The following is a 144,179-nucleotide window of genomic DNA, read 5'->3' on the forward strand; positions in this document are numbered from 1 at the left end:
TTTTCTTTTCACTTGGTCCGTTTTCTGTGGTAGAGTATTATATACATTCAATGGAATTTTGTATTAGAAAAGTGTTGAATGAATCAAAATTTCCATATAGGCCAATGCCTCATGCATTAGGGCATTTACGGGGTGAGTGTTAGAAATATGCACCCAAAAAAATGTCTATTTCTTAGTTCACAGTTTGATCTTCTTCATCATTTCTGTTATGGAGCCAATGTTCTCTCAGATTTGGAAAACTTTCCTCACTTATGTAGTTATTTGTGTGTATGTGTATGTATATAAATATGTACATATGTGTATGTATATATATACATACACGTACACACATGTATATATACACATACACATACACATACACATACACATACATATAACATAAATTGATGAAACTCTTTCCAGACCCATAATTCCAGGAATTTTTTAATGCATTTGTTATTAGTCTTTTGATAAAATTTTCTAATTAAGTCAGTGTGACACTCAGCCAAAAAAACAGAATTACTTCACAATATCCTCATATGTTCCTTTTTGTACCCTGAAAGCAGGATAAAGAAATCAGTTTCAGCTGCAATTAGAGGCATTGAGGTTAGACTGGGAGAAGAACTCCTGGACTGCAGGAGTCTGGCTGAATTGCCTGCCATGTGGGGAATTTAAAATCTTCATCTTTAGAGAATTATAGAAAAAAAGTAACCAGTAACACATAGGGTTGCCTCATTACAAGCAGTCATGTCCAGTAACATCCTCTCTGCCTGACAAATTTTAATGGCCTTCAATGCTGTTTTGCCACACTTTCCTGTGACTTGGCTCAGAGAAGATAAGCATTTTTGTAGAGTAGTATGGAAGACTTTGGGCTATCTCCCCAGTCCCCACCTCCCAGTCTGTGAAAACTGATTCCTCACTGGAACTATGAGATGGGCCCTGTAACTCTTGTTGTACCATGTGGTCCTCCTGAGCTCCATCCACCACCACCCTGACTCGGTCTGATTAGAGTGGGATTCTCACCCAGTCTGAGAAGTGCTAACCACATTCTGCCTTGGGAATGGTATTGAGACTCAGAGAGCAAAATGGCCATGGTTAAGAGCATAGAACCTGAAGCTAGATTTCCTAGATTTGAAATCCATATCTACTACTCATTTGTTATGTGAATTTGAACAAGTCACTTAATTTCTCTGCCTTACTTTTGTTATCTGTAAAATGGGGACAAACCTTATAGGTTGGACAAGAGGATTAAATGAGTTAATACAACATGAAAATTACTTAGGGTCTGGAACATAAGGGACAGCTCACTCTCTGAGGGATAGCTCACTTGTAACCTTGGCTGGTCACTTGAGCAGATTAGGAATGGAAGACATCACTGTGGATTGGTCATCTTCTGCTTTGGACCTAAGGAGAGAAAGCCAGTTTTCAGGACAAGATGAGAGAAGCAGAAGGGAGTGAAAATGTAATGCAGGAGACCAGAGAGGCAGCTAGACAGAGCAGTGCCTTGATTCTTCATAGTTTTCTGGCTCCTGGTTCTGGCCTCCCCTAAGACTGACCTCCTTTTGATCTGTTGATTTCCATAAGATACTCGTGTGTCCTTATGAGAAATGTTGCTTTTTGGCTTTCACTATTTCGAGTGAGATTCCATTACTTGGAACTAAAGAACCTTGGCTAGATATATCCTTAGTTCCCCTTGAACACACATTTCCAAGAAATCAGAACAAAAAGAAGACTTCAAGGGAAATGTCCTGCATATTATATTTCTTGTGGGGTCACTTCCTCTTTCTTGGAATAGGAGATGCCACCATTTTGACCTATTTTATTCTTTTCAAAAAACATCGTGTTCTCCATTAGTAAGTTCTAAACTGAGGGACTTCTTCAACAACCAAAACTCACTTTTCTTCTACATGAAAATGACTTTAGAGTTGAGTGAGCCAAATTTCTCATCTTCTAACTCTGTTATATTTGGCAGTCCAAAAAATAGTGTCCTCTTCCTTCGTCTCAGATAGTAGGAGAGCTCAGGCAGAGGTGGGATGCAAAATGCACACAGTATTTGGTTTTTTCCACTGCCAAATCCAAGTCCTCACACTCAACCTGCTAAATCCTTTGACTTCAGTCATGAAAAATGACACACATTACTATGCCTCATAACACATCTTCTAAAACCTTTCCAAATAACCAGCCGGCGGGCAGCATTGCCAACCTCACCACAGACACCATCATTTTTTCCTTTCCCTGTCTGGCTCGGAGTTTTTGGAACAGAGGTGAAACTTAAGCTTCCCAAACAAAGACCGTTTACTAGGCAACTTAGGGCAAGTAATTAGCTCACACACCATAAGGTGCCATGGAGCTGTTTGCAGATCTTGTCCAAGTTTGGGTCTTTTTTTCCCCCTAGAAACTCACTCTTTTCTCTGAGAACCCGCAATCATTTACCACTGGGTGAGGGAACTACACTTATTATAAGAGCAAAATATTTAAAACCTCTTTCAGGGATGGTCAGACACCCTCATAAATCATATTCTCCCCACTGGTGAGTTTGGGATGGTAAGGTCATGTGTTGACATATTTAGAAGCCATTGGGGTGCTGTGGTTTCACAGCTAGGAGGGAAACTTGAGCTTGTTGAAGTTGGAGCTTACTTGTATTTTTATTTATTGAATTAATGAAATATTGGCAACAAGCTGTGTTTTACTTTAGACAGAATGTGATTTTTTTCTCTTTGCCTCCACTTACCTTGTCTCCCTCCCTGCCCCTCCCAAATAGACATTTTTGTAATGTTTCAAACACTAGAAAAGCTTCCTGGGCAGTCAAACTGAACCTTAACAAAATCAAGATGAACCAATCAATATGTGGAGATGTGGCTTCCATTAAAATTGACATTTGGGTGTTAGAAAAAAGAAGAAAGAAACAGCATGAAAGTAAATATTTTGAATGTGTTTACAAGGCTGCTGGATTCTAAGTGTTTGCACATGTATCAATCCATTCGTCAGCTTCACCGGTAGTTTTCAAAAACCACAGATCACCAGAATCTCATATTTCCTTACTTTTGGTAAAGGCATTACCACTCTGTGAATGTGAATGTGTGTGCATGTGTGTGTGCACACGCAGTAGTGACTAAATAACAACAAACGTTACCGTCATGGTTTAGTGCAGAAGTTTTTAGTTCTAGCTATAAGCTAACCATCTGGGGAGACACTGGAAGCCTCCTAGGCATCTGTGCTTCTTAAAAGCTCCCCAGTTTATCATTTATGGTCCCAACAGGAAATCAATGGCACATTCAAATTGGGTAACCTGAAGAAAGTTTAATAAAGGTGCTCTACAAAGGTGCTAGCAGAGTGGTGGGAAGCCAAAAGTGATAGTACAGTACTATCTAGGGGTAGGAACAATGGAGTGCTGTTATCACCCTAGTCTCAAGGAGGAAAGGGTAGAAGGAGTTATCAGAACCCAGAGAAAGGAGCAAGCAGAGAGGGTCACCTGACAGGAGCTGTGACCTTCAGACAAGGGATGCAGCCAACTCCCGATAATTCCACAGACGTCAGCCATGAAAGGAACCCCAACCATATTCTCCTGCCCCCTGACCCCATCCTCTGCTGGTCCTCTTTGTTGACCAAAACCAACTAGAAGCCAGAAGCTGAGGAAGCAGTCCATAAGATCAGCCCTCCTCTACCCAGGAAAACACAGCATGTAGAAGAGTATAGAGTGGATCCAGAGGACAAATGGGAGTTGTCTAGCCCATCAGGAGAGTCTCATGCAATCAGATTTAACCTCTGGAAAGGGCATTGTGATAGAAGTCTGAAGTCTCAGGAGGAGTTCTGGCTTGCTGTGACTTTGGGCAACACATTCCACTTATCTGAGGCTGTTTTCTCAATTGAAATATAGGGCATTGAACTAGCTCGGTGTTATCCAGTGTGCTTTTAGTACTCTCCTCTTATAACTTAGAGGCCGTTTGGGGTGGGAAGATGATTGGTTCTAGCCTCATTCCCCATTGCAGTCCACAGTATAAATCAGTCACGTGCTAAATTTCTTTTGAGAGTGCCGAATTATTTCTCTTAGCTTACTGTATGCATGTTTAAGTCAGTGAACATCTGGACTACTGTGTTCACAAGGAAGAAATTGTGTGTGTGTGTGTGTGTATGTGTGCACCCTTCTAGGTAACCTTAGAGATGAGAAAGGAAGGTGGAGTTGAGAAAAATGAGACTTAAGGAGGCCATCCCTAAGTTCTTCATGTTTAAGAGGCAAATATATGGTAGAATCACCCTTCAAATTTATGTCTATTTTGTTCTAAAAACAATGCCACCAAAGGACATGAAAACTGGAAAAAAAATTACACCTACCTACATTCAGATATACACAACCTTTAACATGTATATATTTTTTAGTATGTCTGGTTACCCTGCCCCAGGTTTAAATGCCTGTCCTTTTTGCACACTACCCTTGAGGGTGCAGTTCATCTTCTGATGTCTTTCAACAGAATACAAAAGACAAACCAAGTGACAGATGAGCAAAACTATTATTGGATTTATGTAACATTTGAAATAGCTATCTATCCCTATTTTCCCCCAACCAACAAAAGAGAGTTTTGTTTTAATACTAAGTAAAGATGCAACGTTTGAGGGATATATTCTCTCACTCCACGACTGTCAGGTTTTTCTCAATGGGAAATTGGGCTTTTGAAGCCTCTTTTAGAGGTTCCTGTGTTCACAGTTCAGAGAAGATAGAGGTCAGTGAGGAGGAACAGTGGCAGAGGCTGTGGGACTTCAGGTGGTCTTGCAAGATGTGGATGGGAATTTTCACATCCGTTTTGTATAAAGTTCTGTAAGCCCAGTCCTGGTCTCTCTAAGGAAAAAATAAATATAACCTAAGAAAAGTAGTGTTGAGAAGGTATTTTCCTCTGTCTTTTAAATGACTGGGCCCCAAAATACCTTGGTCAGAAAATACTTATACATTAATAATATGTACTATGCTAGAAGGCAACTGCTGGGTGATAATTGTGAAAAATATATTTTATTAAAAATAATGAGTATTAAAACACAAGGAAGGTAAAAAAAAAAAAGAGAGAAAACACAAGAAAGGTAATTGGCATAATGTGAACTTAGCATAAAGAAAAATAGGAGTAGAAAATAAATTCTTATTTCTACTTGGGATAATGAATGAAGGACATTTTCACAAAGAAGAATACTTTGAGCTGAAACTTGAAAGGTGAATAAGGTTTTACCTGATGGATGATGAGTAAGGGCGTTTAAGGCAAAAGGAGTTGTATGTGCAAACGGACAGAGGTCTAAATGACGAGTCAACAAATAATAAATAGTTCAATATGTCTATAGGATAGGATGCAGGTGAGGCAGCTATAGAGGCAAAGTTGGCTTAGTAGGTGGCAGTCACACTATGATGTGTTTTACATGACAACTTGAGTACTTTATATTTCATCCTGTGTTTCCCATCATTTTAAACTATTTTGCATATATCCCCATAGATACAAGCATGCTGAGTGTCTATATGATGTTATGCTAAATAAAAAGAGCACATCTTCCCAAAATACCAGTTTTACTGGAAATATTAGAGAAGTTTTTTTTTTCTGATTTATTTATTCTTAAACACAGAGATTACTGTTACATAAACCATCTCTTCACTAAAGCTGAGAAAGTAAAACGCATTTATATGTGGAGGTTAATAAAGCGCCAGATTTTTATGTTAAGAAAAACTCAGTAAGGTTAGTGCTTTAGTTAAATCATGGTAACCAGGGTGAAAAAAAAAAAATGAAACATGCTAATATCTATTTGCTCAAGGATGTGGATTGGAATTTCTTGGTGAGCTGTAAAGACTGGCAAAGCTAAGATTGTTCAATTACAAATTTGTAATCTTAATTATTTATTTTTATTTACATATAATGTATTATTCGCCCCAGGGGTACAGGTCTGTGAATTGCCAGGTTTACACACTTCACATCACTCACCATAGCACATACCCTCCCTAATGTCCATAACCCAACCACCTTCTCCATACCCCCACCCAAGCAACACTCAGTTTGTTTTGTGAGATTGAGTCTCTTACAGTTTGTCTCCCTCCCGATCCCATCTTGTTTCATTTTTTCCCTTCCTACCCACTATCCACCCCCTACTCTGCCTCTCAAATTCCTCATATCAGGGAGATCATATGATAATTGTCTTTCTCTGATTGAATTACTTCACTCAGCATAACACCCTCTAGTTCCATTCATGTAGTCGCAAATGGCAAGATTTCATTTCTTCTGATGGTTGCATAGTATTCTATTGTATATATATATATATATATATATATATATATATATATATATATCACATCTTCTTTATCCATTCATCTGTTGATGGACATCTAGGTTCTTTCCATAGTTTGGCTATTGTGGACATTGCTGCTATAAACATTCCGGTTCATGTGCCCCTTGGAATGACTACATTTGTATCTTCAGTGTAAATACCCAGTAGTGCAATTGCTGGGTCGTCGGGTAGCTCTATTTTCAACTTTTTGAGGGACCTCCATGCTGTTCTCCAGAGTGGGCTGCATCAGCTTGCATTCCCACCAACAGGGTAGGAGGGTTCCCCTTTCTCTGCATTTTCTCCAAGATCTGTTGATTCCTGACCTGTTAATTTTAGCCATTCTGACTGGTGTGAGGTGGTATCTTATTGTGGCTTTAATTTGTATTTTCCTGATGCTGAGTGATGTGGAGCAATTTTTCATGTGTCTGTTGGCCATCTAGATGTCTTCTTTGCAGAAATGTCTGTTCATGGCTTCTGCCCATTTCTTGATTAGATTATTTGTTTTTTGGGTGTTGAGTTTGGTAAGTTCTTTATAGATTTTGGATACTAGCCCTTTATCCAATATGCCCTTTGAAAATATTTTCTCCCATTCTATCAATTGTCTTTTGGTTTTGTTGACTGTTTCCTTTGCTATGCAAAAGATTTTGATCTTGATGAAGTCCCAATAGTTCATTTTTGCTCTTGCTTTCCTTGCCTTTGGTGATGTTTCTAGGAAGAAGTTACTGCAGCTAAGGTTGAAGAGGTTGCAGCCTGCGTTCTCCTCAAGGATTTTGATGGACTCCTGTCTCACATTGAGGTCTTTCATCCACTTTGAGTCTATTTTTGTGTGTAGTGTAAGGAAATGGTCCAGTTTCATTCTTTTGCATGTGGCTGTCCAGTTTTCCCAACACCATTTGTTGAAGAGACTGTCTTTTTTCCCATTGAATATTCCTTTCTGCTTTGTCGAAGATTAGTTGACCATAGAGGTGAGGGTCTATTTCTAGGCTCTCTATTCTGTTTCATTGATCTATGTGTCTTTTTTTATGCCAGTACCATAATCTTGATGATGACAGCTTTGTAATAGAGCTTGATGTCTGGAATTGTGATGCCACAAACTTTGGCTTTCTTTTTCAACATTCCTCTGGCTATTAAGGGTCTTTTCTGGTTCCATACAAATTTTAGGACTGTTTGTTCCAATTCTTTGAAAAAAAAACATTGATGGTATTTTGACAGGGATTGCATTAAATGTGTAGATTGCTTTAGTAGCATAGACATTTTCACAAAATTTGTTCTTCCAATCCATGTGCATGGAACATTTTTCCATTTCTTTGTGTCTTCCTCAATTTCATTCATGAATACTTTATAGTTTTCCAAGTACAGATTCTTTGCCTCTTTGGTTAGATTTATTCCTAAGTATCTTATGGTTTTGGGTGCAGTTATAAATGGGATCGACTCCTTAATTTCTCTATGTTCTGTCTTGGTGGTGGTGTATAAAATGCAACTGATTTCTCTGCAATGATTTTATATCCTGACACTTTACTGAATTCCTGTATGAGTTCTAGCAATTTTGGAGTGGAGTCTTTTGGGTTTTCCATGTAACGTATCATATCATATGCAAAGAATGATAGTTTGACTTCTACTTTGCTGATTCATATGTCTTTAATTTCTTTTTGCTGTCTGATTGCTGAGGCTAGTACTATGTTGAATAGCAGTGGTGATAGTGGACATCCCTGCCATGTTCCTGACCTTAGTGGAAAAGCTCTCAGTTTTCCCCCATTGAGAATGATATTTGTTGTGGGTTTTTCATAGATGGCTTTGATGATATTGAGGTATGTGCCCTCTATCCCTACACTCTGAAGAGTTTTAATCAAGAAAGGATGCTGTATTTTGTCAAATGCTTTTTCAGCACCTATTGAGAGTATCATATGGTTCTTGTTCTTTCTTTTATTAATGTATTGTATCACATTGACTGATTGGCAGGTGATGAACCAAACTTGCAGCTCTGGAATAAATCCCACTGGTTGTGGCAAGTAATCCTTTTAATGTACTGTTGGAACCTATTGGCTGGTATGTTGGTGAGAATTTTTGCATCTGTGTTCATCAAGGAAATTGGTCTGTAATTCTCCTTATTGATGGGGTCTTTCTCTGGTTTTGGAATCTAGATAATGCTAGCCTCATGAAACGAGTTTGGAAGTTTTCCTTCCATTTCTATTTTTTGGAACAGTTTCAGGAGAATAGGTATTAATTCTTCTTTAAATGTTTGGTAGAATTCCCCTGGGAAGCCATCTGGTCCTGGGCTCTTTTTTTTTTTTCGGAGATTTTTTTTTTTTAAGATTTTATTTATTTATTTGACAGAGAGAGATCACAAGTAGGCAGAGAGGCAGGCAGAGAGAGAGGAGGAAGCAGGCTCCCTGCTGAGCAGAGAGCCTGGTGCCTGAGCCGAAGGCAGCGGCTTAACCCACTGAGCCACCCAGGCTGCTTCAATCTCCTTACTGGTTATGGGTCTGTTCAGGCTTTCTATTTCTTCCTGGTTCAGTTTGATAGTTTATATGTCTCCAGGAATGCATCCATTTCTTCTAAATTGTCAAATTTGCTGGCATATAGTTGCTCATTATATGTTCATATAATTGTATTTCTTAGGTGTTAGTTGTGATCTCTCCTCTTTCATTCATGATTTTATGTATTTGGGTCCTTTCTCTTTTCTTTTTGATAAGTCTGGCTAGGGGCTTATCAATCTTATTAATTCTTTCAAACAGCCAGCTCCTAGTTTTATTGACTTGTTCTACTGTTCTTTTGGTTTCTATTTCATTGATTTTTGCTCTGATCTTTATTATTTCTCTTCTCCTGGATTTAGGCTTTCTTGGCTGTTCTCTCTCAATTTCCTTTAGGTGCAGGGTTAGGTTGTGTACTTGATACCTTTCTTGTTTCTTGAGAAAGGTTTGTTTCACTATATACTTCCTCTCAGGACGACCTTTGCTGTGTCCAACATATTTTGATCAGTTGTGTTTTCATTATCATTTGTTTCCATGAGTTTTTTTCTATTCATCTTTAATTTCCTGGTTGACCCATTCATTCCTTAGTAAGATACTCTTTAGCTTTTATGTATTTGGGTTCTTTCCAACTTTCCTCTTGTGATTGAGTTCTAGCTTCAGAGCATTGTGATCTGAAAATATGCAGGGAATGATCCCAATCTTTTGATACTGGTTGGGACCTGATTTGTGCCCCAGGATGTAATTTATTCTGGAGAATGTTCCATGTACACTAGAGAAGAATGTGTATCCTGTTGCTTTGTAATGGAATGTTCTGAATATATCTGTGATTTCCATCTGGTCCAGTGTGTCATTTACAGACTTTATTTCCTTATTGATCTTTTGCTTGGATGATCTGTCCATTTCAATGAAGGGGGTGTTAAAGTCCCCTACTATTATTGTATTATTGCCAATGTGTTTCTTTAATTTTGTTATTAATTGGTTTATTTAGTTGGCTGCTCCCATGTTAGGGACATAGATATTTAAAATTTTTAGTTCTTCTTGTTGTACAGACCCTTAGAATATGATATAGTGGTCCTTACTCACCTCTTATGATAGTCTTTGGCTTAAAATCTAATTGATCTGATATAAAGATTGCCACCCCAGCTTTCTTTTAATGTCCATTGGCATGGTAAATTGTTTTCCACCCCCTCACTTTAAATCTGGAGATGTTTTTGGCTCTAAAATGAGTTTCTTTTGGACAGCATATTGAAAGTTTTTTTTTTTTTTAAAGATTTTATTTATTTATTTGACAGACAGATCACAAGTAGGCAGAGAGGCAGGCAGAGAGAGAGGAGGATGCAGGCTCCCTGCTGAGCAGAGAGCCTGATGTGGGGCTTGATCCCAGAACCCTGAGATCATGACCTGAGTCTTAACCCACTGAGCCACCCAGGCGCCCCGAAAGTTTTTTTTTTTTTTTTTTTTTTTTTTTAAGAAAAATGTAGGGACTAACACACCCTTTTAATGTTTTTAAATATTTTTAAGGTTTAAAAAGTGTTTAAAGTTTGTAGTTCCTAGTAGGAAAACATTATTTGAATGAATATCCTAATGGCAAACCATTATAGAATGTTTCAGTTGCATGGGGAACAGAAGGGTAGGGATTTTCTTCACAGCACCCCAGCTTTCTTCATGAGAAGGTCAGAGGTACACTGGTTTGTATTATTGTGACATCCATTACATGATTGAAGTTGCTTTTCCTTCAGCTAGGACTTTATTTGTCAGAAGGGCATTATGCTTGACCTCCAAATTTGGCTGACAATTTACTGATGAGATGCATAACCTTTGGGTTGCTCTGATATTTTGACATATTCGTTGGGTTCTGGGCCACCATAACTTCTGGATCCTGCATGGCTGCAAGAACTTCTGGATCACTAAGAATTTCATTGAGTCCAGGCATTCCTGCCATTCCAGGTACACTCCCACCCCCGCCATTCCAGGCATTCCTCTGGGAAAATAACCAGGCATTCCCCCAGGAAAGCCACCTGGGAAAGAACCATACTGAGCTCCTGATTGTTGTCTGGGTTCTTCCTCCCTCTGGGCTCTCTCATGTTCTTCCCAAGCTTTCTTAACCCTTTCTATTCTTTCTTTGATCTCTTGCTCTTCACGTTTTCACTCATACCTTCTCCAATGTTGAGTAATTCTCTGGGCCCTCGGTTGAACTTCTTTCAGCATTGCACTAACATCTTCATCATAATCCAGATTATAAGCAAGGGCAAGATCATGTGCTGCTTCTTCCCAATGGCCCAGAAGTCTATGTGCTTTCCCACACCACTTATAAGGCTGAGCTGAATCAGGATTTCTTTCAATAGCTCTGTCACAGTCTCGAATGGCAGCATTTGGCTTCTGTAATTTGATGAAGACACTGGCTCTCTTGTCATACAGAATGACCAAGTGAGGATGTAGTTTGAGGGCATCTGTGAACAAGTCAACGGCTTTCTGTAGTTCACCATCATTTAGGGCAGCAATGGCAGCCACTCTTTTATCATTTGCCTGATTCCTCATTTCCTTGGTTAACTCTACATTTTCATCTCCCATTTCTTGAGAGGCATCAGTATTTGGTTCAATCACACCTTCATTGTCAATTTCTAGATCACTTTCCTCACTTAATGGTTCATCTGTCTTTATGTTTTCCTTTGCCTTCTTACTATCTGGTTTTTCTTCCATGATAGTCTTCTGATTTAGTTTTATGAGTGGCAGGTGGTATTTTACCCCCAATGCTCTCCACCCACTCCCACAGGAAATGCATTTCCTCGGTGTGCAGAATGCTCAGATCCTGCTTACACATTTTCACAAAGGCCCGAAGCTCGTTCACTTTGAGGGGTCCTTGGTCCAGAGGCAGTGGCAGGCAGCAGGTGCAGCTGAGGTTGAGACACAATTCCGGGCACAGCTATTAGCTCAGCGTCTGGTTTTTTGTTTTTGTTTGTTTGGTTTTTTTTTTAATCCATTCTGACACCCCGTGTCTTTAGATTGGGACATTTAGCCCATTTACAATCAGGGTAACTATTGACAGATATGAATTTAGTGCCATTGTATTGCCTGTAAGTTGACTGTTACTGTATAATGTCTCTGTTCCTTTCTGGTCTACTACTTTTAGGCTCTCTCTTTGCTTAGAGGACCCCTTTCAATATTTACTTAGGGATGGTTTGTGTTTACAAATTCTTTTGTTTTTTGTTTGTCCTGGAAGCTCTTTATCTCTCCTTCTATTTTCAGTGATAGCCTAGCTGGATATAGTATTCTTTTTTTAAGATTTTATTTATTTATTTGACACACAGAGAACACAAGTAGGCAGAGAGGCAGGCAGAGAGAGAGAGAGAGAGAGAGTGAGAGAGAGAGAGAGAAGCAGGCCCCCTACTGAGCAGAGAACCCAATGTGGAGCTCAATCCCAGGACCCTGAGATCATGACCAGAGCTGAAGGAGGAGGCTTTAACCCACTGAGCCACCCAGGTGCCCCTGGATATAGTATTCTTGATTTCATGTTTTTCTCATTTAGTGCTCTGAATATATCATGCCAGTTCTTTCTGGCCTGCCAGGTGTCTGTGGATAAGTCTGCTACCAATCTAATATTTTTATCATTGTATGTTACAGACTTCTTGTCCTGGGCTGCTTTCAGGATTTTCTCTTTGTCACTAAGACTTGTAAGTTTTACAATTAGATGATGGGGTGTGGACCTATTTTTATTGATTTTGAGGGGGGCTCTCTGTGCCTCCTGGATTTTGATGCTTGTTCCCTTTGCCATATTGGGGAAATTCTCTACAATAATTTGCTCCAATATTCCGTCTGCCCCCCTCTCTCTTACTTCTTCTTCTGGAATCCCAATTATTCTAATATTTCGTCTTATGGTATCACTTATCTCTTGAATTCTTTTCTCATAATCCAGTAGTTGTCTCTCTTTTACTCAACTTCTTTATTCTCTATCATTTGTTCTTCTATATCACTAATACTCTCTTCTGCCTCATTTATCCTAGCAGTAAGGGCCTCCATTCTTGATTGCACCTCATTAATACCATTTTTTTTATCTCAACTTGGTTAGATTTTAGTTCTTTTATTTCTCTAGAAAGGGCTTTTACTTCTCCAGACAGGTTTCTCTAATATCTTCTATGCCTCTTTTGAGCCCAGCTAGCCCCTTGAGAATCATCATTCTGAACTCTAGATCTGACATATTACCAATGTCCGTATTGATTAGGTCCCTAGCCTTTGGTACTGCCTCTTGTTCTTTTTTTTGTGGTGAGTTTTCCACCTTGTCATTTTATCCAGATAAGAATATATGAATGAGAGAACCAAATACTAAAAGGGTGACAAAGACCCCAGAAAAATTTACGCTAACCAAATCAGAAGACTCCACACTGGGGGGGTGAGAAGAAGGAGTGTAAAAATAAATAAATAAATTTATATATATTTATATTAGACTGGTGAATAGAACAGAGCCACCCACTTGATTTTGGGTGTATTTTGGTCTCTTAGAAGAAACTACCTCTCAATATTTTAAAGAAAGAAAAATATATATATTAATAAATAAGGGTAAACATGATAAAGTGATGGAATATGACTGTAAAGATGAAAATTTAAAAAAAATTCTAAAAAAGGATTTGATAAGTTGGTTGGAAAAAGAAAGAAAAGAAAACAAAAAAAAGAGGAGAGAATGTGCTCAGGCTGGAGACTAGAACAAATCCCTGTGCTAGACTTAGGGTATATTTTGTTCTATTAGAAGAAATTATATCCCAAAATTTTTAGAAAAAAAAAATCCTATGTGTATACAAAAAATAAGGCTAAATACAATGAAGGATAAAATATGACTATAATAATGAAGGTTTAAAAAGATTTTTTAAAAGAAAGTATTGTTAAGATAAAGTAGTTTAAAAACGTTAAAAGAGGAAAACTTTAAAAATTTGATAAGAAAAAATATTTTAAAAATTTCATTAAACTTTGCAAGACTAGAGGATCATGGGGGGAAAAGCCAGAAATTCCAAGCATTGCTTTCCCCTAGCTCTGGAGTTCCACTTTTTCCTTGATCCAGGAGCTTGGTCTTGGCTGGATGTTCTTGCAGCTGTTCTGGGGGAGGGGCCTGTTGCCTGTGTTTCTCAAATGTCTTTGCCCAAGGTGGAATTGTACCGCCCTTGCCAGGGGCCATGCTAAGTAATCGCTCATGTTTGCTCTTCGAGCTTTTGTTCCCTGTATGCTTTCCGTAGAGCTTTGGAGGATGGGAATGAAAATGGCGGCCTCCCAATCTCTGGTCTAGAGCTTGTGGCCCCACTCCTCAGTGAGCCCTTGGAGAAAAGCACTCAATCACTCCCGTCTCCCTGGCCTTTGGCTGCATGCCAAGCTCCCCCGGCCTGTGACCCAGTGTCTCTGTCTCTGGCACCCAGCCCCGCCTGGAGTTTACAAACCCAGCAGATCACTGCCTTTCTTCCAGGGAGGCCTCCCCAGATCTGCCACTTGTGGGGTCCCTGCTCAAAGAGCAGTTGCCCAGCTGTGCTGAAGATCACAGTTTAAGGTAACCCTGAGCTGAGAGATCACTCCTTGTCTCTGTCTCTGTAGCTGGCTTCCCCATTCTATTACCTGTGAGCTCTGCTACACTCAGACACCCCCGATCCTTCTTTACCCTGAGGGACCTGAGACCATGCTGTCCCTACGAGACTTTACCCCCTGCTTAGCCTCGGAGCAATGTCCCTCAGTGGAGCAGACTTCTAAAAGTTCTGACTTTATGTTCCACTGCTCCACTGCTTGCCAGGAGCTGGTCCTTCCCCCTGTGGCCTATCTTCCTGTTACTCTGGATTCACTTCTCTGCATGTCCTACCTTGCAAAAATGGTCAATTTTCTGTTCCTAGAATTGCTGCTCTTCTTCTCTTTGATCTCCTGTTGAGTTTGTAGGTGTTCAGAATGGTTTGATAACTATCTAGCTGAACTCCTGTGACCTGATGTCATTTCAGTCTGCTACTCCTCTGCCATCTTGCCTCCAATCCCCAAATTAGTAATTTTAAAAAGAATTTTTGAGGAAGAAAAATACAGCTTTTACAAATCTATCCACCTTCTCTCTCTGTTTGTGCTAATATGCAAATATTTTGTCAACATTTAACTACTCTTAGTCCCACTTGGGTGAAAATGACATTTTCAATAATTCAGAATAATTAAGAGAGAGGGCATTTTAAGCAAATTTAGTGACATTCTTTATATACATTTGTAAAGTATGATAATTTTTAAATACATTATTTATGAGAGGACAAAAACTTGAATCAAGGAAAAAGTGTAAAACAATGAGACAATGTTTTAAAAAATTGATATCACTGAGAATTATGAAAGAATCTGAAATACTACACAAGGAATTTGACAACGAAGAAGATAATGGCAACTTAAAAAGATATTACATACACTTATATGATTCTTTAAAATAATGATGGATTTATTATTGTGAAGATAAAAATTTGCATAAATCAACATCCTTCAGGATAGAAAAGTATCAATTACAATATCAGGACAAAATAGCTCTTATGAAAATCTCCAAAAAAGGAAATACTATATACTGATAAATAAGCAATAAATCAGGGAGATATATCAACAATGAGTGTATTTGTACATTGTAGCTAACAAATCAGTTTTGCATATATAAGTGACAAGAAGAAGAGCTATAGGTTTTCTGCGAACTGGCAGATGATTAATTTATTTCAAATTGAGTAAGTTAGAGGTAGCTATATAGTGCTTTTTATGCTATTTTAAATAAAGACTTTATTAAGACAATAAAAAATAAAAAAAATCACACACACTTCTCTCTCCACAGAAGAATCTGATCTATTTTTGTTTGTTTGTTTTGATTTTTTAAAAGATTTATTTGAGGGGCACCTAGGGCTCAAATGGATAAGTGTCTGCCTTCTGCTCAGGTCATGATCTTCAGGTCCTGGGACTGAGCACCATGTCATGCTCCCAGCTCAGGAGGGAGTCTTCTTCTCCCTCTCCCTCTGCCTCTCCCCTTGCTTAGTCTCTCTCTCAAAATGAATAAATAAAATCTTTTTTTTAATTTTAAAAATAAAAAATAAAGATTATTTGAGAGAGAGAACATAAGCAGGAGGGGGGCCAGAGGGAGAGGGAAAAGGAGAGAGAGTCTCAAGCAGATTCTGTGTGAGCTTTGAGTCCAATGTGGGGCTTGAGTTCATGACCTTGAGATCATAACCTGAGCTGAAACCAAGAGTTGGACACTTAACCAGCTGGGCTACCCAGGTACCCCGATCCATTTTTGACACAGAATTATTAAACTATACTTGGAAATTTCTTTACTTGAAAGGGAAATTTTATGTGTGTGTGTGTGTTTTATTTTTTTCATGGTTTGTATTGTTGAGGTATTTGCTTTTGTTTTGGACATTTGTTTTCTTTTATCAAAACTTAATTTTTTTCAAGAAATTTAAGATTGAAAGCAAAATTGAGAAGAAGATGCAGAGATTTCTCATGCTCCCTGGTCCCACATATGCATAGCTTCTCCTATTATCAATGTCTCTCTTTCTTGTGGCACATTTGTTAGAACTGATGAACCAACATGATACATGATTATCATTCAAGGTTCATAGTTTATATTAGGGTATACCCTTAGTATTGTCTATTCTATGGATTTAGAAAAATGTATAATAATTTGTATTGATCATTATGGTATAATAGAATATTTTCACTGTTCTAAAAATACTCTGTGTTCTACCTGTTCATCTCTCCCCCCCCCCCAACCCCCAAGAACCACTGATCTTTTTACTTTCTCCATGTTTTGCCTTTTACCAATTTTTGTATAGCTGGAATCATATAGTATGTAGCCGTTTCATTTTTTTTTTCATCTAATAATATGCATTTAAATTTCCTCCATGTCCTTTCATGGTTTAATAGTTCATATCTTTTTAGTGCTGTATAATACTCAATTTTCCAGATGTATCACAGTTTATCCATTCACCCACTGCAGGACATTTTGGTGGCTTCAGAGTTTGGCAGTTATGAATAAAGCCATTATAAGCATCTGTGAGCAGGTCTTTGACTGAATTTTCAGCTCCTTTGGGTAAATACCAAGGAATGCAACTGCTTGATTGTATGGTATAAGTATATTCAGTTTTATAAGAAATTGCCAAATTATCTTCCAAAGTGACTGTACCACTTTGCAATGAATGAGTTTCTGTGTTCCATATCCTCTCCTGGATATAGTGTTGTCAGTGTTTCAGGATTTTGGTCATTCTAGCAGTGGTGTACTAGTATCTTGTTGTTTTAATTTGCATTTCCCTGAGGACATATGGTGTAGAGCATCTTTTGATACGCTTATTTGCCATTTGTATATCTTCTTTGATGAGGGTTCTATTAAGATCTTTGGCCCAATTCTAATCAGATTGTTTGTTTTTTTATTGTTGAGTTTTAAGAGTTCTTTATATATTTTGGATAACAGTCCTTTATCAGATGTGTCTTTTGTAAATATATTTTTCTAGTCTGTGGCTTATCTTCTCATTGCCTTGATATTGTTTTGTGAACCTAAATTTTTAATTTTAATGAGAGTCCAGCTTACCCATTATTTTTTTTGAATCATGACTTTGTTATTATATCTGAAAAGTCATTTTCATACCTGAAGTTATCTAGGTTTTCTCCTATGTTATCCTTGGGAGTTTTATAGTTTTGCATTTTATATTTAGAGTAGTGATGCATTTTGAATTAATTTGTGTGAAGGGTGTAAAGTCTGTTTCTCCTCCTCCTTCTCCTCATTTTCCTCTCTCCCACCTCCCCTCCTCCTCCTCCTTCTTCTTCTTCTTTGTCTTTTTACATGTGGATGTCCATTTGTTGAAAAGCACTGTTTGTTGAAAAGACTATCTTTGCTCCATTCTATTGCCTTTTCTCCTTTGTCAGTATTTATGTGAATCTCTTTTAGGGCTCTCTATTCTGCTCCATTGTTGTGATTTTTCTGTTCTTTCACCAAATACCTCAGTGTCTTTTTTTTTTTTTTTTTAAGATTTTATTTATTTGACAGACAGAGATTACAAGTAGGCAGACAGAGGAGGAAGCAGACTCCCTGCTGAGCAGAGAGCCTGATGCAGGGCCTGATCCCAGGACCCTGGGATCATGACTTGAGCTGAAAGCAGAGGCTTTAACCCACTGAGCCACCTGGGTGCCCCCTACAGTGTCTTGATTACTGTAGCTTTATAGTAGGTCTTGAAGTCAGGTAGTGTCCGTCCTCTAACTTCATTCTTCTTCAATATTGTGCTGTCTACTCTAGGTTTTTGCCTCTCCATGTGAACTTTAGAATCGGTTTGTCAATACCTTGAAAATAAGTTGTTGGGATTTTGATTAAGATTACATTTCATCTGGGGGTGCCTGGGTGGCTCAGTGGGGCAAGCCTCTGCTTTTGGCTCAGGTCATGATCCCAGGGTCCTGGGATCAAGCCCCACATCAGGCTCTCTGCTCAGTGGGGAGCCTTCTTTCCCCCCTCTCTTTGCCTGCCTCTCTGTCTACTTGTGATCTCTCTCTCTTTCTGTCAAATAAATAAATAAAATCTTTTTAAAAAAAGATTACATGTAATCTGTAGATCAAGTTGTGAAGAACTGCCATCCTGGAGTGTTGAGTCTTCCAATCTATAAACATGGACTATCTCTACTTTTTTTTTTTTTTTAAGTTCTTCTTTGATTTCTTTCATTAGAGTTTTGCAGTTTTTCTCCAATAGATCTTATACTTATTTTATTAGACTTATACCTAAATATTTAATCCTTGGGTTATGCTGATGTAATTGTTGTTGTGTTTTTAATTTCAAATTCTACTGGTTCATTGCTGGTAAAGTTAAATTTAATAGTTCTTAGAGTTTTAAATTTATCACTCTCAGAAGTATGCTAAGCATATAAAGAGAGGCAAAGTCATAGAAAATGTAAATAAAATTATTTAATAAGCTCAAATATATGAAGCAAGGATTTGACATTGAGAAATAGGCAACAAATGATTGTGATCTCTAAAGGAAGATAAACAAGCACAGCCTTCCACTGAGCCAGTTTCCGGGCTTTAGAACAGGAAAAGGAATTCAAACAGTAGTCTTGTTGAGTTGAAAAGATGGAGATCATATTTTGGGGAGGTCAAGGTGTGTAGAATTTGTAGGGCAGAGTACTGGAAAAGAGAAAATTACAGAGAGAGAAAGAGAGCTCTAGAGACCTGCAGAAGTTCCCCCTCAGTCTTTAGTTGGCTATTGATCTGTGCATGGATGAGAGGGAAAAGTGAGGCTAGGGAAAGAACCACTAGAAAAATGTAGGCAGCACATTCCCTAGAGCTCAGAGGGAGCTGGGAATACTTTGTGTATTAACCTGCAAGATGGCAAGACCTGGTATTACACAAGGCATCAGGTAGCATCCTCAATAAAGTATTGAGACCACACAATATTAAGATCAGAATATTATAAGCAAGAATAGTATGCCCATAAATTTGACATCTTAGGTGAAATGGGAAAAATGTTGAAAGATACCAAACTTCCAAAACTCACTCAAGGAAAAAGATAAATCCTAATAATCCTATATCTGTTAAGGGAATATAAGTTATAATTAAAACCTTTTTAAGAAAGAAACAGCCCAGATGGTTTCATAGGTGAATTCTACCAACATTTAAAGAAGAAATACCAGTTGTATACAAAATTTTCCAGAAACAGAAGTAAAAGGAAGACTTTCCTACTTGTTTTATGAGGCCATCATTACCCTGGTACTAAAACCAGACAAAGAAAAGAAATCTATAGACCTTATCATCATGGAGATGATATATCTTATCATTATGGAGAAAAAATTCTTTTTTTTTAAAGATTTTATTTATTTGGAGACAAAATTCTTATTAAAATTTTAGCAAATTGAATACAAGAATTTATAAAGGGAGATAACACATCATGACTATTTGGGGTTTATAATGGGAACATAAGAGTGGATCAACCTTTAAAAATCAAACAGTGTAATTTGTTATATCAACAGACTAAAGAATAAAAACCAGACAATCATCACAGTAGATTACAGGAAAACCATTTGACAAAATTCAGCATCCACTCATAATTAGATCTCTCAGAAAACTACAAACAGAAGTGAACTTTTCAGTCTGATAAAGAATATCTATCTTTTGGGACCGGGGAGGGAGACAAATCATAAGGGACTCTCAATCTCAGGAAACAAACTGAGGGTTGCTGGAGAGGAGGTGGGTGGGAGGGATGGAGTGGCAGGGTTATGGACATTGGGGAGGGTATGAGCTATAGTGAGTGCTGTGAATTGTGTTAAGACTGATGATTCACAGACCTGTACTCCTGAAGCAAGTAACACACTCTATGTTAATAAAAAAAGGAATATATTTTTAAAAAATCTATAGTTGGCATCATGCTTTATGGAAAAAGACTGAATGCTTTGCCCCTGAAATTAAGAACAAGGCACAAATTTACTTGTCACCACTTTATTCACCAGTATCCTGGAGATCCTAACTAGTGCAATAAGGAAAGAAAAACAAAAGGTACACAGATTGTAGAGGAAGAAGGAAATTATTTTTATTTGTAAATGATAATTAATGTAGAAAATCCTAAAGAATCTGCAAAAATGCTTCAGAACTAGTTAGTAAGTGTACAAAGGTCACTGGATACAAAATCAGTATTCAAAAAACTCCTTCTGTATTTATATATACTAACAATGAACAACCAGAAGTTGAAACTTAGAAATCAGAACTACTTAAAATAGCAGCAGAAGTATGAAACAAGAATACACTTAATAAAATATATGCAAAGTCTGTACACTGAAAACTATAAAGCATTACTGAGAATATTAAAGAACACTGAAATAAATGTAATGATACACCTTGCTCATGGATTAGGAAACTCAGTATCATAAAGATGTCAATTTGAATGGCTATAGATTCAGTATAATCCTGATCAAAATCATGGCAAACTTTTCTGGACAAATTAAAAAGTTTATTCTAAAATTATCAAATCAAAATGCAGGGAATCTAAAAGATCAAAAACAATTATGAAAAGTAAGAAAGATGGAATTCAAGACTCCATTGAGCATCAGTAAGCAGTGTGGAAATTGCATAAAGATAGACATACAAAACAATGAGCAGAATAGAGATATCAGAAATGGATGTATATATAAATTATCATTATTTTTTAACAAAAACACTAAGGTAATTTAATGGAAAAGCGATAATCTTTTCAACAAGTTATGTTGGAACAATTGAATATCCATGTTCAAAAAAATGTGTCTAACTCTTACTTATTATTGCACATTAAAGTTAAGTCAAAATGGATTATATACCTAGATGTAATATCTGAAAGTGTAAAACTTATAGAAGGAAATATAAGAGAATTTTTCCTATAACCTTGGGAGAGGTAGACTTACATAAGACATTAAAACCATGCACCATAAAAAACAAAAATGATCAGTGAACTTCATAAAAAATTAAAGTTTTGCTATTCTAAAAAAATTTTAGGAAAATGAAAAGGCAAGACACATAGTGAAAGAAACTATTTAACAAAATATTACCACATGTCTCACAAAGAACCTTATCCAGAATATATGAAGAGCTCTTACAACTCAATAATAAGACAAACAAATGTGTGTTTGAAAATGTGTGAAAGATTTGAATATGTTTCACCAAATAAAGAGTGGCTGAATAAACACATTAAAATGTTTGATATTTTATGAAAATAAATGTGTGAAAAAACATGTGAAGGATTTGAATATGTTTCACCAAGTAGATAAGTGAGTGACTGACAAACACATTAAAATGTTTGATATTATCAGTGTCTTTAGGGAAATATGAATTGAAACCACAATATGATACCAGTGCATACTTACTAGAAGGGCTGAAATTAAAAATATACTCAACAACAACAACAACAAAGTACACTCAACACCAAAGTTGGCAAGGGTATCGGGATGACTTGTATCTGTTGCTGCTCAGAATGCAAGGTGTGTTAAGGCCCTTTAGACAATGCTTTATATACTTATAAAGTATACTTATTTTATGAGTAGTACACTTATACAGTATACTACTGTATGATCAATATAATCTGTCTCTCAGGGTTTTAAACAAGAGAAATGAAAACATGTTTACACAAACACTTATATCTGAATTTTCATATCAGCTTTACATAAAAGCCCCAAATTAACAACAAGCCAAATATCTATCAACTGGTGAATGGATAAACAAATGTGGTATAACCATACAATGGAATATTAATAAGCAATAAAAAGGAACACATTACTGTTAAGTGAAACAACATATAAATCTCAGAAGTCAGATACAAAAGACTATATACTGTGAGTCCATTTATGTGAAATTCTGTACAAAGAAAAAAATATAGTGACTAGAAACAATTCAGTGATTTCCAGGAACCAAAGTTGGAGGAAGTGATTGCATAAAAAAGCATAGAAATAAGAGAGAATAGAAACTGTATCAAAATGAAAACTTTGTTCTTCAAAAGACATCAAGAGGTCACTTTGAAACTTTGTTCTTCAAAAGACATCAAGAGGGCACCTGGGTGGCTCAATTAGTTGATCCACTGCCTTCAGCTCAGCTCATGTTCCCGAATTCCCAGGATCGAGTCCTGCGTCAGGCTCCCAGCTCTGGGAAGTCTGCTTCTCACTCTGACCTTCTCCTCTCTCATGCTCTCTCTCACTCTCCCTCAAATAAATAAATAAAATCTTAAAAAAAAAAAAAAAAAAAAAGAAGACATCAAGAAAGTGAAAAGACGGTTTGCAAAATGGGGAAAAATACTTGTAAGTCATATATCTCATAAACTCTAGTATCAAAATTATCTTGAGAATTCATATAATTCAACAGTATTAACACAACTAGTATTATTTTTATAAGTAGAAATAATTTGAATAGGTATTTATCCAAGTAATATATACAGATGTTAATAAGCACATGAAAAGATGCTCAACATCATTAGTCATTAGTGAAATACAAATCAAAACCACAATGAGCTACTGCTTCACATACTCTAGGATAACTATAACCTAAAAGACAATGACAAATACTGTTATTTGAATAGAGAGGAATTGGAACCCTAATAGACTGCTGGTAAGAATGTAAAATGCTGCAGCCACTTTATTTTATTTTTTTTTAAAGATTTTATTTATTTATTTGACAGAGAGAGATCACAAGCAGGCAGAGAGACAGGCAGAGAGAGAGGAGGAAGCAGGCTCCCTGCTGAGCAGAGAGCCCGATGCGGGACTCGATCCCAGGACCCTGAGGTCATGACCTGAGCCAAAGGCAGCGGCTTAACCCACTGAGCCACCCAGGCACCCCAGCTGCAGCCACTTTAAAAAGCAATCTGAAGTTTCCTCAAAGGGTTAAAAGAGCTACTGTGACATAGGAGTTCTCTTTGGGTGAAATTGAAAGTATGCTGACACAAGAACTTGTACATAAATGTCTATAGTAGCATTATTCATAATACCTCAAAATGGGGAAAAAAAAGTCCATTAGTTGTAGTATATTCATATGACTGTATATTATGTAGCAATAAAAAGGAATAAAGTACAGATACATGCTGTAATATGAATAAAGTTTGAAAATATTAAAGAAACCAGACACAAAAGACCATGAGTTGTCTTTGATTGATTGATTGATTGATTGATTCCATTTATTCTAAGTGTCCAGAATAGGCACTGTGCTTGCCAGGGCTTGGAGGGTGTGGGGGGAAAATGGTAATATCTAAGAGTAACCACTGTTGGTTGTGGGTTTTACTGGGGAGAAGTGATGAAATCTAAATTTTTGTGATGTTTACACAATTTTGTGAATATACTTAAAAATATTAAGTTGTACTCTATCAATAGGTAAATTTTATTATATGTGAACTATATCTCAACAAAGCTATTATTTTAAGAAGTATACACATATATATATACAACAAAGGAAACTTTGTTGTATGTATGTAACCTAAATCAGAATATTTTTTTAAAAGAAGGAAAAATTAAAAAGGAAAATTCTTTAATTTGGTAAAAACTAAAAAAGCCCCTATTTATCCATGTCATATATTGGGAAATATTTTACACACATTCCCGTTAAGAATGAGATGAGAATACCTGCATCGTCATTACTTTTCATCATATTACTAGAGAATCAAAGATCTCAAGTAGGAGAAGAAGAAAATGAACAAGTGTGAGAAGGAAGAAATGAAACTTACTATATGTGGAGGATATAATTATCAAAATAGAAAGCTCAAAAGAAGAAACAAAATAGTGAAATCTGTAGGATGTTGATAGATATTGTTTCAACTTTTATAAAGATACCTATAGTATTAGTAATAATGAAATAGAAAACAAATACAATGCCATTTATAATAGCAACTAAAACTATAAGCAATCTTAAAAAAATATATATCTTTTTGGATGAATAATACTGTCTTCAACAAAATATTAGCAAACTACATTCAACAACACATTAAAAGAATCATTCACTACAATGAAGTGGGATTGATTTTGGAGATGCAAGATGGTTCAATGTTTGCAAATCAATGTGATATACCACATCAACAAAATGAAGGATAAAAATAGTATGATCATCTCAAAAGATGCAGTAAAATCATTTGACAAAATTCAACATCTATTCTTATTAAAAACACTTAACAAACTGGATTTGGAAGGATAATACCTAAACATAATAAAGGCCATATATAAAAACCCAAGTAACATCCTACTCACTGGTGAAAAACTGAGAGCTTTCCCAGTAAGATCAGGAACAAGACAAGGATGTCCACTCGCCATTTTTATTCAACATAGTAGAAGTTCGAGACAAGAAAAAGAAATTAGAGGCATCTGATTTGGAAAGAAGAAATAAAAACTCTTACTATTTGCAGGTAACATGATACTATACATAGAGAATCCTAAATATTCCACCCCAAAACTACTAGAAGTAGTAAGTGAACTAGTAAAATTGCAGGTTACAAAGTTAATGCCCAGAAATTGGTAGCATTTCTATATACTAATAACAAAGTAACAGAAAGAGAAATCAAGAAAGCAATTCTATTTATAATTGCACCAAAACAATAAAATATGTAAAAACAAACTCTGCATTCTGAAAACTATAAAAACCTGCATTCTGAAAACTATAAAAACTTGTTGAAAGAAATTGGAGATGATAAATAAATAGAAACAAACAAATAGAAAGATATTCCATGCTCATGAAGTGTTAAAATATCCATATTATCCCAAACAATCTATAGATTCCATGCAATCTATATCAACACTAACAACATTTTTCACAGAACTAGAACAAATAATACTAAAATTTTTATGAAACTACAGCTACTACTTGAAACTACTTGACCCCAAGTAGCCAAAGTAACCTTGAAAAAGAAAAATAAAACTGGAGGTATTACAATTCTAGATGTTAAGGTGTATTACAAAACTGTAGTCATCAAAACAGTATGATACTGGCATGAAAATTAACACATTGATCAATGGAACAGAATAGAAAGCCCAAAAATAAGCCTGTGATTAATGGTCAGTTAATCTATGACAAAGGCAAGAATAAACAGGGGAAAAAGACAGTATCTTCAACAAATGGTGCTAGAAAAATTAGACTACTTCTTAACACCATACACAAAAAATGAACTCAAAATGGATTAAAGACAAATGTGAGACCTGAAGCCGTAAGAATCTTAGAAGAGAACAAAGGCAATAATTTTTCTGACATCAGCTGTAGTAACATTTTTCTAAGTATGTCTCCTAAAACAAGGGAAACAAAAGCAAAAATGAACTGTTGGGACTACATCAAAATAAAAAGCTTTTGGACAGCAAAGGAAATCATCAAAACAAAAAGGCAACCCACTAAATGAGAGAAGATATTTACAAATAATATACCTAATAAGGGGTTAATATCCAAAGTATATAAGGAACTTGATTCAACTCCAAAAACATAAGCAGTTTGGTTAAAAAATGGGCAGAAGATCTGAATAAATATTTTCTCAAAGAAGAAATCCTGATGGTCAACAGGTACATGAAAAGATTCTTAATATCACTAGTCATCAGGGAATTGCAGGTCAAAACCACAGTGAGATATCACCTTGCACCTGGCAGAATGGCTAAAATAAAAAAGACAGAAAGTAACAAGTGTTGGCAGAGAAAAAGGAGTTCTTGTGCACTGTTGATAGGAATGTAAATTGGTATAGTTACTATGGAAAACAGTGTGGAGGTTCTTCAAAAAATTAAAAATAGAAATACCATATGATTCAATAATTCTTCTACTGGGTATTTACCCAAAAAATGAAAACACTATTTGAAAAGATATATGCACCCCTATGTTTATTGCAGCATTAGTTACAAGAGCCAAGATATGGAAGCAACCCAAGTGTATGTTGATAGAAGAATGGATAAAGAAGATGTGGGGTGTGTGTACACACACACACACACACACACACACACACACTGGAATATTATGTAGCTATATAATTATGAGATCTTTCCATTTCTGACATGGATGGACCTAGAGAGTATTATACTAAGTGAAACAAATCATATGGAGAAAGACAAATACCATATGATCTCATGTGTACATGGAATCTAAAGAAAAAATGCAAATGAAAAAAAACAAACACAAAACAGAATCAGACCTGTAAATTCAGAGAACAAACTGTGATGATTGCCAGGCAGAAGTAGTAGGGGAATAAGCAAGGTAATTGAAGGAACATAGGAAGTACAGGCTTCCAATTATGGAATGAGTAAGTCCTGAGAATAAAAGGCACAGCATAGAGAATATAGTAGATGATATTGTAATAGTGGTATATGAGGACAGATGGTAGCTACAATTGTGGTGAATCTAGCATAATGTAGAAACTTGTCAAATCATGTTTTACCCTAGAAACTAATGTAACATTGTGTGTCAAATATACTAAAAACAAAACAAAACAAAAACACCCAAAATAAAAATAATATCATAGTTTAAAAGAGAAAAATAAAAACATATATATATACACAAAAAGGCTAATATATCAAGTGTACTTTATCCTAGGACTTCAAGGTTATTTTAACACTCAAAAGTCAATCTGTATAACTAGTAATACTAGATAAGGGAAGAAAATAACATAATGAATGCAGGAAATTTTTTTGGACAAAATTTAACCATTCAAAATGAAAACGCTTACCAAACTAGAAAATAACTTACTAAAATGTGATTTCATTTAAATTATTAGTATTTATTACACATTTATTTGTAAGCTGAGGTTAGACATTCTTTTATATGTCCATTAGCTTTATAGATTTTCTTTCTAAGAGTTACCTATACAGGGTCTATTAGGAACTTAGTATTTATCTTACCAACTTACATGATCTAATATGCTATAAAGATTGCTAATGTTCACCAATATCTGCTTCTACTCTTTCCTGGGCACACAGCTAAGCTACATTTTCCAGCCCCCTCACTACCATCTTTGCACCTAGGTGAGATGATGTGCCTGAGTTCTGGTCAAAGGAAAATGAAGAAAACCGTATATGCCACTTGCAGGCCTATCCCATGCAGTATCCCATGGAGACTTTTTTTTTTTTTTAAGATTTATTTATTTATTTTTATTTTTTTTTTTTAAAGATTTTATTTGTTTATTTGACAGACAGAGATCACAAGTAGGCAGAGAGGCAGGCAGAGAGAGAGAGAGAGAGAGGAGGAAGCAGGCTCCCTGCTGAGCAGAGAGCCTGATGCGGGGCTCGATCCCAGGACTCTGGGATCATGACCTGAGCCGAAGGCAGAGGCTTTAACCCACTGAGCCACCCAGATGCCCTGATTTATTTATTCTTCATTTAGTGCAGGCATGAGTGTGAGAGAGCACATGAGTGGGGGAGGGGGAGGCAAAGAGAGAGAGAGAGAGAGAATCCTCAAGCAGACTTCCTGCTGATTGCAGAGCCTGACATGAGGCTTGATCCCAGGACCCTGAGATTGTGACCTGGGATGAAATCAAGAGCTTCCCAACTCACTGAACTAGCCAGGTACCCCCATGCAGACTTGGATGAAATAGCTGTCCACCTGCCTTATATTCTGTTTGCTGTGAATGACGACGGGTTTTGAGAATATAGACAATGGTGGATGGGAATAGCCAAGATCTTTGAGTTACTACTTGTAGGAGAGCCATTCAGGAGACCTACCCAACCAGCAGTACTCACAATGGACTTGGTACAAGTGAGAAATGAACTTTTATATCAGTCATTGAGATTTGGAGATATTTGTCACAGAAGTTAATATTACTTATAAACTGCCTTGCACAGCACTGATTTGTTGTGTCTTTCTATCACTAGTATCTAATCTTATGTGAATGAAATATGTGGGGTTTTCTCCTTCCCTTATTCATTCACTCACCAAAAACTTTTTTAGTGTTTCCTGTGTTCCAGGCACTGAGGTTACAGCAGTGGAAAATTGAGGCAAAAATCTTTAACTTCATTGTGCTCATACTTTAGTGCAGAGAAACTGACAATAAGTAATTAAGTAAAGTTATAATTTCACATTCAGTAAGTGCTATGGTCAAAATAAAGTAGTAAAATAAATACGGAATAGCAGGATGAGGGTTACAATTTTAGATAGTGTGGCATGTGAAGAGCTCACTGAGAAGGTATCATTCAGGCAAAAACTTAAGGAAGATGAGAGAGCCATGCAGGTGTCTGGAAGGAGAATGATACGGGCAAGAGAAAAAAAACAATTTTTCAAAGTCTCCAAGGCAGAAGTGTGTCTGGCATGTTCAATAAACACCTTCAAGGAAGCCAATGTAGCTTGAGCAGTGTGAGTAAGAGGTGATTACAAGATTGTGTGAAAAAGGTAAGGTCTGGGTGGCAGACCAATAAAGTCTTCTGGCCATTGTAAGGATGTGAGCATTTCCTCTGAGAGACCAGGGAACGCTTTGTTAAAGGTCTGACATGATAGACTCTGGAGGCTGTGATGACCATGGTCTGTAGATATCAAAGGCAAATTCAGGGAGGTTAGTTAGAGATCACTGCAGTCATTGAGGTGATTGATTATGAGGGCTTGGACCAGGGCAACTGCAGTGTAAGTGGTGAGAAGCAGTCAAATTGTGGATATATTTTGAAGATAACAGCTAGCAGGATTTCCTGCTCAATCAAAGGTGGGGTTAAGAAAAAGAGAAGAGGGAGCAACCGGAAGAATGGGATTGTCATTTTTTGAGATGGGAAAGGCATGCATATGTGAGAGGATCAGGGGTTTCATTTGGAATGTGCAAGTCTGTGATGTTTATTAGCCTTCCAAGTGGAGATGTCAGGTAGGCATTTGGATATATGCGTCCGAGTTCAGGGAGAAGACTAGGCTGGAGACATACATTTCCAAGCAGTCAGCACTTTCTGGTGTTTAGAGCTATAATTCAGGATGAGATCACCAAGTGAGCAGAGATAGGGAATAAAATGAAGGACTGAGCCTCTTGGGCTTTACAAAGCTCACAGCCTATGTGTTAATTCCCCCCATCCTGAGACCTATACTAAGCTTTTAGTCGATGGAAGCCTGTACGGTGCACTGTACCTGTATACTCTGGGGACCATATTGGAAACCCCTTCAGGAAACTCCTGCTCTAGAGTTCTCACTAAATCAAGACTATTTGCAAAGGTGTGGCTTTATCTGTTGTATTTCCTCTGCCGCTTACTGTATTCTTCAGACCCTTTGATTTATATTGACTAAAAGGATGCAAGCTTTGGCGCTGGGCCTGCAGCAAGGAAACAAAGGAAGGGTGTCATTCTGGGTGTTAAAGGCAATTTTGAGGTCATTACAAGTGTCTTCAGTGAAGTGACTGAGGAAATGAAGATAAAAGATAGCAGGCCAAAGTAGAAAACCTTTGGATACTATGAAATGTGCTATTGCAGACTGTGGGGATTGTCCAATAGCTGGAATCAACAGTGGCTCAAAGAAACTGTCACACATTGGTGACCTCCAGAGATTTTTAAAGAGAAAAGAACAGTGATAGCCAAGATCAAGTTTCCATTAGGATTATGTATAGCTGATTCAACTTGTGCTACCTAAAAGTCACAAAGTACCTCTTCTCCCACCCCAGACAGGGTGTTAAAACATGTGCCTGTTATACTGATGACAAATTACTTTACCAGTTTGCCTGCGATTTTGTTACATTTTCTAACATACAGATATTTTACTTCTATTAATCAGAGCCATAGATTTTTTTATTTTTTCATTGTTCTTATGCTTAAAAATATTTCTCAATCCCATTTATTTCTAGTTTTTAAAATAATCCATAAATATGTATTTGTTGTGAAAAATTCAAATCTATCAAAATATATGTAATAAAATGTTGTGATTTCTCCTCATATTACACTCCCAAAGGTTACCAGTGTTTGCATTTAATAATATATATCTTTTTGTGTTTTTTTTCTGTGCACTTACTTAAGTGTAAATATGTAAAGGATTTGTTTTATACATAAATGGAATTATATTAAAATGAGTAACACTTATTTTTAAGGATAGGTTGAATTTGTGAATGATTAGTTCAAGTATTGTTTAAGAAATAAGAAAAAATTGTTGAGACAACAAAAAGAATCATTATTTTTAGTGATTAATAGTCCAAATTCCATCAAATAGATGCACCAAGAAACAAAATGATGAGCTGCTATTATGTTGTTAGTTTTTGATGTTGACTTCCTCTTTGGAAAATGCTGTGAGTGGTTCTTGTGTAGGTAAGGAACTAGTTGGAGTCTCCATCCTGAACTCAGGCTCCTGTGTGCCGTGAACTGTCATACTCTCTGGCCAGACCTCTCTTTATCAACATCCTTCTAGAAATAGAATGACTGCTGATGTATTAGCACCATTCACATTCCCTGAAGCGACGGTGGCTTCAGTATACTGACTCACTTGCTTCTCAGCCAGTTTCCTGTTCTCTCCTAGGACACTCACAGTTCCACTGGGGACTTTCTGGCTGGCTAGTTATTCTCAGTGTTCTCAGTGTCTCTGAGTTTCAGGGTATTGAATGACCTACTTTTCTGAGGTGACCAACTCACACCTGTGAGTACACATCTGTGGCTAAGACTTGAATGGGGCCTGCCCTCTCTGCCCTTGAATGGCCCTGGGTAAGAGTGGTGTTCTAGTCCCCTAGTTGAATGGCCCTGGGTAAGAGTGGTGTTCTTGTCCCCCTAGCATAGGGAAATGGCAGAAAAAACTCCAGTCATAAATCCAAAGTCCTGAACTACAATCCTTTTCTGCCCTGATTCACTGCGTCACCACGGCAACTTGGGCCATCCATCTGGGTCTTACTGTCCTAACCTATAAAACAGGGACAAGGAACTGCACTCTCTCTAAGATCCCTCCCAGATTAAAAGGTCCATCATTCTTTGATTTAATATTATATGACACTTTACATTCTTTTTCAGAGAAGGTGAAGTAAGAAAAGGTGTTGCTAGAAAAAAAAAAAAGGATTATCCTAAAAATATTACTAGGGTGTCACTATGCTCTGGTTTCAGGAGAAATTATGCCCTAATGCTTTAAGGTATTCATTGTATGTAACAAATTAACTTCTCTCCTACGCATCTAGAATGATACTGATTAAGTACAAGCCTTGAAAGAATGGGAAAATGGTCACTCAAAATATTTTCTGTTCAGTGGATCACATAAGGAACCTTAGTTGCAAAATTGTTAGACTTTGAGGCATCTGGTATGTCCAGGGCTGTGTGTGTCTGTTTCTGTGTACATGCTTGTGTATGTATGCCTATGCATGTAAGTCTTGAGATGGGAGGAAATTGCCTTTAAAATAAGCCAAAGGAGCATAGCGGGAAGAGATGGGAAAAATGAAGCAAGATGAAACCAGAGAGAGAGACAAACCACAAAACTCTTAATCATAGGAAGCAAACTAAGGTTTGCTTGAGGGGAGAGTAGGTGGGGGGTGGAGTAACTGCATGATCGACATTGGGGAGGGTATGTATTGTAATGAGCACTGGGTGTTATATAAGACTGATGAATCACAGACTTGTACCCCTGAAACCAATAATACATTATGTGTTAATTGAATTTAAGTACAAATAAATAAATAAACAAATAGCCAAAGAATTTAGAAAATCCATCCAGACAGTGAAATCAGCTTATGCTCTCCAGCGTCATAAATTGTGGTCCTAACTTCTTTGTGACCTATACATAGGCAAAGCCTGCTCTGACAATTCATTCTTCCATTTCAGGAATATGATCCAAAGTTATTTTCTCAGATACTGGGTATGAATGAATGTTCCATTACAAAAAGGATGGGGAAAAGTATTTTATTTCATTTATTTCAGATAAATCTGGAAAATGTTGAGTTCAGTAAGTTTCTTTACTGTAGGACATCTGAAGGCTTTTTAGCAAACTATATTCATTTTGTTATTCAGTAAGAGGTTATAGCAACATTTGCTAAATTTATGTCTTTGGAAGTCCTTTGTGGAGGGAATCTTCAGTGTTTCTGGAGCAAAAAGTTAAAACCAGTGTACTGAAGTTTTATGTGAAATGTCCCTGGAAGCTCTGTATTTTTATTCAGGATTAGAATCTTGAACTCAATCTTGAGAGCAAGTTTGGAAAATTCTCTTGGGCAGTAGAGGTTATCCTGGCTAAATCTCACTATATTAGGAGATTGCCTTTTCTTCTGTAAAACTGACCCTGCTTTTGTCACTGAAGATGCACATTGTTTGCCTTTTAAGGCATGGTCCATGCCTATTCTCATCTCCCAACCAGAAGCCATTTTTTTATGTTTGCTTTGGGAGCAAACTCACTAGACAGTGCTAAGTGTTTACCTATTATTTTCCAAGAGTTTTCCTCTCTTCTTTAAAAGTGCTTGTGGAAGACAAATATCTTATCAGTATCCCAAGACCTTATCCCTACTCATGGTCCCAAACTCTCTCTTAAGGATGCCTCCATTAACCCCACTTTATTGCATTACATCCAAATCCAATAAAACAATTACAAAATCAAAAATAATAATGACCAAATAAACTAGTTGTGAATACACATTTCTATAAGAAAATCAAAGCAAAACCTTTAAATGATCCCTTATAAATGCAAAAGCTGTATTTTTATGAATATTATTTCTCTACATACTTCTGTGTATTTAAAGAAGTTTTAAATATACTTCAAGGCCAAAAAATGTAGGAAGATTTTATCCCATATCCTGAGTAAGAATCTAAAACCTTAATAGTCTTAACATTTTTATTTATAAGGATTTTTTCATAGTTCCTTGGTTTGTTGTCCCAAGATTCATATCTGAAATTATTTTATAATCATCAGGTTTACTATGAGCTATTAGAGCTAAAGTTCAAGAAATAGAGGGTACCAGTAAACAGAAACATTAAAAAAAAAAAAAAACCCTATACCCTCCAGCTCTGAAGTAGACATTAGAGGGGCCTTTGATGAACAATTGGGGACCCAACCAATAGGCCCAATTTCAGTTTCAACAAGTCATCCAATATTATATGAGTCAATTACATAAACATTGGAATTTCCCAACATCTGATTCCAATAGCAGGAGAGCAGCCCAGGTTCACAATGGAGATTGCTCAATAGGCAATGCCGTTTTCCAGGTAATTAAAACTGTTTGTATAGGAGAGTAGATTTATCTTCTGAAACCATTTTAGCACTAGTGCTCTCCTGAGTGGTATCAGTTGACACACTGCATAATCTAGAACAGACTAATTGACGCATGATTTCTAATTTTTCTGCAGCCATGTAAATGAGCTGAAGTCTGCACAGGTGGAGCCCATTAGAGTGAATGATTTTCCTCTCATGTTGTTATCTTCATTTGCCGTTGTCTTATCAACTCCAAGTAGGAAATCCGCTGTCAGGAAAAGCAGGCGAGGGAACAATGTCTGGCTGAAAAGTCTTGTTTCATTATTTTTTAATTCATATAGTCCTACCTGCTTAATGCAGTTTTCTGATTAGCATGCTAGGCAGCCAGTAATGCAGTTTTATTTAAATAAGGAGGCAGGGCTTTAATTTAAACTAAGAAATCATCTCCATTTCTTATCAGGGAACAAGGATTCGTGATTCAATAATACATGAATTTAATAATGCATAATGATAGACTTCACAGGTACTAAATAGCAATACCAGAGTGGGTTAGTATGCTCTCTGGGTCGTCCTTTCCAAGTCCTGATCTGGTTTATACACACCCCCCTCCCTTCATCTCTTCCATTATTTCCTTTCAGGAAAAGACTCGTCCCATTTGCCATATTCCTCTGATGCTGCCAAGAGCCCAACTCACAGGCTGCATCTTCATTTTACGACCGTGTTTAATAGCTGTTAAACTGCTGGACTTTAGCCTTTGCAAGAATTCCCAAATTGGACTCAAGGGAGACTTGAAAGGATTAGAAGGGAGAGAGTGGGGAAAGAAAAGTAAAGAACTTCATTTCCTACCACTAATTGCTTTTTCCACTGAGGTATCTCTTCATTACCTCGCTTTAGTGAGGGGAAAGAGTCTATAGTGCATTCACAATATCCAGGACCACATAATCTCATTATTACTCTACTTGTGTTTCACAGCCCACAGATACCCGAGCCTAGCATGACAACAATAGTTCATCTCAGCATTCCTTCATTTGATGGTTTGTAGGGCTCTCTTTTCCACAGGATGCCCAGTGGGTAACATGCCAATCCTCCTAATTTTGAAAGGCAAATGTGTAAAACATTCAGCATGCTCAACTGAATTACCTGAGTGGTTTGACCAATAGGAAAACTAAGTGTAGAATCAGACATACGTTGCTTTTCCATCCATTTGTTTGGTTTCATTTTATTTAATTTGTAAAATTAGATAAAGTTAATTCACTCCATTCTCTACCTTTATCCGAACTTAGTGGGTAAAACTATTTTTGTTGTTGTTTTTTTTTAAGAATTCAGAAAAATTTGGGGACACCTGGGTAGTGTAGTCAGTTAAGCATCCAACTCTTGGTTTCAGCTCAGGTCCTGATCTCAGGGTCCTAAGATCCACCCCTGCGTCAGGCTCCATGCTCAGCAAGGAGTCGGCTTGAGGTCCTCTGTCCCTCTTCCTGCCCCTCCCTCTCTCACTCACTCTTTCTCTCAAATAAATAAACAAATCTTTTTTTAAAAAAATAATTTGGAAAAATTTTATTTAGTGGAAAATCAAAATGCACAGGAGGGATCTTGTTGGCACAAGTACATAGGCACAAAATGGGTTAAGTTTGTGAGAATGATTGATTAAACACTTAGAGCGTTTTTTCCTCTTTTGCTATAAAATGTTTCTCAGTAAGCACAAATGTATGTTATTGCGTGGCCCAAATAAAACAGCCTAGCTGGTTTCAGTGAGATTGTGAAACCAAATGTGTAATGTGGACAGTAATACTATGGATTAATTTTATTCTGCTTGTTTCAGTAAGTAATCACTAAAACCACTAAAAATACTATAACCTCCTTGCAATCAGGAAGGTATCTAAGACCTTATCTGTATACCTCACAGACCTTATTTATATACTTAATCTGCAAAAACATCTACTGAGGCCTATTGTACATCTGTCATTGCTGGAGACATTGGGTATGAAAATGATACATAGAATACAGGTCCACCTTCAGGAAGATCACAGTTTGTCAGGACAAATGGGAATAGAAGAAATTCACACAAATACTCTACAATGATGTATAGAGACTTACATGTCCAGAGTATTGCAAGAGCACAGAGAAGGAATTCTCCCAAGAACTAGGCACTGACTAATTCCTCAAAAAACGTTGTGAAATTATAATTTCAGCGGTCTGTTCCCTAAGGCATGATTGGTTTGGTGGTGCTCTGAGTCAATAATTTTTACTTTCTAGTCAGTTGTGCAGCCAGCAGTTGAATGGTTTTGACATATTTTATATGGTTCCTTTGGCCAAAATAGCTGAATAAACTGGGTGAAGAAAATCCCAGTAAAAGTAATTCTCAGTGTTTTTAAAAATCCAATTCATTTTTCCTTAGAGTTTATGGGTTTGTAAATATATGCATGAAAGGAGATTATTCTCTGTTTACTTTTATGCCTTTATAATTTATATTCCGCAGGAAGCCTTTCAGGTGAATTATAATAAACATACACATACACAAGCACTAAGGTAGTTAAAATAGAAATAAAAAGAGAAAACAGAACTGATAGAAGGGGAAACTATACAGGATCAAAGCATGAGATAATTATGATAACTAAGCTTGAAGTTTCCTGTAAATTGAATACACTTCTGTGTAAATACTTGAGGAAATGTAGTTCAAAGTATAGTTCTTTTCACTGGTCTTTCGCTCATTTCTGCTGCCAGGGTGAGATGGGGGAGGGGACAGCTAATAGTACAGAACCCTCATAAATCAACTCTAATCTCTAATGGCATTTTCCATGCACAGTCTTATAGGTCATAGAATGAATTTTTCACCCTCAACAGAATTTTGCTCCCTATAATACTGCCACGTAAGAAGATTGTATCCTGGGAATTTTTCCCAGGGAGCCTAGTGGATGTCAAATTCATTACCCTGCACCCTGCTTGGAGCATTAATCCAGACTCCTTAGCTACAGAAACTTGCTTCACAGGTGGTTGCTGAAGTTATAGTATTTTTCTTAATATTTAAAGTTAATCCAGTTCAGTATCAATAGCAAATCCTCTTAAAACATGTACATAGGAGGCCAAGCCAGTATTTTGACATTCCTGCCTGGGAACTATGCCATTAACACCTTCAATTAATCTCCATGCAAGGTCATTAGGCGGCCCAGATTCAAGACCATATGTTAAGATGTTATTAGTTTTCCTGCAAAGGGAGTGTTTGGCCAGTTACAACTGGAAACAGATGCCCACCAGTAGGATCAGAAGGGAATAGTGCTTTAGTTATGACAGCTCACATCTCATCTGTCAGCAGGATGGGGCAGGGAGCTCCCTAACTAATCACTGAAGTGGGAATTCAACAATTATAGGCCCTATGTAAAGTTTATTATTATTGATTATGAACAATAGAAAAGAGTGAAGCATCATAGAGGAATCCGATCCTTTTATAAATTCCCATCTTGGAAAATAGTCTGACATATTTCCTGGAACATCAGAGAAAGCAGTGGACTAAGTATCAGGAGAATGAGATTTGATTCACTCTGTCACTATCTAGGTGTGTGGCCTAGAGAACTCACCTAACTTCTCTGTTCTTCATTTATTCATCCTTAACAAATGGGAAGGAGGAAGTTCTAAGGTGCCAGGATAGAGCATTATCAAATGAGATAGAGCATGGGAAACCTGTTTTGAAAAGTAAAAATTACTCTTTGAATTCAAGGTGTGCTGTGTTTTTATAACTGGCAAATTATCATTTTTATGGAGTAGCATAGATTTGGGTATGATCCCATTGCAACTGTTTGGGCCACTGGCCAAATTCATTTAAAACAATCTATTATTGGGATCAAAATCTCTCGGTTATAAGCCATTTGTCTAAAAGAACCACTGTTTGAATTATCTCTAAAGGATGATAGAGTTCTCTGCAATGCTAAAGTGTATAGAATAGAAGAGAACCACTCCCCACACAGGGTGAGTACCCTAGAATCTCAATGAGATCTGTAAAAGACTAGCCTTGCCATCTATCAAAGATAAATTTTATTGAATGAGCCTACGGTATTCACAGAAAGGCTCTTAGAGGACTGGTTTTTAAACTTGAACAGGTGTGCTCAAGACCATGGTGGTAGATAGATAGTAGGCAGTGGCCTGGTAGACCTCAGATGTCCTCTAGGGCATTGTTTAGCTATTCGAAGTCCTCATGGCCTTTCCCTGAGAAAATTTCTAGTGGCCTGAATGTTGAAATCTTGTTGAATAGTAATAAATGTTATTGCTATCACTGTCCGTCAAGTATTGGTGCCAAGCACTCTGCTAGCATCATGTGTCATTTTCCTAATATGCATTTCCTCATACACATTTTCCTGTCCTCTCCATAACACCCAAGTAAACCTTTCCCTCCCTGCCCCCTCGCCCTGCCCAGAATAAGGCATCAAGGCCCAGCATGGTTCACTGTAATTCCTGAGGTCTCTCAGCTAGAAGAAGCATGTATAGTTGGGATTAGTTCAAGAGTCAGCTCACCGTAATGGTTATCAGTTTGCAAGCTGCTCCCCGGTCTCTCCCCTCTGTCCCAATGATGGTCCCTTATCTCTTGAGAGTCTGAAGATTTACACTGTGAAGATTGGCAGCCATACTTTACATTTTGAAATCACTCCCCCAGGCTTCTTTTAGCCTTGCCCTAATTTCTTTCAGGCTTCAGGCCCATGGTTCTCTGGCCGTGCTGAGCTATGGCAGCCTTTCCAAGGGAGTCCAGCTGGACCTCGCCTGATAGACTGCTGCCCAGCAAAGACATAGCTCTTCATAGTCCGCGGCACTTAGAAGCAGGAATCAATTAACTTTTAGGACAGGAAAAATAGATCACTTGGATTGCTGAAGCAGGAATAGCTTCCGTAGCGGCTAAGAGAGACGAGTCCAGAGAGTGAACTACTGTGTCCACAGGTCAGGAGCATGGTGAGTTTGCAGAGCAGAGAGTGCTCTCAGTGACCAAGACCTGGGATGTTTGCTGACAGGCCTCGCCCATGCAGAATGCCATCCAGAAGGGGGGGTGGGGGTATTGTTCATAAGGATTGAAAAAGATAAGCGAGAGCACTTTGAAAGATACCCCTTTGATACGTGGGGTAATTCCCGAATGGCATTAAAAAATGCAAAAGAAGCCTCCTTGTGAGCTGACCCTGTATGTTCTTAAGATACCTCTAATACTGCTTGAGGAGCAAAAGAGAAACTGATGCAGAACAATTAATGCTGTTCCATGAAGAAACCCCAAAAAAGCATCCTGGGACTTCATTTTAGATTACTTGTGAATCATGTTAGATCCATGAAGTAAGGGTGTAAGCAGTGTTTACCAATGTGTTACCGAATACACTAAAACCCCGATATAAACCTGGCATTAGGCACAGGAGTCAGAAGTGCCCTCGCCCATCAAGATGCCATGCCGCTGTACTGACATGTTCCACCATATGCCCTGAAGACAGATGGCACATTCCAGGCAACAGAGAAAGCAAGGACCATTTATAAGTTTTGCTGTAAAATGTGAGATGCAGTATGTGTTTCCATCTTGCTATAAATCCTCACAAGATGCTACTTTATTCTAAATTGTGGCCCCCAACTCCCACGCTGGAATTTTTAAATGATTTCCAAATATTGAGCTTACTATAGAGCTTTGCCAGACCATGCAGCACTTTAAACAATTAAAAATGATCATAGATAGCAATGGAAAAATATTAGGTAGCTCTCCAGGTACAAACAGGGAAATATCTCTGAGATACAGTATGAAATGAAAAACATATGGTGCATATGTATGTAGGTACATATTTCTGGAAGGCTACACAAGAAACTACACAAAGATTACCTTTGGGAAGAGGAACTAGAGGTAGACAATAGAACAGAGAAGGAAGACTTCTATTTTTCATTTCACATATTTTTATAGATTTTGAATATTGTGCCACATGTGTATATTATTTTTACTCTCAAAATTTAAATATAACTGCTGTCATCTACTTATCATTGATAATTCATAATATTTTCAAGCCTTATAATAAAAGGTTGTCCATCCAATTAAGTTTTAATTAGCCAAAACAAAACAGATAATAAACATAAATGAATAGCTGTTTTCCCTAAAAAAGTTATCTTGGTAGTTGTTTGCATTGCTCCAAATGTCTCCTCTAAGGAGGGTTTTGCATCCTGTCTGGATGTTGATATTGGTGATAGATGTGGGTAGTGAAGCTGGGATATAATTTCTATGCGCTGGCATTCCCCTCAGAGAGAGAGGTGACCACTTCAGAGGTGGTGCCTGACCAGGGGGTCTCCTGAGAAGGACAGGTGTCCTCCTGTTTGGTTAGTTAAGACAGGGCACCTTCCTTAACGCATAATTGCTGGGTCAGGATCGTGTGTGTGTGTGTGTGTGTGTGTGTGTGTGCTCAAATCCTGCCTGAAGAAGGAGCATCAAAGGATGACAAGGAATATGGAGATGCAGAATCAGAGATAAAAGGGACCAAATTTTACTAGCAATCATGGCAAATATCTAACTTGCATAAGTGAAGCCAATTACTGTATTATTGCCTCCTTTTGCACTGTGCACAGTAGGGATGTCACTGGATAATGGTTTGCATGTAGAGTTAATCACTTTGATGCATTTCTGACTGATCCCAGCAAATTATGTTTTGGTTCCACTATATTAAACACAAGAGCCGGGGATTATCATTAATAAATCTAAGGCACAGCATGCATAAATCTTGAATAAATCAAATATCAATTACATAGGCAGTATCTGCTGACATCTGCTTTCATCAAATAATATATTTGAAATAGGTGTTATCCCAATTTGTTGAAGTCAAAGGGATCTTCATTCAGGGAGCACAGACCCTGGACCCCAAAGAGGAAAGCAGCTGAGCGGTTGCTGGGAGAGCCCCTTGGAGGCACTCAATTTTAATCTGTGAAGACTACATTTAGATGACTGTGTGAGATCCAGTGGGAAAGCTCTCTTGCTGAGGAAAGTGCTTCCAGCTATGTGCCATTTTCATCTAGGTATTTTTTTAAGTGAAGCAGGAGAGACTGAGGGAAGAAAGGAAGAACCCTGCCTCAGAGTCTCGCTGTCCGGTATAGAAACAGGCGGTTGAGGGGATGGATGAGGACAATTACAGTACAAGAAGGTGAAATCCCTCCAGATGTGGGGAAAGCAGGACGGTTTGTGAACACAAGTCCTCTGAAAGTGAGAGGGTGTGAGGACAGAGTGTAGGATTCACTTAAGGAGAAATGAGGATAAGGGGTGGGGGAGGGATGTGGGGGAAGGGCACTGGGCAAGATTCTCCCAACTCCCACAGCCTTCCATATGGGGGAGCTGTTAGGATTTATTCTTATCATCTGAGGAAATCGATGGATGTGAAGTTAAATAACATGTCCAAGGCTATACAACTGTCAAATGGCACAGCAGGATTTAAGTTTGGATCTATTTGATTAGGCCACATGGCTTGGTGATGAGGGGATTCATGTTGTATAAACAGGAAAGTGTGCACATGGGACAGGATAGAAAAGGGGGCACTGAAAATATGTGTTTATTGGGAAAGGGTGTTATATGTGTTTAAGTCACCCATCAAGAGAGAGGAGGGAGTGTCTCTACTGTATCATGTTCCTTCCACGTGGCCTTCTGTCAGTAGCTTAGAATCTCTTCTGTGTGGTGGTTTTTCAGGACTCCTCTGGGACCTTTTCAAGGAGCTTTCTAGGGTTAAACCCATTCGCAGGGAGGGTGGAGCTGGGTTAGGAAATGTTCTCTAGGGCACTGGCTCATCATGACAAGTAGCAATGATTGCCTCATCTATACTCTCCAGGCAAACACGGAGTCAAGACCAGAAATGAAATAAGGTGAAGTCATGCACCAGAAGCCATCCCGGGGCCTCCGCTTAGGGTGGAGATGGTGCTCCAGAGGGCCAGGTGGAGCATTTCACCAACTGCTTGTCCTGACCTGAATGTGCTGGCCTAACAAAGAACCCAGAGGCTTGGTTTTTTTTTTTTTTTTTTTTTTTTTCCCCTTTCCATTTCTTGTATCATGCTTGGCATCAAAAGAAAGAAAACCAAAAGGCAGGCTCCCCAAACTGGGCCATCCGAGATCCCTTAAGTTTACATTTTCAAAGCAAAGGTAGGTGGGAGTCAAGGCCATCTCTTTTTGGTCCAAGGATCCCATGAGATGATTTGGAGGAGGCACTTCAAGGAAGCTGAGTAGAAACAGCTCTCAGATTTTATTAGGCCACAGCTCCCCTGCATACCGAGCAATACCACATCAGACCTGGTGGGCCCCTCACCAAATATTTCCCCCTTTCTGCACTCTGCTTTGTATATCAGAACCTGCACTGGGATATTGAGAACAGTCAGTTGTCGACAGATAAGTAGAAACTTATGTGATGTCACCATAGAGATGAGCATATGTTTTCAGAGTCGCAGACGTACTTGTATGCATACAACACACTGGTCTCTCCCACTGTCCAGAAGCAGAGCATGCTGTGAAACCTTTCGTAAGCTGAAAGGATGAAAAGCAAAGAAGCAATGACTGTTTCTTTCTTTTTTTCTTTTTCAAAGATTTTATTTATTTGAGGGAGAGAGAGATCACAAGCGGAGGGGGAGGGAAGGGTAGAAAGAAGCAGATTCCTGCTGAGCAGGGAGCCCTATGCGGGATTCAACCCCCTGGATCATGACCTGGGCCGAAGGCAGACGTTTAACAGACGAAGCCACCCAGGCGCCCAGCAATGACCATTTCCTAAAAGTGAAAATCCTCTTTGGATTTCCTTCAGTTAGTGAAACATGTACTAAGATAAGTTCTTCATAAAAGTGAAGTGGCGTAAAGAGAAATTTCAAATAGTGGGAGAAACCTGTATTACATACAGAAACTGAGTAGTTCAATTTAAAATATTTTGAGCATTTTTTTTTTTTTTTTTTAGATTTTATTTATTTATCAGAGAGAGAGGGGGGAGAGAGCGAGCACAGGCAGACAGAATGGCAGGCAGAGGCAGAGGCAGAAGCAGGCTCCCTGCTGAGCAAGGAGCCCGATGTGGGACTCGATCCCAGGACGCTGGGATCATGACCTGAGCCGAAGGCAGCTGCTTAACCAACTGAGCCACCCAGGCGTCCCTATTTTGAGCATTTCAATCTAACTCTTGGTTTCTTTTCCTTGGTATCCATAGGAATTGTGGGTTTTTTGGGTTTTGGTTTTCCACTGGGCTTTCTAATCAGAATCACAGAGGATCCTAAGAGCATCTTCAATAGTGCATCTGACTCAGATTGGCTAAAAGACATCATCTTGGTGGAGGCATCCAGGCTACAAAATTTTTTTCCAACAATCACACAAATGTGACCAAAGTAGTAATATCAAATGTCAATGAGCAAAGAATAAGCTTAAGTATACCTCCCTTTTGCTTTGATGCTGCCCTCGCCCCTACCCCCACACATATATTTGACAAACAGGAACACATCAGCTAATGAGAGGAGTGGGAAACCAGAAGCCTTCCTTACCATGGGGTCCTCTCTCCATGTAGTTTTCTCTACACAGTTTTATTTTGCTCAGTTGGAGGTAGCACCATGACCTGGGCCAATAGGAAGTCAAAAGAAAGTTAGCTTGGACAGCTAAAGACTTTCTAGTCCACTTTGGAATAAGGTAGATTAACCTAGAAAAGAGTGTGGAAGAGAGGAGACATCTTGTGTACTGGCTCCACAGTCCTGTGAGCTCAAAGGAAGGAAAAACTGCACTCATTGCCTTTCTATCTTAAAACTGCTTTTGCTCATTCAGTATTGAGAAAAATAAGGAAGGCCCTGGATTTTGGGGTAGCCAGCACTGGCACATACCAATCAGGAGCGCAAGAAAGGCAGCAGAAGAAGCAACCAGAAACTATCATGCATTGTTAACATAATGCCTCAGATTTAAGGAAGAGAAACGGAAAACAAAATAAAGATTAGAAAACATGGCATATTTATGCCATGAGACATTATTTGCCATTTGTAATAGGCCCTCCTGAGAAGCTGACCGTTGGAGTGTAACACTGAATATGAGTGGTTCGGAACTGCCAACTCTGTTGGCTTTAAGGATGAGTCATCATGATGGTGCTGCTGGTGGTGATTGGAATGTGCATAAAAATGGAAATTTAAATGACAGTGTTTTTTTTTTTTAATCACAGTTTATATTCCAAAAGGATACACTGATGTAAAAATACACTGAAAATCTGAAAAGACAACTGAAATATAAGACTTATTCATTCATTCACTCAGCAAATATCATAAGAAATGGTTTCTGTTCACTCTCTCCCAGGCCGGAGAGATGTAGGACATAGGAGGTACGAGTTAGAAATAATATCATCAAAATAAATGTATCAAGGTTAAATAGCCAGGATGACACAAATTTTGCATATTCCTGTACTCAGATAATGGGCAGGGCAAGAGGCAGTGTAGAAGGTGTCAGTCTTAGAGCCTTATTCTCCACCTTCAGGTTTTGCAGTCAACTAACTATATGCGATTTTTGAACAGCTTTCAACCTCAGCTTTCAGAAATCTTAACTGTAGGGGTTGGACTGTATGGTCCCCAAATATCAGTGATTTAGAAATCTGTTCTTAAGAAGCCTACTAATTCTCATGAATCCAAGGAATATCGGTGAGTTGAAAAAAATTTTTTGAAAGGGTAAAGCCACCACTAATCAAGGGGGCAGAGTTGGGCACGTTTTTGGTTGTTTACATCTGTGTCTTGTTACAGAAGTCTCCGCGTCACTGTATGTTGTTATGTCTCTGTGCAACCCTGAGTGTTTGTCTGCTTTGGAAAGGTCACGGGATGGCCGTCCCCAAAACCGCTTTGATCCTCTATCACCATATCCAATCGGCCTGCCTCATAGAGGAAGACTTAGGAGTAGAAAGAGTACAAATTCTGTTGATGTGTGGATGTGCTTGTTATTTAACAAAGATTCCCACACCCAGGTCTGTGTTATAATAATTTTCCTAGCGATTTTATTTTCAAATATTATTGGCACATTGCCAGTTATCACAATACAAAAGTCACCTTGTTCTAACACATAGTCAACACAAAAATGCACACACACACACACACAATCCACATTTAAAATTTGTGTTTTCTTAGTGTTTTCCCTCTAGGCAGCACAGATTTCATTTCATCATCTTACCACAACCCTAGCAAGCTTTCAACACAACAGGGTCATTTAGGAATAATTATTATGAGCATGTGTGAATGAGCCAAGAGCTCTGGTGATATACACATGGTGTAAGAATAAGAAAATTCACATTCCACCCATTCTCTTTACCTAGTGTATGCTAGAGTTCAGTGACATTTTGCCTGTTTGAGCAGGAAGCAAATTGGATTCCTGGTTTCCTAAGAAATATTTACAGCAGAAATTCTACCCACCTCCCAGCATCTCAGGAAATCAACCTGAAAATTTCCTTGGTCGCAGCTCTGTTATGCATAGAGCATATATGTCTCACCAATTCTTCCTTTCCAATGCTCACCATATCTGCTGAACAGTTTATTTCCAAGGCTTAGTGAAGAATGCTGACCTTATTTACCTGTTTCCTGACATCCACTGGGAAGAAAACACATTGGAAAAGCAGAGTTGTGAGTTCATAGTCTTTTGAGTCTTTTTTTTTTTTTTTTTTTTTAAATTGAAATGTTGGGGAGGAACAGAGTAAGAGAGAATCCAGGCAGGCTCCATACCCAGCGCCGAGCCTGACACAGGACTTGATCTCACAACCCTGAGAACATGACCTGAGCCAAAATCATGAGTTGGACACTTAACCAACTGAGCCACCCAGATGCCCTGGGGTATTTTTAAATGTAGTTGATTTTCTTCTAGGCCCTAAGGGAGCTAGATGATTTTCTAACCATCCAGATTAAAACAAGAATGCTACTAATTTGGCAGAAGCCTTGTAGCACCATTTCATTTTATGAAGATGCCATTTGTTAAGAGGCAGAACCCAGATAAATGGCACTTTGGCCCACCTAATTCAATAATAAATGGTATCCATATATCCACTACATGGTTTGCTCTCTGGTTGTTATTATTTATTGAAGTTTTCCTGTAACAAAAGCATATGGACTGGATTCTCCAGTTAGGGAGGCATTCTTGGGGCATGTCCTTGTGGCTGTGAGAGAGTAGTTTGACCGATGTGACTCTGGGCCTTCATTACCACCCCCTACAAAATATGGTCACCATTTAGTTGACATCCTTCACTCTGATGATTAAGAATGATGAGCTATGTACAAAACTGGTGTTTCCACTTAACTTATTCATTCCAGGCAGTGTTTCCCAAAGCCTGAGCCAAAGGCCATCTGCATCAAAATCATATGTGGGGGACACACTTGTTTAAAACTTCAGATTTCTTGGCTCTATTCTAGATCTACAAATTAGTATACCTGGAAAGGACCAAGAATCTGAATTTCTAAAGAATTCCATCATGTGATTCTTTATAGTTATTAAAGTTTGAAAATTCTGTTGTCAGGTAAATGGACAAACCTGAGTTCTTAAATAAGCAGGGGTCCTAGTTTAAAGGAAAATTAAAGGAAAATGCATAGAACAGAAGAATTATAGCTTATGCAGTCTCACACCTTCATAAGTTTGCTACTCAAAGTGTGTTCCTTGGACCAGCTATTTCAGCATCAACTGGGGACCTATTTGAAATATGGAATTTCAGGCCCTACATCAGAACTACTGAATCAGAATCTACATGTAACAAGATCCCCGGGAGATTCATGTGCATATTTAGATTGATTTTGAGAAACATAATTATAAGGACTTACAGATCCTATTATCATGTTTGCTTTTATCACTTCTAAGCCTTTTGGCTAAGATCAAGTGTAGTATCATGTTTGCTTTTTTTTTTTTTTTTCCCTAAGATTTTATTTATTTTTGGGAGAGAGAGAGAGCATGAGCAGGGAGAGGGGCAGGGGGAGAAGCAGACTGCCTGCCGAGTGGAGCCCAATGCAGGACTCAATCCCAGGACCCTGGGATCATGAGCTGAGCCTAAGGCAGACACTTAACTAACTGAGCCACCCAGGCGCCCTGTTTGCTTTTTCTTTAGATGTCTCGTACTCCTCTTTCCTAAGTCCCTAAAACCCAAGAAAATGGAACAACATCAAGCAATCAGATATGGATGCCATGATAAAAATCTAAATGATTGGCTCCATTATGACCTAGGGATTAATGCATAATAACTTGGCAAATTATAGGAAAAAGAGAGCCAAACTTTGCCTGCTGCTAGATTCAGTGGGTGGATTCTCCAGGAAGTTAGCAGAGTAACTTTAAAGCTACATGTACACTGCAAATTGGTGTAAAGAAGAAGCTCAACAGTGGAACCCTTTTTCGGGGGAATCGGTTACTCTGAAAGCAGTGCGTTTCTTATCCCTGGAGGAGTTCATTCCAAGGCTGGATAATCATTATAAGTGAATACTTCGTGGAAGGGATACAAACACAAGATTGGTGGTTAGTAGATGACTTTTACATTTGAGATCATTTGATTCGATACTCATTGCAGCCTTATGTTCTAAATTTTAAACATACCACATACGTGCAACAATATGTTGTATATAACTAAAGAGTATTTACATTTAAACTTCTCTAAGATTGTTCATACTAAGAAACTCATCAGTCAAGAAATCAATCTTTTGACAGAGCAAGAGTTTGAGAACAAGATACAGTCTTTGTATATATCTATCTCATGGACAAAAAAATATTATCTAAACCACTTTTCGATGACATTGTTTCGAGTGCTTCCCCAGTCTATTTATTCATTCATGAAAAAATTATTTATTGACTCCCCATGGTGTGCTCTGGGAGTAGAGAGGACAGAGCCAAAATGTGGAGTTTGTATGCCAGCAGTCTAGACACCCAGAAGTTGTGTGGCCCTGCTACTTAATTTTAAAGGACTTTTAAGCCATTCTAAGTCTTGGTTTTCTTATTTGTAAAATGAATAGAATAATAGAAGCTGCCTCACAGGATTGTTGTGAAGATTGAGGAGTGAATATGTGAACCACTTAGAACAATGGCTGGCACATGGTAAATGTTATTTAAATGTTAGCTTTCATCGTCGTCGTGTTCATCGTCATCAATAGTATTGTTACTCCAGGTTGAGGGAATATAAGTACAAATATGGCAGGAATTCTATCCTGTAAATGTACACAGTGTGGGTAGAGAAAACGTGCAATTAAAAAGGACGGCAGGAGACAACTGCTGTGATGAGGAATGATCGCACCAGCTCTGACTGGAAATGTCTACAGAGGGACTCCTAGGGGAAGAGGAAGATTTTTAACCAGGGTTTTGGCAACTGAGGGGGCATCTTCCATGTGGAGAAAGGAGAAAGTGGTTTCAGGCTGAAGGAAGAGCCCTCTCTAGTTAGCAGTCCTGACGCTACCTTCCTTAAATTGGCCTTACTCCTTTCTGTTTAGTTGAAACCTCTTCTTTCTATTCTGCCCTAGCTCTTGGCTGCATGCTATGGACTCTTCTAGTCAACTCAGCAGTCCTTGAGAGCTCTCCTGGGGACATCCTGGAGTACTTCAGAGCTGAAAGAGCAGAACCACATTCCCAGGGAGGGTGGTGTGGCCAAGGAAGGAGGAGAGGCAGCAGTATTTCTCCAAGAAATTGGTAAGGACAATTGCATTAGAAGGCAGGTAAGCTTCCTTCAAGAAAGCAAGTGGAAAAAATGCAAACAAAACATTTTTCTTTCTCTGATGTCTGCTTACCCAACTCCACCTCCATAAGCAGAGTGGCTTATCCTGGTCCTGGGGCCAGTCTTCCTACCAAATATTTAGATCTCTCTGAAAATGATGCCAAATGATAACTTTTCCTTGTCACCTGTAGTTCATACCATTTTAAAAAATATTTTATTTATTTATTTGACAGACTGAGATCACAAGTAGACAGAGAGACAGGCAGAGAGAGATGAGGAAGCAGGCTCCCCACGGAGCAGAGAGCCCAATGTGGGGCTTGATCCCAGGACCCTGAGATCATGACCTGAGCCGGAGGCAGTGGCTTAACCCACTGAGCCACCCAGGCCCCCAGTTTGTACCATTTTAATATGATACTACTACTACCAATAATAAAAAGTTCACACTATTTAGTACAGTATATTGCCTATTCGTCTCTGTTTCAGCTATTCTTTTTATCATGCCTTCCTTTGGAAAACAAAAACAAAGGCCTTTCACTGGTTTCACTTACCTAAGCAATTCATTATTTTAAAAAAGGGAGGACTGGGACGCCTGGGTGGCTCAGTTGGTTAAGCAGCTGCCTTCGGCTCAGGTCATGATCCCAGCGTCCTGGGATCGAGTCCCGCATCGGCTCCTTGCTCGGCAGGGAGCCTGCTTCTCCCTCTGCCTCTGCCTGCCATTCTGTCTGCCTGTGCTCGCTCTCTCTCCCTCTCTCTCTGACAAATAAATAAATAAATAAAATCTTAAAAAAAAAAAAAAGGGGGAGGACGTTTTTTTGTTTTTTTTGTTTGTTTGTTTTTGTTTTTGTTTTTTTAATAAATTGCTGCTTTTTATATCCCAGATTTGGCTCTCAGTCTGACTTATCTAGGTGAGGGTGGAAAGTGGGATCTTTGGGTCAGAGAAGTAGAGGCAAGGGGATGGGTGATAGCAACAAGAACATCCTTAGTTATCAGAGTGATACCACCAAAACCCACACCAGAGCCATGAGACATCATGTTCCCCTGAGCTCTTACACTCTCTCAATTTGTGTGTGTCTCCAGTGTCCCAAATATAAAAGAACAGGGGTGTTGGGAAGTGGCATCGTATTTCCATTTTAATGGGCCTTTCTGAGGTTAGGCATGGGCCTGCAAGAGATTTCCTTCACTGGCTTCTTGCTGACAGGGCCTTTCTGAATATTTTGGGTTCAGTTTAGCCCAGACTGAGCAAGTTCTGAGCTAGGAGGTAGAGAAGTGGCTGACTGAATGGGGGTCAGGCTGGGGAACACACATGGCAGGGGGATGTTGTCTCTAATGAAAATGGACAATGCTGCCGATGTGGTCTGGTCCCTCATCCAATGTGAAACAGCAGTCAGAGGCTTGTCCAAATTGCATGTATAGGCTATTGGGATCCAGGATATTGAATCACTTTTGAAAAACGGACTCATTCAAATCAGTACAGACCAGGATTCCCTTTGGCATGTTTCCCTGGCAAAAACTATTGAGTAAAGTTCTAAAAAATCTAGAGTAGAAACACCTTTGGAGCCACCTTTACAACAAATCTTTTACTTCTTATCATTTACAATCACTGTCACAAATTATTCTTGTTTGTTAAATATTTTTGGATCGCTGCTGAATTCTCCATGGGAGTTAGTTTGGGTTTAGTCTTAGATCTCTCCCCTCTCTTTGTGATGGAGAGAAGTGACCACTTAGTTCATCCAAGACTTTATATAGATAAGAAACTCACCATTAAACTTGCTCTCACAGAAGTTCCAAACTAAAGCATAAAAAAATTTGATGAGTTTAGGCAAAAAAGCCCATCCACAGCTATCTACTACCACATATGGGTTATCTGGGTATATGAAATACCTGATTTTCAGCTCAAGGAAAAACCATCTGAGAAGCATATATTATCACAGTCTGGCTATATTTTATGTTCACTTTCCATCGTCTGGGATAAATTGTGTGTGTCAAGTTTGGCAAGCGTGGGTGAGCTAAATGGAGCTGTTAGCTGTCTTTTCAACATATTTATCTGTTTCATTGCCTGCTCTAGAATGTCTTTGTGATCATTATATAGGGATCACAGATAATAGACCATTTGAAATCTTACTTCAATTAAAACTTAATCCTCAGATGTCAATAATAGTGTTTTATACAGAAGGTTACAATGAAAGCAGTGTCTTTTGTGCATATCATTAAAACAAAACAAAACAAAAAGCAAGAATAAGAAATGGCCTGAACATTTTCCAAAACAAGGTACTTGACACTGTCTCATGAACCATAGTCACTGTAATAAAATTATGGTTATGTTTCAGTATCTTATGCAAATTGACATAGTCACATAAGATTTATAAGGAAAAAAAATCATATAAAATTTACCACCTTCCAGCTTTAAATTCACTCACTATTATTGGTCTTTATTTTATATGAGAGAGTTAACTGCAAGAGACAGTTTTATTTTATAAAATTAAAAATATAATCCAAGGTTATTAGGGATTAAGTCTTCTAATTTACATTGTACACAGGAAATCTAAAAGATTCCAGAAAATATAAAATAACAGAATGTATTTGTTGATGGAAGGACTGTTGAAGAGGGAGAGATTGGAGGGGAAAAAGGTTTTTTAGCAATGCATGAGCTTGGAGGAATGTTCTATCCATTGCAGTGCATCAGGTAAACCATTTCACCAAAATAAATATTTTGTGAAGGTGATGGCAATGGTGAAATTTCTTCTCCTCTGGCTTGTTTTACAGCATTGGTGGAGTTAAAGAAGTTCTTTATAGTTTACTCATCAGTAGAGTAATTTTGCTATTTTTGGCATTTGTTTTCCCTTCCCATTGCTAATAGTGCCCGGATTTTCGTATGTGTTTCTCCTCCTACACCATGAAGTCCAAGTGTTTCAGTGTAGGCTGATCCCATCTCTAATCCCAGAAATTATATGTGACTAGGTTGTGCTTGTCAATATATCCAATCCCAGAGGCCACAGTGGTTGGGTCATGGGTATGTGATACAGTTTTCCCAGGAAGATGTCGGGACTCTGTCAAATGTATTACTTCTAGCAAGAACTTCCCCAGCCTTCCATAGGAGCTATCTAGAGAATCTCTTTCTTTTCTAAGCATGTGATGTGCCTATAAGGTCAACAATTACTGCAACAACTTACTGCCAGGAATAGTGACAGCTCCAAAGAGAGAAGGATGCAATGGAGTGAATAGCAGAAAAACAGACTCCGTATCAATACATGCTTGAATCATATCTTGCCTCTGAACTTTTCAGTTACATGAACAAATAAATTCTCTTTATCGTTTAAGTCAACTAAGTCAACTTGAGTTTTCTGTTATTTGTAAACACATGTTAATTAGTGAAACACAACACTTACTGTGCTTTCCACGAGCAAATCACTACTGCAGAACTTTAGATATATTATCTTATTTCATCTTCAAAACAACCCATTGAGTACCCTTAACAGGCACTGTTACCATCCTCACTCTAAAGAAACAATTGAGTCACAAATAAGTAACTTGCAAGAAATTTTGAACAGATGGTAAGAGTTAAAACCAGATTCAAACCTAGGTGGTCTGAATCCAGAACCCAGGCCTTTAACCAGTATGCTATAATACATCATCTGCCTCCCAGTATCAGGCAAGACAGTAGCAAACATTGTGGAGATCTTAGTCCTAGAGATTACTATAGAGGGAATATCAGAATATTATACTGATAATCAGCAATATCCTCTCCTAGATGATTGCAAACCCTTTTTGGCCTATGGCTGATTCATCTATTCAACATATCATCAAAGATATGTTGATTGCCAACTATGTGCCAGGCACTGCTCTAAGTACCAAAAACATAATGCCAACTCTCACGGAATTTATATCCAATGGTAAAAATTGACAGTAAATAAATTTAAAATTTAGCATCTAATAGTTGTAAATGTTATCAAGAAAATTAGAACAAGGTAGAGAGACTTTCTAGGGAAGGTTGTAAAGATGATTACTTCGGAAACATTTAATGTAAATTCATCAGCATAATTATATTAAATTTTCCAAGGGCAAAGAACTAATGTTAAGAGGTGGGCAGGTGGAGAATTACTTCATTCTGATCCACAAATAGACATCACAAGTTCAAGCAGATCAGTGACACCACAATACTTAATATATTTCTATCTCTGTCACATCCAACTATGGATATCAGAAAAGCTGGAATGCCTAGAATGCCACAGAGAAATTATAAAACAGTAGAATCAGTCAAGGATGTAAGTAGCCAGTTGATCATGGCAAGAGGTCCTCAGTTAATGTTATGTTCTCGGTAGGTCAGAAGGCCAGACACCAGGTCAACAATTAGATCCAGAGATCAGCAGGTGACCCTGGTCAGGAACTGTCAGAGAAAGAAGAGATACATGGGGACTGGGGTGAGGGGTGGATAGCTATATATTGTCCAAGAAAAGGCCCAGAAGCAAGGCAACAGCCAACACTAGATGAAGCATGATTTTAAGCAAGATTGTACATGTACTTTGGATTCCTTTCACATTGCCAGGATCTAGTATCTGAACCTTTAAGAAGTTGTAGGAGTTTAAAAGAGGTATCTCTAGAAAAGCTTTTGCTTCTGTTTAGATTTGAAAGAAATATTCTAGTCTGGTTAAAACCATTTGTATTGGGCAACAATTAATAAGAGCAAATGAAAAAACAATTAGCAAACAGCTTACTAAGTTGCATGTACTATATCTTTGAATTGTGTTTTAATTGCATATATTTGAAAAGAGATTAGTAATAGTAGTTACTAATAGATTAGTAAGACTATTACACTACCAAAAATGAAGCATGATCTCTTCTCTTCCTCTTAACCATATATTTGCTATACTTGACTGTTCAGACCACAAATCCATTAGCAAAGCACCAAAGCTGCTTCTAGTTGCAAAGAGATGTTGAAATTCTGTTGCATTTGGTAAAATTGACACTCCTAGGATGTCTGAGTGATCCTACTGACTTTCTTTAAATGAAGGAGGAATGAGGTATAGTTGCTACCCCAATCTTTTTGTCTTGTTCTCAATAAAACATTGGCTCTAACCACAATAAAGCATGTTGAACCATCCACTTAAATTGGATGCCTCACCCATCATAAAAGTTAACTATTTTATGCCAAGGTAATTTATACTGACCTATATAAGTCATGGACCTGAATAATACCTGCGGCTCTCTCAACCCAGCTCTAATCTTCCACCATATATTAGGAATGGCCTTGATTATGAAGTAAGTTTGTGGTTTCTTTTCTTTTTTTCTTTTTTTCTTTTCATTACCCACATGGCTTGAAAGCTGCTTTTTGGATCAGCAGTGGGCCACCAAGTTTGAAGCAACCAGGCAATAGGCAGTAGAGAGAAGGAAAGAAAAGTTTCTGGGGGAATTCACAGTTTAATCATGAGAAGTCAGGAAAGGGTGTTCTTTAGCAGTAGAGCCGAAGGGCCACAGAAGGTCTGGCTCACCTAGCCCAGTGGGCTGAGCAGAGGGGAAAGGTAGCCCACAGCATAATTGGTTCAGTGTGCATGTGCGTGCGTGCATATGCGTGCGCGCGCGCGCACACACACACACACACACATACAGCCAAAGCTGTCAAAAACCACCTTTGTTCATGGTGGTAGAAGAGGAGATTGGAGAATAGAATTAATGTACTTACCAGTAAGTCACCCAGAGTCACTGGTTCCCCTTTAATGGAGCTGCAGTAACAGTGAGCCTAGGAACCTCAGCTGACCAAACTGTGCCTAGCGCAGTTGCCTAGGTCACTGTCTAGGTCCTCACCCCTGAGCCACTGAGTCGGGTGTTATACCACAGCTTCAGAGAAGAGCAGAAAACCCAGCAGGGGTGGGGCCTAAGTCAACAGAGTGGGCTGAATGGTCTCAAGGAATGGGGCTCATAGATTCTAGGATGTGACTGCCTATGTTCACATCCAGGCTCCATCACTTCCAGCTCTAAGAAAAATCAGGAAACTTCACCTAGGCCTTTCCTAAAATGAGTGTAATCTTTGTGCTTATCTCAGGCTACTATTATAAGGATTAAATCAGATCATTTTAAATGCTATGCCAGTAACAACTCAATTCATTTTAACCATTGTCATTATTATGAAGGAAAAGTACAGGGCTCATGTGCATACTGGTGTCTTGGTTGGGAGTAGTCTGATAATCCTCAGGAGAGTCAACCAGAAAGTAAGTACTGTAGTTATAGCCTGTGTTTATCCGTGTGTATGTGCATGTGTGCGGGGGGTGTGTCTTTCTCTCCACATTTCTCCAAATTCTTTCTCTGCCTTCCTGTATTTTTTATGTTTGTGTGTGGTTATGTGTGTGTGTGTGTGTAGTCACTTTTTCAGAAATTGAGAAGTTTTTGTAAAAGGTACAGATGACTTTGGTAGAAGATATAGGTGGCTGGACTTGGCGCACCACATTTATTTCACCTTAACTCTCACATATGCCTCAGGTTTCTTTGTTACACACTGTCTAACTGGAGTGAGGTCACCAGACCCTGCAATTTAGCTAGGCTGGAGAATAAGTGGTGTCACTGTCTAAGGCCGTTTTCAAGCCACAGGATATATTCTCAGCCATGCAAACTGGAAGAACCCACTGATCCTTGGGGATAGAGTAACTTTTTGTAATTATATAAAAGGGCTTCGTTCCTTGGTGGTCAACCTAATAACCTGACATGCATTGATTTCCTTTCTAAAGCAAATGGAACTTATTAATTTTTTTCTACCATAAAATGTGTGCCCAGTCCCACATCTCAAATACCAATCAGGTCTTTCTGCAAAATGGTACCGTTACTTATTTTCTCTGAAGTTATCTTTAGCTTTCATAAGGTTGGCCAAAGAAGATATTACAAATGAATGCACTATAAAAGTTGCAGTTACATTTACCCAATGTCAGAGAGATCAGTGGAAGTAACACATAAATCAGAATAAGCAAATAAAGCCATGTCTTCTCCATGCCTACCATTGGCTGGCAGAACTCAAACTATGCAAGGAATGTTTACAGTGGGTTCCCCTGGGTTTATATGTGCTTGGAGCACCTTTGCTCATTTAACCCTTCTGTTCCCTTTCCGCAGCACTAGTGGGGCCTCCTCTTTATCTGGTGACATTTATGGGTCTTCCTTGCTTACCACAACCATACCTTTTGAACCAAATCCTTGGGAATTCCTCCCTTTCTCCCTGACCTTTTCAACAATTAATACATTTAAAGGTGCATGTACTTGACCTGTATTTACAAATCTGTCTAGTAGAGAGACCAAGGATCCAGTCATTCTATTCACTTGAGACATCAAAATTTTACTTTTGTGGGGCACCTGGGTGGCTCAGTGGGTTAAGCCTCTGCCTTCGGTTCAGGTCGTGATCTCAGGGCCCTGGGATAGAGCCCCGCATTGGGCTCTGCTCAGCAGGGAGCCTGCTTCCCATCCACCACCACCCCCATCTGCTTCTCTGCCCACTTGTAATCTCAGTCTGTCAAATAAAGAAATAAAATCTTAAAAAAAAATTTTACTTTTGATATTATCTTCAAAGGACTCTATACTGTTATTTGTCCATGTAAGTGTTATAGAGATACATAGACAGGATTGAAAAAATTATACAAATTGAAATTAGATTCCTATTACTGGACCACACTGCCTTTAGGGTACTATGTATTAATACATATCTTGTTAATAAACCTACAATTATCTTCTGAATAACACAATTATATTACGTTTTTTGTACAAGTGTTAACTTGTTAAATGCAAACATTTAAAAACCTGCTACAATTCTTTGTAACCCTATTTTGACGTATCTTCATTATAAATGAGACCTCAAAGGAATAAGAAACAGGAAAAGAGGCAGTGCTGTCTTCTCTCACCCTGAGAGGCCCCTATGTAGTTAAGACTCCAGGCCCCTCAGGCTATGACTGGGATTTTTGAGGGGTCCTGCACTTCATTTGTGAAAGAGACAGCATGCCACTTTGGTCACAGAAGTCTCCTTGCAGTAAATAAGAGGTCCCCTGGGAGGTGTGAGACGTGGTCCTAATTTTCTTTTCCATTTTGTCCCATTTTTGCACCTCCTGTCTGGACTCGTGGAAAGCAGATAGCTAAACATTTAAAATAAGAAACTTGAGTTATGTGATGTCAGGCCATCCCGCTTTAAAAAAAAAGAGAGAGATAATTCTGTGGATTCTAAAAGCAAATGGTGGACTATAACATAGGGAATTAGGCACTAAATTTCTATTAATTCATAAAAACTAAAATAGAATCCATTAAGAGTGGTGGGGTATTGGTGAGAAAGGAGATGTAAATTATCCACGATCATGCTTGAAATGCAAAACCTGATCATGTTTGGCATCAGGCCAGCTACCATTAAAGTAATTATTTTTAATCATCAGCACTTGGTGACATGAATACTCATATTTGTTGATTTACTGAGAAAAGCACTTTATATTGTAAATAAAAAGGATGGAAAAATATACATTTCGATTTTAGAACAAATAATAATGATTATTCTTGCTTTTTGAGGGTCTTTCCTTTTACAAAGCCATTAAAAAAAAAAAAAAAAAAAAAAAAAGCCTGTTTCTACATGGCTGAGTTGTGACCCTAGTGTAAATGTATGGGGGCAGGTGTGAGCTTATCTTTCTGTCCTATTTTTTAATAGGATCACTGGTTCTCTTCTTATAATAAGGGTTGGGGAACAGAAGGTTTCTGGTAATTTATTTAATGGAAACCAAAGGAAAGGTAGGAAATGACTATTGAAATGCACCCTAAGAATTTCCAGGAGCACCCTCAGAGGCCTCGGCACAAATAATTACTTTTTTCTGCTTCAGTTTGCCAGGATCTGCCGGGGTTTGAAAGATGAATCATGTTCACCAGGGAGGCGGGGGCCAGAGGGACATTCCAGACAGGGCAGAGATGCATGTGAGGGAATCTAGGAAACAGCACCGTGTAGGTGGAAGAGCAGGAAGTGCAGGAGTGAAGGGGGATGAGGCTTGAGCATGCGTGGACAGGTGGAGAGAGTATGGAAGACCTTGCACCACATGCAAGGGAGTAGATATCAGCTCTTAAATGCATGCTTTTCAAACATAAGTGTATTTAAAAATCACCCCAACTTGCTTAAAAATGCAAACTTCTAGGTCTTACTAACTCCTCTTCCCCCAAAGATTCAGATTCCGTTGTCCCAGGGCAAGGCCCAGGAATCTGCAGTTTAATGGGCACGCTCTTGCGTCACCTCCCCTCACCCCTGCACTGGCTCTAAGGCAGGCGGTCTCCCCTTGTGCAGCCCTGTGGTACGTGATGGACAGCCCCTGAAGGATTTTGAATTGAGCAGTGCTCATTTTGTCGGCAGTCTTGAAGATGGACAGCAAGGGGCAAGCCTGCAAGCAGGCAGATCAGTTATTACAATAACTAAGTTATTGCTGTAGGGCTGGGGAAGGGACTGATAGAGTGGAGTTGGGAGACACTGGGTGGTGGAATCTGAGAGGATGTGAGACCGGATTACATATGAGGTTCAGGGAGAAAAGTCCTTGTGACCCTAGTACTTTGGCCCAGATGATGGGGGTGGGGAGGATGGCTGTCAATTAAGATGGGAAGAGAAGGGCCTTTTTTTTCTTGTCCTCTGGGGGTAGGGGGGTTGGGGGGGGGGACTCCTGGAGGAATGAGTGTCCTTGCTGAGCAAATGCCACATGATGTATCTGTGGCACAGACAACTCAGTGGTTGTATGAGGTAGCATGAAGTAGTTCTGAAGTTCAGAAAGATGGTGTGAGCTTGAGGAACAAATTTAAAAGTCATCAGTTTATAATGAATAAGTAAATCCACGGATGTGTTTTTTTTTTTTTATGGTGCTCAGACATTCTTTATTAATAATATTTTATTTATTTATTATGTTCAATTAGCTAACATTAGTTTTTGATGTAGTGTTCAACAATTCATTAGTTGCATTTAACAGCCAGTGCTTAGCCACAGGTGAGAAAGAGGCCACCTGGGGAAGAGGTGTAGATAGGCTGGGAAGGGTCTTTGTTTTCATGTAACGAGAAAAGATTGCAAGAAATCTGCTTCCTTCTCTAGCCTGAAGAAAACCACGGCTTTTCAGTTTTTCTCTTCCTATCCACCTCCCCATTGGTGGATCACCAGCTGAAGCCTAGTATTAGCAATTAGCAGCTCCAACAAAAAGGAAATCTGTTCATTTTGGTAGGAATATAATTTAATAAAGAACAATGCCATTAATTGCTCAACCCCTGAAAGTACCTAGACCATCCTCTTGGCCCAAATTTCCACACAAGTCTATCTAAAACATTTTCCTCCAATTTAGTCACTTTTTCTGAACTATTCAAGATGTAAAAATTCTTTGGATGTTTGTTTTGATGTGTTTAATTTCTGATTTTTTTTTTTTCTGTAATCTCTCTGGGCTTTGTCTTCTTGCATATCATTTTATCTCAGTAATTTCAAAGCTTTCAGTTTTGTTTTTCTTTGACCATTAAAATAGTATTATTATAGACTCACCCCCCCTTTTAATTAGACACAATTATATGGGCTAGCCTGGAAATGTATTCCATATTGTAAATTCTGGGGGGTACTGTGTTCCAAAAATGTGTTTCTAAAACAAGTAAATTAAAATTGGTGGCTGCCAGAATTTAGGAGTATCATCATATACAGTTTTTAAAATAATAATGTTATTGTCCACAAACTAATAAGGTTTGAGTTAAAAAAAAAAATACTCTTTCTTGAAGAAAAACTGCTTGATTTCATAGGACTATAATGCCTCATTAGGAAAACATATTTGGACAGAAGTGGCTGAGAAAGACAAGCATATGATTTAACCAGAGGATGTTAAGATTGGAAAGAAAATTCTACCTGCATTTTCCCATATGTGAAAACAGCATGGCCAAAGTCTGGGGAACAGACCCCAGAGACTAAAAGAGGCCCCTATTCCTATGGCTCCCACTAAATCCTTATGATGCTGCCCTCAAATCATTCTATTAAAAATACTGGATTCTTACTCTTTAATCCCCAGTGGAGCTTCTGGGCCTGTGTTGAAGAAGAAAGGGGACTTATGCCTAGGAAAGAACATTAAGCTCACTTTTTATCCCTTCATTTTCAAGTTCTCAGGCAACAAGCCAGAACACTAATGCGAGTGTTCGAAAGAAAGGTTGGGGGTGGGATTGGGACTGAGCGGGGATGGATTTTACACTGTCAAGTCTTGGCCTTCCAGAAGCCAAGTCATCTCTCAAGTTAGACAGCCTCCTTCTGTAAATTAAATTGCCATTGTTTACCTAAATACCAGTATTTTCTATGCTATCTTTGGACTCATGCATACTAACAGGCCCAAGTGTTTCCAAGTGTAGCTCCACTTTCTGATTGAAAAATCAATCTAATGCCATATGTGGATTTCATATATAATCCTGTATACTAATTTTACTTACACCCTCTAAATGGCAAAAACACAAGTCCACCCCTCTTTTTTGCTGGCCATAACCTGAACTAGATAATGCCTTTGCATGGCTGTGTCTGTGAAGAGGATGGTGCTGGGAATCAAGTTAGTTAGCCACTACTGTGTCCTTGGCTTTTAGGTTATAGTATGTGTGGTGGTGGTAGGGAGGGTTGGCCTGAACATGTCTGTTTTATTCTAAGACAGCTGTGCAGATGAGCACAAGTCTTCTGGCCTGGAGGGAATTTGTAATAGAGCTGTGTCATAAGTGAAGAGAGGTCTCAATTTTTTTGTTTTATTCTATAATGATATAGCTTTCATTTTTAAGTACATTTTATTTATTCCTATCTGGGGGACCTTCCCAAATTTTATGGAAGATCTTTTATTCATCTAATATGTCCTTGACAAATGTAGTTGGCAATTTTAAGCAGTTCATTACCATCCTTCTGTTACAGTCAACGAGTAATTAGATTGCTTTACAAAGAATCTTAACAAAAATCCCACTCCCTTTTCCATCTTATCCATCTCTTTCTTCCCTTCTCTTGTTTCTCCTTTCCTCTTGTTTTCTGTGTTTGTGCATTCAGAAGAACAAAAACTAGTCTGCCAGAGGTTTTCAGCTGTCAGGTTTATTAAGGTATGCTTTACATATGATAAAATTTATCCTTTCTGCACATACACATCATTGCATTTTGAGAAATATATATAGTCATCTAACAAGTAAGATGTGTAGAGTATTTAAATTGCCTTCAGAATCTCTTCATGCCCCTTCGTAGTCCGTCCTCTCTCTTCAACCCTAATCTGAAGTACTGCATTTTACAATTCTATACTTTTGCTTTTTCTACTATATATATATATATATATAGAGAGAGAGAGAGAGAGATATTGAGAGAGAGAAAGAGAGAGAGATGGGGTCATAAAGTATACAACTCTTTGACTCTGACGTCTTTCACTCAGCATTATACTTTTGAGACTCATTCGTACTGAGCCACATATCTGTCCCTTTATACGATGAGTACAATTCCACTGTATGGACATGCTGTCATTCATTTATTCATTGATGGACATTTGGGTTGCCTCCACTTTGGGGAGATTATGAAGAAATCTTCTGTAAACACCCGCATTTAAATCTTGGTGTGTATAGCTTTAAAAAAAAATCTGATGCATTAGCCTCTGAGGATGTAGGAAAACACAGAAATATTGAAAGAGAAAAAATAATGTGTGCTTGTTGGAGAGAGGCTGAGACTGGGAGAGGGAAAAAAGAATCTGTGCGTGACATATGAAGGAAAATGGCTTTTGGAAAGTGTGTCTATCATTAGGAGGAAGGTGGGAATATAGACAGACTGACAGTATTTGAGACAGTTCCAAGCTGTCTCACAGGGATACAGTCCTAAGATATACAAGTATTTGAAGAAACAAAAAGATAAAAAAATGAAATTCATGGCTATTGATACAAGGAATTGGTTTTATTTAAAAGGATTGAATCATAAGTTCTGTCTAATGCTCTGAGTATTCTGACTAAGGGAATTTCAGATACGCGGTTTTCTCGTTTTCAAAGAATACAAATGTAAGTTTACCACAAACATGATACCAAAGATGACAAAACCTTTCTTTGTTGAGTCTAAATTATGAACATTACTACTCAAAAGATCAAGGCTGGTAGTGTAGGTGAAGTAGATGACATCTGTCAACCCTTGGAAACATCTGTGCATCTCTGTGCTCGTATGCACCAAGGCTCCCTAGGAGTTCATCTCGCAGGTGGAACCAACCTTGTCCACTCCGCTCAAGACCCAGCCCACCCTCTCTCAGGCATTCTGACGCTCTGACCTCCTTCTTCACTACGATGGCTGCGATCACTTCTCTGAGCTCTCTCACTGTCCTCAGTGAACGTCTCTCCACTGTTTCACAACACTTCCATTCTCTCCTTATTCCTGTTCCCTGTGACACACTGGGGAGTGGCCATACAGTTTCCCATTCAAACCCAGAACACTTCTGAGAGTCCAAGGGGACACAGTGATACTTACACAAGAACATGACACACTAGAACTGTGTCTACACAGCACACTAAATGTCCTGGGCAGGTAGAGCCAGGGGTCACTCTGGGAAGAAACGACTTTCTTTGCCGAGGGGTACCGTTTCACCTCAGCTTTTGATTATACTCCTCATGTTCTCCAGGACTTGGTGCCACCAGCTATTTCCTCACGTTTTCAGTTTGTTTATCAGTTTATTCACCTAAGATTCAAAAGGTGCCTGCTATGCCAATGTTGTTTCTGACAATTCAGCTTTAATAAGGAGTTCATAACTTTATTGAGTGTGTCCTCTCTCACAGAACGTGGAGGTCTTTTCCAAATATTGTAGCACTGTAACCGTCTCTGTCCCATCCTCATGTTTCCAGTATCGCCTCTCTCTCTGACTTTGTCATCGCCTCCCAAACAGTCTTCCTGCTTTCTCACCTGCACCCCTTAAATCTGTTCTCCACATAGTCACCTAGGAAATTTTTTGAAGTACAAATTAGACCCCAACCCTTCCCTCATAAAAACCGTCAGTGGCTTCGCATTGTAGATAGATCACAATCCAAACAGCTTCTCATGCCCCACAAAGTCCTGTTTGAGGGGACAGTGCCCACCTCAGCCCTCACTGCGATGGAAATACCACTCTTACCCGCTCCTCCTACCATCCCACCCAACCAGGCTCTTCTCCAGCTTCCTGGATTCTGTTGGTTCTTAAATGTGCCAGGTTCTCTCCTGCCAGAGGCTTTTATATTGCAGTTTTCTTTGCCTGACTCTTTGCATAAATATTTCCTTTGTAGTCTTCAGCTCTTGCTTAAATGATCTCTTATGAAAAGCCTGAAAAGCCTTCCCTATAACAGCTTTCATGCTTATTTTCTTCATAGCATATTAATCCCTAATTGTTGTATTTATTTATTTGATTCCTTATTTACTGCCTGTGCTTCCTGTAAGGACATAAACTCTCTGAGGGCAGGGATTAGTCTCTTTCCCATTTATTCCTGTGTCTTGCCCTTTAGTTACAATACTCAGAACCTGGTGGGTGCTCAGTGTAATGCACAAATGACAGTTGCAAATGATTTCATTTATATACTTTTACTTTGGGAAGGAAAATTTTCTGGAAGGGGATTTTTGATTCAAAGGCTTATGCTTTTTATATGTTTTGAGGCTTTTGACATGTAGTACTCTCTAGGGAAGTTTTGGCAATTTATATCATCCCCAGCAGTGTGGTTATTAATGGATGTTAATTTATCATGTAATGTTGGTTTTGTCAGGTAGGTGGGTGAAAATTATATCTTGCTACTTCTGTCATCTGCATTTCTTTGATTACTAGTAAAATTAAACTTTTTCTTATGCTGTGAAACATCTGTATTTCTTTTCTTGTACGTGTATATATGTTAATTGCTTATTATCAATTTTTGAGAACATTAGTCATTTAAAATGTGAATTTTAGGAGTTCTTTATCTGTTAGGAATATGAAACTTTATTATGAAATGTTGCCAATACTTTTCTAGATTACCATTTTTCTTTTAACCTTACTGTTGTTTTCTAAGAAATTTTAAAAATTTATGTATTGAATAAATCAGGGTTTTTTTTTTTAGTATTTCTGTCTTTGGTATTATTATAGAAAGTATTTTCCCATCAAAAGATTATATGAATATTATCCATAATATCTTAATGGTTTCATTTAAATATATCATCTGATACCATAATATATAGTATATGTGCTACATTTTAATATATATAAATACTTAAAAAAATATTTTTGGTATAATACAGATTTAATTTCAATTTTTCCACTATTTTTATAGTATATCAAAATTGTTTGTTGAATAATTTATCCTTGCCTCAGTCATTTGAAATACCTTGTTTATCATATTAAAATCTTTTATAAATACTTAACTCCATTTCTGGATTTTCCGTTTGGTTCAGTATTCCCTTTGGTTGTTCTTGCACGGGTTGCCATACATATTATTATAGCTTGAAATTGTTAATAGTTAGAAAGACAGCATCCTCCTCTTTGCTTCCTTTTTTGATAGTGCTATTGTTATTCTGAAACATTTATTCAGGGGCACCTGGGTGGCTCAGTCAGTTGGGCATCTGACTCCTATTCTGGCTTAGGTCATGGTCTCAGGGTCATGGGATCAAGCCCAATGTCCCGCTTCATGCTCAGTGGGGAGTCTCCTGTCCCTCTCCCTTCCTCTCTGCCCCTCACCTCTACCACCAAACTTCCCATTGGGCGTGCATGTGCACACACATGCTCTCTCTCACTCAAATAAATAAATAAAATCTTTTAAAAAAGTATTCATTCAAATGAACTTCAAAATTATTTCTGTCAGATTTTGTAAAAATCCGTTGAGCACTTTGAAAAGAATTGCCTTACATTTATATATAGATTCATGTAGGTATAATTCACTTTCAGTAAGATTGAGGCTTCTTACTAAAGAATCTGGTAATTTGAAGATTTACTGAAGTCTTCTTTGTAAGTTTGTTATTTTTTTTAAGGGTGTATCATATATTTTTTATTTAGTTTATTCATAATTTTAATTTTTTTGTTTGCCACTTTAAATAGAATGCTTTTTCATTGTATCTTTTTCAAACTAGTTGCTATTATGTAGCAGAACTATGATTTTAGGACACAGATTTTTGAAAATGGCAAACATATATAACTTTTTTATTCATTCTCTGAGGCTTTTCTTTTGAGTTTTCTGGGTAGAAAAGAATAGAGTGAAAGAATGATAAGTTTTGCTCTTCCTTTCCATCTCCACTTCATCACAGTTGATCTGAAATACTTTTGCCTCACCTACATGCAAAGGCTTCCTAATGCCTCTCCCTTCTGTTAATCCTTGCTCACTCCAGTCTGTCCTACAGTTTGCTGAGAGATCTAACCACCCCTCTCTCTATTCAGAAAAATCCAGAATATTCCCTTTTTCATTTATTTGTTTATTTAGAAAATCCTCATGGAGCATCTGTCATGTGCCAGGCAATGGCAATAGTGAACAAATCTTCAGCTCTGTGAGCTTCCCATGACATGAAAAAGTGACAGATGTTAAACACCAACCAGCAAACAAGCATGCTATTGTAAATAGTAGTGAGCACTTGAATGCAAAAGACCAGACACTGTGAGTGGAGAATTCTAGGTCAGAGAAGCCCCTCAGAGGACATGACCTTTGGACTGTGACGGTGAAGATGAATGGGATTTGGCCAGAGGAAGAGTGGGAGAGTCTTCAGGATAGATGGAAAACAGGTACAAAGACCCCAAGGCAGAAAAAGTGGTGCTTTTGAGAAACAGAAAGTCAATGTGCCTAGAATGTGGTGAGTTAGGAAAGGGAGTGATTAGAGGCTGGACTTCTGAATCAAGCTTGATGTTGGTTACCTCAATGCTTTTAGTTTTAATTCTAAGTGCAAAGGAAACCATGGAAGACTTTAGGAGTGGGAATAACATGGTGTAATTTGCATTTCAAAAGGGCCTCTCTTCTACTGAATTAATGTATCATTTAATCAATCATGGACTTGTATTTACAACTTATGCCCAGGGTTGGTGGTCCTTCAGCAAATGTTCTACATATCAGTTAGGGATTAATCCTTGTTTGTTAAAGACTTACTGACTTAAAATCAACTTAAAAAATTGACTGAACATTTATTGAGCACCTAATATTTGGCAAGCATTATGATCACTTCTAAGGATATAAATATACAAAGACAGGCTCTCTCAGGGAGTTCACACCTAAAGCAGAGAGAGAGAGAACTGAATGTATGTAATTAGAACTAAATGTAATTTGAGACACATCCTAACAGAATTAGACATTTTATACTACAGAATTGGAAGAAGGGGGCCCTAAATCTGGGGGCCAGCACACAGGGCAGAGGGAGAAGAGAGATCAGGGTTGGAACAGTGCTATAATGGAAGTGATGCTGAAGTTGAATTTTGACTATTATGTTCCTTAGATATAAAACCAAGAGATAAAAGAACAGTATGTGCATCTTCAGAGGCACGGGGTGGGGGGGTGATTCATTCAAGACAGTTATAACTACATTAGTAAGAGACTTCAGAGAGAAAGTGGGAGAATGGAAGGAGATGAGGCTAAACATGTTGGTAGGGATATAAATGATCAAAGGGATTGTACCATTCGAAAGAAGTGCTTTATCTGGGAGGAAACAGGGTATCATTGAAGGATTCTGGGTAGGGAAGTGACATGATCAGATTTGTGGAGGATGGATTTGGTTTGGTTTAGTTTGGGGTTTTTTTAGAGAGAGGGAGAGGGAGAGCGAGAATGTTAAACAGGCTCCACACTCGGTGCAGATCCTGACTTGGAGCTCGATTCCTCGACCCTGAGGTCATGACCTGAGCTGAAATCAAGAATCAGATGCTTAACACCTGAGCCACCCAGGCACGCTCTTCTTATTTTTATAAAAATGTAAACCTGGTGTTCGTGTATAGATAAGGAGAATATGAGCAATGTCCAGTCTTGGGACAGATCTTGAGAAGAGGGAAGTGAGGTAGAAGAAAGAACCTAAGGAACTTTAAAGCCAATAGACAGTTGGTATGGGGGAGAAGAGGATGAGCTCATTTGGGAACATGTTGGTTTAAGGCAGGGTTTGGCACCCTTTTTATATAAAGCATTAGATAGTAAATATTTGGGGCTTTGTTGGCTAGGTAGTCTCTGTCACAACTACTCAACTCTGCCTCTGAGGCATAAAGGCAGCCATAGACAGTATGTAAAGTATGTGGCTGTGTATTAGTAGAATGGGGTGGGCGAGTGGGTTGGATTTGACCCATAGGCTATAGTTTACCAACCCCTAGTTTAAGATATCTGGGGGACTTCTGTGCCGATGGCTACCAGATACTCAAAAAAATCAGTCTGAAACTCAGAAGAGCTCAGGTTTAGAAAACAATGTTTTGGAAAAGTCAGTAGTTAGATCATAAATCACCCAATGGCAAGCCAAATCCCAGCTGCTCGAGGTGACTTGTTGAACAAGAATATGTTTGTGTGTAAACTTAAACTTAAATTTGAATACCTTTAGGGAGACAAAAACTCTTCATTTACCACAAGCCCCATAACTTCTTATTATAACCTATGTACTGGATTTATCTTTTATTATCTCTCCACTTTCTGTTCTCATTTAAATTTTCAACCCATCATTTTGATAGTGTTTGGTTGTAAGTAGAAAAGAAAAAGGTCAAGTACAAAACTTGAAGAATGTCAACATTTAAAAGGAAAGTAGTAGAAGAAATCTGTAAAAGGAAGAATGACAAATAGCAATCTTGGTCTGAAACAGAAATGGCTTAAAGTGAAGAATTCTCCATCTAAAATTGGTGAACAGTAAAACTCTTCAAGACCTAGGTCAAACACCACCTTCCTGTAAAGTCTTTGGCAATTACCCCAAAGTTTCTATTAATAAGAACTGCAGCCTTCACTGATACATCCTTTTCCATAAAACCTAGCATTTGTCTTTAATTACATTGCTTGATTGTATTGCTATCTTGAGAGTTTCTTACTATATGTAACCCTTGGCTCCCCAATGGGTTTATGAATTCCTTGAAGTTTAAGACTCCTAATTTCTCATCCTTTAGTTTTCTCACAAATCCTAGCACAGTAATAAATGCATAGCAGATACCCAACAAATAAATGTTGATCGGATATGACTTGCTTCCAAGGCCTAAAGAGCTGGTGCTTTAAGGAAATATCATGTTTGGTTTTATATTTAAGTTCCTGGAGCTTCAATTGTTTAGCCAGGTTTTCATCAATAGCCTGCCCATCCTTCTCCCTCCTACTGCCCTCCTCACAAATCTATTTTCCTTTGGCGATCCCATGTAACCGTAGAACCCATCCATCCTACCACACGTGGAGTTCCTGTCAAGTGTTCCACTTTCTATTCGATGACTTCTCTTATTTCGTACTTATTTATCCTAATGCATTGTCCTTTTGACCCAAAGAATTATCTAATGGTTTTTACAGAAGGTGTGCATAAAAGTCGCCTTCCTCAATTTAACCACAGTGGTACTTAGTATGTCTTCAAACTGCTTTTCAGCCAGTGAGTAATACACTGCTTTTTAAAGAACCCCTGCTAAATAGTTAAACAACTGAATCTCCACCAGGAAGCTGGGGAGACTGATTCCACAGGTTAAGCGTTGACCAACATCCCTGAGGAAGTCACTGCCTCAGACTCCGTGAAGGTTCCAAATGCTAAGCTCCTCCTATCAGGCTCACATCATACCTCAATGCCTGCTGTCAATTTGACTGACTCCATATTTGATACAAGACATAATGTGAGAGGAGTTGGTGCCAAGGGGCTTCTATTCACACAAACTTCCAATGGAATAATTCCCTTCATTTTCAATGGTAAATTTACCCTTACTGGAGTATAGAAGTGGCCCTTGCTTAATGTAGAATTCTAAGGTCCTTGCCTTAGAAGTAGAATTTCATGTATCATGACATGAAAATTAATGTATATGTCAAGGAGTTTACTTACCTCCCTATAATTGTTTAGTGAGCTTCAGACATCCAAATTTGAGAATAGAAAGCAATGACTATTGCTTCATAGAGTTAACATGCTAACAAATTACTACTCCAAATTCTCCACCACTCAAGAGCATTACTTCTTATGTAATAAGGTACAGCTCACATGAAACACAAATACACCTTTTTGAACGTAGCAGCCTATTCAAGATTTAGCCAAAAATAATAGCTCTCCTTTTGAATAATTTGCAAATCTAAAATATAATGGAAAGAGAGGTATGTGTTAATAAACACAAGCTAACCTTTTAAATAAATTCATTATACTGTTATACCCACAGCAGCTGGTAACCTTCTGACATTCTTATCTCCTAAACTTTTTGTTTTCTATCCATCTGTTAAGTATTAAACAATGTCAGTTCTTCCCTCCCAACTCTAGATCTACCCCATCAAACTAGACTAAATAGAACTAAATTCAATTACTACATTAAGATATATTCTGCCTTACTGAAAAACAAAATATCTCCTTTTTACCTTAAATCAAAAGGCATGCTTGAGCTACATGCCTCCTGCTAACTGCAGCTTCTGAGATGGAAGAGGGAAAGCAGGAGCTGTATGCATTTCTTCTCCTGTGCTTCCTACGACATTTTTCTCTTAGAAACTTAAATCCCTCCATCTAGGAGGTAATCAAGAATAGCTTAAGACCACTCTTACTCCAGCCACATTTGTGCTGAACTCTAAAACAGCAAACTTGGGATGTGCTGGGATACAGTTTGAAGGTCCCCAAGTGGACATTTTGGAAGTTAAAACTTTGTTTCAGAAGAATGCCACTTTTCTGGCCAATGAAAGTATGAGTTGATACATGTCCCAGAGACAGTAGGTGGATTGTGTAGAGAGGGGATAAGAAGAATGGACACCAGCTCCAGTGGGTACCCTTCAAGTACAAGAAGATAAGACCCTGCCTGATATCAACTCCAAAGAGAGCTAAGTTAGTGTTCTGTCCCAAAAGCTTCTATCCTATTCTTTATAACAGCCTGTCATTGAATCATCAAAGTCATTCCTCCAAGACAAGGCTCTACTATACCAATGTAATAAAAATCCTTAACAGGAATAGCTACCATGGGTCATTAGCAATAATAATCTGCCAAATCTAGTTCATGCTATTCAGGGGCCACCAAACTGCCACCCCAAGTCATGACAGAAACTACAACTGGATGAGGGGAATTCATCTACGTGCTAACCCCTGGGGCGAGGTGCTAGTTGAGGTGGGAATAAATGACATTTTTAGACACTGCTGAATGAAAGACAAGAAATACTTTCTTTCCATGTACAGTAGGAAATAGTTTTCTTGTAAATGATTCCTTTATGTTATGTGCTTTTCACCACAATTTAAAAAGAGGATTGTGTATAACAAGAATCATGGAAGTTCTACATAAATTCCTGAAGTTTGGGAAACACTGACATTGAAGAAAATGACACACTAGAAGGTGGCATAATTTCCCTTCAATTTCCTGCAAATGACCTTCTCAAACTTCCCTCCAAGGGTTGGCCTCTGGCATTTGAACTAGAACCCTGAGCACCAACTCAGTAATATGGAAATCTGGGAGCTGTCCACTTCCATTTACTCTCACTCCTGGCCCCTTCTAGGTGTGAGCCAGAAGGAAACAGGCTTCTGTTGAGCCAGGGTCCTCAGCTGTAGTATGGCATGGTCCTAATGACAAGATCCCAAAGCTTCTCACAGAGAAAGTCTGCTACAGTGGGAATTGTCTATGGATGAGAAGTCCTAGGAAGGGCTTTCTTTTATGAGGAGGTTAAGCATCTAGGTCATGGACTGTGATTTTTAGGCCCGCTGAAGTCACCATCAGCTGGGAACTACTGTCAGGGTGTGTGTGAATCCAGGCTGGCTGCGTGAGGAACAGACAGCAGGCACCCCGTGGGTTTCTGAATCACCAGCCTCCTGATGGTGATCAGAGCACCAAGAAGGGACTAATTTAAAAACCAAACAATGTAGTAATTGCCCCTGGTCACCAGGTTGCCTTGCTTTTGGAAGGCCGCTGTTTCCGATTAGTGGGGCCTGGATCTGATGGGGACTAACAAAGTGTAACGAATGATCAAAGCAATAGTTAGAACAGTGCGAGTGCCCAGTGATTGATCTGGATGACGTAATAATGATAACCAATGAGGTGAGGCAGGTGGCGGTCCCCTCCAGGTAAATATGGGGGTGGGCCCTGGACAGGTCAAGACTTTTATCTGTTTAGGGAAAAGAAGGTCAGAGGGTGGAAGCAGAGGCACACAGAAAGGAAAGAATGAAGTGTTCACACAGGAAGCTTTTGGATGGAAACAGAAGAGGTCAGCCATGGCTGAGAATAAGATTCTTGTTCAGAGACAGAGGTTAAGATTGCCAGTCCTATCATGTCACTAACCCAACTACAAAAGTACTGATTGTGAGGGAAACTCAGCTCTCTGTAAATAATTTAAATTTAAAAAGGGCTCGCTTTCAAGTTATTTTTGATGATCATGTTTTCTGAGTAGCAGAGGAATTACCTCTTAAAAAATGAAAAATGAAAAAATAAAAGCAGGGTCTCAAAGGAAGGGTCTCCAAGAGATAATATGCACACTCATGTTCATAGCGGCACTGTTCACAATTGCCAAGAGGTAGAAGCAACTCAAGTGTCCATCAATGGATGAATGAATAAATAAAATGTGGGATATAAATATAAAGTGGAATATTATTCAGCCTTAAAAAGGAAGGAAATCCTCAAATTTCATCCATGTGCTACAACATGGATGAAATTTGAGGACATTCTATTAAGTGAAATGGTAGTCATAAAAGGATACTGTAGGATTCCACTTATATGAGGTATCTAGAGTAGTCAGATTCACAGAAGCAGAAAGCACAATGGCAGTTGCCATAGGCTGGGGAAAGGGGGATAAGGGGGGGCTTGTTTAATAGGTATAAAATTACAGTTTTGCAAGATGGAAAAATTTTGGAGATCTGTTTCAATCAATGTGAATATACTTACCACTACTGAACTGCACACTTAGAAATGGTTATGATGGTAAATTTTATGTTATGTGCTTTTCACCACAATTTAGAAAACCAAAAAACAAAAGAGACTGACAGATTTATTATTATGTGGATAAAAATACTTTTTAAAAATAACATTATACATTTCCTGTTTCCTCAAATAGTGTGTGCAGAATCTTATTTGACTCCTACTTTGAAATTTCAGTTATTGTACCAGGCAGAGGATAGTGTTGGCTTTAAAGTCTTTTGAGGTAGTCTTTGCTCCTAGACAGAGGGCCCCAGAATGATGAATATCTGTAGTTTTTATGTTGGTGTCTTGTGCATCTTATGCTACTTGTGTTGTCAGGCTTTCAGCTCTCACTTTTTTCCTGTGGACCAGTTTCTATCCTCCAAATTTGTCAAAATGAGGAAATGATACATTACTTCAATGTTATGGAAAATGAGGATAAAGAGATGCAGATCAGGGACCAAGAGGTCCTGCTAATCACCTGAGCTGTGGTACGTAGTCTTGGGCCCTCCTGCTTTTCTCTCACTGGAAGCCTTTTGTGCGTCTGGTTGCCTACAGTTCTATGGTGTTCTGCACAGGCAACCCTGCTAACTCTGGAATCATGGATGGGGAGACAGAGCTTTATTATCAACCTAACCCAAGAGTCATATTCACAAATATTACTGACTCTAAGGTTCATCTCTGATCAAAATTGAGACCCTGTGACTAAAGGTAAGTCCCTCTTCTGAGAAAAGATGGGCTAGCTTTCTTCAGAATAGAACCAATGTTATTAATAATGCTGGTCTCTAATGCTAATTTGGTTCTTATTGAATAAGAAAAAAAAAATTCTATCCTTGAAAAAAAGCTGGTATTTTTAAAGCATTTTTTAAAAAGATTTTATTTATTTATTTGACAGAGATCACAAGTAGGCAGAGAGGCAGTGGGGGGTGGTGGGAAGCAGGCTCCCTGCTGAGCAGAGAGCCCAGTTTGAGGCTTGATCCCAGGACCCTGGGATCATGACCTGAGCCAAAGGCAGAGGCTTTAACCCACTGAGCCACCCAGGCACCCCCTAGAAAAGCTGGTATTTTTAAAGAAGAGGGTATATTCTCAAGAACTCAGTGGTCCTAAGTGATGCTCCATGGAGAACAAGATGTCTTCTTTTTCCTGGCCCAGTCTGCTGATGGATCTGCAGTCAGAGATTTTTCTGTCAAATTGTGTATTTTAGAAAGTTTATTCTGAAGCCCTACTGAAATGTGCTACCTCACCTAGGTGTGAGCCTTAGGACCTCAGGCCTCTCACACCATAGCTTTTTTATTCTGCTTCTGCTCCCAGGCTGAAGTCAAGTCCCTCTTGCTCATTTCCATTTGGAGGCTGCAGACACATACCTGGGAAGTAAGGAAAGGGGAAGGAAGGCAGGAATAGAAATGAACAGCTGTATCCTGATGACAGGATGTTAGTCACCATCTCACCTCCCCACCCCATGAGCTCATTGAGTAACCCACACTCTTTTCTGGAGGGCAGCGCAGCAGCCACACATGGCGCGGGGACAGGGACTGACTATAGTGGGTAGACCAGGTGTGAATCCTCACTCCACCGCTCACTAGCTCTGTGGTACTGTACGAGATCTTCCACTTGTCCCAGCCCCTGTTTTCCCATCTTTGAAATGGTGTCACTTTCCTGCTTCCCCTGCAAGTTTACCATTAGGATACACTAAACCATAGCTGTGAAAACACACTGCCAAGTGTTAGGTCCCTACACAAGTGTGAGGCCTTTTTGCTTACTACCATTTGGCACATGCAAATCCTGGTGCTGTTGACACAATTGTCCTTTATAGCACTTGGCAATTTGAACTTCGCTGAGAAACAGGAGAGAGGTGGGAACATTTGCCTCTAACTTTAGTTTGAAAGCAAAGTTTAAAAGGTTTTTCATGAAACTTGCCACATGAGTCTGTCTCAGGTTTTGCATATCTCTTGTCCATACTGGCTCACTTTCCCCAAGTGCCTTCTCAGACTACCCTGACCCCTCTCTGACCTCTCCTCCCATGCCAACCTTCTTTCAAAACAAACTACTAGGTAAGCCAGCAGAATTTCTCTTTCTAATAATCCAAATGCCATTTCCAAGAGACTGGTACATCTTGACAAAAAGACCTTTCATTCTGCAGCCTATCTGGGGTCATAGTGCTGGTGTCATACCTTGAACTAGGGTGACGCCAGGCTCCCGGCAGTCTCCAAGGTCCGCACGCATCCTCTGGTGGCAGATTAGGCATTTCCCTGAATGGTCTTTCATTGTCACACTATTTTCCTGAAGGGTCTTGGAAAATCATTAGCGGCCACAAAATATTTTCCAAGCTCCAAGATTTTTCTTCTCGGTGACTTTTAAACCTCTCTGAGCCTCCCTGTTCCATCAGTGTCCACCCTTTGGGGCTCCAAGCATATTCGACTTAATTCGTTTTTATGCTTTAACTGTTTAAATAGTTAACAGTAGAACTTAGACTTCGAAAACCCAACCCCCACCACCCCCACCCCCGCCAATTGCCTATGTGTCTGAGGTTGTCAGATCAAGACGGAAAAATACCTCTAATTGTTTCCAGACAATATACGACGCTCTCACTCTGGGTGAAAATACGTATAACTTACATTTTCACAAAGGATCTCTGGGAGGCCTGTGGGAGATTCCTGCAAGCTGGGCTTTTTTTGTACATTCCAGTCCACTGGAAAATAAAACCCAGTTTTAAAACTGAACCAGGAGCTTTCACTTCCCCTAGATTATCCTAGATGAGTAGCTATAGCCGGTTTCATTTTTTTTTTCCCAAAAAACTACTTTCCTTTTCCGATCTTAATAGATTTTTATCTTGGGTTTGTATGCCAGAAAGTAAATACTTTGGTCCAGAGGAAGTGACAGATCTTCACTGAAACACAGCAGACAGGTATTCTGCACCCCATCCAGGTGTAACAAATACTCGACATCTCTAGGAATCACTCCCTCCTCAAGAATTTCATCTCTGGGCCTGAAATCCCATCACTGAGAGATTCATTCATTTGAGTATACAAGACTTTTTAGTTTTCAGAACTTGCCCATTTGAGTACAAATATAGTTATTGACAGTTAAGACCTTAGTTCGACTCTAACAAAATTTCCAAACGTGGTCAGAATGAGACTCTGGATTAGGAACTAGAGAAGGGAATCCTGGAGGAGGAAGAGAAGAAAGTAGAAAAACAGTGGACAAGCCTACATTATACTCAACACCCTGTGTGTTCCGGGCACTTTCTAAGATTTACATTATATAACCCGTGTTACGTTGTCATGAGGGAGGTATTATTGAGCCCATTTGAAGACAAGACTGGGAATCCAGAAAGCTGACTAAATTGCTCAGATCATACAGAGTACTTGCTTTACTTTAACCCTGGTGATTTTTCTATGCATTGATATTAAATATCTTTTCGGGAGGTTTTTTGGTAATGAATATTAAACTAATATTTATTTACCATATATTGAGGAAGTTATTATATATCGAATAATGTATGTTATTATATCATATTGAATACATGTTGCTTATAATGAAGAAGGTTTTTCCGTTTTGCGACCTCACGGGTTCATTCACCATACTCCTGGGAACATCACCACAATTTAGGAACCAGCACCATGCTAGAGACCAGCTGTTGTTGAGAGCAGGACAGGGCCAAAAGCTGATGGGTGTGAGTGAACCCTCCTGGCAGTGTACACAGACTGGCCCCTTTGGAGCCTCCTAAGGGAGCTGGGGACTGGGGGCAGCAAGCAGCTCAGCGGACTAGGGAGATCAGCCACCACAACCTGGTATTCGTGGCTATCATCTTTGTTGTTTTCTTTGGAACAGTTACTTGGTGGAAGAAGAGCCCGTTTGGTTTTGAGTTTAGACTGGAGTGGTGGTTCTCCAAATCTGATTCTGGTACCAGTGCTCATCCCTGATGACATTTTCACTGATCTGCCATGAAAACATGGTACGGTGTCCATTTATTCTGTCTTGGAGAAGATCTTTTTTTTCCCTGTAATTTTATCTCTTTTAAATTATGTGATTTTCCTTTTATATTTCGGAAAATAATGAAGAGAGCAAATGGAACTTGTCTTTTATTAAAACCCTTACTCACAAAAAATGGCAAGCTGCATGCATATCCCTGTGCATATGTGAAAGTCTTTCTCTATCATGCCCACACATGGTTGAAAAGAAGCACAGATAAGCAAATGCAGAATGTTAGATAGACCTGGTAGAGTCACATTATGGAATTAGGTACAGCAGTTTAAACAGAGTGAAATAGAGCTGCAGTGTTATGGAAAAATCACCAAGATTGAGAACAAAAAGAACCTAAATAAATGTAGAATAAATGTGCTGTATGATGCCATGTATATAAATAAATCATCAGAAATATATACTTTTATATAGACTTATGTATGTATGTAAATGTGTAGAGAAAATTCTGGAAGGAGGAATAGCAAACTGATAACAGTGATTTCCTCTTTCAAAGACACAGATTAGATGGAGGTCACCAGAGACTTTTTCTTTATCTAAATTGTTTGACATTTTTTAATAAGGTTAACATATTCAGCTACTACTCATGCAAATAAAAAATAAATGAAAAGTTTTAAAGTTCCAAATCTTATGTCAATCCCCTCTTACTATTATATCTGTCATACTTATCATTGTTTTTGTTATTTATATTTAATATTACCAGTCCAGGAAATTCAAAATCTGGGCATCACTGGGCTAGAGTAGCATCAAGACAAAGATTCACTGAACATGATAAAGGACATAAAAAAGTGATCTTTTTCTAAAAAAAGATTTTATTTATTTATTTGACAGAGAGACACAGCGAGAGAGGGAACACAGCAGGAAGAGTAGGAGAGGGAGAAGCAGACTCCCTGAGTCACTTAGCGACTGAGTCAACCCGGGTGCCCCAAAAGTGGCCTTTAGTAATTATCACCATAATAATCATGCATCTAAAAAGGCTAGTATAAAAATGAGTTCAATATTTTAAGTGAAATACCATGACTTTTATGCCCATTATTTACATGGATTAAATTTTAATTCTTTGAAATTCAGTGTTGCAATATTTCGTGTATAATAAGAGTTTGCAAACTTGTTTGTCACCACTGTCCCTCAGAGGTTCACCAGAGCACCTAAGGATATTAGCCCACATGCATTTGGGGAAGCCACATTTTGCATTTGGCACTGATTTGAACAGGATGTTTATGCTGCTCATTGCAGCACCACGTGTATTCAAGTTTGCAGGGAACACACGCTAGAGAATCTGGTATATACTTACTTAGTCTTCTTCCCTCACAATACACACAGCCCCTCTGACTTCTTAAGTAAAGCCTTGCCCTCAGTTCTGCCATAGCCTGAAAAGGATCCAAGTTCAGTTTTCAAGCATTTGTCTCTTACATCATCATCAGCCTTATACACTAGACTTGGAATCAACATCAAGGTAAACCTTGGGGAGAGATCAGATTTGTGGAACTGGAAACTTCAGGCAAGATGACAACAGTTCCTTGGACATTCAATCCAAAAACCCCAGATTGTGGGAGAGGAGGGAGTGAGCTGGTGGATCAGTGCCAGAGACCATCCTGTCTCTGGAGATTTTCCAGGCCTTGATGCAACCAACAGCCATGGACTTTGGTAGAGGACAAACATCTCTGTTCTTGGTGTGCATCAATCACTGAATTTCACCAGACCTGGACCAGGATCCTGATTTCTTGCACAGATGGGACAGTCATTTCCCTTTCTTGCAGCCTTTGAATTACAGATGATTTGGAGGATCCTTTTGTTCCCTTGGACCTCAAACTCAGAACCCCCTGAACTCTGTTTTATTATCTTCTAGAAATCAATCAAATTTTTACCTTTTCCTTATTAACAGGCATAAAACAGATGTTAGATGGGTTTCTGATTCCATAGGGTCTATAGGAGATCAGCTCAAATCATGGCTTGTGCTATTTCAAGTTAGGTCTTTTTTATAGTAAGCATCCAAATACATAAAAGGTGGACAAAAGACTGATATTACTAAGGCACACTATCTAAAGGCAGCAATTCCAAATCTTTAATTTTCTAAGTTGTGACAGCCAGTTAAAAACCAGTCTTCCAACTTTGTGCTAACTGTGGTGATATTTCTCTCTGTAGTAGTCAAAGGTTCAATAGAGTCAGATCATTACTTTCCTACATTAATGTCTTCCTACCTTTTGTATCTTAAACCATTACACTAAGGAGAGAGAGCCTTAAATATTTGATAAAGAAATAAGCAATCTCCAGGTAAATTTAAAATCATCCCCAAAACCTTGTATGTTCTTAGGGCACTTTATTAACTAAACATAATAACTGATAGCAGTAGTACTATTATACAACCATAAGTGGACAGTATTTTGCACTGAGACTGTAACAAGTCTCAGTTGTGCTACTGAACTGCAGCTTGTTTAAAATAGAAGTAAAAGCTAGAAAAAGAAAAGGACCAGAGAATGTGAATTTGGTTTTGGAATTCCACAAGTATATGAAGATAAAATCACAAATACAAAATTCATTTTTCAGCCATTGGATATTTTTGGTATATGGTCATCTGTGCTAGAAAAATGCCCTAAGTATAATGGTCTCAGTAAGTTGACTTCTTAGTACACATACCAATGGCCCTTGAACTTTGACCATTGAAAACTGAGCTCATGGGGGTCCTGGGTGGCTCAGTTAGTTAAGCATCTGCCTTCAGCTTGGGATCAAGCTGGATCAATCCCCGCATTGGACTCCCTGCTCAGTGGGGAGCCTGCTTCTCCCTTTCCCTCTGCTGCTGTCCCTGCTTGTACTCTCTCTTTCTGGAAAATGAATTCCTTTTTTTTTTTTTTTTTTAAATTTTATTTATTTATTTGACAGAGATCACAAGTAGGCAGGGAGGCAGGCAGAGAGAGAGAGAGAGAGGAGGAAGCAGGCTCCCTGCTGAGCAGAGAGCCCAATGTGGGGCTCCATCCCAGGACCCTGGGATCATAACCTGAGCTGAAGGCAGAGGCTTTAACCCACTGAGCCACCCAGGCACCCATGTCAAATGAATTCTTTAAAAAAAAAAAAATTGAGCTCACTGCCAAAGAGGAGAGGAGAGAAAAGAAAAGAGAGAACAGGCTCCATCGTTCCCCATGAGCATCATAAACAGAATGACTCTTAGTTCCCACTTCTGGGTCTTGGCACACTTCTGGGCCATGGGGTTAGCCAAGAAGATGTTGGGAGAACTTGAGCCAGTGAAGTAAGATGCCCACACAAGGTTCTTTGTGGTTGAACAGAGACAGGTTATAAAGAAAAGCGAAGAGGTGTGAGAAGGGGTCACGCTCCTGCATAGAACTATTAGGAGTCCAGAATTTCTAAATTTAAACAGTGCCCTCAGGTCTTTCAGAAGACAACAAGATTGAACTTTTTACTTAACTGTTTTTGTAACTTTTAAAGTTGTAGACATGTGGTATGTGGGTTTCTAGTCATACTTTTGCCTTAGACTGCACATACTTTAGGGGGCAGGCCTGCCACTGACCTCTTGATATATATAGCATTTAAAGCCTTTCACACATGATATCACCAAATCCTCCCAATTACCCCATTTCACAGAAAAAAAAAATGAAACCCCAGGGGTTCAATGACATATCCAAAATCATACAAACAGTATGTAGTGTTGGTTTATCAATTGTAGGCAGGAGGAAATTTGGATGTGGGTTAAGTAAATCAAAATCACAACATCATCATCCTGGTAGCATATGGAACTTTGGTTAGTCATGCAGCTAGTGCAGTACAAGAGTCTGGGATGAGTCTCCTGCTTTGGGGATAACCTTGTAGTGAGTAGAGAAGAATGAGGGGGCATGCAGAAGAACCATGGCTATACAGGTGAAGGCTCAGGAACACTGAAGGAAATCAAACTCTGAATATCAAATCCATTGTTTAACATTAGTACGTCCTTGCTTTACTAATCTTCTGTCACTTTAACAGGTAGTTTAATGATTTCTTAGTCGATTATATTCAATATGTTTACATTAGGTATAAAATCATCCCACAGACCAGATACTAGGCTAAGACTCAAGGTAGCCCTATAACTACTTCTTGCCTGGAAAAGTACAGGTTACAGTACAGGGCCCCAAGCAAGTGCCCAATTACACCTTGGGGCAATTCCACCTTCCTCATTTCCAGAAACATTGGCGCACCTGGTGGGTTTAAGGTCATCAGAAGGAATTATGAAAGAGAGATTGATGCTCTTTCATTTGGGTCCAATGAGTTTGGCGACCTTAGAGAACTAAATTTAAAACAAAGATGGCTTATAGGGTACATGAAGGAATTATGTTGCTATTTAAAAATAAATCAATCAACCCTTTAGAGATAAGAGTTTTTCTTTAGAAACTTTGGAACAAAAATTGACCTTGCTGAGCCAAGAAATGTCATAGACTTTAAAAGATTTCTCAAGATCAATGATATATTTTTAAATCACTTTCCTTAAGCAAATCAGTCCTATCTTATAACATGGCAGAAGGAAACCTATAGAAGTCATTCCAAAAAGCACCATTGTGAGTCAGGGATGAGATCATATTGGAGAATCAAGCAAACTTTCATTTTGATCAAATTAAAGTCTGAGTGTCCAGAGCAAGGATCTGTGATGCCTGTGATGTCATTTCCAAGCCCCATAATGTCTCACCTATGTGCTCTTGTTTAGTGTTAAAATCCACTTCTAAGAAGCACACACTTGAGACTAGATGATTTCAAGATGCTCATTGTGCTTTGCAGTTGATTGAAGTTGCTTAATACCAGAGACTTGAGCAAGTTTTCATTCAACTTTTCTTCCTTATATTAAATGACAGCTTTGTTTTTTTAGATTTCTTTCCTCTTTCCTTCTGTCCTCTCATTCCTCTGCTTTCTCATTTCTACTTTTGTTCTCTTTGGCTAGAGTACTCTCTTGTCTTCTCTCTGATTGACATTTCTAGCTCCCCATGGAATTAACAAACTCTTCTTACCCCTGTCCCTGGTTCCTCCCCATTTGGAGTTCAGTGTCAAAAACTCCAAAATGTTAAAAACATTGGTAGTCAATGTTTGAAGATTTCTCTAGTCAGGATAACCCTTGCCGGGTACCTCCATTTTGTGTTTGGAAAATCCCAACCCTAACTGATTTCTCTCAGGCCATAGCTGATGAAGCTCAAACCCTAGATTGTTCTAAATCAGTGTCCACCCTTAAATGGAGTCAAAGCTCTTTCACTGAACTCCAAGAGGATTTATCATTTGCATCATTCTTTTTTATTACTATGATTGAGGTGTAATTGGCATAATATATTTTATTTCAGGTGTGCAGCATGATTCACTCTTTGTATGCCTTGCCAAATAGTCCTCACAATAGGTTAGTTACCATCTGTCACCATGCAAAGTTAACACAATATAATTGACTATATTCCCCATGCTTTGAATTATATCTCCATGACTTACTTTACTGTAAGTCTGTACTTCTAGATCCCCTTCACCCATTCCACCCCCTCCCAGAACCCCCCCCCCCTTTTCAATACATTTTCTCTATACCTATGAGTCTAGGTTTTGCTTTGTTCTGTTTGTTTTGGTTTTTAGATTCTACATGTATGTGAAATCACCTGGTATTTGCCTTTCTCTGTCTGACTTATTTCATTCAGCATGATACCCTAAAGGTCCATCCATGTTATTGCAAATGGCAAGATTTCATTTTTTTTATGGCTGAATAATATCCCGTCATGTATATATACCACATCTTTCCACATCTTCTTTGGCCATTCATCCACTGATAGACACTCAAGTTGTTTTCATATCTTGGCTATTGTAAATAATGAGGCAGTAAACATAGGGGTGCACCTATCTTTTTAAATTAGTATTTTTATTTTTTTAAAGTATTTTATTTATTTATTTGACAGAGAGAGAGAGAGATCACAAGTAGGCAGAGAGGCAGGCAAAGAGAGAGGGAGAAGCAGGCTCCCCACTGAGCAGAGAGCCCGATTTGGGGCTCGATCCCAGGACCCTGAGACCATAACCTGAGCTGAAGGCAGAGACTTAACCACTAAGCCACCCAGGCTCCCAGCGCCCCCTAAATTAGTATTTTTATTTTCCTCAGGTAGATAACCCAGCAGTGGAATTGCTGAATCATGTGGTAGTTTTATCTTTAATTTTTTGAGGAACTCCTATACTATCTTACATAATGACCATACCAGTTTACATTGCCAACAACAGTGTCCAAGGGTTCCCCTTTCTCCAAATCCTTTCCAACACTTGATATTTTTTGTCTTTTTGATAGCAGACATTCTGACAGGTAAAAGGTGATATCTCATGGTTTCGATTTGCATTTCCCTGATCATTAGTGATGTTGAGCATCTTTTCATGTGCCTGTTGGCCACCTATATGACTTCTTTGGAAAAACATCCATTCAGATACTCTGCCCATTTTTAAAATGGACTGTTTCTTTCTTTGTTTTGTTATTCTGTTATATGACTTCTTTTTATGTATTTTAGATATCAACCCCGTACGACATACATAATTTACAAATATCTTCTTCCATTTCACACATTGCCTTTTTGTTTTGTTGACAGCTTCCTTCGTTCTGCTTGGTGTTGTCCAGTTTTCTTATTTTTGCTTTGTTTCCCTTTTTTGGAGTCAGATCCAAGAAAAAATTGCAAAGACTCATGTCAAAGAGTTTATTGCCTATGTTTTTGTGTTGAGGTTAGGGCAGGTTAAGGAATTTTGTGGTTTCAGGTATTACATCTAAGTCTTAGTCCATCTTGAGTTAAGTTTTGTGTGTGATATGAGATAGTGTTTAGTTACATTTTTTTGCATGTAGTTATCCAGTTCTCCCAATACCATTTATTGGATAGACTGTCCTTTCCCTACTTAATATTCTTGCCTCCTTTGGTATAAATTAGTTAACTATATTTGTGTAGGTTTCTTCCTGGGCTCTTTAATCTTTTCCTTTAATCTAAATATCTGCTTTTTTGCCCATATCATACTGTTTTGATTACTATAGCTTTGTGATACTGTTTGAGATCAGGAAGCATACTTTCAGCTTTGTTCTGTCTCAGGATTGTTTTGGCCATTCAGAATCTTTTGTGGTTTCATATGACTGTTTGAATTATTTGTTTTAGTTCTGTGAAAAATGCCATTGGAATTTTGATTGGGATTGCATTGAATCTGTAGATTTGGGTAGTATGGGCATTTTAACAATATTAGTTTTTCCAATCTATGAGCATGAAATATCTTTCCATTTATTTGTGTCTTTTTAAATTTCTTTCATCAGTGTTTCACAGATTTCAGTGTACTGGTTTTTCACCTCCTTGATTAAAATTATGTCTGGATACTTTGTTCTTTTTTCATGTGAGTGTAAATGGGATTATTTTCTTGATTTCTCTTTCTGATAGCTCATTATTAGTGTATAGAAAGACACAATTTTTGCATATTAATTTTGTATCATGTAACTTTGCTGAATCTTTTTATTAGTTCTAACAGTTATTGTGTGGTCTTCAGGATTTTCTACATATAGTGTCATGTTGTATACAAATAGTAATAGTTTTATTTTTTTCTTTCCAGTTTGATGCATTTTATTTCTTTTTCTTGCCTAATTGCTGTGGCTAGGATTTTCAATATTGTTTTTTTTTTTTAAAGTGGTGAAATGGGCATTCTTGTCTCATTCCTGATCTTGTGAAAAAGCTTTCAGCTTTTCACTGTTGGATGTGATATTAGCTACAGGTTTGTCATACATGGCTTTTATTATGTTGAGGCACATTCCCTCCATACTCACTGTGTTGAGAATTTTTACCATAAATGGATATTGAATTTTGTCAAATGCTTTTTCTGCATCTGTTGAGATGATGATATGATTTTTACCTTTCATTTTGTTAGTATAGTGTATTACATTGGTTTGCAGATGTTGAACCACCCTTGCAACCCTAGAATAAATCTCACTTGTTCATAGTGTATGATCCTTTTAATGTATTGTTGAATTCAATTTGCTAATATTTTGTTGATGATTTTTGCATCTATGCTCTTTGGGGATATTGACTTATAACTGTGTGTGGGGGGGTGTCCTTGTATGGGTTTTGGCATCAGGGTAATAAATTAATAAATGCTGGCTCCATAAAAAGAGTTTGGAAGCTTTTCCTCCTCTTCAGTTTTTTTGGAAAAGTTTGAAAAGGATACGTATTAAACCTTTGAATGCTTATAGCATTCACCAGTGAAGCTATCTGGTCCTGACCTTTTCTTTGTTGGGAAGTTTGGGATTACCAGTTCCGGCTCCTTATCAGTAATCATTCTATTCAGAATTTCTATTTCTTCATATTAAGTATTGGAAGATTATAAATTTCTAGAAATTTATCCATTTCTTCTAGGGTGTTTAATTTGTTGCTGTATAATTGTCCATAGTAGTCTTTTATGATTTTTTGTATTTCTGTGGTATCCATTTTAACTTCTCTTCCTTCATTTATGATTTTAGTTCTTTGCATCCTTTTTTCCCCCTGATGAGTCTAACTAAAGGTTTGTCAGATTCGTTTGCCTTTTAAAAGAATAGCTCTTAGTTTCTTTTATTTTTTCTATTGTCCATTTAGTTTCTATTTCATTGATTTCTGCTCTGATCTTTATCATTTCCTTCCTTCGAAAACTTTAGACTTGTTCTTTTTCTAGGTCCTTTAGGTGTAAAGTTAAAGTGCTTGAGAAGTCTCTTGTTTCTTGAAGAAAGCCTTCATTGATATGTACTTCCCTTTTAGAACTCCTTTTGCTGCATCCTATAGATTTTGGTGTGTTGTATTTCTGTTTTTACTTGTCTCTAGCTATTATTCATTTCTCCTTTGATTTCTTCTATGAACCAGTAATTGTTCAGTAACAAGTTGTTTAATCTCCACATAGTTGTAGTTTTTCCATTCTTGCAGTTCATTAGTTTATATCTTGTGGTTGGAAAAGATGTTTGATATGATTTCAGTCTTTTTAAATTTATCGAGACTTGTTCTGTGGCCTAATGTGAGCCTGGAGAATGTTCTATGTACACTTGAGAAAACTGTATTCTGCTGTTTCAGGTAGAATGTTCTATGTATATCTACTAATATGTTGTTTAAGACCAATGTTTTCTCATTGATTTTCTGTCTAAATGATCTATTCATTGATATAAGTAGAGTTTTAAAATCCCTTACTCTTATTATATTGCTGTCAATTTCTCCCTTCAGGTCTGTTAGTATTTGCTTTATATATTTCAGTGCTTCTGTATTGGGTGTATATATATTTAGAAATGTTATCTTCATGCCAGATTGAGCCCTTTATCATTATGTAGTGACTTCTCTGTCTCTTATTAATCTTTGTTTTAAAGTATTTTTTTATCTGATGTGAGTATAGCTACACCAGCATTCTTTTTAGTTCTATTTGCATGGAATGTCTTTCTTCATTCATTCACTTCAGTCTGTGCATGTCCTTATTTCTGAAGTAAGTGTCTTGTTGGCAGTATATAGATGTGTCTTATTTTTTATGTATTCAGCTGCTCTACATATTTTGATAGGAGAATTTAGTCTATTTATATTTAAAGTAGCTACTGACGGATATGTACTTATTGCCATTTTGTTAATTGTTTTCTGGATGGTTTTGTAGTTCCTCTATTCCTTCCTTCTTCTCTTTCTTCACTTGTGGTTTGATGACTTTCTTTTGTCATTTAGTGTTACGTTTGGATTCCTTTCTTTTTTTCTTTTGTGTATTTACTGTGAGTTTTTACTTTATGGTTAGTATGAGGTTCACATATCTCATCCTATGTATATAAGTCTATTTTAAATTGATAACCTAACACATTCCAAACTCTATATGTTTATTCTCCCCCAACACACATTTTATGTTTTTGTTGTCACTTAAAAAAAAAAAAAAAGATTTTATTTATTTATTTGACAGAGAGAGAGAGAGACAAAGAGAGCATAAGCAGTGGGAGCAGAAGGCAAAAGGAGAGGGAGAAGCAGGCTACCCACAGAGCAGGGAACCTGATGTGGGACTCAATCCCAGGACCCTGGGATCGTGACCTGAGCCAAAGGCAGACACTTAACCAACTGAGACACCCAGGCATCTTGTCACTTTTTATATCTTTTTATTTTATGTATCCCTTAACTAATTGTTGTAGCTTTAGATAATATTTATTTTCATCTTTTAACTTTCTTAGTAGCTTTATAAGTGACTAACTCACTACTTTGCTATGTATTTACCTCTTCTAGTGAGATTTTTTTATTTTCATGTGTTTTCTTTTTTTTTTTTTTTTTTAAGATTTTATTTATTTATTTGCCAGAGAGCAAGAGAGGGAATAACAGGGGAGAAGGTCAGAGGGAGAAGCAGATGCCTAATGGAGCTGGGAACCTGATGCAGGACTCGATCCCGGAACTCCGGGATCATGACCTGAGCCAAAGGCAGTTGCCCAACCAACTGAGCCACCCAGGTGCCTCTGTTTTCATATGTTTTCTTGTTAGTTAGTGCTGTTTCTTTTCAGCTTAAAGAAGACCCTTTAATATTTCTTATAAAGCCAGTTTAATGGTGGTGACCTTTTTTAGCTTTTGATTATCTGAAAAACTCTATATCTCTCCATCAAATCTGAATGAAAATCTGCTGGTTCAAGTATTGTTTTTGGAAATTTTTTCTTTCAGCACTTTGAATATGTCATGCCACTCCCTTCTGGCTTGAAAATGTTCTAATGAGAAATCTGCTGTTAGCTTTATGGGATTTCCTTTATATGTAACAAGTTGTTTTTCTCTTACTACTTTTGAGATTCTCTATCTTTGATTGTTACATTTTAATGATAATGTTTCTTGGTGTGATTTCCTTTGGATTCATCTTCTTTGGGACTTTCTTGGCTTCCTGGACCTGGATGTCTCTTTCCTTCCCTAGGTTAGGGAAATTTTCAGCTATTATTTCTTTAAATAAATTGTCTGCTTTTTTTTCTGTCTCTTCTTTCAGCACCCATATAATGTGAATGTTATTCTACTTGATATCGTCCCAGAGGTCTCTTAAATTATCCTTATTTTTTTCTTTTTCTTTTGCTGCTGGGGGTGAGTTCCACTGCTTTTTCTTCCAACTTGCTAATCTTTTTTTTTTTTTTTTAGCAAGTTGCTTTATCCAGTCTGCTGTTGAAATCCTCTAGTCTGTTTTTCAGTTCAGTTATTGTATTCTTCAGCTCTGTGACTTCTGTTTGTTACTTATATCTTCTGTCTGTTGAAGTACTTATTCATTTCTCCCAAGTTCAGTGAGCATTTTTGTTACCATTACTTTGAATTCTTTATCAAATAGATAACTTATTTCCATATCATTGAGGCTTTTTTCTGAGGTTTCATCCTGTTCTTTATTTGGAAAATATTTCTCCATTTCTTCATTTTGCTTGACTCTTTGTTCATTTCTGTGCAGTAGGTGAAATAGCTATACCTCTCCCTGTCTTGAAGGAATGGCCTTGTGTAGGTGATGATTTCATGTTCAACTTTCTAGCTCTTGATTGTTTCTTAAACCTTTGTGATTGTCCAAGCTATCTGATCTATTATTGATATGCTCCTGTTGTTGAGAGAGTACCAAGACCTGTCAGTGACCCAAAGGGAAGAATCTCAGCACCTTTACTTTCAAGCTGATTAGAAGCCAGACTCTCTACAGCTTTTTTTTTTTATGCAAAGTTATGCAAATATTTGCAGTCCACTGAGGCTGCAATTGCAATCTTTGCTGGCCTCCAGACCAGGAGATCTGAAGGTAATCTATGAAAAACAGTTACAAAGATCAGGACTCCAAATGAATGCATAAGCTTTTTCCTGGGAATTCTTACTGAGCTTGCTTACCTTCCTTGGGAGTACCTCCCTAGCCTCTAGATCTGTGGGAAGCCTGTAACCCCTCCCTTAGGCTAAAGCTCCAGGCTAAATAATGGATCTTTTGATGGGAAAATTGGGGTTGTGTTTGGAAGAAATGATGCTGAGTACCTTGAGTACTTCCCTTGATGCTTAGGATTATGAGCCTCAAACAAGGATTTAAAAACTGTGGCAAAGCCTGGTAAGAAAAGAAGTGGTCCTAGAAGGAAAACAGCTCTCCCAAATGCAGAGCTGAATTCAAGATTTTAAGTCCCATTCTGGGACACAGAGTTGGGAAGGAAGACCAGGAGAGGACCACTGGCCCAGCCTCTGAGGAAATGCAACAAAAAAAAGTAAATCAATCACATACCTAACACTCCAAAACTGTAATTGTTAACAAAGAAGAGCAAACACTTCCTGGTAGCCTACTATATGCTGTGCTGAGTGATTATCATCTCATTTAGTCCTCATATTTATTAGCCCCAAGTTTCTAGGCATGGAAATTGAGGCTTAATTGTTAATTTGCATAGAGTAATAGTTAGGAGTTGGTGGAAGTAGGATTTGAACCCATCCCATTCATTCTGACTCCAAAGTCAATCTAGTAATCACTAATGTTACTATCTTAAGATGTTTGAAACAGGTGCTATATGTAGAGTCTTATCCTCTGAGAGGGGGAGAAATGACAGTTCTTAGTGGAGCAGCTGGAGCCTAGGCAGGGAGGAATCTGCAGCCTCCACAGGGACTGGCTAGAGCAAAACAGAGCAGATGGGGAACCAGAGCAGGGCCTGAGGCAGCAGTAGTTCAGGGTGTCTGGGGGAAGAGTTATAATGGTGATGTTCCCAGCAGCAGCTGAGTCACCTAGGGAAAGAGGCTACACATGGCCCCACACAAGAGAAGAGTAGGAACTAGCTGCCTTAGGGTGGCTAATGGCATATTTGAGAGCTTTAATAACTAAACTAGATAGGGATAGGACTCAAATGTCTTTATTCCTCATCTCAGAGTGTTGACTGTGTATATACTTATCTTTTCAGCTTCACCATTTGTATACTCAGTGAGGGCATAAGCAAGCTGGATTTTATACATCTTTAGCACCTCATAATGAAAACACCCATCAAATTATTTACTTAGAAATTGTACATTCACCCATATTTTGGAAATAACTCAGTTCTGTACACTCATTATTTCTGCCTGCTAGGAACCGGTGTTTCAGAACAAAAGTAAGCAACCCGTTGAGAAAACTCCATTGAAGTATTATTCCAGGTGTGTATATGTGTATCTAAGGAGAGAAACATCCATTTATTGTGCATCTACTATGAGCCAGGCACGATGCCAGACACATTACAAATGTTCTTTCATTTAATCCTTAAGTGGCTGGATAAAGTAGTGGAAATTATTAATATACATTTTGTACAGATGCAAAAACTTAGAGACCCAAACTCACAGAGTTAATGAATCATGTAAGCCCAGGTCATTCTAGCTCCAAAATCCACTCCCCCTTTAACTACCCCCCCACCTCCATTTCACTGAGAAATTTGCCTAGTAGAGAACAGGTCTTTATAAGATAAAATTTCCCTACTCTTCTAAGTCCCTGTGGCCACTGGCTTTGGACCTCCTTGAGTGGCTTTCCAAGTTCTGTCATTCCTACCCTGATGCCAAGGCTGTCAGTGAGGCAGGGAGAAAACAAATATTGGGTAACATGAACTGGTCCAGATATACACATTGTGGATGAAATAGGCATCAATGGCTCAGTTCCCCCTTTTTTATATCAGAATAACTAATACTCTTAGAATATGTTTTAACATTAACTGCCCTGCTGAACAAGTCAGTAGATTTCCAAGGCACCTTCAACAGTTTGTTCCCCTTTCCATAAAGTGTTTGATGACTCTCCACACAGTTCCTTCCATCCTGTTTTATTCCAAAGAGGGCTCCAAGCCATCTTCAGAGCCCAGCCCCATGTCATGTTATAGGATATTCTCAACATTCACAGAGGAGGAGAGTGGAACTTTCTGTCCATAAAATTAAATCATGGAAATAGAGCTTTCTCTGGAGCCCCTCAGCCTTTACCCCAAGTGCTAGAGTAAGAAAAAAAATGGGGGCAATAAATAAACCAAAAGAAGAAAAAAAGAAAGAGCTCTCTTCCTGTCATTCAGGAAAACACTGAGGAAACATTAAACTGATTTTACTCAGCCTCTGCTTCTAACATCTTCACCAAAGAACTTTAGTCATGGAGCCTAATGGAACTCTGGCTTTACAGCCAGCTGTGTTGAAGACAGTGATAGTCTACTTAGTGAACCCAAGGCGAGATACTGCCAAATATACTTTCCGTATGTGAGAAGGGAGAAGATGAGCAGTCCCCAGTAAAGAAGAGCTTCAGGAGGTCACCCAAGCCAGCTCTCTGCTTCTAAGAAGCAAAGGCCCACGCACCGTCTCTCCCTCCTTAACCCCTTCAGTACCAGGGTAGCTCTGATTCCCAGCCATGACATGTCTGGAGCTCCAGTAGCCACACCAGGGACTTCTGTATGGAGAGATAGCCATTGTTAGCCGCTGAGTGTTCCTTGCCTTTTTCTTCCCTGGGCCTCCTCAAGGTGGTTCCAAATATCCTGGCTTTACAGTGCTCACCTCCTTCAGCCCTCTGAGGTCAGTGCTGCCTTTTGAGGGGACACTCTTGGGCTTCCAGATAGAGATTCAGGTAAAAATGAGCAGGAGAAAAGGACCACAGAAATGTAAGGGCAGTGTAAGTGAAGGGCTGGAGTGCTTTAGAAACCAGCTGTAGCTTGCGGGAGCAATGGATGGGGGAAGAAAAGGGGAGAATGTGAGAAGTGTTAGGGCCACTGTATTGCGTTCACACAGGACATTTGAGAAGTGCAAGTAGAGGACTTGATTTATTTTGAAATTACTTCTGATTGCATGGACTGTGTTCTCTCAGCCGTAACACTTCTCCAAGACCAAACCTCATGGGGCGTGACTTCATAAGCATTACGTTGGTGTTTCCAAAATTAGGTCTTGTGAGGAGGGGCTCTGGAGGTGGGGGGAGGGGGATGTTGGCAAGGAGCACACAGAGTGAGCAAGGCTCATGCCTCAGTTATCACCAAAACACCAAATAGCTGTTTGGCCTTTCAGTGATTTCAGGGCAATGCAACACATTTCATTTCTTTTTCTTTGAGGACCAGTGAAGAGGTCATGGGAATCTTTGTGGTAGGGAAAGAAGAGAAGAGAATTAGAGGGAACAGAAAAGGTGTGCTTCGTTAAGTCTATGTGGATACAGTGTGTATTTCTTAATACTCAGACTCTCAGCTTCTAGAACTGAGAGGGTCTTAAAAAGCCCGCCGTCCTGACTTGAAGCACTGCAATCACCAGGTAACAAACAGGCCAGTGGTCGGAGCAGCACGCTGCTGACGCTGTGTAAAAACTGGGACCTGGGGCCTGCCGCCGACACAGTGACAATGCTCCTGTCACATGGGCGAGCTTTACACAGTACTGGTGCTGGCATCTCCCCAGAGAGATCCTGATCTCTCTGAGATCCTAACCAGTCTGGCTTGCAGCCTGGGCATCAGGACTGTAGAACGGTCTGGGGGGCTCTCAAGCCAGACAGGAGAACATGGACCAAATGTTGAAGCCCATTCCTGTGTACTTTCTATGAGGGATGCTATAAACGGGGTGGTTGTGTCCTCTCCACCCAATTTCTTATGTTGAAACCCCACCCCCCAATGTGACAGTATTTGGAGGTGGGGTTTGGGGAAGGTGATTACGGTTAAATGTGGTCATAAGGAAGGAATGGGATTAGGGACCATATAAGAAGAATAGAAAGAGAGCTTGCTTCCTTCCTCTCTCATTCAGCTGTGTAAGGATACAAAGACAAGTCAGCTCTCTGCAACACAAAAGGGGGTTCTCACCAGAACTCAAACCGCCCCCCCCATCTTGGAATTTCAGCCTCCAGAACTGTGAGAAATAAACTGTCGTTGAAGCAACCCAAAGAGACTGGGGGGGGGGGGGGGGGCGGGACAACTGCTTTGCACTGTCCACCTCACTAAGAGCCCCCATGTGCATCAGGGCACTGATGAGAGAGGCAGCAGGAGCGAGGAGCTCTAGGCGAAGGGCCAGCAGAACTCTGCTCTGGCTCAGGCTGACAGCATGACTGGACAAAGTGACAGCTCCCTGGGACCACAGATGCCTCCCCTGTAAAATGAGGGGGTGGAAACAGAAGCCCTCTACTCTTCTTTCCAGCCTGCACATTCTGTAATTCTAAGTAGCTCTGCTCAGCCACTTAGCTCCCAGGTTCCAGTTCCTTAAAACTTTAGATTTGCACGGCTTCAGTTTTTCCCTTTAATCACAATTTTCCCTCTTTTCTCAATTCCTGCTCCATTTTCATCACTTCATTGACTAAGGCACTGCCTATTATGACAGCCAGTACCCCGCAGCTTGGTCATTCTGTGGCACAAATAAAGTCATGAAGCAGTTAAACCCACCTCTTCCTGGCAAAAGCCCCCGCATGCTCAAACAGGAAGTCCAGTCCCTGCAGACACCCTAACAGATTTTGTTTCTGGGACCCCAGCTTCCCCGGAGGCATCTTACAAGTGCTCACAGACCCCGCTGCTGGCAGCATCACAGTGGGCATCTGTTCTGTGGACTTCCTACTGTGAAGGCTCCCTTCCTTTCAGGGACTCAGGAAGCCACCTGAGGAAGCTTTGCAGTTTTCACTGTTGGAAGTGCTGACTGTGAAAATAGTCCTGTCTAGGCAGGGGTGCTGCCTGCCGAAACAGCCTAAGCTGTCAGTCCTCAAGGGGCAAGTGTGGTGCGAGGTTCCATGCAGAGGTGGAGAGAAGAGCTCTCTGCTCCGCTCTGCTGCTTCGGCCTCCCAGGCAATATTTCTAGTGCCCATAGAATCCCTAAGTCTGCCCTAAGGACAACCTCTCCATCTTCTAGCCTCAGTCCCTCCCTGCTGGAGATCAGAACCAATCCAGGGTAAGTGGGGTGGGAGTGGAAGAGAGCATGCACGCATGCAGTATATATACTGGGCGTGCGTGCACGCGCACACACACACACACACACACACACACACACAGAGGGAGGCAGGGGGCTTTGGGCCACCTGTTCTGCAAGAAGCCATTTCAACCCCCAGTGTGCTTCAGCCAGCATTCCCTGCTTCATGTTGTGGTAAGAGCTCTTTCCCTCCACCCTTTCTAAGGAAAGTAAATCCCTCTTAATTTCCAAACCTCATGATCACTTATCAAGAGTTCCTAAAAAGATTTTTTTTTTTTTTTTAATCTAGTAATTTCATCCTAAGGAAATACAAATGCAAAGGTATTCATCACGGTGTTTTTAAAGAGAAAAAAAGAAAGAAAGAACCCTTAATCCTTAATTCCTGTACGAATAGCCACACAATGGGATGATACAGTGCCCTTTAGAATAATATTTTTAGGCATTTAAAAAATAATATTTAAAGTGGGAAAATGTTTACAAAATAATGTATTGTAAAATGCTTAGGGTATATAACAGTGTGCCACTTTGATAATTTAAAACAAAATCATAGAAAAAAGACTGAAAGAATTATGTCAACATACAAATCAGTTATTTCTAGGTAGTAAATTAAAGGATATTCTTGTTTCTTTTCTCTCTTGAAAATCTCTAAATTATCCAGTCATTTTCTAATCAGCAATTAAAGACCATATATTTTTATTTTTTTAATATGACAGTCTCAAAGCTGGTGGCATTTGTTTCTAAAAAGAACAAATTAATGCTGAGAAAAACCAAAAACTTTTCTAGACTGACTCCTGGGTAGAGCAAATCACTTTGTGGGCTCGCTCCTTTCATCCCAATAGGGGCCAACATTTGTTGATCACATATGAATCCATGCAACCCACCGAGGGTTGCAGTTTGTGCCTTGTTCCATTCACCACGTCTTTGACGTACCATTACAATGACTCACCAACAGATGAAGAGATCTTGATTTAGAGAGAGAATTGTCTTGGTCACCAGGTACAAAACCGGGGCCAGAGGTCCATATTCCCTACTCCATGGCTACACTAAGCTGCTCAATATTTCCCCCACCAAGAGAAAACAATTGGCAGTTAAGATCAAGAGGTACATCAAAGGTAAAACCAAACAACGGAGTAGTAGACAGAGGGAGAAAATAGTGATTAAAGAAAGCCCATCTCAGAAGAAGAAAGAAAGGGGAAACTTTCCTCTCTGCTTGCCTCTGGATCCCTGGTACAGGTGTTCATAAGGTCCCTCGCTGGAGGTGCTGACTCCAGCTGCTGACCCTGATGGGTTGCTTTGTTTCCTTCTACTGCTCAAATGAGAGAATAAGGGAGCTGGACAATTGCTTCCACCCCAAATAAATGGTAGGAACTAAAGTTGGAAGTTCCTCTCCTTGAATCCTGAGTTCAAAACTCCAAGCCTAATCATTGTAAAGGGAGAATAAAAGGAGTCCCATTGCCATTTCCAGCTGGAAAAGGCCCTGCATGCCCAAGGAGCATCATTTCTCCAACACATCCTCCTCCAATCAAGATGTCCCAGAGTTCCCTGCAGCTGGAATAGACAGAAGCACAATACTTTCTTTTCCAGACGTCTTGGGTTAATTTCTTATTTTTTCTGGCCCACATTTTGAAGTCTTTCCAGACTGATGGACTGAAGTGGAAATTACAATCCTATCGGCTCTGTCCAAAACAGATGCCACATAATCACAATCATATTAATAAAGCTGGCAAGAGTGAGTATGAAGAATTTGAGGGAGGGGAGAGAGAGGAAAAAACCTAACAACTTCCAGAATGTCTCAACTGATTGAACGCTCCTGCCTTGAAACAGGTTTCCCAGGGAAATCTGAAGTTGGTTTTTCCCCATCTAAACTCCACGTAATTCTTTTTCTTTTCTTTAATATTTTTTACAGTTTGGATGAAGGGAGAGGAAAGGGAGATATTTTCTCGAATCGTTTTGGACTTCACAACATTCGAGATCTTATGTGTGGGTTTCCAGCTGTGCATGACATAAGTCATTGAAAACTGGCACATCTTTCCATCAGCAAGCACAGCACGACCACAAGTTTGGCAAGCAGTTCATGTTGCCAGATGCCTTCACTGTTTCTTAAACTATGTATTCAAGGCACTCCGCTTTTTTTTTTTTTCTCACTGGAAATACTTTCAAAGAAGAACACAATGTTTTGGGTTTCCTGGCCAAAGTTTAGCTGTACTTTTGCATCTTTGCCAAACTTCCTGTTTTTAGCAAAACAATTTATTATCTTGCTGGTTCTTTAGACCCAAAAGGATTTGCAGGCACAAATAACTACTTGGTTTCCATATCTTTTCAGAGTAGAAATTCACTCACTTTCCCATAATTATCCTGTAGATGCAAGAACAGAAATGTATTTAACCTTTGGGAATGCTACTGAGGTATGGAAGCGGTTTTAATTGATCAAAACCTCTACAGTCTGAACTTTAAAGAGCTGACAATTATTTTTTGTGTGCAAGGAAAATAATTCTTTTCAGGTGGTTTGGCAGGATCACAGATTTGCCACACGTGATATTCTAGAAGCAAGTTTGGATTGAGTTTGTGTTTGGAGGCCAAGGTTAAACTAAAGAGATTTGATTCATCAGCAGCAATCAAAGAAAGCATTCCACCAGACACTTTTATGAATAGTTCATCTCTGATTACTAAGCCACAGAGTCACCTTTTTTTTACTTCCCAAGAAAACAAAACAAAAACTAAACAGAACCTTCTCCATCCCTATCTGGAAGCCAACTAGCCTATCAACCAGTAAATAGATTAATAAAAATTCTCAACTTGATTATGTAGAAGTGGCAAAGTATAATCTCAGTTTGCTTCTACAAAAATGTCCTAGCTATAAATAGAACATACGTTATCTTTAGCGAAACACACTCCACACACATGCAGAGATACACACAGACATTTAGGTAGGCTTCAGTAAAAGTTAATGACACATGCTGTAGCAGATAACATTGATAACAGTGTGGTTAATTCTTCAGTGATATGCATTTCTGGAGTAGAATGCATTTTGACTTAGATGGACCCAACCACAATTTCTCTACCTCTTTCAAAAATAAATTCACACTACCTGCAAAGACTAAGGAACTGATAATGCCGATTTCCTGTATGTTCGTGCTTCAAAGATCTTAGAATTCTTTGATGGTGACTTAGCAACCACTATAAGAATAATGGCTCCTTAAAACAGAGCAAGTCAAAGAGGAAGACACTTTAGAGGAAATGGTTAATATTAATGAGAGAGAGCAATGCTGTCTGACAATAGACCAGCATCAGCACTTTGGGAGGAATGTTTCTAGCTTAAGTAAGAGAGGGCCAACTTCTGTCTTTCCATTTGTGAACTGTTCCCCAGATTAAAGCAGAGAAAAAAAACAATGTCCATTAGATGGATTGAGATTGTTAGATAGATCGCCAGGTCACTAGAGAGATCACTGGATCAACAGACAGGTTGGGGGAGGCGGTGTATGTGTGTTATTCAAGGTGTATCTTTTTTCGTCTTCTTTTTTCCTTCTTTCTCTTTTTCTTTTTATCTTTTTTTCCCTTTTAGGCTGATGCTTTGGTTCTCTTCAGCAAAGACTGGACCTAGAAAAAAAAAATCCAAATGACAATTCAGTGGGCCTAAGCACATGCACTGAGGAGAGAGTCAAAAAGGAAGGTTTTCATAATGAATTATCATTCAATTCAAGTCCTCTCAGACTTGTAGTTTAGTATATGGCTACAGACAGTGGCCCTCGATGTCTTGTAAACCCTTTTAAAGGTGAGAATGTGCCTTTATTATTAACCTTCTGGCATGTGGCTTTAAAGAGTTATTTTTAACATTTAAACATAAACAATATAAGTACTAAATATAGGATCAAAGAAATACTGTTTCCATGTGCAGTTGCCAAAGCACAGAAGCATGGCTGCGAAGTACAAGTTTCCTTTGAAGGGGATGCTGCTATCAATATTGCTTACTGGCAGCCTTGTAGTATCAAAATAAAGTGTTCATATAGACATATATTCATTATATCCTGCCTGGTGTGAGAAAGGTTTCACTCCTTCAGCCTTTATAAACAAAACCCAACATCTCAAACCAAAGCCTTTAGGGCCCCTTCACTAGCTTTTTTTTTTTTTTTTCCCCCAAGATGAATACATTTAAAGTAATGTTTGAAGCCTGTGGTATCAGAATTTATTTCTACAAAGTTAACTCTATTTAATATCCTTGGCTGTAAGCTTAATTTGCTAAATCGTGCTGTTTTTGAAATTTATTGCAAAATTATTGTTCTCTGGGGAAATAATTACCATTCCTCTTACTTCTATGGTATTGCTTTCCCCTGCATGTGAATTTAAGTAAAGAGATTTAAAAAGCAACTCTATTTTGAGTAAGTATCAGTCAAGACAAGTCGACTTTCTCTTCCCTTGAATAACCAATTTTTCCGAATGAGAACAATAGGATATTAAAATTAGAAAAGAGTCCTAAGAAATGATTGCGTGTATCTATTTATTTATAGGCTGCCTTGCTTCCAAAAAAAAAAAAAAGAAAAGAAAAGAAAAGAAAAAAGAAATAAAAGAAATATTCTAGGCAGTTTAGGAACATATATAAAATATAGCTACATAATATAAATTAGAAGTAGGCATAAAGCCAAAAAGAAAACACTAGGGTAAAGACATAAGTGGAACCAGGAATGGATCTAATATAAGCGCACAGACTTGAATAAATGAAGCACAAATTTGACTTGATTTTGAAGTATCGAGTTAAAAACAACCTGTTCAAGAGTATGAGGCTCATGAATAAGGTTTTCAGGACTTTATCATAGAAGTTCAAAACATTAGGAGCGCTTGGGTGGTACAGTCAATTAAGCATCCAACTGCTGCTTTTCAGCTCAAGTCATGATCTCCTGGTCCAGGGCTGTGCAATCAAGCCCTGTACCGGCTGACACTCAATGCAGAGTCTGCTTGAGATTCTCTTTCTCCCCCTTCCCCTACCCCTCCTGTTTGTGCGTGCATGCTCTCGCTCTCAAATCTTTTTTTTTTTTTAAGTTTAAAACATTTTATAAATAATCTGTGAACCGTAGTTGCTAGTCTTCTCCATTGATGGTTGTGGAGAGCATACTGCATTTACTTTTTTATGTTTTGGTAATGCATCTTGATTCCCTTTAGGGGAATTGCCTTTTGCCTATTTGTGTGAAGGTGCTCTGTCCTTATCCCTCCCAAGTTCCCAGCACCATATCTTAAACAGACTGTAGTAACCGGAGGGGATGTGGCTGTGGCTGATTCCTTCCCAGTGGTTGTGTGCTACCAAGGAAGTAACTGGTCTATGCTAATCCCCTGGTGTCAGTTCTTCTCAGAGTCTGGTTCTCCCACCTTCCCATCGGTTCCTTGAGCCATCCAAAAATTATCTCGTAAATTTCTTTTCTGCTGAAATTAAGGTCTATTGCCTGGAACTGCAGAACCCTAAATGAAATAGAGGCAATTCATATGCAAGTGATGCGCCCTGTGGGTAATTTTAGGCAAAGTTATGTGTGGAATCCTGAGAATCTAATGCCCAGTTTATAGCCGTTGTGATCCTAGTCAGTGCTAACAGGATCCAAAGGAGAACTAGTCATTGGTGAAGAGCATTTCTGTCGACAGCAATAATCTCTGCCAAAAAATATGTTTTCTTATTTCTTCATTAAAATACTTAGAATATTCTCTTTCTTGTGTAGGCTAACATGGTTGTACTTAGGAAAAAGTTTTGGAGCACTCCACTACCATATACCCACTTTCAGGGTTAGACGTAAACATCGTTATTAGTATTGCAACACCTTCTGTTTGCCCCAGTAAATAATGCCCAATTTCAGCATTGCTAAAACCCAACACAAGAATAATGCTTTATATGCTATAAAGAGTTTTATGCTGATGATGAGAGTTATTTCTCTCTTCAAGAGTTGTGGACTATGGAGCACCTGGGTGGCTCAGTGGGTTAAAGCCTCTGCTTTCAGCTCAGGTCATGATCTCAGAGTCCTGGGATCGAGCCCCGCATTGAGCTCTCTGCTCAGCAAGGAGCCTGTTTCCCCCTCTCTTATCTGCCTGTCTCTCTGCCTATGTATAATCTCTGCCTGTCAAAATAAATAAGTAAAATATTAAAAAAAAAAAAAAAGGGTTGTGGATTGAGAGCTATTAGAGCAAGAATGATCAGGCATCCAGAAGAGTCATAAAGGCCCATGAAGACACAGAGGATATTCCTGGTGCTGGCCTGGTATATGTAAATGTTTCACAACTGACTCTCTAAAAGAGAAAAAGAGGGAGAGAGAGAGAAGCCATGGTTTGTAGTGCTTACAGACTTCTATGGTATAAAGACTCCTTCCTTGACCAATTTCAGGCTACCGATATAATGTCACTGCCTACAGAATTGGGAAAGTGGATGCACAAAGCGCTCTTGAAGCTCATGCAAATAGGCTCCAGGGCACCCTTGGGAGGGTCCCTCTTAGATCCTTCTCAGTGAGCCCAAAGGAGGGCCTTGACAGACCAAGAATCCATTACTCTTGTGACTTGTGTTCTTATAGAAGGAGCGTTGGAAATCTCCAAAGTGAGGCTGATCTCTAAATCAGTCAACTAACTAATGGGTAACAGGAGTCTCTTTTCACTCTTATCTTAGAATCTTTCTCTGGAACATCAGAGGGAACAGAAACAGTTCATCACAAATAGATTTCCTACATGAAGAATATCTCAAGTTTCCTTTCAAAAGAAAGTTTCCATTTAAAGGCAAAGTGATCTGCTTTGTCTGTAAATTAAAAAAAAAAAAAAATTAAAAAGTGAGTTGAAGAAAACATCTGCTGGCTTACAGGGAAAAGAATTATAGCCCAAAAGGCAAAGCACACTGAAGTTCAATATAAGGCAGAGTAATGTGATGGTGTAGAACATGGGTCCTACATCCAGCTGTCTCGATTTGAACACTGGCTCTTCTTTTTTACTAGTCGCATTAGCCCTTGGACAAGTAACTTGAATTTCAAAACCTCAGGTTGCTCCTCTGTGAAATGAAAATGATACTAGGGTTTCCATGAGAATTTAGATACATCATACATGTAAAGGACTTAGCATGGGGGTGATGTGTGGTAAGTGGTTCCTGTTACTACAGTTTGATTGTCCAGTCTGCCCTCGTCACATGCCTCAGTGTGTTTAGGTTTCCTTTTTAGGACGCAGCAGCAGCTACTTTTGTAGTTTACCTCAGAAGAGGGTATGGCAAATGGACTAGTAGGAGAAAGCCAGTCCTAGTAGGGTGCTTCCGATGGGCAAAAGGACACGATGACAGGCGTTGACGAGGCATTCCTCCACACCTTGTGGGAAACAGCAGAGGCCTGAAACAGGTGCAGTCACAGGGCCCCAGGAGAGGATGGCCAAGAGGATGAAACTTCCATTATCAGGGTTTGGCTGAAAATGACTGGAGCCACATTTCCAGTGGAACTTGTAACTGCTTACTCATCTCAAATAACTTAAAGCATGTCATCACCATTCCCGGCTACAGGAATGAATCTTGCCACAGAGTGGAGATCTGTTTTCTTCCTTAAAGCCTTCAGAGTGTTCTGCTTCAATTCCCTGTATGGGATGTAGATATATTAAATACAAAAAAATGACCATAAAGTGAACATTAAGGTTGAGAAATGAGGTCCAAGGTTGCCAAGAAATTCAAAAGTAAGTGTTCCCCCAGCAGCTCTAATTCAGCCATCTTTGCAATAATGCATCCTTTCCGATCTCTGAATTCTCAGTGGAACGCCCATTTCATATGGACTCAGGATTCTTCAAGTAAGCCAGGGGAGAGATGTTTGGGGTCCCTTCTGCTCCTTCTCACTTCCCCAGGTCGTGGGAAAATCCTGTCTAGGACCCTTCCACCAAACCCTTGAATGAGGCCAGGCATGGCAAAGCATGCTCAAGAGCCCAGGGGGCCTGGGGGAGGGCAGCTCAGCCCCAGGAAGCTGGACCAGTTCCCTTCCTTGGCCCCTCCCTGAGAGCCAGGAGGCTACTCCTGACTTCACACAGCAAATGTATCCATGCAGATATCCAGGATGCATTAGTGGTTCGACACAAGTGATGTGCTCAGGCACCTCCAGGGTACATTAGTTGAAGTGGCTACAGCAGCTGGTGGCTCCTCTTCAGGCATAATTTATCTATTGCACTTTACTTAATGTGCAAAATTAAATTTATGCTGAATCCATGTGTATTACCTACTGTGCATGAGCAGCATGAAATATACCATAAAGCAAATCAGCACAGAGCCATGCTCTTAATTGCTAATAGCTTTCAACACACTTCATTGTGGTCTAACCAAACTTGGAGTCCATTCTATACTGAGAATCCTGTTCATATCAACGTTGAAAGTGCTTCTCCCCAGGACCTTCTGGAGAACTGAAGGATAAAATGAGAAATGCTTTCAAGTCAATCTTTTTAGAGCCTATGTTCTTTAGATCACAGATTCTGCACTTTTCATGAACACTGTGATCGATACAGTCTCTTCGAAGGGCATTATTTTGCTGGAAAATAAGCAAACCAATGCAAATTTTTTAAAGAGTGGAATATAGAAAATAACCCCCAAATGCAATCAAACCAAGTTCTGCCACTGCCAGGCTGTGGGACCCACTCTGTGTTTCTGGTTCTGTACATTAAAACAAAACAAAACAAAACAAAAAATTGGCATGTGACTTCTGCCCCTAACAAGAAAAAAAAATCTTTGTGATCAAGCATAGTGAACTTTCCAAAAACAAATTTCCCAAAAGAAGCTTTAAAAATGTAACATAAAATACACTTGCGCAGACTCTCAAACATCTAAATTCACACAAAGCAGAAATTAATGCAAGTTTGAAACCTGATTTGAAAAAGAAATTTGGTGGAGGAATCAGAAGGGGAGAGAATAAATACTCAGGTCATGCAGAAACTTAAATGCAATTTTATCTCCTCCAACAATTATTCAACGTGTTTTTCATTTTTAAATGCTTTGTAACAACTACAGAGATCATTTCCTATGGGGAAAAAAGATTATTTGTTCTACAATTTACATTTTTCCTAGAAAGTACCCATTTGTGGAAATGTCATGTTGCTCCCTTGAAAATAATTCATAATTTTCCCCACATAAAGGACAGAGGAAAAATAAAAACAGTGACTATATTACATTTTGGATGTCATCTTTACATATTTTTTCATCAGGTAACTATTAGTATAAAAATTTTAAAAATGTATCAGTCTTTGAAAGCACAGTACTTTTATAAAACTAAGAAAATTATGTTAGGAAGTTACAAAGTAATAAAGTAACTTATTCTCCTCTTCCTCATTTTTTTTCATATAAAAATCAGGATATGATTCACCAAGGATTTTAGAATGATGTTTTAAATGTTTTGTTCATTTCTAGTGCTTCTTGATTTTGTTTGGTTTGTGGCAGAAAAACTAAAATATAGATATGAACTGTCTATATTCATACATAAACATAGTATCATACATGTGCATTCACGTATGTGCATTCTTTCAGTCACTAACCTGTTGAATTGTAATGAACAAATGTGCATTTAGAAATGGATTTTCGCATTACTTCTATTTTTGAATGTATAAGTTATGTTGTTTTACTGAATGGTCTAATAAATATATATCCAGAAGTGAATCTACTAGTTAGCTTCTGGATCTTATTCCTTTTCTGGAAAAGATGTGTAAGGTCAGGGTTGACTTGGTAGCAAACGTTAATTGGGCAACTACTAGGTATAAGACAGATCTGAAGAAAATAACTTGGCACCTGCCCTGTGGGAGCACACAACTAAGTGACAAATGCGGACGTACTCACAGCTAACTCGGATGCCAAGCAAGTAAGTCTTAAAATAGGTTTACGCAGCAGGTAGGCGGTGGTCCAAGGCTCTGGGAGGTATGGAGGCCACAATAGAATGAGAGCTGAGTCTTGGGAAAAGAGTAAAACTTTGGTTGGAAGACAGTTGGGGGAAGGCACAATGAAGAGCACAGTAGGCAAAAAGATGGACTTGAAGAACATCTTAGATCAATGAAGCGAAGGAAGGTCAAAGCTTCAAACTGGGAAGTTCCTTAATGCACACCCATAGCCTCTCCATTGGGTTGCCATTGGCTTAAAGGGGGATTTAAAACAACAACAACAACAACAAAAACAAAACAGAACAAAAAACAACAAGCAAAGCGGTGATGATTGCCTCTTCTAGGCATAAAATTTACTCAGATCTCCAGGGTCACAAGTTTTCTGGACCCAGAAAGAAGAGTATTTCCTTCTTAAGCCATGAAGCAGATAAGCTTTTATGCAGCAGCCTGTCCTTACCTTTGCTGTTTTAGCTAGCTTTGCTGCAAGAGTGGTTAGGAGAAAGAAGGATATTGTCAGACTCATTTTAAAATTCCATCTGTGATATTTTACTAGATAACTTTTGGAATTATACTTTTCCTAGATTAATTCAAACAAATTCCTTCCCTTCCTCTCTCCCTTTTCCCCCCTTTCTTTCAAACATCAAGGGGCATAATTAAGTATTTGCATGATATGAGTCTTAATAATTAAAGAGGTTTATTGTCTTACAGCTTCTATGAAATTATCCCACTTTTCTCTTCTCTGGGACAGAAAGCGCATTTACTGTGTTGCCCCAGGCCTGGTCTTCCCATCTCATTCAACACCAAGGCTGTGTCAAAAGAGAGGTCAGTAGCCTCTTGGAATCTTTTGGAGATAGGTAGAGCCTGGTAATCGTTTCCCACAATGGGGTTATCTGCTATCTGCCAGGGTTGTTTTCCTGAATGATATCTGATCAAACTACACTGTGAAAAGTACCCAAGGGGGTCTTCCCAGCTCTGTAGTCTTTCTCTGCTTTCTATCAATCAACCAAAGACAGGCTAATGCATGATCCAGATATTTTTTAAGTGTCAACACAGACCATGGTGATTGGGTCTACATTTAGATAAAATCTCATTTATATTCTCTAATCCAGCTCATTATCCCAGATGGTTTTAGTGATTTCTTCTGTGTTGTCCCTATGCTCAGGATCCAGCCGTAAGCCCAGCAAATTTGCATTCCTTCCTTCCTCTTTTTTTGGCCCAGGCACTTTGTTCAGGGAAATTCAAGTGATAAGCAAAGGAAACAAACTGTCTTGGAATTTGGTTGATGCTCCAGATCTCTGACCCAATAAAGGGAAATGTCAAACTCTACTCTTCAAAATGCAGTATCTTTGAAAACAAAAAGGAATGTAATTCTTCTGACTCTGTAAGGAAAAAGAAAGCACCACCATACAGGAAAATTGAAAGGCTATGTCCACAAAGAGCATTATTCTCATACTTTCCATTTGGACTTTCTGATACTGTCCTTCTATAAAATTAAGAACTGCATTTACTTTTCTTTTGGAATCATGAGAATTTCACACCCACAAACCTACATTTACATCTAATATTTGAAATTTTCCAGGTCCCACCTAAGCTGACTAAAATCAACCTATCAAATTCATTTTCTCACTGATCTTAGATAAGGAGAAAGGTTAGGCAGGGAGCTAGGGCTCAATCCTTCTAAGTCTGACCTGAAATGGGTGTCTCCAGGCATCAATCATGTTACTGGATGATACAGATCGCCACCAGCCATGAAGCTAACCTCTGGCTTTCCCACACAAGACCTATCCCAACATCGGCAAGCACATTCCTGTCCAAACCCTGCACTGCAAATCACCACAGCTCCTTTCATCAAGTTAATTACAGAATCAAGGGGCTGGAAGAAGAGCCCAAGACATCATCTGTTCCATCCCCTCGGCTTTCTGGCACGGCCAGAGTTAAATCAGACCAGACAGATGGAAATCTAGCTGGTTTTTAAAGACCTCCAGAGGAGGAGATGCCACAAGCCTGTCAGTCACCCACTCTGCTGTTTAACAGCGCCTGTCAGAGAAGCCTGCTTTATCTCCAGTTTGAATCTCACACACTGCATGTCAGCCAACCTCTCCTTGTTCTGTACAGCAGCCCTGCACATACCTGAAGATCATTATTAAGGCATCTCTCCAGCTGCTCTTCTCCAGGATGATCAATCCCCATTGCTTTCACCTCTTCTTATAAACCTGATTTTCTACCTTTCAAATTTCTCTCATTTTCCCCTGAACTTTGGTATACTCAAGTACTAACTAAAGATCTAGGTAGTCTTTTTTGTCTTTAAGGCGGTGCTTCTCAAACTTTTTACTCCTAGGACCCTTTTTATACTCTTAAAGATTGAGGACCCCAAAGAGCTTTTTATTTATGTGGGTTATGTCTGTAGGTATTTTCTATATTAGAAATTAAGGGGCATCTGAGTGGCTCAAATGGTTAAGCGTCTGCTTTCGGCTCAGGTCATGATCCCAGGGTCCTGGCATCAAGTTCACCTTATGGTGGACTCTCTGCTAAGAGGGGAGACTGCTTCTCACTCACCCTGCCCTGCTTGTGTTCTTTCTTGCTATCTTTCTCTCAGATAAATAAATAAAATCTTAAAACAACAACAACAACAACAAAAAGAAAGAAAGAAATTGAGACTGAGAAATCTTTAAGATCCCAGAATACACAAGACACAGTCCATTATTCATCAGAGCAAAGGTGTCATCATGTCATGTGGCCTCTGGAAAATTCTATTGTATGTTCATAAGAGAATGAGAGTGAGAATGCCAATAACATGTCACTATCATTACAAAAATTGCATAGATTCTGCATACCTCCTTAGAGTCTTGGGGCTCCCCATTTTCCCTGGACCACACTCTGAGATCTTCTGCTTTATATGCTTTATATGGACAGCATGGTCCCATTATCAGAGTAGACCCAGTCATACAGGCAGCTGGCAAGGCTAGTCGAGTCTAAAAACAGCCACCTCAAATCACGCTATGTTATAAAGCAAATTAAAGCCTTTAGCTGTCAAAGAATCCATGCTACCAACCTTAGAAAAATAACAGAAACTGATTTTGAGAAGAATAAACTGACTTTTGTTGATATTTTAATGGGAAAACTTGGTAGTGTCAGACCAGAAAAGCAGAGGTAGTTTCTGTTGATGGTGCAGTAATAGCAAAAGCAGATTCTCTAACATGTAATCCTCTTAATCACACTCAAAACCATTCTGTTTATTTACTTTTGATCTGGGCACAAATAACTTGTTTGCTGTGAAACAACAGAGCTCTACAAATCCCTTGCTTACCACTGTTTTTACAACTGAAATGGCCCTGTCTCCTAGATCCTACCTAGGTCTGCCTATCAATTTTAAAGACTGAGGTGATGGTGGGACCCAGGGAAGGGGAAGGGGTGTGTGCAAACTAAGCCAGACACTCAAATGATTTCCGTTGACTTTACTCTTCCTTCCCCAATTTATTGTTTCCTTTTGTACCTGAGAAACGGCTTCTTTTTCTCAACAAACTTGGGTTTTAAAACTGTGAGCCCAAGTCTTGCTTAACATATTTATAAGGCATTACAAGTTTATCAATCAAGCAACAAATATTTATTGCCTACTTTGTATTCAAAATTCTGCTAGATAGAGTAGGTATGTACCACTGTAGCATAAGTCTTCTTTTCCGTCTCTAGGGACTTACATTCTAGTTGGAGACAAAAGAAAATAGAACTCAAATAAAACAACAGCTCATTGTAAGTGACAGAATAGAATTAAGTTCTAAACGGAGAGTACAGACTAAGTATTATAGGAGTTGTCAGAGTACCTCTGTTACGATATGAAACACACCGCACGAATTAAAAAGCAGAAATATCTCAGTTGTGGTACTGGTGAAGTTTGAGGTGGAGCTTGAAATGTTTTTCTTCTGAAAACTTACAAGTCAATCTTACAACCGAGTGTTGTTTGTGAGACCTAGAGCTAGAGTACAAATGCTCCTCACCTCCTACCCTAACCCTAGCCGAAGGCCGGCCCCATCCCAGACAGGGAAGGCCTCACACACATGAACGGGAAACCTTAGCATGTAGTTCACACTCAAAGTCCACAACCATATCCCACGAAAGCCACTCCTGGCACACTTGGACCCTCTCAGTGAGCATCCCAGAAGCCTGGTTAGCCCTGGAGAAGAAGATGAAAGAGGTGTTAAGGAAGAGGCATGTGTTGGCCCTGGAAGCAGATTCAGTCCCTCTAGGAAGGGAATTCCAGGTCTCTGGGCTCCGAGATGTTCCTGAAGGGGGATGGGGTAGAACAGGCTCCAAGCGGGCATTCCACTGACTGCTCAGAATCTTCCCCTTGAAGGGAGGGAAGCACCAGTATTGGGCCAAAGCAGGGTCTCTAACAGGTAGCACACAAGGCAGAGTCTAGACTCCCAGGTGTAAGGGGGTAGCTTTAAAGTAAAGGAATTCCAATATAAAAGATCCTCAAAATAAATCTTCTTCATATTAAGGATCTTTCATTATTTCTTTACTTCTTAAGTCACACCTTTTCTTCTCCATTAAAGGAGATGTGTGCTTTGATTAGATTTTCAGAGTAAGATTATGATAAATTTTATTTTACTTAGATTACTTTAATATACTTTTTAATATTTACACATGTAAATTTTTAAAACATACTCTCCTAGGAATTTTTAGATGTATCTTAAGAAAAAGATTCAGACCTGGAAAATTGAGATTTTCAAGACAACTAATATTTTGAATGCACTCTAAAGCTGGATGAAAGATTCCTTTTGTAAAGTCAACTCTGAATTCTCACTCTATGTTTTTACTGGAGTTAGCCACCCACCAAAGCAACTATTGTGGTACATTTAATATTTACACATAACTGATGATTTCTTGATAGGAGTCAGACTTCTAATCTACCTACATCTCTCTAAAAATGTCTTTTCTCCTACAATTTTGCTTGTGGCATCCTGGCTCCACTCTCCCTCTTCCTTTTGTTATCTGAATTTAGTGAGATTTTTCTGTTCCTGCTGAAAGACCCAAAAGAAATGTTCCTAGCATACAGACATGGAATATAGAACTAAGAAAAGATATATTAGAAGAAAATGACAAGTTTGTTTGTTTGTTTGTTTGTTTTAAATGCTGCCTTGTGTCCCATCTCAGCATGGTCAGTATTCACAATAGTTGGAGAGTAATTTAATTTATTACTACAGCTTTTTGTGAAGATACACTAGGGAGAGTGCAGATATAACACAGAAGAAAACTTCTTCAAAGCTTGACTTGAACTTGATATTTCAGATAACTTGAACAGACACTTCACCAAAGAGGATATATGGATAGTAAATAATACATGAGAAGTTATTCAGTGTCACTAGCCAACAGAGAAATTAGGATTAAAGCTACAAGGACATATACCACTACTCACCTATTAAAATGGCTAAAGGATAAATACTGATAATACTAGATGCTGGTGTGGATGCAGAACAACTGCATATTTTATATTTTGCTGGTAGGAATGTAAAGTGGCAAAGTTGTATTGGAAAACAGTTATACAAGCAGTTTCATATACAGTTAAACATATACTTACCATATGACCCAGCAATCATATTTCTGTGTATTTCTCCTAAGGAAATGAAAACTTGTCTTTAGACAAAACCTGTACATGAATATTTATAGCAATTTTATTTATAATAACCTCAAACCAGGAACAACCCAACAGTCCTTCAATGAGTGAATGGATAAGCAAACAGCACTACAACCATACAATAAAAATTTACTCAGCAATATAAAGGAGTAAACTATTGATACATGAACAATTTATACGGATCTCAAGGGCATTATCCTGAGTGGAAAACCAGCTTCAAAGGGTTATACACTGTATGATTCCATTTCTATAATTTTCTCAAAATGACAATCATAGTGATGGAGATTACATCAGGTTAGGGTTGGATAGAGGGTGTGATTAGTAAGAAGTAACTTGAGGGAGTCTGTGGTTCTGGAACAGTTCTGTAGCCCTCTGTGGCAGTTGATAAGGTGGTAAATCTATTGGCAAAAGGAATACACCCAACACTGACCTATGCAGAGTGTTCCCCAAAGGTCAGTCATTACTTGATTATTTTGCAATCTAATCATGCATCGGTTTTTCCTCGTGTCTTCATTGCACTTTGATGCTTAGTACAGTTCCAGTATTCCTACTTTACTTAGAGAGGTAACCACCAGTCCAGGTGGTCATTGTAGTAGGCAGATGGAGAATTCCCAGGCTCCTAGATTTTTTTTGCCTGTTGCTTTTCTCACCACACTACTCTCAGTAAGACCCTAGGCATGGGGGTTGGGAAAATAAATGACCCTGCTGAGAAGAATCATCTTTCGGTAGTAAATCCTGAGACTATTAAAATTGGCTCTCTCAACTGGACCCTCATATTGTGACCAGAGATTATCAAACTCTTAGAGGGAATTTCATGGGTTGGACTTTTCATCTTTTCAGCATTAAGTGTATTCTAATTGCATTGGCATTTACAAAACTGACTACTTCGTCAAGGATAAGGAAATAAACTCTTGCCAGACTATAAGTCACATTTATATTTTATCTTGATAGCTTCAATTCCTGTGGTATTTTCCTCCATTCCTGCCTCATCTACCTTAAAGTGCAAATGAAAAGCTATCAACAGATCTGGGTGGCCTCCAATAAAGGGTTCTTTTTCTTTGTCTATTTAAAGTGCCCTTGTTATTTAAAAAAAAAAAAAATTACATTCTATTAATAACAGATGCCTGGTATCTTACTTCTGTAATATACTGTAATTAACAATGCAAATGTGAAATAAAAATCTCATTATTTATCAGATAGACATGAGCAGGTGATTATGTACTTAGAGGTATAAAATGCATAATGAAAATGCAAAGTGATAATTGTTCCAAAAGGGCTTCCACTTGTGGGCCATAGATAGAGTTTTTAAAGTTAAATAGAAAGACTGTGTGCTCCTCTCCTTTTCTCTAGTCTAGCCCTGTGCACAATATCATTTCTTCCCAATATATCCAAGCTCAGTTTAAATAATTTAAATGTTATAGCATCTTGTTTAAACTCAAGGCCAACTGAGGAAAAGTGGAGAGGTCCTATACAAATGATACATTTCTGTTTTTCCAAAATACTCATATAACTCAGGAAAATTAGACAGACCAATTTTATTAACCATTTTTTAAAATTCTGTTTGAAAGGAAAGCACTTCTGGATAGAGAACTTGTATATCAAATTTCAGAGCTAAGTAAACTTTTATGGCTGAGCTGTAAAAATAGTCATTTATAATGCAAACACTGCCAAATTTTTAACTATAATCCTGCCAGTGGGTGACTATAATCATCCAACAATAATCATCGTCATTATAACAAATCACTTGAAAGAGAGGCTGCTGCCCTCTGCAAATAGACAAAACATCCCCTCCAATAGGGTATGTTGCAGCAGAAAACCGGACAGCCAGCCAGTACCCTTCCTTTCCAATACTGGCAGACTTTGGGAATAAATTAGTCAAGGAGACCACCCTGCCCCCATCCAGTGCCCTTTTCGCATCCAAGACGACCTAAAAGTGTAGTTTATCAAAGGTGATTGTGTTACTCTGTAACTGAATTACCTTCCTCTTTGTCGCATAACACCATAAAGCTTTCACGCTGAAATAAGAAGCCCAGTGCACTTTTTAATGTTTGCAAACATTCTGTGTAAAGGAAGAGAATCTCTCAGACCCAGCTTAACTCAAACCAGAACTGAATCTACTCCTGGCACTGCTGGGTTTCAGGTTAGCCTGAATGGGCTCCTGTGCAAGCCAGTCTTAAAGGACCAGCACATCAGACTGGCCCCGGGGAGGCCCTCCTGCCTTGGAGAGCCTCTTAGTGCCTCAGCCAAATGAATAGTTTCATTATGGAGGAGCTGAAGGGGAAACTGACATCTCTAGGGAACAGGCAGCCCAGTGACAAAAACCATAAAAGATCTTTGGGTGAGCACATTTCTCCCTGTGTCACCACCCTGGATTTACTGATATGTAAAGCACCCCTAATTCAGACAGATGAGACATCCTTGTTGGGTTCACTGCTGTCATTATCATGAGTTCAAGACTTTCCTAAAGAAATGCCTGTCTACTTTCCAGAGTGTGTGGAACCTTGAACAGGTCTTTTGTAGTATAGCTATGTAGACAGTCCAATGGAAATTTTCATGAATAAGAAATAAGAACGTTATTAATGTGGCCATTGTTTTGCATGTTATTAAAGTAAGCTTAAAAGTTCTTGAAAGTAAGCTTTTTCCTTCCTTAAACGACGCAGGATTTTTTGGGCTAGTCCATGTTCTTTCTTTACAGGATTTAAAGACGTGTTTTTAACATTAAAAAAAAACTTCTCAATTATTGGCATGTGTATTCATGGCGTTTTACTTTTTGATATCCTATATTAAACTCAAGAGGAATAGCTGTTTCTGTTGCTGGGAAACGGTTATTTCTCAATCCTCATGTTTTCATATGAAGTAATTTGCACAATCAGAGTTGCTTTCTTCTCACATCTCTATTGCTTTGTTGGATTGGTGAGCCAGAGAGAAGGAACTAAGGAATGGTTGGCACTTGCTCTTTCTGTCTTATGGAGTTCTCTGCTGGCCCAGGGTACCTGCCTTGGACTTCTCAAGCAAACGTTTCCCTTGCTATGACCAGTGAATGGGATTCTAATCCAGAGCTACAGTGTTTGCAAGCTGAGTTGCCCATGGACATGAGCATGCTTTTCAAAGCTGATACTTTAGTTTCCATCTGTCTGACTTCTAGGTCTCTCTTACAGTTAGTGCTAAACTGGAGTGGGAACAAAAGGAAGAATCTTTTCTTAAACTCTTCCAACTGTATCATATATCCAGCCTGTGCAAGTTATGGTCTGGGGGCAATCCCACTTTGTGTCTGTTCTCATGGTAGGAAAGAGGTTTTATGGTACTTGAGGTGTTGCTTCCTACACAAGAAATAAATGAAAACCCTCTAGCAATTTAAAAAGCCAGTTATTCTGTAGCCTGGGGAAATGTGGAAGAGAACTAGCACTGTGCTGACTAGGTGCCCTGGCACTCTTGCAGACTTCATAAAAATGCAGATTCCATAGATGACCTGGGTTCTGATCGGGCCCCACATATCTCCCATGGCCCACCAAGTGGGTTCTCACCCCATCTTGCTAACCTAGGCCGCAGGCTCCTCAGTAGCTGTTTTCCTGAGGGCTCTCTTTTCCCCAAATACTGAGATGTAAAGCTTTTTGTTAAAAAAAATTTCTTAAAGATAGGTGGTGTTCCTTCCTTAATCATCTTCAGAAGTAACTAAAAACACATGTAATCTAAGATGTTTCATTATCACCCCTGGTCCTACAAGCTCTGAGCAGGCAAATAGGACCACAAATAATGCTGTTCTTTTGAAAATCCAAGTTTTAGAAGAAACCATATAATAAAAAGAGTTTGCTTTCATTGAAAGTAAGATGTGTTCAAATTTTAACCAACAAAATGTAACCAATGTTAAAGAACGGAGTGTTTCAAAGACTACAAAAACCTGTGAACTTTTCGAATAATGCTTGACATAGAGAAATGATACAGCAGAAAGAAAAAAAAATGAGCCCTGGAAATGTCAACATGGCACCAAGAAATGACATTCTATAGGACATCTGCTTTAATTTCCCCAGGGTAGATAGTTCTTAACAAACTTCTCGGAGGTCCACTTGACCTCAAGTTTTCCTCTCATATATTTTAGAATCTTAGCTTTCCTGATATCAGCCTCTGGACAGGACTGACTATAGGATTGTGGGGCCCAGTGCAAAATGAATATGGGGTGCTCTTTGTTCAACTATTAAGAATTTCAAGATGGTGCCATCACATTAACCAAGTTTGGGACACTTGTGCCTGCATATATTGCATAGCCATTGAAGCCAGCCCAGAATCTGGAGCCTTCGGTGGAATGGGACAAAATATGGACTGGAGAGAGCATCCTTTTTTTTTTTTTTTTTTTTTTTTAAGGATACCATAGCATTTTATGTTCACAACCACCCATCACCCTTTCAACATTCTTGGCACTCATTCTTCTAGAACGCAAGAATTTAGGCTCTCACAGGTGGTAAGCTGAAATGCACAGAGATTAAGTAACTTCTCCAGTGTTAGAGCCTTCACTATAGGTGGTAAAGCCCTAAAGTGGGTATCACAATTCCCAGTTGCCACCAAAGCTGGCTGCAACCCTGTCCTTCTATTTACTAAACTGGCACGTACTAACAGCACATAAATAAGCACTCTTAGTGCCAAGTCAGTTCTGCTCCATCTTTGGCACAGTTTTTCATTAGGAACCGTATCATCATATGATAATAATATCAAAGGGAAACCTGGATACAGGAACACCTGGGTGGCTCAGTTGATTAAGCATCTGCCTTTGGCTCAGGTCATGATGCCAGCGTCCTGGGATCAAGTCCCACTTCGGGATCCCTGCTCAGCGAAGAGCCTGCTTCTCCCTCTGCCTGCTCTGCCTTTTCTGCCTGCAGTTCTCTGTGCTTCTGCTCTCTCTCTCTGACAAATAAATAAAAATACTAAAAAAAAAAAAAAAAAAAAAAAAAAAAAAAGAAAGAAAACCTGGTTATGGAGCTGTATACTTCCCTTTACACAATGGGATACATCAATGGCCTTGTTAAATACCCTTTGTTTTGCCCTGTACTTAACATTATCACTGACAGGAAGAAAAGCCTCCCTTCCAGAAACCAGGTGTGCTCTGCAAAATCCTAGTCTATGGATTAGCACAGCTACAATTTCACTTTTCTTGAGGTATTTCTGTTTCTCCATCTTGATTTTTCTTCCCATTTCTTTTTTTTTTTCCCTTTCCATTTGTATACACACACTCATAGACACACACTCAAACTGGCTTGTCTCAAGCAACTAAGAAGAAAACATGTTTCAGAGTACAGCCAGTGGTTTTTCCCTCTTTACCCCTGGTTGTTAATAAACATCTTTAAGCTACTTCCAAGCCTGAAATTAAGAATGAGAAAGCATCCACTTAGGAGTAAGTCATTCTAACCTTATTCACTTTGACTCTCCCTCTCCATGGCAATGAGACAGTCTTCCTGGTTCAAAAGCAATTACGAAGCCTTCTGTGGATGCAGGTATATGAGGTTTCGTTCCATGAACACACAGGTGTGAACAGAGACTGTGGTGGAGCAAAAGCACCCACCGCCATCTTTCTGCAGCCATTACCACAGGTGTATATTTTAAAGTGCATCACTGATCATCACTCAAGATCAGTGGTGGGTAAATGGGGGTTCCTTATATTAGTCTATTTTTGTCTATGTCTGAAATTTTTTGTAGTAAAAATTAAATTAAAAAAAAAAAAAAAAGAACAAAGCCGACTAAAGCTCATCAAAGCTGCTTTAGGTTCTCAGAAATAGTTCATGAGGACAACAGGAGAAAGCAGGGTGGCAGAATAAAGCCTGTACTTCCCTGGGTAGCTCAAAACTTATTTAGGATAGGTCTAAATAAAATGAAAAAAAAAAAAAAAAAAAGGCAGAAGGGAAAGGAACCTAATCTATCTTTGAGCTCTGCCATTGGCCAAGCCCTAGGTGAGGTACCTGGCCCACAATATGTAGGTAACACAGTCACAGACAGGCCTATGTCCTGCTTAGAGCTGGGCAGTGAGAAGCTGGGAATCTGTCCCACCGTTCACATTCATGAAAGCCTCAAGTTTTGGGGTGCCTGGGTGGCTCCGTCTTTGGGCATCTGCCTTTGGCTCCAATCATGATCCCGGGGTCCTTGGATTGAGCCCCACATTGGGCTTGGTGGGAAGCCTGCTTCTCCCTCTCCCACTCTCCCTGCTAGTGTTCTCTCTCTCTGTCAAATAAATGGATAAAATCATTAAAAAAAAAAAAAGCCTCAAATTTGACTTTTGATCTTCAAGTTAATTTCAGTATGTGGTCATTGTATTTCTGGGTTTCACAACCACTGATTATTAAATGTAAATATTTGAAGTATACTACAATTTTTCATCCATGCTTTGACCATGCTTGCTTTTTAATATACTAAGAGTTTCCGAAGAAAAACAAAGAAACAAACAAAAAACAACAAAAAAGGAATTGCTCCAGGCTTCACTAAAACCTCTGCTACCCTGCTCAGAGAAGACCGAGCTGATTTTCTCAGTAAATAGAGGTCTCTTCTTTTTATATCTACCACCTCCTCCTCTGGCTTGGCATTTTTGTTTATTTGTTTTCCTAGGGCTGCCAGACTTCCAAAATAAGTAACAGGAAATATATGAAGTGACCAGTGAAGACCATGTTATAGTTAAAAAAAAATAAAAGAAAAGATATAAACAAAACCTACTTGGGGAAAACTGAGTAATGTCAGGAAAATAATTTTCAAAATCCAGAGAAGAGCAAATGAATCTTAATAGCTCTAATATTTCCCAAATATGACCAAAAAATAGAGCTTAAGGAGGACAAGGCTGAGGCCTCTGTAACTGCTTTGCACGTGTTCTATGATGTGCCTCCCTACAACCCGGCCCTTCAGACTGCTCTCCTATAGCAATATCCTGGATTGCAGACCTGCCTCCACTCCCTTCCTTGGACCCTAGACTGCCTCCTGTACTTCCCGAGTCTCTTGGAGTCTTCCTGGTTAAATTAATCATTTAAAAATATATATATATAATTTCCAGTGACCCCAGGTTAGTGGAGAAGAGGTTGAGAAAGAATAAAAAGCTCCACATATTATCAAATAAGTGATGAGATTTCATTTTTGGTTTTGTTTAATTGTTTAATTTTTCCCCGAATTTCAAGACCTGTTTGATCGATAGTCAGTCTTGCTAAGGGGAATGGTGAGAAATTCAGTGTAGGCGCATTCATCCCCAAACTCTAATCTCACAGCTTTGCAAATCCCTGAAAGGGATACAAATGGTTTAGTATCAACCCCAGTGATCTCATTCCTGGGACTGCATCCTGGAATGTTCTATTCCTCCTCAGATAGAGGAGTCAGCTGGGAAGTGGCTAAGAATGAGAAAGCTGTAAGAAAAGCCTATCAAAATGGTGCCCCTTCTTCATGCAGAGGTATGACCTGTGAAGTCAATGATCACCACTAAAGACATGCCCAGGCCAAGCCCTCAGCTTCTGGAATGTGATACTCTCCTCCCAGCATAGACCGTGAGAATCAGACCCAAACTTTGAATTCTAAGGGACTCCAAGCATCAGATTTGGGCTTCTTGGGTCTTACATATAATGATAAAATGATATCAAATTTTTGTTAAGATAACTTCAAAGGCCTGTACTATGTTCCTGTACTATTTTTAATGATTAAAAAAAGGACAGCTGTTCAAACTCTCACTCTTTGCAGATGATATGATACTTTATGTGGAAAACTCAAAAGACTACACCCCAAAACTGCTAAAACTCATACAGGAATTCAGTAAAGTTCAGGATATAAAATCAATGCACAGAAATCAGTTGCATTTCTGTACACCAACAAAAGGACAGAAGAAAGAGAAATTAAGGAGTCGATCCCATTTACAACTGCACCCAGAACCATAAGATACCTAGGAATAAATCTAACCAAAGAGGAAAAGAATCTGTACTCAGAAAACTATAGATAACTCTTGAAAGAAATTGAAGAAGACACAAAGAAATGGAAAAACTGTCCATGCTCATAGATTGGAAGAACAGATATTATGAAAATGTCTATGCTACCTAGAACAATCTACACATTTAATGGAATCCCTATCAAAAATACCATCAATTTTTTTTCAAAGAAATGGAACAAATAATCCAAAATTTGTACAGAACCAGAAAAGACCTGAATAGCCAGAAGAATGTTGAAAAAGAAAACCAAAGCTGGTGGCATCACAAGTCTAGACATCAAGCTTTATTACTAAGTTGTCATCAAGACAGTATGGTTCTGGCACAAAAACAGATACATAGATCAATGGAACAGAATAGAGAGCCCAAAAATAGACACTCAACTCTATGGTCAACTAATCTTTGACAAAGCAGAAAAGAATATCCAATGAAAAAAAAGACAGTCTCTTCAACAAATGGTATTGGGAAAATTGGACAACTACATGCAAAAGAATGAAACTGGACCATTTTCTTACACCAAACACAAAAGTAGACTCAAAATGGATGAAAGCCTTCAATGTGCGTCAGGAATCCATCAAAACCCTTGAGGAGAACACAGGCAGCTACCTCTTCGACCTCAACCCCAGCAACTTCTTCCTAGAAACATTGCCCAAGGCAAGGGAAGCAAGGGCAAAAATGAACTACTGGGACTTCACCAAGATCAAAAGCTTTTGTACAGCAAAGGAAACAGTTGACAAAACCAAAAGACAACTGACAGAGTGGGAGAAGATATTTGCAAATGACGTATCAGATAAAGGGTCAGTGTCCAAAATTTATAAAGAACTTGTCAAACTCAACACCCAAAGAACAAATAATCCAATCAAAAAATGGGCAGAAGACATGAACAGGCATTTCTGCAAAAAAAACATCCAAATGGCCAACAGACACATGAAAAAGTGTTCCACATCACTCAGCATCAGGGAAATACAAATCAAAACCTCAGTGAGAGAACACCTCTCACACAAGTCAGAATGGCTAAAATTAACAAGTCAGGAAATGACAGATATTGGCAAGAATGTGGAGAAAGGGGAACCCTCCTACCCTGTTGGTGGGAATGCAAGCTGGTGCAGCCAGTCTGCAAAACAGTATGGAGATTCCTCAAAATTTTCAAAAAATTGAAAATAGAGGTACACTATGACCCAGCAATTGCACTACTGGGTATTTACCCCAAAGATACAAATGTGGTGATATGAAGAGGCATATGAACTCCAATGTTTATAGCAGCTGTGTCCACGATAGCCAAACTAAGGAAAGAGTCTAGATGTCCATCAAGAGATGATTGGATAAAAAAGATGATTTATCTATCTACCTATCTGTGTGTGTGTGTGTGTGTGTGTGTGTGTGTGTGTAGCTGTTCAAACTATGTATACACACACACAGTGGAATATTATGTAACCATCAAAAATTGAAATCTTGCCATTTGCAACTATGTGGATGGAACTAGAAGGTATTATGTATGCTAAGCAAAATAAGTCAATCAGAGAGGGACAATTTTCATATGATCTCACTGATATGAAGAATTTGAGAAATAAGACAGGAACATAGAGGAAGGTTGAGAAAAATGGAACAAGACAAAACCAGAGAGGGAGACAGACTATAAAAGACTCTTAACCTCAGGAAACAAACTGGTGGTTGCTGGAAAGTGAAGGAAGGTTGAGGGATGGGGTGGTTGGGTGATGGACATTGGGGAGGGTATGTGCTATGGTGAATGCTGTGAATTGTGATGAAACACAGACCTGTACCCCTAAAACAAATAATACATTATATGTTAATAAAAATAAAAACCAGTAACCAGCTCTATTAAATATAAAATTAATTAAAACTAAAAAAAAAAAAGGACAATTGAAATTCAATTTTCAATTTATTTGGAATAACATAAAATACACATACACCATGTATCATCTAGCAAGATATATTTTATATATATGATTCAGCCTAAAGCCTCCTGAAATTCTGACCAGAAGTGAAATCAAAGAAAAATTCGAACACTTGACACTATATTAAAAAATAATAGTAATGAAAATCACCCTCCTGCACTGCTGAGTTTTGGTCCTCATTATAGATTAGTAGTTTAGTGAGTTGATGTGGAAATGTTCCTTATTATCACAGTTTTATTGCTTACCTCAGTACATCTGTTGCAAAATTCATATAGAAATGGCCAGACATTTCAATAAACCAGTATGTCTTGGAATTTTCATATAGTTTCCAGTGCACTAAAATCTGGATGGAAAGCTGGTACTTTGAAATTTACAATCGCACAGACTAAGCAACATCTGGATAGCTTTGCTCTATTGCTTTCCCTGTTCCTTTAGATTTAGACTCAAGTTATGATTTGCACGAAAGGCCAAAAAACCTTGTGTGTGGCAGGTGTGAGTTCAAGCTGACAAAAACTTAATACCGTGTTCCATTCACTTTGATATAACTTTTTACAAAACACATACAACACTGCTTCCGCCTTGTACGTAAAAACTTAACCAACAGGGAAGAGACAGAGCCGGGGAAGGAATTTTCTTTTTGGAATGGAGAGAAGGACTGGGGAAAATACACATCTGTTATCCCAACTAAGGACCTTGAATTAATTATCTCTTATCAAATCCCTATAGTCTCTGTAAGACCCTGTGTGTGTGTATGTGTGTGTGTTCACAGTAGACTCGATTTCTAACACAGGGGAAGAAGCAACAACTGCAATTCCCAACGGAAGGACCCCTCCACAATTTAATTAGCCTCCACACGGAATCTTCAGGATTTCTGTCTTAGCTGTCCATATTAATGAGAGACAAAGGGAGAAGGGAAGAGAGAAAGGACACACAGAGAAAAGGAAAAGTGTACTTGAAGCGATGTGCGTGGGCTAGTGTAATTGTAACTAAACACCTGTGGCAACCTGGCGGTTCCTACGACTCTTCGTAACACACTCTGGAAAGGCTGCAGAAGCCTCTTCCCTCGTGAAGCATGAGTAGAAGTCGTATTGGAATAGCCCTGCATTGGCGCTTCGCTTTAGGTTTGGGGTAGGTAAAGTGCTATTTTGCAAAAACAGGTTAGATCAATCTGAATTTTCGACCTGACCTTCCCTTCACCCCTAATAACTTCCTGGTTCCTTGGTCACAGAGTGATTTATGAGCAAGAACAAAGAATGATGTGTCTATCCCAGCAGCAAGGGAAACGAGAAAAGTTATTAAGGGGGAAAAAAAAAAAAGGCAGAAGGAAAGAGAAGAGAAGGAGCCAAAGAGAAAAACTAGTTTCAGAATGAAGTACCTCAGTTTCTAGGCTACTATAATTATCTAGTCACTGAAGAAATGAAACGGAGAAATCCATTTTATAAAAAAATCAATGTCTTAAACAATGTGAAGAGCTCTCATAATTTTAAATCTTGCTACAGTGTCTGTGTGCAGAACCCTGATCACCTTTAAAGAGGAGGGCTCCAATAATTTTAAATTGTTTTTTACTGAGAAGGGCTCCAAACTTCCATCCTTTTCCAAATGGAAGCAATCTTGAAACTATGAAGCACACCAATAACTTTAAATAGCTCTCTCCTCCCACCCCTTGTCATTTTATGCCCCTTCTTTGTTTTTCTCAACTTTGTAGGTAATGACGTTCCCAGCTTTACATTTGAAAAGTTTTTAAATTCTCCGTTGTGAACTTACCCGCATAACAAGTGATTCTTTTTTGCCTTTTTCTCAAATAAGTAAACAAATTTTTTTCTGAGATTAATGGTGACAAAAGTATAAGGCTTTATTTAGGAAACCCTCTTAAGAATGTTTTTATTTAGCACTTGCAAAAATAATGTAAAATTAATGAATACAGATTTTATTATTTCTAACCCACAATTCTGTAAAGAGTATGATTTTATATTGAATTCCAGTCTCATTTATAAAGATCTTCTATAATTAAAATGCTTCAATCTTCTTCAAATTAGAAAAGCAAATTGTTACATATCCTAAGTAGGTGCTTTTCTGTTTAATGACAGTCACTCAGATGATTTATGACACACATTATTTTATATCAAAGTACAATGAAATAGGCATTACCAAAGGTAATCTCTGTAATGTCTGGAAAGGGATCAGAAACCTCAGTGCAACAATGAACGCAGTATTTAAAATGCAAAACCCAAAGACATTATTATGGTTTTGATTTCTTATGGCACAGCTTCGCCTGATCAGTTATATTACCAGCACAGCACAAAGGGTGTTTGCGTATGAATGCCGCTAAGATAACAGACGGGAAAAATGAAATATAAAGTCAATTTTCATGCAGAAATTGTTATCAAAGGGATGATAAAGTAAAACTGTATAATCACAAGAAAAAACAATTGATGAAGAACAATCTAAAATAGAGTGAGCTGGCTATGTCTGATTCCGGCTTTTAAACTCCCGTCCTATTAAAATATGTAATAAAGTGTTAAGATAATGTATAAACAAATGCAAGTAGAGCACTGTGTTGATTATTATTTAGACACTGCCTTCCAAGATCTCTCTTTGCAAATGAAATCAAGCAGCCGCTTAAGTGTGCACATCATGAATTGGGATGAATTTTCATCAAGCTCAGACCTCCAACTTAAATGAAAAAGAAATGTGAGTTTTAAAACTCACAGTCAGGAATGGAATCAGGCACCAAGGGAAAAGGAAACACACACATGCACACGCACACACACACCAAAATTCTTTAACACAAGTGAAGTCATAATGTTGGAGGGAATGTGACCCCCCCCGCAAAACTTTATCTTCCTGGAATATGATGTAAATAATATCCAAGCATACCTTGCATTGAAGGGCTACCCATTAGAATAAAGGCCTCTGCCCCTTCTAGAATGCTGTTCATCATGCAATTTGCAAGCAGAAAGGTGGCTCTTTCTAACTCTTTTTAAGACATTTTGCTTGGGGCCTCAGAAATTAAACAGAGAACAGCAGGGAAGGGGTTTAGTATTTAATGCTCTTGGTTGTAATTTTTTAATTAGCCATTAGGAAGATGAAGGCAGGTTCAGACAGGGATGAAAAGAAAGACTTGGAAGAAATATAGCTTTCTGCAAAGAGCCTATGGTGATTACAGGAAAAACCTAGGTCTCCAGAGAGGTTCTCAACACAGAGGGAACGCACAGGCCACATTATGTCCCTTGGGCAAATATAAACCTAGTTGTCGGAAAGCTTGGGCTTTAGCTGGATTTCCTAAAAGATGTCATGTCTCAGGCGCAGGTTCTTATAACTCAAAAAAGGAAATGGCTGGGGGTGGGAGGAAATGCTGAGAGCACACATGAAGTAGGTCTTGGGGTCTCAGAGGTGTGTTTGCGTACACCTCCACACTTTGGGGGAGGATTAAAGACAAGCAAGGACACTGTATTTGTGCACTAAAATGTGTTTAAAATGTGTTGACCTATTGCTTATTTTCTAATGGCAAGAGTGGTAGGTTAGTGGGAAAGGCAGAGAGGGAAAGCAAAAAAATCAGGGATTCTATGAGGTTGAGGATATGTGCCTTTGTAAGTAGTGAATCAGGTCAAATTAATTCATAGGCAGATGTGCTAGAAACTCTGAATATAGACATGTTTCTGGAAGATGGAACAGAGATTTGCATTATATTCCTTGCATAGAATTCAAGTCTTGGGGTGATTTAAAGTAATAAGAAATATGACAAAAATATTGAAATGATATTAACAGAGGCGACTCATACTTTTACTACTTAGAATAGCTAAAACTGCAAATCCTCTGGTTTTCATGCTTCCTGTCTGTTCCTTCTGTGTTTCTCATTCATTCACTCATTCATTCTCTCAAGAAGCACCTTCAACTTCACCTTCACCATCTGATCAGACATAAGTCTTGTCTCGTAAACTACAAGATGCATCTCATGCCTACCTCCTCTCACTACCTCCGCTGCTGAGGGTCAACCCTTCATTGTCTCTCTCTCTTGGACAATTGCTTTGGCTTTCCAGATGGTTCCCCTGCCTCTTGCCCAACATCCACCCCTCAAATCAGTTTCTACATCTCATCTTATTACCCAGTAATCTTAATTCAGTAGATATGAGGTAAAACCCAGGGCATACACATTTTTTTTTTTTTTACTTATTGTTAAGAAAATTTTTGAATACTCAAAGGTGCAAATACAAGATATCATCCCTTCACTTAAGCAACCATCAGCATTTTCCTATACCTACCCCCATTTTTTTTTCATCCCTGCTCCTTTTTTCTGTTGGAATATTTTGAGGTAAAACCTGACATTTTATTATTTAATCCCTGTGTTCTTTTTTTTTTTTTTTTTAAAGATTTTATTTATTTATCAGAGAGAGAGAGGGGGAGAGAGCGAGCACAGGCAGACAGAATGGCAGGCAGAGGCAGAGGGAGAAGCAGGCTCCCTGCTGAGCAAGGAGCCCAATGTGGGACTCGATCCTAGGACGCCGGGATCATGACCTGAGCCGAAGGCAGCTGCTTAACCAAATGAGCCACCCAGGCGTCCCTTAATCCCTGTGTTCTTAAGTATACATCACCGAAAAGAAAAATTTAGGACACTGGATTTTTTTTTTTGCAAAATTATAAATACAAGGATAGTTTCTTTTTAACATATTCAATACTCGGTACATATTTACATTTCCTTAGTTACATTTAAAAAAAATTTTGTGTTTGGCTTAGAATACATCTGCATCTAAAATTCTTTCCGAGTTTTCAGAAGACTAGTCAGGTATGAGTTCCAGTGACCTGCAAGATAGAGTTGAAACTCCCCAGCAAAATATCAAGGCCCCTGTGTAATCCAGAACCCACCTCCCCCTCTAGTCTCTTTTCTTAGGGCTCCTCCATCCATCTTACTCCCATATACTTCAAACATACTCATCACCTTTCAATGCTCCAAAAGTTGCACATCTGAGCCTTTTGTCTGCTGTCCCCTCTGCCTTCAACACCCTTCCCCTTTGTTCAAAATATTTTCTTTGTGAAGTCTTTTCTGTCCCCCAACCGCAGCAGACTTTGTTCTCTGGATAGTATGGCTCTCGTCACATGGGCTAGCCGTCCCAAGCAAATGGCACTTTGAAACAGACTGTTCCCTAAAGTAGCTGAAGGTCAGAGGCTTTCCCTGTAAAGCGGGCAATTTATAAGTGGGTGATTGTGATTTGCTTATGACACAGAAAGCTAACCTTGGAATTTGGTAACTTAATTTGTTATCCCATTTGGTTGTTAAAAGAAAGGGGCATAGTTAACAATTAGACTATAAATGCCTGGCATTGTCCCAGGCAAACCCGCTCCTATGGTCAGCCTATTCTTTTAGATACATGTTTTCAAAGGATGAGTAGATTCTTTGTTACTAGGAAGCTTCCCCTCTCAAGGCTTAGCCCTCAAGGAGAATCAGGACCACACCCAAATGGCTTTATAGAGAATGGCCCCAGTGCCCAACTCTCTGGGGTAGCCTGGGGTAACAAGTGCAGCCTGACACCTATGGAAACCCACTACTGGAAATATATTTTTCCCCAGAATAGACAAGAGGGATTCAATGTCCTGGGGCCTTGTGGGATGTTAGAAGCTTTCCATCTGCCCCCCTGTGAAACCATCAGAAACTAAATTTTAACTTCCCTCTCTTGACAGCAAGCTTACTTTTTTCCTACAGCATGTCCAGGGGATATGAGACTGCAGTAAGTTCTTATCTCTGGGTCAAGGCCTAAGTGAAAGAAGAATCTGATTCTAGACCCACTTCTGGACATAGAACATCAGTCTAAAGTCATGGCACTCCTATGATTAGCTTTCCCATTGCTGTAGCCCTTATCCCACAGAAGTACTACTGACAGTGCCTCGGCCCCCTCACTCCCACCATGGTGCGAGGGCAAGGCCAGGTCTGTGATGACTGGTCTAGAGGGAGCAACACAAGAAAAGGAGATGCAGGATGATAAGGAGAAGCTCCTCCCACCTGTCCCCTCATCTCTCCCCTCGCCATCTTTCACCACCTATGAGCCCCAGTCTCCTCTTTTTCTCCATTGAGGAAATGCTCTAGATAGTATAGGTCTAGGTTTCCTCCCAAAGTGTGCCTGAGCCTTACTTAGATCCTTTTGGATTGGGATTGTCTTTGTCTGTTAGGACTGTCTTTGTCCTTCATTATTGGATCTAAGTTAGAAAACAAGAAGGTGAGGGAAGTTTAGTTCTCTGATAGAGCTCCGATATGATAAATTTTATAATGTTACTTTGAAATGGATTCAGATGGTCTTAAATTTGATCTGAAGCCTGCTACCTGACATGCCATCTAAGAAAAAGTAATTAAAATTTTTAAATTATATAGAGTAGCTCAAAAATAATGTATTACATTTACTAGCATAATTTTGGCCTCTGCTTGGGAAATATTTTGCTACTGAATAGAAAGGGAAGGGCAGCCAAAGGCTTGGTCTAAACTAAAGAATTAGGTCCTTTTATTTTTCACAAATGAGGTCACAGCCTCCTTCAGTGCTCTGGCCAGGCTCTCAGAGCATGTGTCGCTGTGAGAGCGCCACCTCAGCCAAAAGCCAGCTCTCTCTGGGTGGAAGGAGGGGTAGTGGAGAATACAGAGAGGAAAGACTGTGTCTCCTCCCCACCAAAGACAGTTTAGAAATATGCATACTAGCATATGTAAGTTTGGCAAGAGAACTTGAATCCACTCATGGTGCCCCGATAGATTCATAATCCTGGATCTGGATTGGTGCCCCTGCAGATTCAGAATTTTCTTACACAGAAGTCAGCCAACTGTGGCTGAAGGGCCAAACCTCATCCTCTACCTGTTTTTGTAAGGCCCCCAAGCCAAGAGTATTGTTACGTTTTTAAATGGTTGAAAAGGAAATCAAATGAAGACTATTCATTCATGATGTATGAAAAGCATATGAAATTTGAATTTCAGTGTCTAGAAATAAAAATTTATTAAAACATAGCCACACTCAGTTATTTGTGTTTTGCCCTCGGTTGCTTTTGCACTTCCAAGGCAGGTTCAGTAGTTGCCACCGTATTGTCCACGAAGCCAAAAATATTGACTGACTGATCCCTTCGAGAATATTCTCTGACTCTTGTTTCTCTAAGGCCGTGAGCACTGCTCTGATCACCAGGGAAGGGAGAATTTGAGTTGTCATGTATAGAAACCATCCTCAGATTGTTTTCCCCAGGGCTCACAAATGGTAAGCCCTTCGGTTCATTCCTCCTCCGCTGCGTGGTTCTATAAGTGTAATGATGTGCATTCTTATTCTAACATAACATTAAAATGTCTTTGTACTTGGGACTGTATATTTTATGGAATTTGAATAGTATTAGTGTCATAGACACACTAGATTTCAATATAACAATATGAAAAGTGCACATGTAATTTTACTCCTGTATCACATTAATACTAAGCTACATGATGGCATTATTAAACTAATGTGACAAAATGATGCCAGTGTAAGATGTGAAACTGCTAATATCACAGCAAGTTATTTATTAATGCCTTGCAATGGCCTCGGAAGAATAGTGTAATTAAACTTTCTCAATCTTTCCCAGCCTCAGTTGGAACTTGAGTGACGAAAGAGGGTAAATTATCCTGGCAAATGTCCGTGCCATTCTATAACACATTTGGTCTTCTAGTTTTGGCTTTGGGACTTTTCAGAGGAGCCAGAGGCATTCTAAGAGAAGGAAATCTGTGACTAACTGAGGAGACCTGCCTTCCCTCTCGGTTTGGGCAACAACGAACTGCTTTATTTCTGAAATTTCCACCTCTGGTGTCCTACACACTGACGACAAATGTCTGTCCTCATTGTCCCCTCTTTTTTTCTCAGGAATCCCACTTTTTTGACCACCCATCGCAAAGCTTCCAAAACAACCCTCTGTTTCATCCCTCCCAAACAGACACCCCGTTCTTGAGTCTTTTCTATTCCTTTGAAGCCTGAACCTATCTTTCTTCTATCATCACTCTGCACTTACTTGTCTTCTTGCTTTTCCTTTGAACCTGTCCTGCACTCCCCATCTTTGAGTACTCCTCTCCCATGTCTGGGACATGACCTACTGCTGGAGAAATCAAATCAGCACATAGACTGGTGCCACCATACACCAGGGGTCTTCAAAACTCAGCTGAGCGCTTACGTGGCCCCATAATTCTGTAAGCTCTTCTTCGGCCCCTCTCGTGGTCCTTCCAGCAGTTTTTTTTTCTAACATTCCCTTTTCTCTTCAAACCCCTTGCACCATAGCTTTTCTCCTTGTTCTCAGAAAATGCCTTGCTTCCTACTTCCCTGAGAAAAACAACTCCTTCAAATACAAAGCGACCTTAACTTATTGAATCTTCAACTGCAATCTTCGCTTTATTGGCCTCTGTCCCTTTCTTCTCTCCTTCTGTTTCCATGGAAGCATTGCCCTAATCCCATCCAAAGCTTATTCCTCCACCTATGCCCTGAATTTTGAATTTTCCTACCTCCCTAGCAGACACCTTGCTCCATCAGGCTTCCTCTGTCCTGCGTCCCTAACCTCTCTTCTGACTCAGTTCATCAATATGTCAAGTTTGGTTTGTACTAAACAAATAATCCTTATTTGAACCCACATTCTCTTCAGCCCTCTTTCTTTGGTAACTGGAGTAGACTTGCTTTCTTCCTATATTTTCCTTCTTCATGCCTCAACCCACTGTCATCCTCATTTTGTTCTCACCCTTTAGCTTAGGTCTGAAGTAATCTCCATGCTCCACGTTCAGTGAATGGTTCTGTACCCTTAGCTGTCTGTGAATTTTCTTCTGTATTGCCAATTACTCTCTTGACTTTGAAAAATCATTCCATCTTGGTTCCTAAGGCTCACTCCTACTTTTTCATGGATCTCTTTGCTTTCTCCATCCTGTTTTTAGACTCTCCCAGGGGCCCTTCTTCTCATTCACCCCATACATATTGGTGTTCTCTAGACCATAACCTTGGTCATCTCTCCTCATTATCTACACTCACCTCACAAGATACCAGCCAAAGCCTTAGTCTCAGCTACCATCATTATCCTGTAGTCTCCTAATCTGTCACCCCAGATTTCTTATCCAAATATAGATTTATCTATATATCTCCTAATCTATCACCCTGTAACTCCATATCCAAATGCAAAGGAACATCTTCACTTGAATTTCCTAAAGATACCTCAAACTCTCAGTTTATGGATAGGTGAGCCTTTCAATTTCTAGTCCCAAAACTATGTTTTGAAGTTCATCTATCTAACACTCAAATCAGAAATTTTGCTGGACTCCCAACAGCTTCCTTATGCCCCACATGTCACCAGGTTCTTACGACCTTCCTCATCTGTTTTTTTCTTTCTATTTCTGTCTCGTTTACCTTGGTTCAGGTCCTGATGAATTCTAGCCCAGATTAGACCCAAACCCTCTTAACTAGCCTTCCTCCTCTAACCGTTTTTGTACTTCAAATTTACCTTCTGCGTTGTTGCATGGATGATCTTATAGAGCTGATGACAGGTTTGATCAGACATGACTCATCTGTTTCAATCCTTTAGTAACTTATAGTGGCTTTCAAGAGGCAATATAAACCCACTTTGGCACACCCAGCCTTTCGCAATTCACCTCTGTCTCTACCCCAGTGTCATGCACATATCTTGCAGAACTGTTTTTGATAGTTTCTTCTGATTGCAAGGACCTGAGGCTCACTCCAGTTACCTCTAAGAAAAGAGGGCTTAGCTAGTTTTTTACCCATAGAATTGGATTAGACATATAAAGTGTTCAGGAACCAAGGTTCGGGGGGCGGGGGTAGTGTGAGTCCAATGTTTCTCTCTAAACATTTGGCTTCCCCCAAACTGTAAAACTTCATTTCTCTTGAGACCATAATGCCTGTACTACCACTGGTTCTTCTCAATCAGTTTTCCTCCCAGTCTCTTGGTTAACTTAGCCCTGATCTTGGTCTGTTTCATAGTTCCTTAATGGCCCTACTTTGATGGACCAATTTATCCCCTCAAATGCAGGCCACATAAGTCATAGAATATTGACTGCTTGAGAAATGCTCCACCTAGGTCAGCTGCCCACCACCCCTTATCTGATTAGCTATGACCAGAAGACTTAATTAATATGAAATCCTCTTTATGTTCTCTTAATATTAACAGTAACAACTAATATTTATCTAATTCCCAGTGCTATACATTGTCACTCAGCACTTTATATGCATTAATATGGACTTAAAATAACCCTTATTGCTAAGCAGTAGGTTGTGTTATTACCCAACATCATTTTTCTTTTGGGAAAATAAATCAGATAGAAGGAAGTGATCTAAGATCACAGCTATTACAAGACACAGTCAGGATTCAATCTCAGGCAGTCTGGCTCCAGACTCTCTGTGTGCTTACCTACCAGCTTATATTGCCATGGTATAGATTCCATGAGGTTCCTTTGCTGGGGGTGGGGGTTGGTTATGATGAGAGTTGACCAGGTGATAACTGGTATCTCTTGTTCTCCAAAGCATCAGGCTGGTTCCCCCCTTTTTTACATTTACATAGGACTGGTCTCTACTTGGAATTCCTTTCCGTGTCTATACAAACATTTGGCAATGAGTTAACAAAGACATTAGCTGCCTAGCCTTGAGCTCCTCATTTCTCTCTGGGTCTCAGTTTCCTCATCTGTAGAATGAAGGAGCTGAACTACATCCTTCAAATTCTGCAATCATGAGACTTTAAGAAAAGAACAAAGGCAGCTCAAAAATCAAAGGTGACTACTGTACCATTTTGATATTCCTGCCATCTTATAGCAGTCAGATCCTCTGTTAAACTGAAAGGGAATCTGAGCATATTAGTGAATCCCCAAATGGATAATGGTATGGGCTGCTCCTGAAGCAGGATACCCTAGCGAGTGCCAGGGACACTGAGTGACTGTTAATCTCCTTTCCACGGTAGATCTCCAGTTTGTCTCTAAGCCTGAAGCATCTCCTTTTAACCCCGTAACTTCGGAGTTCTAATGAGGCCAAATGGCAACGCTATTCAATCAAGACGTGTATTTTCCTTATTGAATCATATCACTCAAGGCTGCCAACACCATCTTTTGTGATGTGTGGAAAGCCAACTGCTACATGAAATTAAATGAACGTTTACGGGGGCTGAGGCCTTAACTGGAGACTCTCTTTTGTGGCTTTTCTTTTAGTGTATTATTTGTCAGATTTTTATAAGAACATTATTGCTTTAAGAAAAAAAAAATTAAACCCTGAGAAATTACTCTCAGTCTAACGAGTTCTTTTCACTGACTTCAGACATCATTAGGGGAGGCTATAGCCTAGGGCTGTGCATGAACTTTTTCTTCTAACTGTACACTTTATGTATAATTTAGCTTTCTTGCCTAAATTATTCAAGCAAATAGTGAGTGAAAATAATGGAGTTCACTGAAACCTTCCAGAGTATTAAAATAAAACAGTTTTTTACGTTGGTTTGAATTTTTAAGCTTTTTAATCATGGATTTCAAATGGAATACACATGTCTGGCTTTCCTTCACTTGTCTCCTGCATCTTTTTCAGGAGGAAAGAAGAAAAGAAACTAACTTTAGTAAATAATCCATTAATTAATCACTGGAGCTGATAACAGCTTATAGTTGAAGTAACAGTACTTGGAAACAACATGAGTGGCCAAGGATATGACTGGCACATTTTTTAAAAGGTAGATACTTTTTCCCCCATTTCCTGTGATCAGGGCAGGGCTAAAATTGGTTATGTTTAAAAAGGAGAGTTAATCCGCTTAGTTTAAATAGGAAATTACGCTGGCAGGATTTGTACTCAAATTGCCCCAATTTATTTCTTTTAAAGAACCAAATACATGTTCTAAATAATAATGTTTCATTTTGAATGCGCATGGCCTGGAAACCTTCCCTTCATCGTGGAAAACCCTGGAGTAAATTTGGAAATCATTGGAAGAATGTGATTTTCTGGCATATATAGTATAGTTTCCTCAAATTGGGAATGTAGCCCAGGATTAGGAATCTGATAGAGTATTTGGTATTTCTGAATATATTTTGTCAGAGATCAGAAGCAGCATCCCTTTCCACAGAATGAAAACAAATATTTACACATTGTCTTTGGAAACAACAAAGGCAATAATAGCAACCAGGGGCTTGGAAAGAAGTCATCAGTGTGCAGCAAAGAGCTTCAGATGTTAGATTCAGAATAGGCAAATGAAAACCTGAGAATAATATATGGAGGGAGTGATGGCTAAAGCTCTTTGTAGGGGGAAAAAATGACCTGGAATAAAGACCTATAAGTTTAATTTATTGAACTGATTAGACACAGGAAAGAATCATCACAAAATCAATTTTTCAATACATAGACTAGAACAGGGTATTAGGTAATAAGTACTATAATATTATAAGGACTATTAAAGTCTCCTATGATGGTATAAAATATAGTAAACTGAAGGAAATTTAAAAATGCAATCCATATTGGTTTTACTAGTATGTTTTATTCTCTCCAACATGACATTTTAAACAATTATCTGGAAAAAATTATATTTAGAAATCCCATTATTTTAAACATCAAGCAAAGAGTTATGAGATCTAGGTTCAAAACTTAGCTCTACCACTGAGAATTATAGGCAAGCTACTTTATCTCTCTGGGTGCTAGATTCCTGATCTGTAATATGAGGCAGTTGGTCATCTCTAGGATCTAAAATTATTTGACTATTCACCTAGAAATTTCATATACTGCCCGTGTTTGTGTAAAGAACTAATTAACTCTCTAAGACTCAACTTCCTTATCCAAAAATAAGATGGTAATACTCTCAGAGCCTAGAGTTGTTAATAAGTATTGAATTATATAAAGGCTTATGAAGCTCAGTGTGCAACACAAGTGACCCTTCTTTAGTAGGTATCAATACTGGCTGCCTTAACATCAGGAGTCAGGACACTTGAGACCCAACGTCAAGTCTGCCCCTGACTGGCTAGCCTTAGATAAATCCTTTAACCTCTCTAAAGTAAGATCATCCATCAGACAAAATAGTTTGGCCTGCACAATTACTGTGATTAGTTGAGTTTGACTCCCTTCTCGGCATGGCCTTTACCATCCTCACTCTCTAGGCCCGTCCACTCTTTCCTTTGAGGATGTCTCGCTGATCCATTCTTCTGCTCTCCTTTTGGTCTCCACTTCATTACCAAACCTGTACCTATACTCAGGTTTGAAAAGTAGGCTGCCATCCCAACATGAATGAAACTTATTTCTCCTAACCAAGCCTTCTCTTGTTTTCCATTTATGGTAAATGCAGCCTCTATCTAGCCACTTGCTAAAGTAAAACATCTAGCATCATTTCTCTCTTAACCACAATTTCTAGTCCATCAGTGGATCCTACTGACTCTAAATCCAAAATATACCCTGAATCAGACCACTTTCTCTGTTGTTTCCTTATTCCACATCCCCATCTTCTCTCACCTGGTTGATTACAATAGCCTCCTAACTAGTCTTCCCTTAATCCACTCCTGGACACCTCCAGTGATCCTTTTAAAATAACACAAGTCATGTCTCTCCTTTGCAAAAACAAAACAAAACAAAACCCAAAAAACAAAAAACAAACAAACACCTCTCCAATACCTTCCCCTTGTACTCATGGGGGGAAAAAAAATCCCAAACCCGTTGTCAGTGTCAGGATTACAGGATATGTCCTGTGATGATTTCTCCTATGTAATCTTATATAATCCGATGATTACTCACTGCAATTCAGCTCACCAGCAGTGATGATTTCCACAGGAAAAAACTGATCTAAATAAAACCAAGGAGACAAATCAGATGGAGCCAAGGCCTCCCCATTCTTTCAGATCTCCATAAAATTTACTTAAGCCCCATATCCCACATTCTGTGGAGGACAAATGCCCTAAAATTTCTGTGAAATTATAGGATCTGAAAATCCTCATGTTCACCCATTTTTGGTGCCAGTCTTCTGCCCACACTGAATTCTTGACCTCTTTTGGGTCTGCTTTCCCTTAAATGTTCTCCAAGTCATCCAGACTAGCCTCAGCCCTCTTAATTCCTCAAAGTGTAATTTGAGGAATATGCACACCACAGCCTTTGTAAAGTGTAAAGCCTACACTTTACTGAAGGTTTGAGTCCACAGAGGGGCTTTACATTACAGAAAGCATACCAAGTGGAACTGGATGTTAGACATCTCCATTCTTAAGAATTCTTTATGTCTCCCTGTCCTAGTCCACACTATCCCAAGCTCTTTTCTTTTCTGGGCCCACTTTTGCTGTATAACCCACTTGCAAATGCTATTCATTTCTTACAGAGCGCTGAGCTATGTGCTTCATCTTCCACCCCATCATCGGGGTTTCACTTTGGATTTCATGTAATTTATGGAGGAAGTCTTCATTTTTGTACTTACATTTTTCATGTCTTCTGTTTTGCCTTTAACTGTCATTTCTTGCTGTTGATTTGGTGCTTGCCTCCATCATTCATCTGTTACCCTCTGATTTTCTGATTCTAAGCTAATATTGGAAAGAGATACTTATTAGGTGAATCAATTTTAATTTTGTCTACGACAAATAAATAAACCATGTAATGATCTCGGGAATTTCACTGTTGGTACTTTGTGATATCCTTAGAGCCTGCCTGCCCTCTGATTCTTTTTGGTGACTTCAGATATCATTAGGGGAGGCTATAGTCTCCATATGTGCAAATCCTCCAAATATTTTTCATGAAACAGCAATTCTGAGGGACATTTATACATACTGCATAAAAATGGATAAATAAATTTGGATAAATAAGTGGATAAATAAATATGGATAAATAAATTTAGGAAATGCCAGAAAAAACAAAGTTAAAGGGAGTTTTGCAGAATTTCTTAGGGCAATGGTATGCCCCTTTCACTGTGTATCCTTAACAGGGACATATATAGAGTATACAGGTTTCCAGTGGTTTTGATCATCCAAAGACCATGTCCCAGGTGACCTGTTTACTAAATACCATTCTACATTGTTATGAGAGCCAACCCATTGAATTGCTAACATGTGAGAGATTGTCATAAGATAATAATACTTTTGCATACCACATGGAGAGACACAATAGCAGAGAAACAAGAGTATGGACTTTACTACCAGATTACCTGAGTTAGATTCTCAACTCCTCCATTTGCTAGCTGTGGAGTCTTGGGCAAATGGAGGAGTTGAGAATCTAGCCTTTGGACGCTAACTGCCCCTCAACTAAACTTGCTCTAGAAGGTCCGTATGATCTATTTATAATTTCTCCCTAATTTTCTCTATCATTTTTGTACTAGCAGTTTATTCATTCATTCAGCATGTGTTTATTAAATACCCACCTCATGCCAGGTATAGATTTCAGCAGCAGGTATGCAGCCTTCCTTCCCAATTTATCTCTTGTTTTTTCATCCCCTTGACTTCAGCATTCAAGTGCAAGGCTCTCAAAGTACCTTGTGTCCTCCATCAGTTGTTTATATATTTTGGAAATGGATAGGCCATAATGACTGTCTTGTTCACCCTCAGAGATATTGCAGAGGACCAAAGCACCAATATCTTTTCTTTCTTCCTCTCTCACAACGATTGCCTCTGCACTTCAATCTCATCTTTACCTTCACCTTGTCCTTCTCCTCTTACCTGTCTTTTTACTCAGTGTGCACCCAGTGGTCAAGTCTTCTGTCTTCATTACATATCCATCTATTCTTTTGCTATGGCACCTAGAACAAGGTCTTCCATTTAGTAGGTAAATAGTAAATATTTGTTTAGTTGAACTGAAATGAATGAAGTTGGAAAAAGGAATCCAATAATAGGCAGTGGAATCCCAAGTATAAAGAACAGCATCTAACAGTGCCTCTTTATCATGTTCTACATACTATGCCTAGAGTGTTTTATTTTGCCCATTTTTAAAAAGAGATGCATTGATCAATTCTGGGGCGACTAGGAGTCTAATACTTTGTATTAGTTCACTTTCTCTCTCTCTACCCCCCCATCTGTATCTCTAATATCTCTCTCTTACAAGTAAGAATCAGAAACTTCCATTTTTTTTCAGTTAACATTATATCACAAGCATGTTACCAAGTCATTAAATATTCTTTAGTCATATAATTTTAATGGTCACATGGAGGTACAGCATAGAATTACACACAAAATTTCTTTGTTTTAAAGGATACATTAAAAAAAATAAAGGATACACTCATTAAAAAAAGATTAGTTACATTTTTTCAATGAACACGCTTATATAAAATGTGAGATAAGGGGGTTTAACCATTTGATCATTTACATAGAATATCATGTACAAATACTGGGTGAGAAGGCATAAATATTTTTGTGTTTATTGATACATGTAGAAAAATAGTGTCCAAAACTCCAAGAAGCAGCATGTAAGAATTGCTGTTTCACTGTAATCTTTGTCAACATTGGCTATTATCTTTCTTTTTTAAATGCTTATTTGATTCACTCAAGTAATGTATTTCATAGAATTTTTTAAAGAGATTTTATTTATTTATTTGACAGAGAGATAGAGAGAGAGAGCACAAGTAGGCAGAGCAGCAGGCAGAGGGAGAGAGAGAAGCAGGCTCTCCACAGAGCAGAGAGCCCAATGCAAGGCTCGATCCCAGGATCCTGGGATCATGACCTGAGCCAAAGGCAGCTGCTTAACCAACTGAGCTACCCAGGCACCCCTCATGGGATATTTTTAAAGGAACACATTTGTTGAGTTAAAATTCATATGCCAAAAAATTAATTAAGTTGTTTTTAGTATTTTCAGAATTATACAGCCATTCAGTGTCTAATTTAGAAACATTTTCATTATCCCTCATCCCCTGAAAATAAATCTTGACCCATTAAAGGTCACTCCCCAAACCCTTTTCTCTTTACCCCCTGAGAGCCACTAAACTACTTTCTAACTCTGTAGATTTTCCTTTTGGGGATAGTTCATGTAAATGGAATTACACAATACTTGGTCTTTTGTGTCTGGCTTCTTTTACTTCGGATCATGTTTTCAAGACTCACCCATGCTGTTACATGTATCATTACTTCATTTCTTTTTATGGCTGAATATACTTCATTGTATGGCTAGACTGCATTTTGTTTAGCCACTCCTCACTGGATGGACATTTGCATTGTTTGCACTTTGAGTTATTGTGAATAATGCTTCTATGAACCTTTTTGCCCGAGCTTGTGTGTGGGCATATGTTTTCAGTTATTTTGCATACATACTCAGGAGTAGAACTGCTGGGTCATATGGTAACTCTGTGTCTACCTTTTTGAGGAACTGCTGAACTATTTTCCAAAGTGCACCATTTTACATTCTTACCAGCAGTGTTCAAATTTATCCACATCCTCACCATTACTTGTTATTGTTCATCTTTATATACTATTAAATGTTTTTACTTTACCGGCAGCCTGTATGTTTTTACTTTATAGCCTAGTGGGTATGAAGTAGTATCTCACTGTGGTTTTGATCAACATTTCCCTAATAAGTCATGTTGTGCATCTTTTATGTGTTTATTGGGCATTTGTATATATTCCTTGAGAAATATCTGTTCAAACACTTTGCCATTTTTAATTGGATTATTGTTTTTACCACTAAGTTGTATAAATCCTTTATTTATTCTTGATGTAAGTCTCTGATCAGATATATGATTTGCAAATATTTTCTCACATAAAGTAATTGTCTTCTCACTTTATGATTGTGTCCTTTAAAGCACAAAATTTTTAAGTTTTTATGAAGTTCAATTGATCTGTGTTTTTCTTTTACATGCCTATACTGTGGGTGTCATATTTTAAAAAACTGAGTAATCCAAGGTCAGGAAGATATAAGCTTATGTTTTCTTCTAAGAGTATTATAGTTTTATCTCTTGCATTTATGTCTGTGAATTAGTTCTTTAAAATTTTTAAATTTTTAATTTAAATTTTTAAGAAATTGACTATAGTTGACACACAATGTGATATTTGTTTCAGGTGTACAACATAGTGATTCAACTTCTTTATATATTATGCTGTGCTCACCACAAGTTTATCTACTCTCTGTCATCATATCATCATACAATACTGTTACAATATCATTGACTCTATTCCCTACAATGTGACTTTTATTGCTGTGACTTATTCATTCCACAACCAGAAGCCTGTATCTCCCAATTTCCCTCACTCATTTTGCTCAGCTCTACAACTTCCTTCCCGCTGGCAAACATTAGTTTGTTCCCTGTATCTATAGGTCTGAGTATGCTTTTTGTTTGTTTATTCATTTGTTTCATTTTTTTAGAGTTCATATGGGTGAAATCGTATGGTATTTGTCTTTCTTGGTCTGACTTATTTCACTTAACATAATTCCATCTAGGTCTGCCCGTGTTCTCACAAATGGCAAGATCTCATCCTCTGTGTGTGTGTGTGTGTGTGTGTGCATATATCTTTTCAAATTAGGGTTTTTTTTTTTTTTTTTTTCATTTTCTTTGGGTAAATACCCAATAATGGAATTATTTTTTTGAGAAACTTCCGTACTGTTTTCCATAGTGGTTGCCCCAATTTACATTCCCACCAATAGAGTATGGGGGTTCCTTTTTCTCTACATGCTTACCAACACTTATTACTTCTTATCTTTTTTATTTTAGCTATTCTGACAGGTATACGGTGATATTATGGTTTTGATTTGAATTTTTTTAAAAAATTTCATTGAAATATACATACAGAAAATGCACACAAATATTCAAGTTGGTAAATTGTTGCAGACTGAAACTTCTCATGTAACTAGCACCTAAATCAAGAAACATCACCAGCACCCAGAATTGTTTCTTCTCATTTATAGTCATCTCCCCACACGCATGCTGTTTTCAAGGGTATCCTGACTTCTAAAAACATCGCTTAATTTCTCATATTTTTACACTCTATATGAATGTAGTCATACTGTATATTCTCATTACTGTCCTTTTTCTTTAGCTTGACCTTATGTTCATGGGATTTATCCATATTGTTGTATGTAGTCATGAATTATTTATTTTCATTGCAATGTACTATACAATTCTGTGATTACACCATAAATTAATTTGTCCATTCCACTATAGATGGACATTTAGATAGTTTCCAATTTGGGACTATTAAGAATAATGACCTTCTAGTTCATGTCGTTTGATGAATGCATGTATGCATGTCTGCTATATTTGTATATAGGAGCTGAAATACTAGGTCGTAGAGTATGATACACAACTTTAATAGATGCTGATAAACCATTTGCAAAAGAGATTGTACCAGCTGATATTTTATAACTGTCAGAGGAAGCGGCGGTGGCAGCGAAGTTAGAGTTGTAGCAGTTTTGCAGATGGGGAGAAAAGGGTCACAGCAAAGGCACAGTCAATAGGACTTACTGATGCAGCTGTGAAAGAAGAGAGAAATAAAGGATTACTTTTAGATCTTTGGTATGAGAAACCGGGTGACTAGTAGTGCCATTCACTGAAATAGAGAAGGAGAGGGGAAGTACATTTGGTGGGATAGGAATATTATTAATAGGAATTAATAATTCTGTTTTAGACACGTTAAGGGTTAAATATCTATTGAATATCAAGTGTGACTGTTTAAGAGTCAATTGCTGGAGGGCCAGGCTAGACATACATATTTGAGAATCCAGATACAGGCTTGTATTCAAAGCAATGAAATTGGATAGTTACTGAAGGAAAAAAAAAAAAAGCAAGTAAGCAAGAAAAAAAGAACAACATTTAGTGATCAGGAGGAGAGGAAAAGGAAATTGAAAAATCCTGGTCAGAGTCACTCATGGTTTGTCTCCCTCTCTGAACACGACAACGAACACTTATGATGTGCTATATATTGGCTAACTGAACATAATAAAAAATGTAAAAATTTTTAAAATTTTTTAAAAAAGAAAAATACTGGTCAGTTTAGTGACATAAACAAAAAGCCAGGTGAGTGGGAATTTCATAAAGATAAATAATTGAGAAGAGCCAAGTGTACACTTGTGGAATGAACTCAATAAAACTACCAAATCAGTAGCTAATATGCTGCAGCTATAAAAATACAATTATAACTATGGTTGACACTAGGTTAGTTCTATTATTAAGTCCACTTCTCTCCTAACCAGTCTATTAATGAAGCGTAGGGATCAGTGGTCCTGGGCTATTCCTCATCTTTCTCTCTTCTGCTTTCCCCAATCCCTTTCAGTCCAAGTGGGCTTTTCAGCCTAAGTGGATTTACAAGAAGTGAGACCCTTCTAAATATTAGAACTGATACAATATTTGCACAGATCTCTACATCCATATAAGAGCAACTGCTCCCTATTTTGTCTCTTAAAAAAAGGAGGGGGAGGACTCTGACTCCATTTCAAATGCTCTCACCACTTGTAATATATTGTATTAACTGCTAGAAATTTTATTTTTGAAAAAAATGTTTTTTCTTTATGTTTTGTTTTTAAAATTTCATTACTTATTATTTATTTGAGAGAGAGAGAGCAGGAGTGGAGGGGGAGGGACAAGAAGACTCCCTGCCTAGGACAGAGCCTGCCTAGGCCTCAATCCCACAACCCTGAGATCATGACCTGAGCCTAAGTCAAGAGTCGACACCCAATCGACTGAGCTACCCAGGTGCCCCTATCTATGTTATAGACAATAGCAATGTGAACAGATTAAAAAGACAAGTTGAGTGGGTGATTAGGTGAAATGCAGACACAACTATAATGAAATAAAATGTACTCCCAACAATTCCTCCTACAGTTATTTATTCAGTTTGGTGGTCTTTAGTATAATCACATGTTGTGCAGTCATCATCACGGTCTAATTTCAGAACATTTCATCTCCCCCAAAAAGAAACCCTATATTACATTAGCAGTCGCTCTCCCATTCTGTGGAATGGTGTCCTTTGAAACTCAAAAGTTTTTAATTTTGAGAACCCTGGTTTATCTATGTTTTCCTTATTGCTTCTGCTTTTGGTGTTCGTCTAAGAAACCATCACTTAACTTAATCCAAGGTCATGAAGGTTTAAACCTATATTTTCTTGAAAGAATTTTATAATTTTACCTCATATATTTAGGTCCTGTAAATTTTTATTGACGGCAAAGATTTAGATTATATAATGTGGCAAATCTGGAAATTAGATTTCATCATCCTCGATTTGTTGTCACTGCAGCTTGTTGTTGCTGTGTGTTTAGTGGCTTTTATGAACAAATTCTGTCAAGTCTGTATCCTTTGTTATGTGTAGCCAGCGAAGACTCAGCTCAGTTAGTTTAGTGGTCAATTAATGATCAGACAAACATTTCTCAAATGCCTTGAAATAGTAAGTCCTCCAGCCATTGTCAAGGGGCTTTCTGTGCATGCTGAGGCACATCTTCAACAGGGGCAGTCGACACTCCTGCCCTAGCCTTTACTTCCCACTTGTGCAGGGCCTCAAGGTCAGCCAGAGGTGAAAGATTTGGATCTCTGGAGGTCTTTCTTGGGCATGCACATACCTTTCTCATGCATATGACCATCCAAATACCCAGGAATATGCTGGAGATTTTCAAAGCCCTCATGGACATCTCATCCTCCAGTTTTTACTTTTAAGTTTTTTTTAGCTTAACTTTCAGTTTTTAAAATTACTTTATTCAGTAGTTATTCCTGCCCTAGGAAGTTGCAGTGTTAAACAATTGCTGCTGATAATTTTTGACTAATATCCCGAGGCAAAGGCTGTTCACACTGAGCTAGTTCTGACCAGGTTTTTAAGGCTACTGTGGATCTCAGGTGAGGTTCTGAAAAAGTTAATTTTGACTATATTTCTTACATACAGGAGCTGTTAAATTTTTATAGTCGATACCATCAGTCCTTTTCAGTATTATTAAATAGACAAAAATTCTTTTCTATCCCAAATTCAGATAGTTATCTTTCTCTAGCTATCATGTAGTGTCATATTTACATTCAGTTTTTAATCAAATTAGCATTTATTTTGTAATACTTTTTCAAATAGTTAATCAACTCTCAGAGAAATATTTTACAAAAAAATTCTTTTCTTTCTCTTCTAATTTAAAATCTTGTCTTTCTTAAATATAACTTTTGGACTCTTTATTTCCTTCCAGAGATTCTTTTCTCAATCTGTGCACTAGTATTATTTGCACAGTAGTAAAACATTTTAATATTATAGTAATAAAGTTGTTTTATGGCATTACTTTCTGTTGTTCAAAATTTCTTGAGGATTTTTATCCCATTTGCTATTCCAGATAAATTTTAAGTTATTTTGTCAACCCTTGCCTCCAAAATGAAATGAGAATTATGGTCTGGACTCTTTCTCTAATTACATTAAACATATGTTAATTTAGGAAAACTGAAATTTTGTAATATTGAATCAGCAAATATATAGATATACTAATACCACTCCATTTAGTCACATTCCTTTTATGACATTCAGTGAAGTTTTGTAGGTTTTTTTCCTCTTAAACAGATTCAAATTATCTTATAAATTTATTCCTAGATAGTTTACTTGTTATTATTGTGAGTATAATCCATTTTGCTGTATATTTTCTAAGTAATTTTCTATTATAAGGGCAATTTTACTTAATATGTATTTTGAACTTGCTTATTTATTCTTGGTAGATGTTTCTGTAATGTGCAAATAATGATACCTCTTATGCTTCTTTCCAATAAGTGCACTCATTCTTTATCACCAGTTCTATTTGTCAGAATTTTCAGAACAATATTAAATATCAGTGGTGATAATAAGCCTCCTTCCTTGTTCCTGACTTTAATAAGAATGCTATTCTCATTATACCTCTACAGTTGGCATTGTCTCTTCATTTGAGTTTGATTTTCCATGTAAAATTAAGAAAATTTCCTTTATTCTTAGGAACCTAGGGTTCCAAAGAATCATTAATGAATATTCAATTTTAGTTTTTCATAATCTGTAGGAACTATCATATTGTATTTTTTTTCTTTTTTGACCTAGTATATTAGATTTCCTGTAGTAACACATTTTTAATTTGCTTAATAAGCTCTAGTTGTTCATGGCAAATCATTCCTTAATACACCACTAAATTCTACTAGTGCTTTGTTTAGAAATATTCTCACTATTTTTGAGTGACATTGATTTGTGGCTTTGTTAAATGCATTTTTGTCAGGTTTTGGTATCAGGAATATTTTAGTTTTGAAAAATCAATTACAGTGGTTTTCTTCCTTTGCTTTAGAACAGATTATATGTAATGGGAATTTTCACAAAATTTTGAAAAAAAAATCACTTAAAATAATTTGGGCTAAAGGCTCTCAAAAGTAATTCTTTGACAGCATTTTGAACTTATTCCTTATTTATTGCTCTATTTTGGTTATTCCTCTTCTTGAGTCCATTTTGATTATTTGGGTTTTTTTTTTAAGAATTAGAAGAATTATAGGGTAATCTCACTCCAGAAATAATAACAATTTACCAACAGAATCCCCCTTTCTGAAAGACTCCAGAACAACATGAATCAATGGAACTCATAAAATGATTTAATCAGTTTGAATTTTATGTTGAATAGGATGACAAATTGCTGTGTGACTGTGAAAGTTTCCTCTGTCCCTGAGTCTATGTTTCAGTGCTCTTCATGGTGGTTCAATAAAGAATATTTTAACAAAAATGATTCTAGAGCACTTTGTAAATGCACTGACCTAAACAACTACCTCATTCTAAATAATGCATGGGTAGCAAAGAATACAGTACATTTTTTTACCCAGAAAAAAAATTACTATCTTGACAAGCTAGTTAATGTAGGTGTATAGTGTGAGGTAAGGAAAGCAAAACACAGCAAACACTTGGCTGGTGTAGCTCACGATATCTTCAGCTCATGTCCCAACCTTCCTGGAGATTCACTCAAATGAAATATTAAAGGTTCTATTGAATTTCCAACAAGTACAAATTCTCCATACCCAAGTATGGCTCTAGGCAACAAGGGAACAAATAACAATAAATTCTATTTTCCTACGCAGACTAGAATGTTCGTTAGGGAGGGAAACACTCCACCACGGGGCTGGTCAGAGAATCACTTCAAAGTTCAGACATTCGTTTGAGCAGTTTGCTTTGCTCAAACCCTGTCTTTTCTCCCTACTTTTCAACTTCAGCTTTCAGGTGTGACCTTTATTCTGTGTTTCAGGGAAGATGAAGTCTCTTGTGTCTGTCTTCTCTATTTTAGTAAATAAGGAGGACAGCTGTGAGGTCATTGACACTTGAGCGAACCAGGAATAGAGATACTGAGACTCCAGTTTTGAGTCTACAGTAGTCAGCTAGGACAGTTTGCACATGTAGTTTAAGCTCTATGAGCCTCAGTTTCCACATTTATAAAACGGAAGGGGTTGTTCTTCACAAGGTACATTTTGAAGTCCTTCTCTGGCTTGTAATCTTAGATTCAAGAGAGAAATTGCTGTTTAGATTTTCAGTCATGGCCAAGGGTAGAGTCTACCATCTGGAGTGCTCATCTAAGGGCCTGGTGGAAGCCGTCTTCAAAGTGTGATTATTCAATAGCCTTGACTTCCCCTGACCCTTCTCTTTGGGTTAAATCAGCTATAAAAGTAATCCACCTGAGTTTACCAATGAGGGCAAACTTGTAAGTTTTGTCTTTAAGAATTCAGGTAAACTGCCTGCAAGCGTTTCTTCCTTTTAAGAGATTTGTTTGCTCTGAAGAGCTCAAGGGTTAACAAAAGGTGAGTGAATATTTGATAGATACAGGCAGGCTCCTGAGGGGACAGGTGGAAGATACGGAGGGTGGGAGAGAAAACAATGCCTGCTTTTTCAGACCCCTCCCCCAGCCAAGTGACCTGGGCTGGAGTTCATTTGGGGGGAAGCCAGAGCCTTTCCCAGATCTCCCTGTCTGCAGTCAATCAGAGAGAAAAAGAAAAGCAGGTGTGCTCTCTCTAGCCTCCAGGGCAGCAAAAGGAGACAGGCTGTTAGGTGCAGCCCTCTCCCAGAACTCCTTCCAGAACTATGCTATGCCAATAGCCATGAGTTTCTAGATTTTTTTTGTTTTTGTTTTTGTTTTTTCTAGTTGCAATCAGTTACTTCTTTTAAGGGGAACTCAATCGTTTAAAAATTCTCAAATGAATAGGAAGGGAGACTGTTTGGATCAGACTTTCCAAAGGAGGGTAACATTCATATATTCATTCATTCAATCAAGTATTTACTGTAGGCCTACTGTGTTCCAGCCACTGTTCTAGGTACTGAGAACACAGAGGCAAACAAGACAACATCCCTGGCATGATAATACCTATATTCCAATAAAGAAAGAAATAAAAATTATTTCAGATTGTCCTACATGCTAGAAATAAAACCAGGTAATGTGGTAGGAAGTAGGACGGGGGTTAGGGGAGAGACAAATGAGGTGGAGTAATGGCTTGGAGGAGGCCTTTTCTGATATTGAAAGACCCCTCCCCTAGAAGATAGATAGGATAACTAACCGCTTGTTTGCTTTTCTGTGAACCGCTGGCTTTTAGGCGTAAATTAGGTTATTAATTGCTCTTTTGCCCTTCTGTAACTACTTGGCTTATAGAAATAATAGAAGACGCCATGATGGCATTCCTACCTTCCCCCTTCTTGTTCCCCCTCCCTGCCTCTCTCCTTCCGCGCGTGGGCCCTCAGAACCAATCAGCTTGTTCCCCCTTCCCGCCTCTCTCTTCCCGCGCGCGCGCGCGCGCGCACGCGTCCCCAAAGCCAATCAGCAAACTCCACTAAGGCCTTTTTCAAAAGTTCTAACTGTCAACCAATCAGTTGCGCCCCACCCAAAACTTGTTTGTACCTGTCTATAAAAACCCGGCACCACCCCAGCTGGGTGTGCTCAGCTAGCAGGAGCTGCTGACCACCCGCAGGCGCGCGCTGACCACCCGCAGGCGCCTGCGTAACAATAAAGAACCTCTTGCTGATTGCATCCAGTGGCAGTGTTGGATTCTTGGGTAAGGGGAATATCAGTAGCTTGCATTTTTTTTAACATTTTATTAATTACCAGTCATGTCAGATTTGTTATTTCATTTCATATTTGGAGCATCTTCATGAAATAAAAAGACTGTGTTCTCCATTTACAGATTAAAAAATTGAGGTCCAAGGTCCCTGGCTACTAGGCAGCAGAATCGTGATTCAAACCCAGATGCATCTAATTCCAAAGCCCTGTGTTCATGACCTTATGGGAGGAAACTGTCCATCATACCAGAACAGTGGCTCTCAGCCTGTCTGCACATGGGAATCATCTCGAGGTGGCAGTGGGAATTAGATGATGATGATGCCTGGACCAAATCCCGAGCAATTATTATTTAATTGGTCTAGAATACAGTGTGGACATCTTGATATTTAAAGCCTGCCCAGGGGATCTAAATTGAGAACCTAGAATAAGTTCCTGAAGATGGAGGAACATCTGTATGATCATCCACCCTGGGGTCCCAGCCAGTCAATCATTTTAATACAAGGAATTACGCTAAGAAAGATCTCCAAGAAAGAAATCGATTTCTGCTCTTCTCTCAGGCCTGCCATGTATGGCCCTGAGACTACAGGATTATGTGGCCATGTTACCTGTCAGTCATGCTTACACTCCCTGGTCTAGACACTCATGCTTATCCCCATTTCACAGATGAGAAAACCAGGCGCAGATAGGCTGAGTAACCTTCCCAAGGTCATGCTTCTCCACTGTAAGTAGCACAGTGGGGTTATAAATCCAGAACCATCTTCCCCGCTCTTAAATCTTAAAGCCAAGCCTAGCTACAGCCAACATAAATCACATCAATGTGAGCTCATCCACAGATGCGTGAGTGAGAATAAATGCTAATTGTTGGGTGTCTATGACTGATATGGCTACTTTGACTAATTAGTGTTTTTTACTGAAGACTAATTACTTAAACATGGTAAATATTGATTAATTTAAAATAGCCTTCACCGTAATAGAGCCCATGAACAATCCTCAGTGTTTCTGGGCCTTCCTCAGTCTGTGCAACTTCTGGAAGAGAAGATTCTCTTTCCATAGGGAGTAGTGTTATACAAGTTTTGGGCTTTGTCGCCCATAGATCAAGGCCTGATTACTCACTTGTTCAGAGAAACAGGAATCAGGAAAAATCATTCCATCTTGAAATTTATTCCAATCTAAGGTACAAGCTCACCATTGGTTTTAAAGGATTCTAGATGGGATTTGGGAGTGCAAAGAGGTTTTTCACCATGTAATGTTGTATAATATAGTTCTATGACTCTTGGCCCATCTTTCTTTCATGTCACTCATTTTTAACAATTATTGAGTAATCCTTCATTTTTAGGCTGTCTTGAGTTGAAAAAAAATTTTTTAAGATTTTATTTATTTATTCGACAGAGAGAGGGAGAGATCACAAGTAGGCAGAGAGGCAGGCAGAGAGAGAGGGGAAAGCAGGCTCCCTTCCCACTGAGCAGAGA

General features: G+C 38.7%; 1 long non-coding RNA gene and 2 pseudogenes across 1 annotated transcript; 1 reads left to right on the top strand and 2 right to left on the bottom strand.

The window, feature by feature from the left end:
- Positions 1 to 10,215: 10,215 nt before the first annotated feature.
- LOC131808396 (hsc70-interacting protein-like) lies at positions 10,216 to 90,051 on the bottom strand (annotated as a pseudogene).
- On the top strand, positions 46,018 to 46,158 carry LOC131808766 (U2 spliceosomal RNA; annotated as a pseudogene).
- A 1,802-nt stretch (positions 90,052 to 91,853) lies between the features above and the next one.
- On the bottom strand, positions 91,854 to 118,046 carry LOC131840216 (uncharacterized). The gene is made up of 3 exons (XR_009357275.1): positions 117,849 to 118,046; positions 98,741 to 99,110; positions 91,854 to 95,138 (listed from the first exon to the last, which is right to left on the bottom strand). It is a non-coding gene; the product is annotated as an uncharacterized LOC131840216 (long non-coding RNA).
- Between the last annotated feature and the right edge of the window lie 26,133 nt (positions 118,047 to 144,179).

This window comes from Mustela lutreola, chromosome 9, assembly GCF_030435805.1.
Source record: "Mustela lutreola isolate mMusLut2 chromosome 9, mMusLut2.pri, whole genome shotgun sequence".
NCBI lineage: Eukaryota > Metazoa > Chordata > Mammalia > Carnivora > Mustelidae > Mustela > Mustela lutreola.